The sequence below is a fragment of the Haemaphysalis longicornis genome, unplaced genomic scaffold (assembly GCF_048455015.1).
Source record: "Haemaphysalis longicornis isolate Haplotype H1 unplaced genomic scaffold, Haemaphysalis longicornis Haplotype H1 scaffold_14, whole genome shotgun sequence".
Taxonomy (NCBI): domain Eukaryota; kingdom Metazoa; phylum Arthropoda; class Arachnida; order Ixodida; family Ixodidae; genus Haemaphysalis; species Haemaphysalis longicornis.
Genome location: NW_027526245.1, coordinates 17021267 through 17165445, shown reverse-complemented (window position 1 = coordinate 17165445; position 144179 = coordinate 17021267). Strand labels below are relative to the sequence as shown.

Sequence of the window (144179 nt, the reverse complement as noted above, 5' to 3'; positions counted from 1 at the left end):
TGCTTGAACTTTAGTTGACGCATATAAACATTGTGGGATTATAAAGAGGTTAAAGTATATTGGTTTACTTTTCCCTGCAATAGCAAAACCGGCGACGAGAGAGACTAATCAGTCTGTCTTCTCGTTTCGCCCCGCTAGCAAGCTATCTCCCACCCCGCGGCTGCGCGCTGTGCCGCGCCAGCCGCGGCGGGCCGTGGCTCACCGGAACAAAGGAAGCGACAAGTGTTTTCGCTCATTGACATTTATTACTGAATAATAAACATCCAAAGAGCATGCAGGCTAGCTGGTTGACGGCGAGGATCTAGTTCCTCGCCCGGGCAATTTAAGGGAATCGAGAGGTTCGACTCACCGCGACAACAGTCATCGCCGGGGCGCCGCCTCAGCGCGCTCGCGTTTGCCTCGCTGGGACACCGATGGCAGCCATTGTCGCCCTCCTTTTTGCCCGATCCTCGAAGGAAGGAGATCGCCAGGCGCGTCCTGACGCCTCGCTTCCCGAGCTCCAACTCCCCCCCCGCAGCTCGCATCCCGCACGCGCTCGCCGGCTTAAAGGAGCCATGAAGAGAAAACACAAGTTTGGTTCATTCAAAAGATTGTCTCGTTAGAATCATACTGACACCACTTTTAACGTAAACTTCGCTCAAATAAGCTACATAATTAGGAAAAACGGGAATGGTCATGCGACCCACCAGCTCATTTCCCGCAACAGAACCTGTGATGTCACATGGGCTAAGCTCTGCGATTGGCGGAGGCTGGCAGAAGCAGACGCAAATTAGGTAGAGCTTACAAACTAGACGAACGAGCGATTTGCGCTTAAATTTAGGGCACATTCTTTACAAAGCAATAGGAATGATGGGACAAACAGTGGAAGTTACGAAAGCACATGTAAACATAGAAGTACTGATGCGTTCTGCTGTTCGTACTGCGCACAGCATGCTTTGTTTTAGCTGCACAGCACTATGGGGCTTGGGGTTGTCTCAGACGACACTGGCCGATTGACGCAAGCAACGGTGTCTTACGTGACCCCATTTGTCGAGCGAGCACTGTTTCAGGGAACGAATATTTTCTCCCAGAACAAAAACAAGCCAGGTTTAAATGCGGGCAAAAACAAACCAAACGCTTGCCACGGTATGGTGGCGCCATCTAGGTTACGGAACGTAAAGAAACGCGGGAACAAACCAACACCGCTACAGGGTGGAGACAACCTTTGAACGGTCCCGTGCCGCCGCAATTGGGCCAACGGGCTCAACGCGTTATTCTTTTCGTTTCCCACGAGACCTAGCAACGCGAAACAGACAATATGATTCAAACTTCTTCAGTAAACCGCGTTGCGGCGATAATTTTAGCGCGGTTTTGACACAATGACTTGCTTCGGCGGCGAGCGAGCAACCGAACATGGCGGCGCCAGCGTTACGTGTCTCTACCCTGTACGGCGGATGCGTGAATGAAGGCACTCTAGGCTGCAGAGCGGTCGGTTCCCGTGATGTCACTTGGGACCACGAAAACGCACGATTGAGCGGGAAAATCAAAATTTTAACCTAAATTGTTTAATTTCTCAGGGAATAAAGCACCGTTTGTATCTGGACAAGCGCTGGAGGCACTATAAAACACGAAATCTTTCGAATAAAACCAACTTGCATTTTCTCTTCATGGCTCCTTTAAAGACACTCCTACGGCGAGGAGGTAGATCCCCCTCGCCGACGTCTTGCCGAGCAAGTTCCCGCGAGGAGCAAGCGGTGTGGCGAAGCCGAACCAAAGGGAACGCGCTAAGGTCGCGTTCCCACAACATATAACTCTCCATTCCTGATTTGACAGTGTAAAGTCACACACAATAAATCTTCCATTGACACATGCAGTAACACTTTCTATATATAAAAGAAGACACCCTGCCGAATTTCCAACAGCGTGGCTGGCACAAACGTTATACTGATTTTCGAACCGTCGCGCCATGCTCTCTGTCTGGTCTTCGCGGTCAATTTTAGTCTCTTGAACAGCCAAGACATCGATGTCCTTGTCCGTGGCTAATCGATATAACTGGTTTTGCCTCTTTTTCGTCGCCAGCCCTCTCAGATTAAGCGTAGCAAATCGCAACGGTTTAGCTACTTCTACTGGCATAATTGATTAGCGAAACCAGGCAAAGAGCACTGCGCTTACCTTTCTAATTACTGCATGCGAGTCAATGACACTGAACCAGATCACTTTCCGTCGCGTGAAAGTGACGACGACCGTTGTTTGTTCACATTTCTCTTCTTCCCGACGACGACTTTCCACTTCTGCTCTAGGTGTCGCAGCCGTTGCTCATCTGTCATATCCGTAGTTTGCTCCCTTCGTCGCTTTGACGAGCCTTCTTGGTGTTCCATATTTTCCGCGTTGCTGTCTTGGGTTGCGTTTGCCGTTGGTTCTTGCTGCGTCTGGCTGGACGCGTTATCACCTGTGCATGTGGCGTCCGCCGGTAGCTCCTTTGCGTCTGTTTCTGCCACTTCGCTTACGACAGACGGCGTTGTAGCTTTCACGTCGGCGTCCTCCTTGACCTCGTTCGAAAAAGCTGAGGCAGCGTTCTCTGCTTCTTCTTCGTCCATCACCAAGTCGGTGTGTTCGTCGTCGGTGCCGCGTCTTGCTGCGCCCGCATACGAACGCGTACATTCAGCTTGCTCATGTCCGAAACCGTGACACTCGCCGCATTTCGGGACCCGGCATTCCCTGCGAATGTGTCCCGCGGTGTTACAGCGTAGGCACATGGGCGCTCTTCCAGGCACGACCACAAGAGCCGTACCTTTGCCCAGCCGTAGCTGGTGTGGGAGGCAGTCCAAGGTCACGCCCTCTCGAAGAACCAAACGTACGAACCGAGTCGTCGAGTCGGCGTTTTCAAAGTCCTCTACTCTCCAGCGTTCACTGGTCACGTCCTTCACTTCGCCGTACGCGCCGAATAAACGTCGGATAGTGTCATTCGTCACATCAAATGACACCCAATGAAGTTTCACGCGAATTTCCTGTCTGTTGGGGTCAACCACCAGACACACCCGCTTTTTCACGTCTAGGTGCCCTGCGTCCACAATCTTCTTCTTCGCGTCGTCCGTGCGAAACTTCACAAGCCACACGTGTGACATTTGGAAGGCACCAATGCCACTCACCTCCTGAATGACTCCCAAGTCCTTGAGCGGCTGCCGAAAATCTTCTATTCTGTACGGTCGTCCCTTGGTGTCACAATGCAGCACAACTGTGCGGTTCATTTCTTCTCCTGAAGGTATTTGCGGCAGAATAATCCTGTAGTCCTTGGGAACGGCATAAAACGAGTTACCACGGCCTGCGTTGGCCGCTGACGCAGCTCGCTCGGAGCCCACCATTCTGCGTCCGCTCCTATCGGCAACCGGAAGCAACCGGTTGCCGGAAGCCGGAAGCAACCGGAAGCCGGAGGCAACCGGCAAAAAGTTGAATGTTGGGGTAGATGATGATGATGATTGCTATTGGTTTCCCCTTTGAAGCGGGGTGATGACATGTCATCTTACCAAAAAGGACTAATATAACCATGTTTTACACTCTTGGTTTAATACTAGCGCTGCTTAGGGCAGGCACTAAAGCTTATTAGGCACGAAATACTTTTTTTTTCCTGTTACAGGTGGTAACTGTCCTAGGCAATATTCCCCTCTCTGCTTTTCGTCCACCAGCATTCTAATCTTCTTTTCGTCCCCTCGACAGCCTTGGAGTTAACTTCCCCTGTGATACCCTTAAATCCTAGGGCTTCTGGAAGCCCAATATTCCCTTCATGTAGATTTGGATGGATACCTTCACATTCTAACACTATGTGCCGCATAGTTTCTGTTTTTTAAAGACGATAGTCTTTCTTGGGCTACTTAAACCCAGAAATTTTGGTCTGTCTGTATGTCTGTCTGTCTGTCCGTCTGTGACTCGATTCAGCCACCCGGCCAAAGCAAAACAATGCCTGCGCAATAGTCTTAGGTAGTCACAGCTAAATCTACCCGTTTATGTCCGGTGTAAGGTTCATACTTGTCAACATTGTTGAAGAAGAACAAGACATTACGCAAATATGAGACAACAAATCAATAAAGAAGTGATAGTTGCAGTGTTCCTTTATAAAAAATCAAACAAGCTTGACTTTTGCGAAATTAATACTTCATCAACTGCAGAAAAAGAATTCACTCCGCCGTCGCCTGCTGTCGCCCGCGCCACTATAGCTTCTGGCGCCATTTTAAGGAATCAACCGGCAACAGTTACGCAAGGTTCCACTAGATATATGTTCCACGTTCTGCTTGCAACGCACGTGGAGTAGGGAAACGCGGTTCTATAAACGCAGAAGTAGGGCGCCTCGATTAACGCGCGTCTTCGCCTTACGGCAGCGTTCGCATCGAGACACCCGGTTTGGTGCAGTGGAACGCGGGAAATTTAAAATGATTTAAGCAAACCTCTGGTGTCTTTACCATGGGAGGAGCGCGACGCAAGAGGAACAACATGAGAGGTGAGCGGGAAAGCGAAGGGAGGCATTTAATTCGCAAAAGCCGATAAAGCATATCGTCTTTTGACGGCATTTGCAACGAAAGGAGCAGATACGCGGCCAATTTTTTTCGTGCAATAATATGTTGAAAAGAGCCTTCTTGAGTTTGTTATTTCTGCTCCTCCCGCAACCCGCAATGCTTTCGGCATTGTTCCAGGTGAGTAGCATGTGTTTTAGTTTGATTTCTATCTGCTTTTGTCGCCCTCGTGTAACATAATTTTCTTCGCCTGCGAATGGTTAACGCACCAAGGAGGTCGTACAAGTCGGGAAGCAGCTGCCCTGAACGCAGTCGCATCATCGCTCATCGCAAGTGCGAACACCGCCTCATGGCCTCATCTAGGGAGCCTACATGCGCCGCGCAAACGACGAAGGCGCGGCACATGTAGGCTCCCTAACCTCATCGCGCGACGCGCGCCGTCGCGCGACGAGGCAAATCGTCAGTGGGAATGAGCCTTCGCGGTCTTCATTGGTCGCCTTTCGGGGAAGTGCTTTGTCCGGCCAACTCCTGGGATTAGTCCTGGCGCCGTTGTCTGCTCGCTCGGGGGGCATTTTTCCTCTCTCTTTTGAAGGACGCGGGCGTCCCCTTCTTTCCCTCGTCGGGGAAAGCGCTCGGCGCACGCATCTTCGGAAAATAAACAGTCTTGTCTTGAAACTGCAAACCAGCTCCACGTCTGCTTTCTCCACTCCTTCAGCAGCCGACATTCCGGGCTGCTACAACGGAAAACGTCCACGCATCACGTACTCGTAGGAATAATACCAGTCAGGTAACACAAGGTGGGCAGTGTCTTCATACTTACCATACACAGCTCCTCTCGTAAAACCCACAGATTTGCAAAGCTGTTCCGCAAAATTCTAGAAATAGCCAAAGGAAACACATTGGTAATCGTAGGAGACTTCAATGCCCACCACCCTGAGTGGGGATACAAGCGGGAAACAATCAAGGGGAGGAACCTCTGGCTTGACGCGCATCAGTAGGGCCTTACCCTGATGACAGATCCCGCGCACCCTACTCGGACAGGAAACAGTGTGAGCGGAGACACATCACCGGACCTCACATTCACAAAAAACACACGAACAGAAGCCATGTGGCTAAATGCACAAGAAAACTTGGGCAGCGACCAATTCATAATTGCGACCACATTCGAGGCAGGGGTCGCAAAACACAAATGGGGTATACTGGGATACATTCCGTCAAATCAAAACAGCCGAATTTGACTCAAGCGAAAACGCCAGCCCCCAGCGAAGGATATTAAAGATACCGAGGAATGGGCAACACAACTACGTACGTAGTAGCGCAGAGCAAGCAGCTAAACGCATACCGGAAGGGGCAAACCTCAGTCAGGCCGATGCTAGGCTACTACACATGTGGGAGGCCAAGCAAAGCTTAGAAAGGCGACTGCAAAGACAGAAGTTGAACCGTAATTTACGCAGACGTCTTGCAGCCCTGAACCGGGAGATTGATGGCTATGCAAACCAACTTACGCGGCAAAATTGGTACCGCACATGCGACAGCATGGAACCCCAGGTTGGCCTTGCAAAAAATTGGAGCATTCTTCGCTGACTAATTGACCCGGAAAATAGCAATATCACTCAAATGCACGACCGGAGCATTTTACTGCACCGATTCCAAGGGTCCGACGATGACCTAATTAAAGCATTTTGTGATATTATATAGGGAGGAACCCAAAAGAGGAGCTCAAATCATACACGGACAAGGAGAATGAACACATGGACCGTCCCATCACGGTGGGTGAAGTACGAGGTGCCATTCAGGACCTCCGGACAAGATCTTCCCCGGGCCCAGTCGGCATAACGAACAAGATGCTGCAAAACCTGGACGACAGCTCTGTCGAGGCCTTGACCCGGTACATGAACGCGTGCTGGGAACGAGGCCAAATCCCAGGGCAGTGGAAAACAGCCGAGGTGGTGATGATCCCGAAAACCGGTAAGAAGTTGTATATAGATAAGCTAAGAACAATATCACTTGCGTCATGCGTAGGTAAACTTATGGAACATGTGATCCTGAAAAGACTTGACAGCTACGCAGACGAGGAAGGACTCTTTCCGGAAACGATGATACGTTTTCGCGCGAATGTCGGCGCAAGACGTCATGCTCAGGCTTAAACACAATATCATTGACGGAAAAAACTGTTCTCCTTTACACACTAGGGCAAATCTAGGGCGTAAACGTAAAACACACGGCGATCTTAGAGAACATGGACAAGCTAGGAATAGGCCGCAGGACTTACGATAACGTCAAAACCTTCGCATGGATCGAATGGCTACACTTGCCATAGGGGGGCTGGCCACGTTGTAGCTCGGGAGCAGAGAGACGCCTCAGGGATCGGTCCTCTCGCCCTTCCTTTTCAATTTGGCCATGATGGGACTTCCCAAAATCCTAGACGACATAGAGGGACTACATCACAGCCTGTACGCCGATGATGTACGTCACGCTCTGGGTGGCCGCGGGGGTAGCGACGGGCATGTACAGGACACCCTACAACGGGCGATCGAGGCTGTGGAAGGGTACGTAAGGCCGAGAGGTTTGAGTTGCTCCCCACAAAAAACAGAGCTGTTAATATACCATGCCACCACCAGAGGGCGCAAAACCGACTCGACCGCGCAGTGCGCAGTCGACCTGTTCCACGGCCGGGCTAGAGAGGGAGCGGCGCGCGCCGTGCCTGTTCGGACGTGCTTTTCTGGTGCTCCGACAACAGCGTGTTTCTACAGTGAAGGACAGCGAAACGGCCGAGACAGCGGAGGACAGCCGAAGCTGAGTATTTACCTGCACGGTTCTTTTTCGTTGTGTTGGGTTTTTCAGCCGAGATGACGCGTTGAAAGCTGGTACAGTGTGGTAGCTGTCCGCGGCAGGTAGACCCAGAAGAGTTTCAGCGGAATGGCGGCGAGGCAGACGAAGGGGGAGGTACGTGTCGGTTATGCGTAGTGGTGTCGCGGCTAGAACGCGTAGAAGCGGATAACTCGGGGTTAGCTAAGCGGGTTGCAGAACTGGAGGCAGCGCTAAGTAACGAGCGCGATGAACGGGGGGCCGTTGAGGGAAAGTTAAAAGCAGCTGAGAGGAAGCTAGAAAGGAGCGTCATTTCGCCAACAAATGACGAACATCTCGGCTCATGCAGCGAAGCGGAGGCATGCACCGAGGTGACACCGGGGTTGGAAGCAACGAAAGGCAACAGCTACTCCCACGTGGTGCAAGATAGGACAGCAAAGCCAGTCGATAAGCCGGGTACCAGTGAAGAGCGGCACGTGGCAGATGATAGCGTAATAATCATTGCGGGTGACTCTAACATGAAGAGGAGCAGCGCTGCCATAGTGGAAAGGGTAAAGGGGGATAAGCGTGTGAAGGTGGGGTGTTTCCCAGGTCAAACGATGCAGACGGTGATGACTGCAGCGAAGGGGCAGCTGGCCTTGTCTAGCAAAGCTAGAAACCTTGTGGTGATTGCCGCGGGGCTTAACGATGTTCTAAAGGGAGAGGAGGGAAAACTTGGCCAGGAGATAGCTAAGGGGGTAAAGGACCTGCGGGCGACGGCCCCAATTAATGTGCTCATTGCAGTCTGCACCGTGCCGGAGGTGATGAAGCAGGGCGTGCACACCGAACGGGCAGTACTCGCTGCTAACAGCGAGATCGTGAGGTGCGGCGGGGACCTTGGGCTTGAAGTGATAAACGTGAACAGGGTAGTGGGCAGCATCGGATATAGGCAAGCTTTTCAGTGGGACGGGATTCACTTCTGCCCCAGGCTAGGAAACAAGGTGGGGTGGCGCTTAGGTGGGAGAGCGGTAGCTTTTAAAGACGATAGTTTTTCTTGGGCTACTTAAACCCAGAAATTTTGGTCTGTCTGTATGTATGTATGTATGTCTGTCTGTCTGTCTGTCTGTCTGTCTGTCCGGGGGGGAAAATCCGACTGCCACCTGCTCGTGGTCCCCCCTGTCAGCTGGCTGGGCAAAGGCGGTTTCGGCTGCCTAGCTTTGGTCGGTTGCTAACGGCAGCGGTGGGTGAGAGCCAGGACTCACCCGGGGATGCAAAACCCCAAGGGAGTGGAAGCGACTCCCTGGAACTCTATGGGCCAGTTCCTTGAACCAGAGCCGATGCTGGACGCGGAGGCAGGCCCGGACAGCCTGGGTGGCTACCGAGGTTGGCTCTGGGATTCTGGCATAAAAGCGGTGAAAAAGGATCCCTTATAAAAGGATAAAAGGCCAACTGCACTCAAATTTTTTTTTGTCCAAATAAGTAGTCTATGCTCTTAAAATCACCATGGCGAAATCCTTAGCTTCGTAATCACAAAGAGCGCTAGGTACCGCCGTTCAAAGTACCTCCGAGCAGACGACGTTTGCACCTGGCGGAGAGTCGCCGTAACAAGTTCCGAGCGGCCTGTGACGGAGGTTGGGGAACCTGTCCCGTGAAGCTCGCGCTTCTCCGGCGACTTGCAGGGCGCTCCGCCGGGCGCAATGATGCGTTCACCCGGGGTTTCTCTGCTACACCAGCGCGCTGTACCGGCGTCGCCATCAAATGTTTAAACTAACCGCATAGGCAGTAATCCCCATTTTTCTCAATGCAAAACAAAAAAAAAAATGATTAGAAGCCTAAACCTATTCAGGCGCTTGCGAACGTGTTGGAGTTAGCAAAACTCTTATTACTTGAAAATAATATTTTTACTCAAAGAAAAAAATAGCGCGAAAGGAGCACTTGCCTTACATTTGTCATTCCTATTGCATTTACCACAGAAAAAAAAGATATATCATAAATTATTGACCACTTGCACTTTCGCGTCCAATATTGGCCTCATTTGGGCTGGCCCCACGCCACCTCTATCCTTTAGACATTTCCGAAAGTTTTACGACCCAAATAGAGTTCTTGTACACGCGGCTATAAACATTTGTGCGACTTCTGTCTCGCTAGCATCAGCCTTTCTCGTAGTAACAAATACACCCGCACAAATATTGGCCATCGTATTTGGGAAGTGCGAAAACTAAACTGCTCCTCTCCTAAACAATAGATTATATTTTTGTTCGATTTGAAAGTAAAACGTTTTCAACAGTACCTGTCTCTGGTTAAAGTAGAAAACAGCGGTATATAGGAAGTGTTTTCGTGTTTTAGTGCGTCATTTAGCTCTGGAGGCGGGCTTATAGTTTCAGATCCCTTTTATAATTCGATTCTCGATGTGCACACAGGGGAAAAAATACTGGGCCGATATTCACGAAGCTGTTTGTATGTAATGTATAGTAGAAATAGTGATTTATCTTCGCCCGCGTGCGATTTGTTCCCTTCAGAGAGGGCGACGTGATAGCCGAGGGGTCGGCTATAATAAAAGCTGCTTTTCGATATCTTATATGAGCAAATAGCTTTGTAAATTAGGGTCCGTTTTCTACTTGCAATGGCAAAAATTGCCATTCCGGCCGTTATTATGATGGAAAAAATTACTGTCAGGTGGTCTACTTCATCTCGATTGATAGCAACGGTATGCCGGAATTGCGCCCAACTCCATTATCACGGGCAAACGTTAGTGGAAGTTCTTCTGTGGAAATAAAAAAGCGAAACGCGGCGCTACCACGCGCATTTGAAGGCGGCTCTGAGCGGCCGCCGGCTCTGGCGCGGTCGCTTCCGTTCCCTCACGTACGTCACGTCCGGCCGCCGTTATGGCCGCCTTTTCTATTCAGTTTCGGTTCCGAAAACGCGAATGTCGCGAGCCGTTTTCGTCGCGCGCGTTGATGTTTGAAGCGCAATATTTTTCATTTCGCGCCCTTTTTATATGAACTGTTAGGTGACATTATTTTTACGTTGTCGAAAATTTGAGTGCAGTTGGCCTTTAAGGGTCCGCCGCAGTCACCCCACGCAGGCACGACTGCTCGCTGCCGACACGAAGGTTCCTGGACAGCAGGATCCAGGGCCTTCGATAGGTGCTCATGATGGCCAATGTCTCTGGCCTTTAGTAGCGACCAGTCTAGGAGGCGCGCACTTGCTAGGACCGAGGAAAGAGGGATTGCCTCGCTTCTTAGGGAAGCTTCTCGTCCTCAGTATCGGGAGTAGGGCTGGTCGTACTCTATTCGGATTACTCCTTCCACCTGATGACTGTTTATATTATAGCCCTTTAGCTTTATGTCTGTCTGTCCGTCTGTCTGTCTGTGACTCGATTCAGCCACCCGGCCAAAGCAAACCAATGCCTTCGAAATAGTCTTATATAGTCACAGCTAAATCTACCCGTATATGTCCGGTGTAATGTTCATACTTGTCAACATTGTTGAAGAAGAACAAGATATTACGCAAATATGAGACAACAAATCAATACATAAGTGATATTTGCAGTTTTCCTTTATAAAACAATCAAACATGCTTGACTTTTGCGAAATTAAATACTTCACCAACTGCAGAAAAACAATTCAATCCGCCGTCGCCTGCTGTCGCCCGCGCCACTATAGCTTCTGGCGCCATTTTAAGAAATCAACCGGCAAGAGTTACGCAAGGTTCCACTAGATAGGTTCCACGTTCTGCTTGCAACGCACGTGGAGTAGGGAAACGCGGTTCTATAAACGTTGAAGTAGGGCGCCTCGATTAACGCGCGCCTTCGCAGTACGGTAGCGTTCGCATCGAGACACCCGGTTTGGAGCAGTGGAACGCGCGAAATTTAAAATGATTTAAGCAAACCTTTGGCGTTTTTACCTTGGGAGGAGCGCGACGCAAGAGGAACAACATGAGAGGTGAGCGGGAAAGCGAAGGGAGGCATTTACTTCGCAAAAGCCGATAAAGACTGTCGTCTTTTGACGGCATTTGCAACGAAAGGAGCAGATACGCGGCCAATTTTTTTTAGGGGGCCCCGCGCGGCTAAGGAAGGCAAACTAGGAGACAAAGGGGAAGCAAGGGACACACACTCAACGCTGGGAGGCAGCCAGGCCTACAGCTAAACGGAGAACCTACAGACGTAACTGAGAGCGTTGACAGAAGCGATTTAAGAGGAAACAATGGAGCAAACAATTTTGTAAAAGACAAAAACAGACCCCGTAAGCGGAAAGAGAAAAACAAAAACAATAAATATTTAATCAGCTACAAAAATATGCAGGGAGGCAGAAAGCCAGATAAGTGGGTGGAAATTCAAAAGCAACTTGAACGGGAAGGAATTGACGTGTACGCTTTAGCCGAGACTCCGCTCCGGGACCTAGAAGCCCCACCTATCATAGACAATTATGTCTGGGAAGTTCGCAACAGGACCACAGGAATGAAGAAAGGGGGAGGTGTTGGCATGCTCATTAAACAAGGGACCGACTGGCAGAGAGTGCATGAAAGCTGTAAAGAGCATCTATGGGTTAGAGGCACCATAGAGGGGGAAAATACATGGTTAGGAGTGGTGTATCTGTGGACCGGAAGTAGTGCTAGGGAGGAAAATGAGGAAATGGTAAACTGTTTGAGAAGATATATAAACGAGTTCAAAGATTCGGGCGAAATAATCATAGTTGGAGATATGAATGCCCATATAGAAGGTTTGGATGGATACACAGACCACAACGGTTCTCTAGTGATAGATCTATGTCAGGAAAACCGGCTTGTAATAGTAAACACGGAAAGCAAGTGTGACGGACAAATAACGTGGGAAAGCGGTAACAGACAATCCAGCATAGACTACAGTTTAGTATCCGAGACAGTATACGGAAGGCTGCGGGAAATGAGGATAGATGAAAATGGAACAGACAGCTTAGGAAGCGACCACAAGCGGTTTAGTTTGCACTTTGGAGGCGCAACCCGGACAAATGTAGAATTAGGTACAATACGAGGAACTAATTTGAATAATGAGCAGTTAAAGATCATCGCTGATAGATTGGAAGATGAAATCAATAAATACCCAGGCAAAAATTGGGATTACGATGAAATTATTGCGTTCATAAAGGGTAAGATGAATGAAGCAAAGCAACGAAACCGATGGAAAGGGAAGAGAAAGCCGAGAAGCTGGTGGAATAAGGAAATAAAAGAGGCTATTGACCAGCGAAGAAAGGCGTCGAGAGAACATAGAGAAGCAAAAAGAACTGGTATGGAACCGGAGGTAGTGAAGGAGAAATGGGATATCTACCGTGGGAAAAAACTAGAAGTGCAGAAAATGGTGCAAGCAAATATCAAGCAGAAAAGCGAGCAAAGGATGGCAGAAATACGGAAGAAACACAAAAGCGCATCCAAGAAGTTTTGGAACCATGTAAAATCACTAAGCTCAAAAAACGATAACCATCAAAAATTCCTGATTGATGAGGAGGGGGAACATTTAGAAGGAGAGCACGCGTTGGCGCATATTCATCGAGTGATTAGTGAGAAGTTCAGGACAATAGTGGTAGGAAAACCTGCACCGATAACATCAGTGCCAAAGAAGACTGCGGACAGGGAAATAAGTTTGAGCAACCTTGATTAAAAAAAAGACGAGCAAAAGGCTTCCCCCCAGACAGCAGTTGGCCCAGACGGAATACCAATGCAACTGATAAACCTGCTTGGACCTAAAAGTAAGGAATCGTTTATGAGGGCAATAGATAAGGTGATAGAAACCACACAGATACCAGAGGGCTGGCTAGAAAGTGGGATGAATTTAATTTATAAAGGCAGAGGAGACAAAGCCAGTATTGATTCATACAGACCACTCACAGTAACGTCAGTGGTGTATAGACTCGTAATGCAGGCGATAAAATCAGAAATTCAAGCATGGATGGAAGAAAATGAAATACTTGGGGAACTGCAGAATGGATTTAGACAAGACTGAGTGAATGAGTGAAGGTCTTTTATTAACACAAGGAGGGCCCAGGGGCCGGAAGGGGGAGAAGGGGGAAAGGGGAGGGAAGAGGTGGTCACGAGGTGATGTTCATTTGAAGATCCTGGAGAGGAATAGTCAGTTCCTGAATGCACACATAGGGGTGGTAGACCCCGGCTAAACTACTTTTGCCAGGCCACTCTCGAGAGCGAAGCGCCCAAGGGCAGCAAGGAAATCGGGGTCGCTGAGTGTCGTGGGAGGTATCTCGCTTGGATTGGGTAGGGCATTCAACAGGATGGGGCGGAAGGATTGGTACGCAGAGCAGTGCCAAATAAGGTGGGTCAGGTTTGCTATTGTAGCTGTCTTGCAATATGGGCAGTAGGGCGGAGGATCGCCGTTCGGGTAGTGCCATTTGCGTGTTATGTGGGGAGTCAATGCAGCGTTCGCGCGAAATTTGTTAATAAAAACTTCGGCAGGACGAGTTAGGGATGGGGCGTTATGCAGGAAACCTACAGGAGTGGCAGCGGCAAGGCGGTTGTGCCTAGCCTGCCGAGCGTGATCCAGCTGTTGCCTGAGGGAGAGCGGGGGAGCAGGGCTGTCAACCAGTGGAGGAGTTACTCGAAGACTCTCCTGCGCTGCCTCATGGGCAGCCTGGTTGCCAGAACCCTGAGCCATGTGTCCCGGTATCCACGCAACACGTACAGAGGTACCATTGCGAGCAAGCAGACTAATCATATGTTGAATCTGATGAACCAAAGGGTGATCGGAGAAGGGTTTCCGGAGCTCACGTAGCGCCATTTGGGAGTCAGTCAGGAACCGAATGCGGGGTGGTAATGGGGCAGACGTCTCGTATGTCAAGTGGTCGAGGGCTGCGAGGATGGCATGTAGCTCAGCGTCCATTATAGAAGTAGGGGATGTTTGTCGAGTTCGAGCACCGTCTAAACTAGGTATACCTGGACATCGCCAAGCCAGTCCCATGCGACTAGCAGACACGCTCGCGTCTGTGTAAATGTCTTGTTCATCAGGGAGTTTAGCCTCCAGAGTGCGAGAAACAGCATGATGGCGAACTCTGGATCGGGATCTTGGGACGCCTATGCGTTGCACGTTGTCAACCCCTAAGGGCCGTTTCCATGGGGGAGGGGGAGGCTGCGGTAGGGTCTGGGGGAGCGCCATTTGCGAGTCCCAAGCTGTAAGAGCCGCACCCTGCCAGGTCAAGGAACGGCGATCTTCGTGCAGCTGTCGGGTTTCCTCGAGGAGCAGTTCGAGCGGGGGTACCGGGGCTGATTGATTCAGGGCTTCCGTGCGGGTATGGCGCGGAAGTCCAGTAATGGTGCGAAGAACGGCCCGATAAAGAACGTGAAGATGCTTCATATGCACTTTGTTGAGCTTATAGACAGGTGCGCCATACGTAAGTCGACTCATTGCCACTGCTCGAGTAAGCGTAAGGCAGGCTGACTGGCATGCTCCGCCGTACTTGTTAGACATGCGCGAAATGAGACGAAGCATGGGTTTCCAGTTGCGCTTAAGCTGGCTGATCCAACACTTAGCGCTATTGTTGCTGGCCAACGGGACTCCTAAAATACGAATTTGCCCACTTTTAGGGGAGACTGGCGTGTCGCCGAGGTAGATGACCTTGTATACATCCGGTGGGAGCTGATGGCGACCATGAACAAGGAGAAATTCCGTCTTTTCCGGGGCAATCTCAAGTCCTAGTGTCGGAAGGGTTTCATTGAGGCTGTTAGCGGCACCTTGAAGTTCGTCCAACATGTTATCCGGGTCGGAAAAGTCGGCGGCTTCTACCCAAACCGTGAGATCATCAGCGTATATTGCAAACCGAGCGGCAGAGTCCCGTTCGAGCGTACGAGCAACCCGGGCCATGGCTAGGTTGAAAAGCACAGGCCCCAGGATAGAGCCCTGGGGCACGCCCCTATCCAAGTAGTAGGTCCTGGGGCTCCATCCCGGATACGTGCTGCTAAGACGAATGGGCCGGTTCTCAAGAAAATTGCGTACCCAGTTTTGGGCCCTCTGACTAGGGAATGCATGAGCTAGCTCCTCGAGAATAGCAGCCTGACTAACGCGATCGAATGCTTTGCGCATGTCAACTGAAAGGACGTAGTCAGGGTTACCCGCCCGGGAGGTGCGATTTAAGACTCGGCGTAGCAGCCAAAGACAGTCATGGGTACTCAGATTTGGACGAAAACCCGTCGGCGCCGGATGGAACCATGGTGAGACATACTCGAGATGATGTTGAAGGCGATTATTAATGAGGCGTTCTATGAGTTTACAAAGCACCGGGGTTAAGGAGATCGGTCGGAGGTTAGATATATTAGTAGAGTCTTTGTGTGGTTTTGGTATTGGATGAATATGCGTAAGTTTGAGTTGTTCTGGAACTTCGCCAGTGGCCCAGTAATCATTAACAAGGTCCAAAAGTGCGGCAATGGTGGAGCCATCTAGATTACGAAGGTGTTGCCATGTGATGCCATCATGTCCCGGGGCCGAGCGTTGTTTACCCTGGAAAAGCGCAGCCTGAAGTTCGGCAAGAGTAAACGGCGAGTCAAGGTCCGCGGAGGGGGCTGGGATGGTGATTACTGGTAATGGCGGATGCTGCTGGAGGGAGGCGTGAGGGAAGAAAGTCGTGATGAGCTGATGCTCGACCGTTGTTCGTGGATCTTTGAGGGTAAGAGAGGCAAACGGAGAAGATTTCGGTTTCCTTTTATTAGAAAGGGCCCGATAAAGGCCCCACAATTTATATAGCCCTCTTTCCTGCCCTAGCTTGTCGCAGAGGCTGTGCCAATGCTCATTTGATAGTACTCGCTGGTAGTCCCGGATCAACTTGTACTGGCGCCGTAGCTTTACAAGGTCTGAATGGCGTTTCCCGTTCTGGGCATAACGGGCAGTGAGTGCATGCGCCCGTTTCCATAGGTTGGTCATATGAGCGTCGAGGGCTGGTGTTGAGGAGTCGCCTTCAATCTCTTCAAGTGCACTATCCCGAGCCGTTTGAATGGTATTGATGAGCGTCGAGAGGGTTATCGGACCTGCGAGAACAGCCTGTCCGCGGAAAGCCCCCCAGTCCGTGCGTGTGAGCCGTTGGCGCGTGCGAAAGCGTTTGCCGTGTAATGTAATGAGTATGGGGAAATGATCACTACCCCACGTTGTGGAGTAGGGGGCCCATTCGCGAACGATGCCGTGAGACGCAATGGTGAGATCAGGGGAGGTGTTCCGCTGGGAAGGATGGAGGCCAATGTGGGTAACAAGAGTAGGGTCGTTAAGAATTTGAAGCCCGCAATCGTCAACCATGGTTTCCAACCGAGTTCCCCGGCCATCCGTAGAAGGGTAGCCCCAAGTGGTGCTGCGGGCGTTGAAGTCGCCACCTATGAGCAAAGGAGTTCGAGGAAACTGAGACAGCAGGTGTTGCAGCCAATTATACCGAACATGCGTTTGAGAACCACTAACCGGGCGGTAGTAAACCGACGCCGCAATCAGATCTTTACCGTCCGGGAGCCGAATGTGCACGATGACGACCTCGTGATCCTTCGAACACTGCCCAGGAACACTGACACGGCGGCATCCAAGATCTGAACGAACCAGTACAGCTGCTTGTTCAACTACCAGTGGCTGAGAGGGTGGGCGCTTTTTGCTAACGTGAGTAATGGCTGGTTCTGTGAAGGTAGTGTATCCTCGAAGAGATGGAGGAGCGCGGGTTTCTTGAAGGAAAATAAGAAACGGTAAAATTTGGGAGACACGAGCGGCGAGAATAGGTCCGGCTTGAAAGTAGCTGCGGCAGTTCCACTGTAGAACTCTTAGGAATTGCTTCATTCTGCGGTCGTATCGCGTACTGTTACCTTTCTTGGTGGTTGCTTGTCCTCCTCCGCAGTTATACCTGGAAGATACTTAGTAATGTACCCTATCATGGCTGAAGTTTGCGTGGCGTATTGGTCAGTAAGCACACGCAGTTTCTCCATATCCGCGAGACGTTCGCGGCGTTCCTGCTGGAGGTCGGCTCGGATGAATTTGAGAACTTGCATGAATTCTTGCGCTTCAGAAGGTGGTTTGGAGGTGGGGGTGCGTTTGCGACTAATGCTACGGCTGCGCCGAGAAGAGGCTGTAGTAGCCGAACGATCCCGAAGGGCCGACTTTTTTGGAGGATCTGCTGTTGCAATGGGCACCGCTGGCGTCCCCTGCCGCGCGGCGGCGAGTTCCACTTTGAGCTGCCGGTTCTCCTCGCGCAACTGTTTCAGCTCTGTGCGCAGGTCGTCGAGCTGTCTTAAAATGTCTTGATTGACAAGTCCGTTTGTGTTGGACGGCGTCGAGCCTTCCATAGCTGGGCAAGAAAGCGGCGCTGCCTCATCTGTGCGGGGGCTAGTGCGTCCAACAACGCGGTCCGCCCACGTAATACCTTCCTGGATACGCGAAGTAGTCCGCGGAGGGGTAGCTGTTCGACTGGGACATTTTGGGTCGACAGCCAGGTGGCCATCCCTCTTGCACGCGGCGCAAAAGAGCGTGCGCTCGCAAGGCAGCGTCTCGTCGTGTGTACGGCCACATTTTTTACAGACAGGTTTTCGTGGGCAGTATTTAGACATATGGCCAACCGTGTGGCAGCTAAAGCACACCATCCGCTTGGGTTGATAGGGAGCCACTTTGACGATTGCCATGTAGTACTTCACGACTCGTGGTGGTGTGGGGGAGTCAAAAGTCAAAACTGCCCGATTAGTTTTGCCAATGCGTTGAACTGCTAGTACATATGCTTGCTCGCAGCGTATCCATTGCAGTATGTCTTCGTTGGTGTCGTTCGACTCGACCGTTATGACGCCACGTGATGTGTTAGTGCGATTTGGTAGGGGTTTGAGCTCAATGGGTACAGTAACCTGACGGCCTGCGTGCTGGAACTGAACACAGTTAGCTGACAATAAGCGTGCAGCATGTTCCTTATCGTAAAGAGTGATCTGAATGGAGTTTCCAGCGAGGTCATACCTATGCGTGGAAAGTTCTGCTAATTCTAAGGTAGGGGCGGTGCCTCCGATGAGAGCAGCTAGAGCGTTCTTTGGAATATCGCGAATAGAGGTTTTAGAGAGTGGCCGAAGCAAGAGCAGTTCCCGGGGTCTACTCACCCTGTCCAAACGGGTGATGACACTTTGCTTGGCCGGCTTGCGACGGGTCCACGCTGGTATCCATGGGCCGCCTTGGTCCGTGCCGGCGGCGGCGTCGTGTTCCATTTCATGAGGGTCCTCGTTGTTGAAGGCTGGACTTGCAGGCGTCTGGGGTTCATGTGTTGAAGGTGGAGTCAGCACACGTTGAGCTGTAGCGGACGTCGAGGGTCTGGTGTGCGCCAATCTGTGCACTGCAGCAAGCGCCGGCATGAGCGGCGTCATTTGCGCCGATGCCATCATGGGCACACCGGGCGGGAGACGACAAGACTGGATGACAATTTGTTCGTGATAACGCAATGCATTGAAATTGCGAAAGCACAGAAAGCTCCAAGAGCCCTAACCAGCTGTGATAACGCCGCTCTCGTCCTCGCCGCTCGGCTCGTCTCGTGCCTCCGAAGACAAGGCTGCACAGAGGACGCCGAACGTAAACGGCAGCGTCGAGCAGCGGATTCCACGCTTCGAGAACGAGAAGCCACTTTGAAACGCCAGCGGCGAGTAGCTGATCCAGATGGCGTTCGGTAACGTGACAACGCTCCGAAACGCCAGCGTCGAACAGCGGATTCCTCGCTTCGAGAACGAGAAGCCGCAAAACGTTCCCCAAACTCTCCGGCCTGTGATATATCGAAGGGCGCCGAAAAGAACGCCGCGAGCCGCCCCAGCGTTGCCAGATTGAAAAGGTGCTTCGACACCAGCTTCCTGCCAACATTTCACCAGATTTCACCAGCAAAAAAAAAAAAAAAAAGCCAGATATGACGTACTTCCGGCTACTTCACTTATTTTTAATCGTCGGCAGCAAATCATGCCTTCTTACGGCTTCTTTTCTCATTTCCACTGCCCTCTTACAGCCTAAATTAAACCACGTATGGGTACGAGCTAGTTGGTACTCCATCTAAACAGCGTAGAGCGCAGTAGGCAAGACAAAAGACGAAGGGGACACGGACGAGCGCTACTTACAACTGAATTTTATTAACAACACGAAAACATATAAATAGGAAAGATTATCACGCTGCCGTGACCACGAAAGGTTGTGAAGCCACCTCGTCATGCAGGCATAATCACCAGCGTCCATCCAAGAAGGCCAGCTCCTTCGAGGTCAAAGATATGGACGTCGTGCTTACGCAGTCACCAATCTTCTGCATTTCCGCTGCTTCGATAATCTCCCGCGTGCGCTGATCAGAGTCTCGAAATAGCACAGTGCATGCATCGAACAAGGGTTCACACTCGCCGCACTCATGGCAATGAATTGCCAGATTGCCCTCCTTCCCTTTCTGCACTTTGTTGTGGTGCTCCCACAGGCGCGTGTTGGGGCATCGACCCGTTTGACCAATGTACGCTCTTTTACAGGAGAGGGGTAACTTGTAGACAACACCTTCCGCGCAATGCACGTGCTGGTTTTTGTGGTTGACGGAGCATTTATTCTTTCCCTTTCTCACGGGGCACGTTCTGCTGCAGAGACTGGACAGCTTGTCAGGAGCGGACATGACAACTTTCACGCCGGCCTTACCACCAATTCTTTTCAGGTTGTGTGATAAGCCGTGCATGTACGGGATGACCGCTACCTGTTGGTCCTTTTCAGCCACCTGATCACCGTCCTGTCTCAGATCAGTCCGCGCTCGTTTTTCTTTCCTACGGATGGAGTCAGCCACTGCCACGATCAGATTCTCAGGGTAACCTGATGAGGTGAGGCGACATACTTGCGCGTGAAAACTGCTGTCCGAGAGGTGATGGCATGATTTCTTAAGCGCATTTGTCAGACATGTACTGGCAATGCCTCTCTTTACGAGCTTCGTATTCTCAGACGCAAACGGTAATATCGGTTTTTTGCTTCGGGGTTCGTAACGCCAACACACATGGGATGGTGAGAATTTCAGGCATAAATCCAAAAACTTCAGGAGGTCCTGTTGAGGCACCTCGTGAGTAACCTCAAGTGGCCTGAGGCATTCTTTAAAAATCCCCAGAATGCTTGCCACGTCCTGATGAAAGGCTCCCACGTTACTCTTCAGTACCACCAAAAAATCGTCGACATAGCGAAACACTTTTATCACACATGTGCCTTTCAACTTGTCTGCAACAATCCTGTCCAAATGGGCCATGACAAGGTTACTTAGTGCCGGAGCAACGCAGGACCCAATACACACCCCTTTCTTCTGTATGTAAATACCCCCATTCCATTGCCTATACGTTGACTTCAGGTACAAATCCAACAGCTCCAAAAACCCCTGAACAGAGACACCACATTCATTGGAAAACCGCACTGGGCCAAACTTGAGGATCGCCTCTTCAACACTCGATAGTATCAGGTAATGGGGGAGAGAGTAATAGAGGTCTTTAACGTCTACTGAAAAAGCTTTGAAGCCCTCTCCTGAATTCTTGAAAAAAACTCTGAGCAAGTAATAGATTTTCTTATGAAGAATTCAGGAGAGGGCTTCAAAGCTTTTTCAGTAGACTTTAAATACCTCTATTACTCTCTCCCCCATTACCTGATACTATCGAGTGTTGAAGAGGCGATCCTCGGGTTTGGCCCAGTGCGGTTTTCCAATGAATGTGGTGTCTCTGTTCAGGGGTTTTTGGAGCTGTTGGATTTGTACCTGAAGTCAACGTATAGGCAATGGTATGGGGGTATTTACATACAGAAGAAAGGGGTGTGTATTGGGTCCTGCGTTGCTCCGGCACTAAGTAACCTTGTCATGGCCCATTTGGACAGGATTGTTGCAGACAAGTTGAAAGGCACATGTGTGATAAAAGTGTTTCGCTATGTCGACGATTTTTTGGTGGTACTGAAGAGTAACGTGGGAGCCTTTCATCAGGACGTGGCAAGCATTCTGAGGATTTTTAAAGAATGCCTCAGGCCACTTGAGGTTACTCACGAGGTGCCTCAACAGGACCTCCTGAAGTTTTTGGATTTATGCCTGAAATTCTCACCATCCCATGTGTGTTGGCGTTACGAACCCCGAAGCAAAAAACCGATATTACCGTTTGCGTCTGAGAATACGAAGCTCGTAAAGAGAGGCATTGGCAGTACATGTCTGACAAATGCGTTTAAGAAATCATGCCATCACTTCTCGGACAGCAGTTTTCACGCGCAAGTATGTCGCCTCACCTCATCAGGTTACCCTGAGAATCTGATCGTGGCAGTGGCTGACTCCATCCGTAGGAAAGAAAAACGAGCGCAGACTGATCTGAGACAGGACGGTGATCAGGTGGCTGAAAAGGACCAACAGGTAGCGGTCATCCCGTACATGCACGGCTTATCACACAACCTGAAAAGAATTGGTGGTAAGGCCGGCGTGAAAGTTGTCATGTCCGCTCCTGACAAGCTGTCCAGTCTCTGCAGCAGAACGTGCCCCGTGAGAAAGGGAAAGAATAAATGCTCCGTCAACCACAAAAACCAGCACGTGCATTGCGCGGAAGGTGTTGTCTACAAGTCACCCCTCTCCTGTAAAAGAGCGTACATTGGTCAAACGGGTCGATGCCTCAACACGCGCCTGCGGGAGCACCACAACAAAGTGCAGAAAGGAAAGGAGGGCAATCTGGCAATTCATTGCCATGAGTGCAGCGAGTGTTAACCCTTGTTCGATGCATGCACTGTGCTATTTCGAGACTCTGATCAGCGCACGCGGGAGATTATCGAAGCAGCGGAAATGCAGAAGATTGGTGACTGCGTAAGCACGACGTCCATATCTTTGGCCTCGAAGGAGCTGGCCTTCTTGGATGGACGCTGGTGATTATGCCTGCATGACGAGGTGGCTTCGCAACCTTTCGTGGTCACATCAGCGTGATAATCTTTCCTATTTATATGTTTTCGTGTTGTTAATAAAATTCAGTTGTAAGTAGCGCTCGTCCGTGTCCCCTTCGTCTTTTGTCTTGCCTACTGCGCTCTACGCTGTTTAGATAAATTAAACCATTTTCTCGATAAAATAATAAACGCATAAGAAAGGAGTCCAAACACACGTACTACAATACAGTTCTTAACATGGGAAGCTCCGACACTTTAAAGACACCTATAACATAAATTTTACACACATGTTTTGTTCAGAAGTAAGCAAAACAAACGCATAAGAACGAAGTCCAAACACAAAATGACAAAGTTCGGTTCATGAAGGGTTTCGAAGTCAAGATTTCAGGAAAAATGGCGCCCACCTCCCCGCGAGGGGAACCCTGTGTAGATGCGACGCATCGTGGGGTTCACTTGGTGTTTCCGTTGGATTGATTCTTGAATCGCGTGAAACGTGTCGGTATCAACGCGTATGATTATTATGTTTTATGATTATTATTATGTTTTATTGGCCAATCTTGGTCAATCTCTCTAAGTGGTATGCTTAGGGCTTCGCTGTCGCAACGACCTTTACTCCATCGTTGTTGCTGTAAGTGGGAGCTTCTTTTCTTTTATTGCAAGTGTTAATCATTGCCCCATCATGCGTTGTATCAGTAGCTTCTTGACGTAGTTTGAATGAGTCAAGGATATAAGGCGCGTTCGTAGCATTTGATTCTCTCTCGCGGTTTTGTGGCGCAGTGGGAAGAGCACCATGTACCTCGCGTTCCGCCCACAGGGTTGTGGGATCGAAACCGGGCGCCGCTAACTATTATTTTTTATAGTGTAGGGGGAGGGGTGTGGACGGACAACAACGCCGTATGGAGGGACAAGGCGAGTGAATGAGACGCAGTCGCATCTAAAATTTGCTAAGCATGAAATCCAGTTACATAACGGGTAATTCATAGTCACACTGACATAAAATATCCGTTGACACCAAGCACATTCACCAGTGATAATTCATAAGAACACGGGAAAACATAAACGCATAGAACAATCGCCCGAGTTTACTATTACAATGATTCTTGTGTTGCGCTCCTTAGGCGTGTCGTGACAGCGTTCCACGATGGGGCTTGAGGGATTTACGGCAGAGCTTGCAGAGCAGTAGCCTTCCGTTTGCCGACCCCACGCTAGTCAGCCACAAAAGTATTTGCTTTCTGGAATGTACACAATCACCACACGTGTGACGTGAGAGCGTCCATCCGCGTGCGCACGCGTAAAGCACCGACCCGAACGCATAGCTAGGAACAGATGGGAGCAATATAACCAACACCGTATGCGAGCAAAAACTGCGCGGAGAGCTAGGAGCTATAAGCGACAATAGAAAGCTTGACTACTACCACATGTGATAGAGCGCCAGCTTTCCACTGACCGCCGCGCACAAATACAATGCCCGAAACGGGAAAACAGCGGAGAGGAACAAAACAATAACAAGCCTTACGTACGTCGCACAAAACGTATCCTCCCAGGTCACGTGGTTCTGTTTCTCTCTCGCGCACATATGCAAAAAAAAAAAAAAAAAAATGGGCGTCATGCATCACGCTTCTTTACAGGTCACGTGATGTAGTTTGCGCGTCTGCGCGCCTAGCATGAGAGAGAGAGAGAGAGAGAGAGAGAGGAGAAAGAGAAAGACAGTCTCCCTCTCTGAAATGCGCGCTGGAAATTGTCCCCCCGATGGTCGCTTCCTAGTGCGACCGAGTGTGTATGTGGGCAAGAATGTAGCGGCAGCTACGGGATGCAAATCAAACCGCCAACAAAACGGCGTAAATTTAAATAGTTTAGGTGACAAGCCATGTCAAAATGTTCGCAACGTGGAGCGGCTATGACGCAACGTGGCGCGGCTATGAGGCAACACAATCCAACACAATCCACTTTAATCCAATCCAAATCCAAACCAAGCCAAGCCAAGCCAATCCAATCAAATCAAATGCCCTTCGCGAGAGAGTGTTATAGCGCCGCAATCGCGCCACCACACGAACGCGTGATGTTGACGTCGCGATCACGCCACAGATGTTAGCGACCGGAGCGCGCGCGAACGACATATGTGGTTTAAGCGCGAACCGACCGCGGCGAGAGAGCGCGATGCGAGCGCCCCCACCTGTTCTTGCGCGAGAACCGACTGTTGCTCAGCGCGAACCCAACGCGGCGAGAGAAGGTGTTGCGCACGTCCCCACCTGTTGTGCGCCCGAACCGAACGCGGCGAGAGAGGGTGTTGCGAGCGGAGAGAAGGCGAGGAGGACGCAGGGGAGAGGGTGCACCTGTGGCCGACAGTTGAATGAGTCAAGGATATAAGGCGTTTTCGTAACCTTTCATTCTGTGTCGGCTTTCTGGCGCAGTGGGTTGAGCACCATGTACCTTGCGTTCCGCCCGCAGAGTCGTGGGATCGAAACCTGGCGCCGGTATTATTTTTTTATATAGTGTAGGGGGAGCGATGCGGACTACGGACGTCAACGCGGGTGACATCATGAGTTACTGAAATGATCTGCATTAAAAAAAAAAATAATTCGGCACAGAAGCGCACTCACAATGTCTATATTTATTTTCGACGCCCGTCCGTCACTGCCACTCACTATGCCTGCCGAAGTCACTCGTCCGAGCTCTCAGAGTCGTCCGAGGATGACTGCTTCGCACTGTCATCTCCCATGCCATCAGGCGCGTTGCTGATGGAGCACTTCCTCAACGCTCGTGTACCCATGTCGTCGGGCAGCGACTGCCCAGAGACGGACACCCGGTCGCAACCGGCCCGTATAGGTCTTTTTGTTGTCGCCGGCTATCCACTCATTGTACAGTTCGCGGAGCCGGTCCGCGCATGGCCTCCAGAGCGATCGTGAGCGAAGTTCCCGGACGAAGTTCTCGGACGAAGTCCGCCATTTTGTTCTCCAACTCGGGGTGCACCGCTTGACGTCCACGGAACGATCGGTTTCGGGGGTTGCACGCGCACAGCTTAGCTTTCTGGCTCCACCAGTACCGCACACTTTTCTCCGAAACGCCTAACTGGCGTTGCGCCGCCATATTCCCATTCTGCTCGGTGACTCTAGTCTCTATCGCCGTCAGCTTAAACGCCGTGGTGAACTGGCGTCGACTGCCGCCACTCATCTCGGAACACAGACGTTCAGAAATGTACGCACGCACGCACAATAGACGAGTAAAAGACGAAAAACTAGAGAAAAGCGAAATCAAATAAGGCCTGATAGTGCGAGAGAGCAGTCCGACTGGTCTGACACGAATGGCGATAGCGACGGACCGGAGCGGCTAAAAGAAGGAAAGAAATCCTTAGGTCACGTGATCAAATCCAGACGTCACTTGACCTAGTTGGTAGCGTAATCTATAGGATCTATTCGCATAGGGTCTATTCGTTTGGGCTAGTTGGTAGCGGTAATCCATGACTTCATGTAGCGCCAACAAAACGACAAGGACAAAGGGGGCGACGGGTACAAGCGCTTGTACCCGTCGCCCCCAGTGTCCTTGTCGTTTTGTTGGCGCTACACGAAGTCATGGATCACTTGACTTGTTTTTGAGCGCCTAGGGACAACGCCGAAGCAGGCGCAGCATTTCCCTGGGTCCCCCGAGTGAACGATTTGCGCTGTCAGTACCCAGCGTGTGCTTGTGTTGATTGCTACCAAATGAAGCTGCAGATGCGTGAATATACCGTGAATGCTAGTATTGGTGCGATCTCCCTATCCGACATACCTACTGCGACATTTCAAGAGAGACTTGCAGCCTGAGCACAGCGTAGATCAGCCATGCCGGTCTCCGGCGTTTGCTGTCAGAGACACGGAAGAGCGGAAAAGAGGGCATCTATGCGCTCATTTTCCCAGCAAGGTCAGTAACATCGTTATTTTATGTTTGTTCTAGTTTTTATGTTTATACCACTGTGCTGTGTACCCTACAGCTGCGTGAATTCTTGCTTACGGGGCCGCCTAGCTGGGCCTCCTAGCTGTCATTCTCATTCCCGATCGTATTGTGATGTTAACGATTTTTGTATAATCTTGAATCAAATTTAGCGTGCGCTGCATACTTGGACAAGGAACAGACACAATGGAAAACGACAAACCAGACGTTGGCGCGCAAACCAACACCTGCTTCGTGGATCCAACGTACGTGTGGATTCTTTTCCCACTCCTTGTTTCTCGCCCAAGTATGCAGCACACGCTAAATTCAAATTACGATGCTATGTCCTTTCACACTCCGGCCGCAGTTTCAAGCGTTTCATTGTTCCTTTTGTGTAGGAGCCCGTAACATTGCTCAAGTTTGATCGAACCGGTGGCGTGTACCGAAGCGCTGTCCTGGATGTTTGAAGTGCGGTGCCTCGGTCGTAAGTATGCATGTGTTTGATAGCGTTAATCTCGCGAGTATGCACGCATCAACGTTCTAGCTCTTCGGGCAGTTAAGTTGCGTTGCGGGAGAGGAATTGGAAACGTCGCTTCTGTACAGAGAACGTAAGGATATCGCGGCCAAAGGAAAAAAAAAAAGCGTGAAACCGTGAGCCAAAAAAGACGGAAGAGGGAGAGAGAAAGGATAGACCAAATGACGGCGGCAGAATCAAATCATCCGAAGGGCTGTGAAGGTTACGCAACATTTTGGTCCCTTTATGAGGAGGCACCAGGAGCAACTGTCAGTAAAGTGTACATTGAAGGTGAATGGAAGAAGCTGCGTATGGGACAAATGGTATGTGGCAGGGCATAAAGCCATTGAAGATTTGAAAGCGCACAAATAACGTGTACAGGCAGGAGGCGCACACACAAGCACTTACTGGGCCGTTTTGTTAAAAAACACGAAGTTTATATACGAAAGAATTAAAAGATTGAAGAAATATGGTGCTGATTAGCGCGTGCTCCTGCCCGTGTAGAGTTATAGACGATTCGCTGACACACTTGTCACTATGTTCATCGATAAAGAAGGCCTGAACCCGTTCCCTAACAATCTGATCATTATGCCTGTGCAACATCACAGTCTCATCAAACAAAGAACGACACCCACACTTTTTATAATGAGCAGGAAGATTTGCACCCGTTGAATTCGTGATCGTAAACAAATGCTCCATGAGATGGACACTTCGACAGCGTCCTGTCTGGCCCATATACACGGACTTACATGACAATGGAATACTGTAAATCTTGCCAATCGCACAACGAACTAAAGGCTGCGCATGGTTAACACCGCACTCATTTCTCCCTTTCCTCGGATTATCCTTGTTATTAACAATGCAGCAGAGATTTTTGCTTTTGCTGAAAACAACACACAGGACGATGCGCTGTGTGTTCTTTTTCTTGTAGTGGGTTGTCCAGTGTGATCTTATTCCACGTCGCCATCTTTTACGCATTTTGTTTTTCAAAGATGTATTATTAGCCTACCCAACTTCCAGTTGTGCTGACACAGCATTTAATCCTGTTCCTGCAGCATCTACATAGGAGGGCTTCCAGTGGAAAAAAAGAAGTGCTTGGACCAGGGCCCTACGATGTTGGTGCAGGGCCTGGAGGGCAAGCCTTGGTCTACATCCTTTCTGGGTACCCATGGAAAGCAGGTGAATGCCTCCACAAGTGGCTGTTTTTGTGGTACACTCGAAATCAGCAGCAGGCAGACTGCGTGTGCTCGCAGACCCCCCTGGTAGTATGACAACCAAATATGTAGCTGTGGCCTAGTTACCGACGGGAAGACTTAGTAATAAAAAATCAACTGCGCATCTGCTGAAACGACAAAAACGGGGGACGCGAAGCTTTGTAAAATCAAGTCCAACACCAAATTAACCAGCCCAGTACTGAGCACCTGCTCCTTATCGGGATGGTCTGCTGCACTGCAGTTGTGCTCTCTGGAGCTTTACTGATGCAGGCAATCCAAGACCTTCCGTAGCGTACAGCCGTTGTTGTTAGATGGAGGTGTGCATTTTCTGTATAATTTTCCACGTCCATGCAAATCCAAATTGCTTCGACTGTGCTGGAATGGCGCAATGGGATAGACTTCAGCTTCATAACACGAGGGACCTAGGTTCAGTTCAGATCACGGGAAGAGTTTTAATGTTTTTTCACTTCACCCACGATCGTCATCAGAAAAAGTTGGTTTTCCTGCTGTGCGTTTTGGGTGGACTACAGACACATCAGGCAGAGGCTGGAAGCTTCATTTTAGTAAATGAAACTGTACCAAGTACAATGTGCATGTACAGTCATGGACAATTCAAATGCGAACTGCGGAGCGCATTGACGAAGATACTGGTGCCGTCACCTGGCAGCGGCCGTAGAAAACGCACGGACATGCGCATTTGAGATGACGGGAGCGAGGCTGTGTGTCCCACTGCGATATGTTGCCCCCTCCTCGCTCGCATGCTTGCCTTGTCACCATGCCGCCAGAGCTCTGAAAACAATTGTTAGCGATGCGGCACGAGATAGTATCTGTGGTGACTGTGTGCTCGGCTCACACGAGCGCCTGCTCCCCGTGTGTGCCGACGTCACATTGCCGACATAGCTTTGCATATGGAAGGCAGTAACTTAATTGATCAAATAACTATGGACACCTGGGTAACGCCAGAGTCCTTCAATGCTTTACTGGTCACGAAAGTGCTCCGTAACTCAATGGGAGAGCTTCATATGCTGCGTTTGGCCGCCGCGCGGTGGCGCCACCCTCTCACTGAGGTCACAACTCGGGCGGCGTTGCGCTGGCTCGAACGGCGGAGCCGCGGCGAGTTGTGTTTGTTTTGTGCGGGAAAAAAATGTAACGTGCATATCGCGCTCTTGTGATGCGACTTAAGTAGTGCAACGACGATGCCGAACACGTGTTGCGTCCCGGGATGTCGTTCCTTGTACAACGATACCACAGAAAATGTTTCCTTGTTCTGTTGACCGAGCGACGGGCAGCTGCGTGAGAAATGCAGGCGCGCCATTCCAAGGCAAGCAACGGGAGATTTCATTTGATGGATTTGATTGTAGGGTTTAACGCGCCGACGCAACGCAGGCGATGAGGCGCGCCGTAGTGGAGGACTCCGGATTAATTTCGACCACCTGGGGATCTTTAACGAGCGCCGAAATCTCGTACACACGGCGTTTTTTGCTTTTCGCCTCCATCAGAAAAGCGGCCGCCGCGGCCGGGAATCGAACCCGCGACCTCGTGCTCAGCAGCGCAACGCCTTAGCCACTGAGCCACCGCGGCGGGTAACGGGAGATTTCAGCTTCGATTGTAAGTATGTGACAGTGTGTGGAAATGCACTGTGTGTGAGAATGGAAAAAGCAATGTACCCCTTTGAGAGCATCGTGGACCTAGAATTGTACAAGGCTAACTTAAAGCCGGATTTTTGTCATATCAGTCCTGGTTGCAAACTTGTATTACCTTGCGCTCAGGCTCGCGTGTAAAAAAGCTTTGGGACGTCCTTGTGCTTTTACTTTTCATATTTCCGCGAATTATCCCTTCGGGTTCGTTTTGTTTGTTTTGTAACCGCGCGTGGCCGATTGCGGTTTCTTATCTGGCGTTTCAACCGGAGCGCCCGTTTGCTCTTTTTGTCGTACGTCCCGTCGGGCAATATTGTTTGATATGGAAAGGGTGCCACCTTGTCGCTAACTTGATTTTTTGTTTCTTCGACAATGTTCTCGAGACTATTTCCATGGATCTGAAATTAATAACGTTCCAAGTGCAATGCATGCATAGCAAACGCGCGCAACTCACTTCATCGACGTTCATCTGTTCACGTCACACTGCGGACCGCTTCTTCGACGTTTGTGTTTCATTCTAGTCTTTTGTAGTGCAGTCTTTTCTTTTCTAGTCGCTGCGTTCAGAAAAGCTTTGCGTCGTTCTTGGCTACGTGGCAATATTCTGTTTCCTCCGTGTGCTTTTTGTACGCTGGACCACGCTCTGTTGTCTCCCTCTGTAACATTGAAATTTTTTGTTGCGTGTGATAAAATCAGTTTCATTGTTCTCTTTTCGCTTCCTGTTTTTGCAAGAATTGCAAAGCGTGGAAGCAGAAAGACACATGGTGCAACATATATCTTTTCGTGTTTTGATCCTTCGCGTTTCTGCAGCGTTTTTAGATGTTCTCAAGTATGTACCCACTCATCGAAACGACAATACTATTGGGCTATCTCCTTTAGCGTTCTGTGCATTCTAGCAATCAACGGATTCATTAAACGTCTGAACGACGCGTACTTGGTTTCTTTCAGTTTTGTTATTGTATTATCGATAGTCCCGCAGCAGTCCGTGACTACACAGCTACCGTATGTGTGGTATTTACAACTTTGTTTTACGAAAAGAAGCAATATAGATTTAAAATCCGTAAACACGACGGCACAGCGCTTGTGCCAGAGCACACAGAAGCCGTTGCCGTTCGCGGTCGAAGTCTACGGTAACTTACTTCGAAAAATAAAACCCCATTGAAGGCAGGTGATAAACATAATAACTGGACTATTCATCGCTAACTACTACGAACAAAAAAACACTTAATCAGCGCGCAGACACCAAAAGCAGCGAGCGTTTGCACGCCAAGAGCTGGCCAATACGCCGCACGTGCGGCGGCTGGATGACCTTCGTGCGGCGGTGGCGCCTGTAGTGGCGCGCGCGGTCCCTATATGAAGCGAGCGCCGAAGTTTCGTGACCAGTAAAGCATTGAAGGACTCTGGTAACGCCTACACCATGCTCAGCAATGCCCGCTCCGCGGATTTCTACAAGAAGTGAGGTGCCTGCCAAAAAAAAAACGAAAAAAAATCGGGCCGCCAAAATTGATGTGCAAGAGCAACTGGCCTATATAGAATGGTTGGACCTGCATATCTTCTTAATTTTTGTGAATATTAGAATTCTGCCAGTGATTTTCCCAGCCCACACAATGCTTGCAGTTAATGTATATGATTGGATATGAATTCTTGTGGTATATCTATTTGCTACAAGCACTGAATCCGCCAAGTGACTCAGCCTGGACTCCGTTGCACAAAGGCGCATTCTTGTTGGCGGCCAGCTCATTGTTCAATTCCCAAGCCACTGCACCACGAACGCAAAACATCAGAAGTTAGGCGGCATGCATTTATTTTTGTCGCCATTTATGCGCGCTGGTTTTCTTCAAGAAAGCATGATGACCTCAACAGTATGCCTTGCGAGAGCGTGCACGCGTTTACCACGCAAGCACTGGCCACACCCGCAAGCAATTACGCGCCGCATTGCTCTCAATGCGACCAACACCCTCAGCTGCAGCGGCAGTAGTACATGCAGTGCTTGCAGCGCTCTTGCGGCATGGTGACAAGGCAAGCATGCGAGCGAGGAGGGGGCAACATATCGCACTGGGACACGCAGCCTCGCTCCCGTCATCTCAACTGCGCATGTCCGTGCGTTTCCCACGGCCGCTGCCAGGTGACGGCACCAGTATCTTCGGCCATGCGCTCCGCGGTTCGCATTTGAATGGACCTTTTTCCAGTAGCGATCTGCGCATGCGCGGGCTGCCGGTCCGACATTCTTGGCAGGCGCCTCGGGCAAAATAAACGAACGCGCGCCCCTCGGTTTTCTGCTTAGGGAGCGGCTATAATCTGCACGTTTTCTTTTTTTTTTTCTCTTTGGACTCCACGTGGTGGGTTCGTTATGTGCATACAATAATTGCTTTCTAAGAAAAGGGGCGAAGTCGCTTGAGACTGACCACGCTGCCAGCACATGGCTGCCAGTGAGGGGGTTACGAAAATGAAAAAAAAAAAAAAAGGGGGGGGGGGGGCGCTTCGAACACGGCAGATTAGTCACGAGAACGTTCGCCTGCTCCCGTGCCATTCATGTGAAAGGTGCGGGTGACGGGTCAGTGCGGAAGGGGCAGCAGGGCCAAGATATTCTGTGCACGAGTTCTCCGAAAGCCAAGCTTTCTTGGGGGTGTGCCTTACTGCCATTTCTAGTTCGCCGTGGCGGCCGCTAGAGGGACCGGTACTGAAAAAAGGTCCATTGTCCATGACTGTACATGAGCCAAGCCAGGGAGGAGTGGTTATAGGTTAAATCCTTGTAAAGAAAGATCGCAAAAAGTTCTGCGTGAATCACTGAGCTTGCAAACTTGTACCAGTCTTTCATGCTCAGCTGAGCAATGGTGTACAGATGGGGGCAACAACTGGCAGAAAGGGCCACTAGCACGCAGTTCATGTGTCTATGTAAATATTCTAAAAAAGTACTGGTATGAAATTTTCGTGTTACATTTTTCCTATTGCTATGGGTCCCTACCAGCCCAGGAATCATAGAATGGAACATTAGATAGTCGACCTCAGGGTATATAATTATTTTGAGCCTTGTTTATTTGTGTCAGTTTCGGCTTGGACAAAACGAACACCAAGGCGGCCGCCATGAGAGAATGGCACTCTTGATGTCGCTATTCTCATTGCATCATGGTCAGACTGGATGCGCGCCCTAGAGTGGCCCAAGCTGGCCACGGCCGCACGCGTCTGGGCCGCACGATATCAGTCCCAAAACTGTGACATGATTCACAAGGCAGTGCAGCGTGCACCATCAGCAGCCAGTGTTGGCTAAGCCACTGGAGCCCTAATGTCGGCAGTTTGGGGCCAACTGCATGGCGAGGCACTCCACGTATCTCGCTTATGCCAGTGTCGAGAAAGGGTATTCAATCGGAGCTTTCTTGTGCATGCAAATATTAAAATTCATTTAAAATATGTTACCCTATACTGAATGGTTGCTACTAAAATCTGCAGCTACAAAGGAAACTTTTTGCATAGTTATCTCAGCTTTGATATTTCAAGTACTCCTTCAAGTAGAGCCTAATCATGCTATGAACGTTTAATAGTGGTGCTACTCCTTTAAGGTATTTTTTACTTGTTTTAAGCTGACTTGTTTTTAGTTTGGAGTTAAGAGAGACCGTAACATTCAGGCCGCCCATTTCTGGCCATCAGTATTTCTGAGTTGTTCTTCAAAACTATTTTTGCTCGGTACTTCTCTGAAATGTCGAGGACACCTAAATGAACTTAGTCGTGATTAATGCATTATCGTGCAAAGGTGAAGCAATATCCATCTTTGCCACTTCGGACCACTATAGAATTTGCTGCCCACATAGGGGTTCCCTCCAGCTGAATCAGCCTTAGGTGTCACAGGAGTGAGAGTAAGAACTTTAAAACAGTGTTAGAAATAAGCACAATACAAAAGCTTTCTTTTTTGTAACATGTTAACAGGTCGACCAACCTCATGGCGACTGTAGGATATGACTTGTTTGTAGAAGGGTAAGATCAGAAAAATAGAGACGAGCAAGTAAGTCATCGTTGCACAACAGCTTCTGAGACACCTAAATTAAGCTGCCTGCAATTTACGTGCAAATAAAATTGTTTTCAAGATGTTTACAGTATTATTGCCTGGTTCAAAGAGACTGGTATACAACATTTTGAGGAAAGCTGGAGTTGGCCGTGTTTTTATTTGTATTAGGAAATGTGTGGAAATCTGCCATTTTATTATTTATTTTATAAATTTTTTAACTGCTACAGGAACTTTAATTTGTAGATGTAGCACCATGTATTTGGTGTTCTATGTTTATTTATTCAAGATACCCTTATGGCCCCACGGGCATTAATGAGGGGTGTGGTACCTGAGCAGATTAAACGAAGAATAATAACATAAGAGAATTCTGCCACGTGCGTACAAGCAAAAATAAAGGAAAAAGATACAGCAGAAATGTCAGTGTCCACACGCATACTAAAAAACATACATGCAAGAAACACAATAGTGTACTGTGTTTAAGCTGTTTGTTCATTTGAATTGTGACATATGTAGTGCTTGACCAGTTTTCAAAATGCTATTTCTTTTTTACTTTTCAGTGACAGAGGTCTCAACAAGCATCTGGATGCACCTACGTTTGTGCTGAGCACCTCTGATATCTGTCGTCTTCTACGGCCGTGAAACTGGGAATAAATAAAACTAAAAACTGTCTCCTTCATTTGGTATATTCCTTTTACATTGTGCAGGAACGTGGAAATAACACGGAGGACAATACACAAGCACTTGCATGTCATCGTCCCCTGGTCACTTATCTGGTATTTATGCTGCAGTTTAAACGAACTGCCAGGTAGCCAACATTCACAACCATTTCAAGTTGTACCTCTCAAGCTGAAACGTTACGAGTCATTTGTCCGAGGAACATGTTAAAGGCACCATGAAGACAAAATACAAGTTGGGTTTATTAGAAAGACTGCTTAGTGCCGATAGCAATGATGCCAATATCATCGCAATCTTCGAACAAATAACGGAGATATGAAAGAAAACGTGTGAAGCAGTCGCGACCCCCTAGCCAATTTCCTGCAACTTTTCTCTGACGTCAAGGAACCTCGTTTGTGCGATTGGCGGCCGCCTAACTGACCTGTCGCGACAACACATGACTGGACGTCTGTAATGGGGCCTCTAGTTCCATTTGACCGCATCACTTGAATGCTAACGCGCAGCTAACGCACTGAAAATTGTGTTTCATTGTTGGCCCGTGTGACGTCATTCTTGCTCATAACACGTCACTGGGGCGCAAAATTTGAGTTTCTAAATACTTCTTGCTTTCTTTTCATTAAAAAAAAAACCTCTTTTGGGGCTGTAATTGAACTGAGTGAGATACTGAATCTTAGTTCTTTCAAATTACACGAAGTTGTATTTTCTCTTCATGGCTCCTTTAAAGGTCTTCACAAGAAGACATTTAAGATCGAGATGCTACACTGCAGGTTCTAAAGATTTTGCATATTTTAATACTGGCCTTCACATCTGCTCTTGAAGCCTGTAAGTTGGAAGCAATCTAATGCTTGCTTTACATCGGTTACTACAAAGGGCTAGTGTCAGCAATCAAGCATCCTGCAACACAAATTTGTTTAGACTTGGAGCCACTAAATAAGCTACGCTACCATCTATTGCCAATAAATGTGCATTTCGGAATGACCACATCTGGAAACTGACTTGAAGGGGCAATATCTCATCCTACGTTTATTTTTAGTTTAAAAGTGGCACACTGCACAAGTAAAACTGCTATTGCGATAACTCTTCTCCCGGGTACACGCGCGCTTGTAGGAAATCTCGCAGCCGTGAACGGAATTTCTCTTTGGTTTTCTCATCGTTCTTGAAAGAAGCAGAAACTTAAACGCAGAGGTAATTAAGTGTCGGAGAAATCATGAAGAAGACGTCCTCCAAGTCTGATGATTGGTTGGTGCGTGGCAGCAGTAATAGTAGGGCCACACAGAGGAGAAAGAAATGTTTAAGTTTATAAGAATAAAGGAACCAGTGCAGGACAAACTCGGGGCGATACCATGGACACGGTCAGTCAGGCAGGCACGCTACGCATTTAAAAAAAAATCGTTCAGCAAGACACCCGTAAAAATTGAAGAAATTACAAAAGGAAGCGTCAGTTCCAGCCGTTTCTTGCGTCGTCTGCTGCTAGACGCTGACCATCGCCTCCTCTTTTTAGAGGAGGCGATGCGCTGCACTCAGCTTCTAACAGGGAATTCCCTAGGTGGCGACGCGCGAAGCCACATCAAGCCTGCTCGCTGCAACAACAAATTTCCTAAATGTCCCTAACTTTTGTCCCGAACTGACAGTAGTTTCAGGAGCCAATCAAAACGTGGAATGATTTCCTCCTTTTAGCCGCATGCGCGACGGACTACGCTGGCACATTGTTGCCAGACAATGATTTACATTCTGCCAATGACCGCTATATAAGACGAGGGGTGACTGTTGTGCGGATTTTGGAAAAAAAACTCGACCTATATTCCGGTTTATACGGTACTTGTATTTACTTCTGTACTGCCTACTGGAAAACCAAAATCAACTGTGTGTTCAAAGGTCTGCAATGTGTGGTTAAGAATTCCCAATTTTTTTTGTGCTGTTCAAACGGATAGTGGTGTTGAGACACATTTGACCCCATGAAGACTGTGTACTGTACCCACCTCAACGTGACCTTCGCTTACGCGAGTGCTTTGTGGTGCCGAGGGTTTGCACTTGGTGTGGAGGGTGGCTGCGGAATTTTTACGTCCCTTCTATCCTCAACTCCTTCCCTCCAAACTGTTACTCGTAGAGCGCTCAAAGTGGAGACTGTTCCTGAATTACACGGTTGATGTATTCTCTGGTGCTTTCTTATTACCATGTCCGTTTCCATAGGTTCTTCTGTTCCTTTTCCTTTATAAACAACAATGTACCCCTGTGTCCGTGATGTTCAGCAACTGCCGGGCACCGCCTTGGGCTGGCCAGTGCCTTGAGAGAATAAGCATGCCTCTGCAAGCGGACAGTGCTCACCGAGCTATACTCTGCCCCCCCACTGACTCAACATGCGCCACTATCGCGATACCGCAGAAGAGTGTTCAGCCGTCTCTATACTGTTTTAGTGCTGTGTGCAAAGCACTGTGAATGCTGATGTGGCTGTTGGCGCTCGGGGTTATGCATACGCGTTTCCTGGATCGGCAGCATGGGATCCCACTCACTGTTGTTCTGTTCGAGTCATGCTGTAAGCTTGCCCAGAATGCTGCTGCTCCTCTATCGTGGCTGTTCATCTGTCGCCATGCAGTAGACCAGCCAAGATTTGCCTTGGCTCTTAGTCGTCAACACTAAGGCAGCTGCTTGTACACCGCACTACGAGTACATGGTGCAGGCCATGGAGCTCGGTACGGGGACGCCTTCAAAAATGTAGCAATGCCCACCTATGCTTATCGCTTTCCTCACTTCTACTTTCTTCTCTCTTTTCTCAAAGCAACAGGGCAGAAACAGAGCGGGAAAAAAAAAAAAAAGACAAAAGCCACCCTCCAGACACTGCAGCCCACCGGTGGGAGGCGCCAAACAGGGGCCCCAGCCAGGGTGCACAGCGGAGCAGCAGGCAATGGCCGCCGCTCGCAGGGCTGGAGCGCGTGTGGCCCCACCAGCTCGCGCATAACAGTGCACTCGAGGCTGACGCAGACAGAGCCTTTATTGGCAGCACTGCACGAGGGGCCCAGCCGGGAGGGGGCGCTCGCTAGGAGGCGCAGAGCCTGGCTCGGGGGGAGAGAAATGCCCACGGGAGAGGAGGAGGAGGAGCAGTGCACAGCAATGCCCGGCACGCACGCACGGCTCCAAGGGCTACATGCTGGTCTCGTGGCGCGGCCGCTGCTTGGCCCTCCGCTTGGGACGCTGCTGCTGCGGCTGGCTGTACAGGCTGCCACCGCTCGCCACCCTGCGACCAGAAAACACCCACGCAAAGTGTCACAAGCCTTGCTCCACGCCCTCCTGTACGCACACGGCCTGTTCGCTTTATCAACATTTGGGCGACTTCGTACAGGCTAGACAGGAGGGAAAGAAGACGCTGTACTCGCAACCAATTCTACTGAAAACGCAACACCAACCCACGTGCTCTTACCTCATGACCAGACCTGCCAACCTAGAAACAAGATTCGGGAGGCTGCAGTTTACCACTACTGAGACTGAGAAAATTGTAAGGGTGTCTCTTTTCAGCTCCTTCATTAGTGCATCATGAGAAACTCTACTCCTGGTTCTTGTAGTGGAGTGCACCAAACTTCTTTTAGGTGTGAAGGGACTTCGGTGGAGAGCGCGTCTCATAGCAAGCCTTTGTAAGCTATAACGGGGTAAGCAGATGCAGCGACAGACACACGAAAAACGTAACTCATTTGGTAGAGCAAACAGGTAGTGCGGGCGACAGCGACGAATGAAAAATTTTACACAGGCTGCCGGGGGCGGCATCAACACAAGTGACGAGACGTCGCCGTTGCTCGCTTTCGGCCATAGGTCGGCGTACTCAGGCTACCTAACATACACATAACATTTGCATTGGATGCATGCTGTTAAAACGTTCGTGCATTTCTCTGGTGGTTTCAGATGCCCGTTCTTGAACCCCACAACCACTAGGAGTACACATCATAAACTATGCTTCGAAACACAGCTCTGTTGGTTCCATTCTGGAGGCACACCGCCACATTGCGGTGGCCGGATGTGCTACAGCACAAAATGGTCCATTCTGCTGCATTCGAAAGCAACTCTCATACAAGGCTCAATGTGATGTTAAGCGTGGCTACAACAGAGTGCACCTCCAGTGTTTCCATTTGCGTCGAAACTCGTACTTGATTCTGTAGTGTCTGAAAACGAAATTTCGCACCTGCCGAGTTTCGTTCTCAGTCATTATTCCAACAGAGCAGAGCAGAGGGCAAGCAATGTACATTTCCTCACCAGTTTTGTAAAGTAGGCATGTATTTTATTCTTGCATTTTTACCACCGACGCTTGGCGGCTACGGGCAAGGCAACGCTTTGTTTACACTTCAGTGTCACGAAGAGCACAGTGCCTGAACTGCACGAGATCCGGACACAGGCAGCATGCACGACGGCACGCACGAGACCGAGACGACGCATGCAAAACTGCGATTGCCTGCTCACCGGAGCTCTTCCAGGTACTCGCCACGATTACGGAAACGTAAGCGAAGCTCACTGCATTTCTGGCGAGATGACGAACACATGCTGCTCTGACACCAGGCCAATCGACAAGCTACATCGCCCCAGCAACGAGACGCGCAACGCACACAGTGTGCACGAGCCAGGAAGCACCACCTGAGTAATACAAATTGAGTACTCATGAGTACAGATTGAGTACGACGACAAACGAGTACGTGATGAGTGAGTACAAGTGATTTTGAGAACAGACAAGCTTTGCGAGTGTGTTTGAGTACAGCGTGAATGAAAAAAATTGTGATTGAGTTGGAGTGAGTTCTTTCTGTTTTGCCGACCTATGCTTTTGGCAGGTCACAAGACAAGCAGCCCACAAGTGAGCTACAGTAACGAGCGGCACCGACGGAGGGCATTGGTAGCAGTGTATGAATACTTTTCGCTTGTCGTTGCTGCCCACGCTACCTGTTTGCTGTATCAAATGAGTTACTTTTCCCGCATTGCTTTTTGCCATCGCTGCATGTGGTTACCCTTTTAAACTACATTGCGGTAGCACCCAGATAGCGCGCAGTACTATAGAGCGGCACTCGACGGTATGGTCACACGGAAATAGAAGTACGCTGGCGAGTGCTCTCCTGCAGCACTGAAACTGTAGCAGCAGGAAAGACCAACATGCGCGTGTGATTAAAACAAACCGACCTCTCTGCTGCGACGGCCACTTTCTGGGAGATTCGAGATAGCGTTTGTACAACCAGGAGATGTGGTCAAAATTCGTGAGTCTTCCAAACAATTCGGGAGAGTTGGCAGGCATACAACTAGACTACAACAACGCTGATCATCAACGCACGGACCGGTACAAAAACCAAAATTCTTTTTCATGCAGTGTTATCGACGACTTGCTAATACACACTTTCCCCCCTTCTTGTAGTGTGATGTGCCTCAATGACTTCCACAGTGGTGCGATTGCCGTGCACCACAAGGATGGTGGCGTCATGAAAAAGCGGAACGCACCCGTATTCAGACCAATGCTTGGCGACGGGTGAATGGAGTTGCCCCACGAGTCTGGCATGTGCCACCTGGTTACTTGGTCACAGTGTCCTCTGTGCGACGTGCCTCGCTTACACTGCCCTCTCCGGAACACGTGCTCCATCCATGCTCCCCAGCCTGCATCCGGCAGTGCTGCCCCAGCAGCAGGACTTGAAGTAGCCAACTAGGCCAATGGTGAGGCGCAGCCACAACGACATCCCTTGCTTTGGAACTGGGACACGCGCTGCTTTATATGCCACCACTCGTGCACCCAGGGAGACACCAGAAAAAGCTCTTGCTACAAGACACACTCAGGGGCCCAGGAAACAAGTCCCTTGTAGCCAATATTCCGAGAACAGCGTGGTCTCTGCACATCACAATCGGAGTCTGTTTAAGCCTATTCAAATCAACAGCATCCTATCGAAGCTTTCAAGATCAAACCTCGACCTCTTCCCGCTCAAATTCAATGCTTCAGAGTACGAGTAGCACAGCCACAGACAATTTCTCTTGCTGGTTATTTTGCACGCAGGAATTCTCTAAAGCACCGCCAGTGTCATGCAACGGGCGCTCGGATGATACGGAGTTGGTGTCAACATTGCACAGCGTCGTGCCGCAGGCACGCCACATTTTTAGCAATGTGGAGGATTCTACGTGCAACTTTTTGGATGACATTAGCAACACTGACTCAGAGTGCGACTAACTCCTCATCGTCGGGTTTTAGCACTGAGAGCGACAGTGCGCCAACCCAGCCGAGAACCTGATACGCGTGTTCATCATGAGCCCCAGAAAATGAAAAAGCATTGAAACTGAATTGTGCTACAAAAGAGTTGAGCTTAGTAAAGCAATGCTTTCTGTGATGCATGTGTGGCCAGCCTATGTTTTAAGGGAGTGCTTTGCACACTGGCACCAAACCCACTAGAGCTCATTTTTTTTGTAAGTCAGAAAATTTTACATTTAGGCGTCCAATATTTGCAGGAGTTTTGCCTGATAGTACAGGGGAATTTCGTTGGCACGATTCAACATCATACACTTTTTCGCCTAATAGTTTTTCTTTTCATTCCTGGCCGACACGTCTTGGAAACAAATGCGTTTTCATGCGTTTGATATGACCACATTTTTGCAAAAATTGGATAATATTGCCACGAACCATGTTTTGGGTTTGTTTGTTTATGTTTTGTTTTTGCCGACCGGCTGTGCCGGGCTACGTTATCTACGTTATCCGTGGTACAAGTGACGTGCATGTTCCGTTCTTTATGACGCACATGTTATCTCCTTTCATAGCGAGAGCGCTTTGAAATAGCATCACTAGCCTAGAATAATCTTCGTTGATCTACAATGTTCTGGATACAATTCGACTATTCGAGAAACCCTCGTGCCGAAAGATAAACGCCCGCAGAGCAGATGCCACGACATTCGAATCGTCGACGCTCGCCTTCGCACGTCACTTTGTTGACTGCTGCTTCGCCGCCTGTGTATTCTTTGAGTTGTTAGGGGAGCACAAGTTCGCTCCAATAAACTTGTTTTCCTTGAAGACAACTGCGTCGTCTTTGGCTTCGTGACAATACGACAGGGAAAGTGGATCTTTACCGACATGTCTAGAACTCTTACAATCCACCAGGGTTCGTACGAGCTTCAAAAGCAAAAATTCAAGGGTTTTCAAGGACTTTCAAGGACCAGAAAACACATTTTCAAGGCCCCCATCTAATGTTTTATCTGGGATTATTTATAACTTTTTTCAACACAATGCAAAATTTTCTTATTGCCCAATACCTAAGCACATTAGTACACATTTAGATAGGCGCTAACAAGTTCGTGAATGCTCCCCAAGCTTTATTTTTTATTTCACAGTTGGTATTTAGAGGTCTTCCTTTTTTTCTTAGTGTTTTGCTGAGGCTGTTCGATTTCAAAACTCCATTAATGTTGCCTGCATCTTCCGCTTTGTCAGCAAGAGTATCTGCTGAAATTAAATCAGCAAGTGTTGCTGCAAGGTAGGACAAACTATGTACACGTCCACCATTTGCACGTAAGAGCAAACGCAGATGGAGCGTATGAGGCACAGCAAACAGGCAATGAGCGGCCGTCCACAGACTAGACGGGCAATGCAAGATAAAGAAGAGAAGCCAGCTTTCACTGGATTGTATCGTGACATGGATTCTATTGAGGAGTGCTGCTCTCAATGTTGCCTCGTAATAATGACAATCCACCAAACTCTTAATTTCACGCAATGCACTAAAACTTGATTGTTACAATGTTTCTGTACATTTTTAACACCTAAAATCCACGACAAACACTTCAAATTCTTGAGAAAAGACAGGGCCATTGGTTCTCTCCAGAAAAATCAAGGGTTTTCAAGGACCCTTAAAAAATTCCAGGACTTTCCAGGCCTTGAAATTGACACTTCTAAATTCAAGGGTTTTCAAGGTTTTCAAGGACCTGTGCGAACCCTGTCCACAACCTGCACGTTACAGAGGCGCTGAGGTTGCGGAAGCGCCGGTTTTGCGGCTGAAACATTGTTGCCAGGCGTGGCCACTCTAGAGTGTCCAATGATGTCAGGTGATGCGCCGCGCAGTCTAGCAAAACGTATCACAATCGCGGAATGCTCTTGGCAGGCTCCCAACTTCTCGCCATGCTCCGGGCTGTTCTTGGTTCTCTTTCTGCCTTGTTGCAGTGTTCGGTGGTGCTGCCAGGCTTTTGACAATGTCAAGAAAACGCAGTTTAAAAAGATGAGAAAGTGTACGCAAATTCGGAAAAAAAAAAAAAAAAAAAAAAAAAAAAAAAAAAAAAAAAACCGTAGAGGGAATGCGTGAACTTGGCATGCGAGCTCAGTTGGCCAGTGTCAACACTCAACAATACTGTCGGTCAGCAAGAGGAACTTTGAAAGAGAAGTTGCCTTGGCCTCATTGAAAAACAAACGCGAGGTGTGCAGCAGCAGCAAATGTATGATGCCGTTGCTGACATGGCTCAAGGAAGTTGTAGCAACAGGAGTGAACATTGATGGGTCAGTCCTCTGCGAAAAAGTTGACATCGCGCTTTTCCTGGACATTGAAAACCTCTGACCGTCTGGCAGCTGGCTTCACCGATTTAAGGCACGCCACAGATTGTCACGCAAAACAGTGTTTGGCGACGCAAAAAATACCGGGAGCACCTTTCTTTATGTTTCAGAAGAATTGGCCCTGGAGGTTGGAAATCAGAAAGTGCAGCACAAATTGACCAGCTACTGCAATGTTGCTCAGTAAAAATGAGTTGCTGACAAAGTATGCACATTTTCTTCCTTTATCTAACCTGTTGAGATTTTAGTGTAATATGTGTTACTTCCCAGTTACAGTGAAAAACGTATCAATCAGATTTCACTGTATATGTACAAAATATATATCTCACGGTTTTTCTGTTTTTTTTTCTGTGTGGAGCAAGAACAAAGTTTTTGCTGCTTATTTTGCATTTGTCCCCAAACTTTCTCACACAGGCTTTTTGTATCAAATGAAAATTTGAAACAGTACTACTGCAAAGGAAATTTCCTCTTCTTAAATTTGCTACCATACACTAATGTGTTGCGCATTTTTTGCGACCTGGAAAAAACTGTGCTAGACTATCCAAAATCACCGCTTTGCCCGTAGGCAGGAAAGTGTACAGGAAATTGCTCTGGGTGGCTCATAGTAGTTTTAGCGGGCGCAAGCTGTACTGTCTGTCCCACATACATCCAACCCCAAGGAGATCACAAAATAGTTCGATATGCCAACCTGAAGGTTATCTGAAAGCCCCACACATCACCGAAGAGGGCTTTCTGAGAGATTGTGACAAGCACAGAAGATGCGACACACAGGGCGACCACCCCCGCCCCTTATTTGGCCCGGGTTTGCTTCTTTTACTTTTGAACTTCCCGAGAAGCACCGCATTGGGGTGCTAGGCTTCACTCGAAGTTCACAGACACCAGCCATGCCTGCAGGATTTGCTGCCGAGGGACAATCAGGTCTCTGCTGCCGTTTGGTTCGAGCCACTCCAAGTTAGTACAACGGAGCGTGCTGCTCCCTAACAATGCGCTTCAGAAAAGCCTTCGGCTTTCCGGCATCAGAGCTACAAGCGGCAAGATCCAAAAAGCAAAACCAAAAAGTGCTAGGACGCAACAGAAACAAAGAAAGGAAAAACGTTGCAGTAATGCTGCTTGTTCATAAAGTTTCGCACAATATTCGAGGGCCACTACAGGGCGGGAACAAGTTGGCCTGTATCGATGCATTACGGTACCGAGAACCACGGCGAACGGCCGAGCTTCCGCAAGCAATATCCCCGGCAGGAAGCATCCCGCCAGTGAAAGGTGAGGACACTTGCTGCCGGCAGTTACCCAAACGGTCCGAACTCGTGCCTCTGTGCAGATTTGCTGCACGAACAACACCAAGGGATAACCAGAAAGGTGGCCTGTAGCAACTTCCGTTGCATACCTCTGGAGGAAGCTCCTGCTTTGCTGGGGTTTCTTGGCGCAAGGCCAACAGCGCCACTGCTGTGATGAGGCAGAACTGTGCTGACGGAATGGGTGCAAATGGTGCACAAAATTACTACGGTGTAAAGGGCCGGATCCAAAAGATCAGTAAGGACTGTGATGCGGCATGCAATGAGCTAACAGTGTACAGGGCCACAGTAAATAGTACACTATGGATGAACCAGGTAAAAAGGTAGACAAGAAAGGGAAAAAAAAAAAATAAAATCATTCACAAAGGTCCCTTGATGCTACTTTCTAAAACAAACCTGCTTTAAAAAACCGATATCATCAAGGTATTCCAAAACTCTGCTGAAATTGAATACAGTACAATCTGACAAAAACATGCCTTTATGCATCAAGATTGTAACCGGCCTACAATAATACCTTATCGGCGCTGTAGGTAGATGTAATAAATAAATAAATAAACGTGCCGTGGCATATTCTTAATGCACATTGCCGGGAAATAGCGTCTCCTTTCCAGTTGCACGGTCGAGCACTCAACCGAAATATGGAGGACTGAAAGACCCTGGTCACATCTGGCGCAGTTTGGCGGCTGGTCACCAGTCAGGTGGTGGGAATAATGCGTGCCGTGTCCTACTCGTACTCTGCCTCGCCAGACCTCGAAGGCCCTGCTTTCTTCCCTGGCAGCTGATCGGCCTATTATAGGCTGTACCAAGTGAAGCTTGTTCCCATTCTTTCTGCCAGAGCTGAAGGAGTACGTGTTTTATTGCTGGTTTCATATCCAGGTAAGGTGCTTGCGCAATGTCAGTACTGCTTCTTTCACTGCCTGGTTGGCTTCCTCGTTGCCAGCTATGCCACAATGGCCAGGAACCCAGCACACTATAATTTCTACATTTTGTTGGTGTGCTCTGTACAGAGCTTTAAGAAGGGCAGCGAACGTGGGATTCTTGGTGCCCTTTCCTGCTGACAGGGCCGTGACAACGCTGAGTGAGTCTGTGAAGATAACAGACTGGTGTTTTCGTTGCGACAATGTGGTCCACAGTCAGATATACTCCGTGTGCTTCTGCTGTAAATATGTGTTTTTATGCATTGTTTTTGCTATTGAAAGATGCTGTCCAACAGCTGCACAGGCCACAGCCAATTTGGTTTCCGATGCATCAGTGGGGAAAAACTGAGCAGCGTTGTACTTGTCTTGGAGGTATAACAAACAAGTGCTCCTTGACTTCCCTTCTTGTCTACTTGTCTAAATGAGGTGTCGCATGATATGGGGCATTTTTAGGGTGTCATCAAACAAGACGGGTAGTTTTGAAGCGGTAGAACTGATAACCAGTGGAAACAGCCGAGCTAAGGGAGGTCGATTTGAAAAGAGCAGCATTCTCCCTCATCAGGGAGTCACACGGGTGCTCAGGCTGTGACGTAACCTTGGGGGCATAGGTAATACCAATAAACGTTCGCTGGTACTCCAAAGACCAACAGTCTGATTCAGCATATAGGCTCAGTACTGGAAGGAGGCCCATCAGGAAGGCCCCTGTGGCCAACCTGATGCCCAGATTGTGGATAGGATCAAGCATTTTCAGTGCAGTGCTAGAGGCTGACCCGTAAACCGCACATCCACAATCTAGGCGGGACAAAACAATGAAGCGTTTATTGCAGAACCAGGGGTGAGACAGCTGAATCAGATTTGGGTGCAGTTTTTGGAGCAGCCAAATCTCAATTTCGGAGCAGAAGAACGACATTCATTGTGTCACCTTATGAGCCTAAAAAATCAAATGTCTGGCAACACGACTAAAAAGTGCACCCCCCCCCCCCCTTCCCCCGAGTGCACTTTTTTTTAAATCTGTTTCGAACGTACATAACACTGAAACAGCCTTTCAATATAGTTTGTTCTACCAGACTATCACAAGACACGAACTGCACTACCTTTTAACAAACCATTTTTCAATTCTTTGGCTCTAGGCATAGATAGCGTGGAGCGCCGTTGAGAATATCGAATTGAAAAAATTAAGCAATTATCATCATGTGAATGCCGAAATTTTAATTTTTGTAATCCCAGACCGTACTTTACACCAGCGTAAACCCAGCATAAAGCCAGTAAAGCCAGCGCGAAAATTGTGCAAAGTGAGGTGACAGTCGTCGCACCCCACCAGCACTCCCATTTCAGTCCCCAAGGTGCACATTTGCTACGATCGTAATCTGAGCAACGTAGGTGTGTTTAGCCACCTCCCTCTTGGCATTAAATTTCACTTCAGATAGATGAACCATTATTACTAGCGTACAATAATAGCCCACCCCTCGATCGGACACTGTTGAACATTTTGCGGCGATGTCGATCGCCCATTCCCACTGCTTGCACGATCGCTGTCAAAGGCAGCAATAACTCAGTGTTTCATAACACCACCACGAGTCCGAAGTTTCACTTTCAGCACGCACCACGCCTCACACTCAAGGCCGAAACACGGCGGATTCGCGGGTGCCATGTTGTTTTTGATTAACTCCCGTCTTTGGAGTCGCGCAACTGCCGGCAACCGATCAAACGACGAAATGTAAACCCAGCCATCCCCATAGCCAAAACAACGGTGAAGAGCACTCTGCCTGAACCACAAGTAACTGCTTCGGCCGGTGGCCATATTTTCCAATCTTCACCACACCAAGATGGCGGCTCCCAGTGATGTTGTTTTGGAGGTACGGCGCTCAGAAAATTGGTTTTTTTTTTCATCAACTTGCGTAAGTAGTTTGTCGCCTCAGTACACATACATATTTTTTTTACAGGACTTTGCAATGGTTTTTGATGGGAAAACTTTAAAAACTCACAGAACATAACATGTGCAACCCGACATTATGACTTTCGAAAAAACTATCTCAGGGAAATTTTATGTGGGTTTTTTATTGAATGACCAATCAGTTAAATCTGACTAAAGTTTGGGTTTGGCCTAGTTGGTTCATAATTACACTGTCAAACAGCGCTTTAAACGAGGACAGCGAGAGAAGAGGACAACACAGACACGAGCGCTCGTGTCTGTGTCTTCTTTTGCTGTCTTCGTTTAAAGCGCTGTTTCACAGTGGAATCAGTCAAACCTTTACAAACAGAATCCCCTTGTGGGCACTGGAAAATAAGGCCTTCAGTAAGCATTTTTCCGCACTGAAACTGACGGGAGCGCTAAAATCCTTGGAGCAGTTTGGTGCAATTTTTGCAATTTCCAAGCTTTTGGAGCAGCCTGGCGCAGAAAAACACATTTGTATCAAAACTGCGCAATATGCGCACCTGTCTCACCCCTGCAGAACCGGCGCATACAAACACGTCTGGCTAGCGTGAAGACAGGAGGAAGGAAAGGGAAACGTCAAAACGGTGGGCGCAACAGGAGAAACAGTGATGTCAACCTATGACAAGAAATCGAGCTCAAGTTTCGATTTCACTATTTCTTGCTTCGCCCACCGTTTTGATGTTTCCCTTTCCTTCGTCCTCTCTTCACGCTAGCCAGACGTGTTTGTATGCGCCGGTTCTGCAATAAACGTTTTGCTGAAAGTAGCGCTTGTCCTGTCTACGCCTCGTCCTATGGTTGTTTTTTATCGCACTTGTTTTCTGTGCGACTTTGCACAAAGTGCAAGTTAGCTCGAGGCAACACCTGGGTCCTTCCCTGCCTTCAATACTGGAACAGCAACGGCCTCTTTCAGCCTTGGAGGGACATATCCGTTGTTCTAGATCCCATTAAAAAGCAATACAGTTAAACCTCAATATAACGAAGTCGTACTTGGGGGCGGAAATTTCGTTAAATTGAGAATTCCGTAAAATTGAGTTTTACATTTTACAGTTCATTTAACCAGTTATTGAGGTTTCAAAACCTTGCCCATCACCCAGAAACAACTGCCATGTAGTTACCTCACCACTTAAGGGGGGACACTGGTCTTAAACCTATCTTCCTTGTTTTTTCATCAACTGCAATGAAACTTGACTCCCTGGTGTAGTTTGCTGTGCTGATCTCAAATCTGCACTTATTTTGTTTCTGTGTCAATTAGTTTTTAGTATAATTAACATTAGTGATTTTTTGCGTAATTAGTAGAAAAAGCCTAACTAACTGAAAGTTGTTTTCTTCACACCAAAATGTACTAGAAAGCACAAGGAACACAATGTTAGGAGTACTTTTTTGATAAGGCCACAAGCAGTGATTTTATGGCAGTTTAAAGTTTGTTGTTTAAAACTTGGCACCATGAGGTCTGGTTCAGAGCGAAATAAAAATTTTTCGATGCATATAATAAAAATTCTGTTCCTACCATTGTGTGCTTTGCACATTCTGCTCCATGGCACAACAAAAATTATAGTTTTGTGTGCCCTGAGAGCTGAGATAGCTCTTCCGCAAGTTTGAAAACAGGCCAAGTTTTGAGAAAATGAAAGAAACAGCAGACTCATTTTCAGTGAGAACAACAACAAAATTGCAGTGTATTTACACTGGTATGGAGTCAGTAGCCACCAGGCACATAATCTGTTTGACTGGAGGCACTGGAGTGGCGCTTCTTGAAAGCTCGCTGCATGCCGTCAGCTGACTTGTGCTCGGATCCTCGACGGCGGTCTTTTTCTGGTATACGCTTCGTGCTGGCAAGCCCAGGGTTCAGGTCAAGTTGCTTTAGAATGGAAGCCGAGGCTCTTTCGTTGCCTGCGTTAAACTTCAGCACCGCCTCAGCCACAGCAGCTTGCACAGTGAACAGCGACGCGTGCTTCTCCTTGGGTGCCAGGGCCCATATCATGGAGTGGAGGGACTCATTGGAGTTCTGCGTTTTGCCTTGCAGGCAGCGCTGCAGGAGCTTTTCGTCCGAAAGACGCTCGTACACGGGTAGAAGAGCCTCGCACACGTGAGGTGGTAGGTTGTATCTGTGTTTTGGTGTGGGCTCCCCCTTCGCATTGGCAGCGTTCTGCCGGCACCAGGAGTCCGGGCCTGGTGGGCAGAGGCTGTGGTTGGACACGGTGTCATTTGAAGTGATGTGGTGGTAGGTGGCCATCACCGCTTTGTGCATGGCCCTGACGTCGCCACTGTGCGATTTCAATGCCCAGCCATAATAAGAACTGAGCTTAGTGACAAGGTCGCCAGTTAGCCGACCCTTGCCACCGAGCCTCTCAGATGCCGAGCCCGTACCTTTTGCAAGCAGGTTACGCAGGGTGGTGCCCATCCTCTTCTTCACATGATTGACACAGTCTTCCTTCTTGATTGGAATATAACCGTACACCTTGGCACCCACCAACGCCAAGTAGGTGCGGCTGTCGCCGTCTGACAAAACTGTGGTGTACCTCAGTTTGTGCTGCTGCGGTGACCTTTCAAAGAGGATGAGACCGGCCTCCACCTCCATCTCACCAGCCTTCTTTTCAGTGTTTTTTTGACAGACGTGATTGTCCTTCCAAGCTTGGTAAGCTGGGTCGCCTACCTTTGGCCCGCGCTCGCACCCAGCACAAAAGTTGCTCAGCACGGCGAAGTCTAGAACTAATCCCGTAAAGAGTTCGATAACCACGCCGACGCCGATGTGAGACGAGTGGCCTCGCGTCATCCACGACCCGTCGTACGTAACACAAATGTTACCGGGGTTGTCCAGTTGCAGATCGTCATAGAGCTTTCTCACTGAATGCGCACTTTCGGCCATCACGTTGTCGGCAGCGCGAGTCGCAGCGGGCGCAAGCTTCTCCTTCACGTAGCCTTGCCACGTTTTGGTGTGCAGCCCGCAGTGAGAAATGTTCATTGTAGCAAACACATCGTTCAGCGCAGTTTGGCGATTTCCCGTAGCCTGCATCGCTCGCGTGGCGAGAACGTTCACGATAAACGGATTAACTTTCTTATCGCTGTTCACGCGGGGAGAGCTCCACTCCGAGGCAACATCACCGCAGGTCGCACACGCGATAACCATCTTTACGGAAAGGCCGTACGCCCGCTCGCCGGTTCTAAATGTCACGCTGTCACCGCAAACGCTGCACTTTACAGCTGACAGCAACACGTTGACGCAGTCCAAACTCGCAATCACGAAGCTGCTCTTGTCAGGTGGGCCGGGAGGAGTGTCGTCGGCGCTCGTGAACAAGTTGGATTTCCGCTCAGTTACAGGAGTTGAAGAAAGCGCTTTCAACTGTTCTCGTGCAACCACCTCTCTGCAGCAAATCTTCAGGTTGCAGCATCACTGTGTCGCGTCTCATACGGCCGCTTTCCGACGCATTTCCGCTGACTGGTGGGGCCATTAGGCCTACGTCGTCAGCGGTGGCTTCCGCGCAGCTCGGCGCAGGTAGCGCGTCAGGCCCGGCACTTTCCTCCGCAACTGCAGGACTCTTGTGGAAGTTGTACAACAAGCGCTTCGCTTTTTTCCCAAACTTGTGCCTCATAGCAAACTTAAGCTGGGCCTTAGGCATGGCTCTTTGCTTGTCGTGCGAACACGATAAGCAAGATGGAGTCGCCTCGGATGCGCTCGCACTACCAGAGCAGACATTGCAAACCAGGCTCTGCCAATCAGGAGACGAGATTTGGTCACGTGCCTTCTCTCGGCGAATGGGATCGCTAGTTGCAGGGGTTTTTGGCGCCGTTTTGCTATTCGGCCAATGTCTGCACGGGGGCAGTTGTGGCGCGAAAAAAAAGAAGAAAAGCCGCTCTTAAAAGAAGAAAAGCCGCTCTTTCAAACGATACTGAGGTTGCCGCGATCAGGCATGCAGTACGACCGCCGCGCAACGCGAAAGTAGGGCCGTTTTTGCATCCACGCGCGTTATAAATCAATATAACGTTTTAAAGGAGCCATGAAGAGAAAACAAAAGTTTGTTTTATTCGAAAGATTAGGTGTTTCATAGTACCCTAAGCGCTTTCCCGGAAGCAAATGATGCTTTATTCACTGAGAAATAAGGCAATTTAAGCCAAAATTTTAAATCTCCCGCTAAATTGCACATTTCGTGACATGAACAATGGCGTCATATGAGCCGGTTCATGAAACAGATACTTAGTATGTCGACTCCGTATAGCACCCACACACGGGAATCAAACAGGAACCGGAAAGCGTGCCGAAACCGAGACGGCAGCCATTTTAAAAATACTAGTGAAACCTAGTGCACCCGCAGCCCTAGTCATAGTAAGTAAGTAAGTTGTGGTTTTTTGGCACAGCAACCTTTCGGTTATAATGCGCCAGATGCAGGGTAGAATAGTTAAGCGACGATTAAACGATGTTATTCAGGGTGTTGTGAGGATTAAAAACATTTTAAAAGGACTCAAAGAGGCACATAGCTAAAACCGGTGTAGAAGGCCGGCGTCCTCAAAAAATTGGAAAACGTTACTAAAATCCACCAACGGTTCATCACTAAGTAAAAGCGCAGGGTGTAAAGGGATGCAAAAGGTGTATAATGCTTTGAAATGTCTGATGCGTGCTGCTTCAAGGTGTGGGCAGCTTTTTAAAACATGAAGTACAGTAAGAGGTTCTCCACAGTGGTCACACATCGGTTTCTGTTCTTTCTGGACCAGGAAGCCGTGTGTGAGCACAGTGTGACCTATTCGCAGTCGGCATAAAATAACCTCATAAAAACGATTTCTGTGTCTGCAACTTTTCCATTCAGATAGGTATGGCTTCACTAGGTGTAACTTATTTTCAGTCTGTCTGTCCCATTCAGTTTGCCAGTACATTGTAATGGACTTTCGTATGGTGTTCCGAAGGTCCTGGTAAGGAACCTTGGACTTCGTTATTGCACAATGCTTAGTATGGTATGCTGCTCTATCGACAGTTTCATTTTCTGGAATGCCGATGTGGCTGGTACCCAACAAAAGACGACACTAACCCCTGCCGATGTGAGGCAGCACAGACGATTTTTTAGCATACCTACAGCCGCATTCTTTGAAGGGACAAGGGAGGTCAAAGCACGTATGGCGCTTAATTAAGGAATCTGTAAAAATTGCCACTTTCTGTAGTCCATTTGCTATTACGTCTTCAATAGCTGAGGTTATACCAAAAACCTCTGCAGTGAAGACACTGCCCTCATCAACTATCCTCTCAGCTACAGTAACTGCCGACGAGTTTACAAAAGCATAACCGGTGTGACCAGCAGTTTTTGAACCATCAGTAAAGTAGTGGCAATAGCTACTGTATTTATCCTTAATTGCAAGAAATTCTTGGCGCAAAAGCTGGCGTGGAAAAGCTTTCTAGTCGTATTTTAACAGCGACAGGTCACATTTGACAGCACTATAGTCCCGAGGGGCTAAAGCGTCCGAGAAACTCAGAAGAGTTGTCGGGCATATCTTGAAAGAGTACAGAGTCGTGTGCTCCTCCAAACGGAGGGCAAGAGGGCGGACCACTCTTGGTTTGTTCTCATAGAGCTTCTTGTACTTATTTTCAAACAATTCTCTGGCACAAGGATGGTCATTTATGCATGCTATTTTGGCTGCATGCAGAGGCCACTCATTGCACTCAACGTAAAGACTATCAACAGGGGAGGTACGATATGCACCTGACGCAAGTCTGAGGCCCAAGTTGTGCACTGGATCGAGTGAGGTGAGAACAGATTGGCGAGCTGACCCATAAACAATACAGCCATAATCAAGATGAGACCATACAAGTGAGCCGTAAATTCGGAGCAAACATGCACGGTCGGCCCCCTATGACTTGTGCGACAAAATTTTCAATATGTTAAGTGTCCTCATGCAGGTCATTTTGAGTGTCTTTATGTGAGCCCCAAACGTTAATTTGGAGTCATAAATGATGCCCAAGAATTTGTGCTCACTGTGTTCTGGAACGAGCATATCCCTGATTTTTATTGCAGGCTTGGCATGAATACCTCGTTTCCGCGTGAAACACACACATGCACACTTCTCAGGAGAAAAGCGAAAACCGTTTTCATCTGCCCATCGTTGCAACCGATTGACCGTAGTCTGGATTTGTCTTTCACACACTGATTGGTTACATGACGAAAAGGCAATCTGCATGTCATCGACGTAAAGGGAGTACATAACCGGTCGAGGAATAACCTTTGCCAAGGAATTTATTTTAATGGCGAAGAGTGTCACACTTAGCACACTGCCCTGAGGTACTCCATTTTCCTGGCTGAAAGAACGGGAGACTGCATTGCCCAGTCTCACAGTAAAGGTTCGTTCTTGAAGAAAATCTTGTACACATGAAAACATTCGCCCTCTGATTCCCATTGCTGCCATATCCTGCAGAATTCCATACCGCCAAGTGGTATCATAAGCCTTAGCCATATCAAAAAAGACAGCAAGGCAAAACTGGTTGTTAACGAAAGCATCTCGTATCATTGTTTCAAGCCGAACAAGGTGGTCAGTTGTAGACCGAAACTGCCGAAAACCACATTGAAACCTATCTAAGTAACCTGAACGTTCGAGAACAAAGACCGATCTAAAATTGACTATCCGCTCAAATGTCTTGCACAGACAACTGGTCAACGTTATGGGTCGGTAGCTTGATGGACAGTCGGGTGGCTTGCCATCTTTCAGTAACGGAATTACGACAGCCTTTTTCCATGCTTTGGGCAGCCTACCCGTTTTCCAGATTTCATTAAAGAACTTCAGAAGCACTTCTAAGCAGCTATCATTTAGGTGTTGTAGAAAGGCGTAGTGAATAAGGTCAGGGCCAACAGAAGTAGCCTTGCACTGAGCTAGTGCTCTTTTAAGTTCGTACAATGTAAATTCTTGGTTATAGTCTTCAGTGTTGTTGCTAGTATTTTTAATCCTGAGCTTTTCAGCACTAGCCTTATGTCTCATGAACTCTTGTGTGTAATTTTTATCGCTAGAAACATCTGAAAAGTGGGCACCTAAAACATCCGCTTGCATTTGCAACAAATCGTTCCCACCGTCGGTAGAAAAAAGTGGTACCGTAAACCGTCTGTAGATGCCTTTGACTTTGCGTACATGGTCCCAGACTTTTTTTGCGGGAGTGGTAGTGTTTATCGTGCTTACAAAGTTTTGCCACGAGTTTCTTTTTGCTTCTTTTCTGATTTTTCTGGCAGCAGCTCGGGCAGCCTTAAAGCTCAGGCAGTTGTCCATGGTAGGGTACCGTCTGAACACACCCCAGGCCTTGTTTTGCTTTTTCCGGGCTTCGCGACAGGCATCATTCCACCACGGCTTTGGCCGCTTAGGGATTCGGCCAGATGATTGTGGGACGGCTACTTTAGCAGCTTTGACAAGTTCCTCGCAAATGTAGGCGTTTGCTTCGTCTATGGACATACTGCTCATGTCAAATCCCTCAAAACTGACCAGATCCTTAAACTTTCCCCAGTCTGCTCTCTCGAGCCTCCATCGGGATGGACAGTTTTTGAGGGCTGGAAGTGGCTGCACGTCTCGCAACAAGGCGGGAAAGTGGTCACTTCCGTGTGGATCGTTCACTACACTCCACTCAAAGTCCATCTCGAGCTCTGGCGACCCAACACAAAGGTCTAGCGCAGAAAAGTTTCCCGTACCTGCAGAAAAATATGTCTTGTCTCCATTATTGAACACAAAAAGGCTGTTATTCGTCAACCATTGTTCGATTTGTTTTCCCCGACTGTCGATTTTGTCACCTCCCCATAGGCAGTGATGGGCGTTAAAGTCCCCCATAATAACAAATGGTGCAGGCAGTTGCTCAACAAGGTCATTAAGTTCCTGTAATGACACATTATCAGATGGTGGCAGATAAAGTGAGACAACAGTGATCAGTTTGTTGACATAAACTTGTGCTGCAACGGCCTCCAGTGTAGTGTCAAGTTGTATTGACTTTAGAATTGTGCCCTCTGCCACAACCAAAGCCACACCCCCTGAAGCACGGGTGCTCTCTTCTCTGTCCTTTCTGAGGAGGTGATAACTGCGGAGAATTTTATCATGTTTTTTTGTTAAATTTGTCTCCTGCAACGCCACCACTTGGGGCTCATATTCGTCTATCAACTTATGTATATCATCAATGTTATGAATTAAACCTCTACAGTTCCAGTGTATGAAGGGAACCGGCATTTTAGTTTTTTGGATGAGGTACAATTACTTTTTTTTTTTTCTTTTTGTCAGGTGGTTTCCTTGCAGGAGGTTCACTCCTTGCAGGGATCTTGGATGCATTGTTCCCAGTACCTTTAGAAGGCATGGGTAGGAGAGATGTAGAGTGTCTTCCAGTGCCCCTTTGGGGCCCTTAAAGGGGACGAGGTGGAGGGAACAACATCCATGGCCTCCTCAGCCGGAGCAGAGAGGGCCGGTGGTTGCACAGCCTCGGGGGCCGGAGCGCGTGCAGTCGGCTGTGGCTGTGCTGGCTGCTGCACGGGGGGAGACTGGGCAAGGGCCAGGTCAGCAGAGCTAAACTGCGTCCCTACCGATGCCCGAGGCGGCCCGCCCCCCCGGCGCGCCACCTCGGCGAAAGTGCCTTTTTGCACAAACGAGAAGCGTCTTCGCGCTTCTTGAATTGACAGACCTTCTTTTACCTTGATAGACATTATTTCTTTTTCATTTTGGAATTTCTGGCATTTCCGTGAGTACGCAGGGTGTGGCCCTGCACAATTGACACATTTTACTTCCTGCGCTGCGCAGGAGTTCGCATGATGATCAGTACTCGCGCACTTGGCGCACGTCTCTTTGCCCCGACAGCTCTGCAGTGTGTGACCAAACCTCTGGCACTTAAAGCACCGGCGTGGGTTTGGGATGTATGGACGGACTCGATGGACTACATAGCCAAGTTTCAGGGATTCAGGAAGCTTGGTGGAGTTGAAAGTCAAGACAAGGTGATTAGTGGGGATGTCAATGTCGCTACGTCGGATCATGATACGCCTGACAGCAGTAACATTTTCCTCTTGCAGGCCCTCTAGGATTTCATCCTCCGTGAGGTCTGCGAGGTCAGCATCTGAAATCACTCCTTGGCATGAGTTTAGGCTTCGGTGAGCCGATACTTTTACAGTTAGGTTTGCTAACCTTTGCATTGCAAACACTGCATCAGCCTGGGCTTTGTTTTCGCATTCAATGAGGATACCTCCAGAGGACATCTTTGTAGCTTTGCATTTACCGCCGAGGACAGCTTCCAGTTCTTTAGCGACTACGAATGGCGAGGCCTTTCGTAGGGGGCACTGGCTGTCGGTGGATTCGATAACAAGAAATCTTGGAAAGCTTTGTTCTTTTAGTTGGAATGGGACCCTTGATACAGGGTAGCTTACTGCGGTGCGAACTCGTTTCCGAGCCCGATCATGAGGAGGTTTTGTCGTAGCCATAGACTAGCAAATAAACATTCAGCAGCCATGCTGGCCACCCACCTCGGAGCCCAACACGGGAATGCAAACTTGCGTTAGCCATACGTGGCCACTATAACCCTGCATAAAGAAACCTAGGGTGGCCATTCACACAGGGTTAACCCTTGCCACCTGGAAGAGGAGATCGGAAAGCAGAAAAAAATAGAGGACAGGAAAAATGGAGAAAGGAGACAGGAAAGCGAAAGGTGGAGAGGGGGACAGGAAAGGGCGACTGGCTGATTCCCCCTCGGCCGGGTCAGTCAATATTACCAAGCCCAGGTGCTGCTTTACCAAGTGTGTTCAGGCAAGCTTCGAACTCAGCAATAGAAAACTTGGCATTATATGCCCCACTGGGAGGTGATTTACGGTGAAGTTGCAGTTTTTCTTCCCTACGTTTCAATTTAGGAAACTTGGCTGAGTAGTGCGCTGCACTTGAAACCGATTCAAAGTATGCTCCGAGTGCCTGATCTTCCAAAGCGCCACCAGCATTATCAAATAGAAGGCGGGGGCAAGTCTGCTGCCCTTGAAGTTTGCGTATCCTGTTCCATACCTTCTTTTGGTCGGCGTAAGAGTTAATGCCCTCTATGTACTTCTCTCAGCTCTCACTTTTCGCTATCAGTCTCCCTCTTCTCGATTGGGATTTGATGCGTTTAAGGTTTATGTAGTTTTCAGCTGTGGGAGAGTTACGGAAAAGGCACCATGCTGCATTTTGTTTCTTCCTAGCACTGTGGCAGTCCACATTCCACCAAAGAATCGGCTTTCTTTTTGGGTTACCAGAACTTTGTGGGAGCAGCTTCAATTATGTGATTTTCGATAAAGGAAAGTGCGCTGTCGATGTCCAGCGAATCTAGATAGTCACATGGAACACAGGTGAGCTGTCGAAACTTTTTCCAGTCAACAGACCCCATCCTCCATTGCGGTACGCTGTTCTGGCCATGTGTCGACGCTGCACGATTGGAAAGTGGTCGCTTCCATAAGGGCCACCCAGGACGTGCCAGTCCCATAGTGGGAAGAGAGTAGTGGTGCAGAGAGCTAAGTCAACTGACGAGGATGCTTTGTGCGTGGGACTACAGTATGTGGGCTTCTTTTTGTTCGGTATGCAAGCTCAAGTGGAGAGCAGTAATTTCTCTATCATTTGCCCTCTTGAACCGCAGTTTTTGCAGCCCCAGAGAGGACGATGGGCATTGTAGTCTCCTGCTATTATGCACGGCTCTGGGAGCTGGTCCATTGGATCTTCAAACTCGGCTTCCTGTAGTCGCTTGTCTGGAGGAATGTAAATGGAGCATACTGTTGTTGGTTACTCAAGATGTCATCCGGGCACCCATCCTTCCATTGCCGCACTTGCCCGAAGTGCACTGCACACATCGACGAGATCGACGTGCTTTGGAAAATTCGCAATCGCCTCGCACGTGAGGTCGTTGAGGCAGTGGCCATCAGCAAGAAAGGTGACATGTGCATCAGCACAGCTTCCGTAGCTCTGACAGGGAAAGGCCTGGACCTTCTATGCTGTTAACTAATCCCGGACAAAAAGAGTGTCGCGCTGTGCCAATGTCAGGCGATGTTTCATTTATATATGTTCCCCCTTTTTGTTAGCAAACTCAGTTGACAGCCAGCAATGTTTTCTTCCCACGCACTGTGGATTTTTGTTCAAGGTGAAGTTCCAAGTCAATACGAACCAACTCCTCCAAGCCCTATCTGTGCCCTCCTCTAGTACAACCACTACAATCGCGTCTCTCCAAGTAGGGCCAGCCATATGCTGTTACAAAGGTAAAGCACTGTTTCCAGGATGCCGGGGTGTGCATGCAATGCTCTCCGGCCCACGCGAACAAGCCGCACACGTACCGAAGGCAAACATCAGCTCCAGCATAGGGAATTCAGTAGGCTTGTGCGAATAGTGATATTTTAGTTCGAAGCGAATTCGAAGCGAATAGTCCTAGTGGTCGAATACTTTCGAAGCGAATTCGAATAGCTGGCAGGTGTCACTGAGACATTCCGGTAAAAACGTTCTACAGTAAAATCTCGATGATACGAATATCGCGGGACCGCGAAAAATATTCGTATCATCCGAAATTCGTATGAACCAACACAGACCAAGAAATTGAGCACTTAAAAAAGTTTTCGTTTAATTCTTTTCTTACTTTCGCATGGAGAAATCCGTGACGTTTTTCTGCTTGTTCTTAACCTCCATGTCGCCGAGCGGTAATTTCTGGACTTTCGTCTATTCACTCGCGGTGCCCAAGCTCACTACAGGAGCGTTTTTGCACGCGATTCATGCGCGTCGGTGTTGCGCGCGCGATTTTAACGCCCGCCTCGGCGATTCCGCGCTCGCGGTCGCCTGTGCCTGTCAGAAAATGACGCGCGTGGCAGTGGGAGGAGCCTGGCGCCAATGGGAAGGCGTGCACCTCAGGGCGGCAGTTTCGAAGCGCTCGAGACAGCTGGCTGGCTCCACAGGAGACGTTTAGGCTTAGCACCTCGGCAGATATTTCATAGGCGCTTTCACTCGCGGCGCGGATTTTTTATCGCACCATTTTCGCCCACATTGTTAGTTCGTTTACCGCACAAGAAACTTCGTGTGTGCTTTGAGCGGTATCTTAAGTAGAGGTTAGAAGCGGTGGCTCGAGCGCCCCGCACCACTTCGCTACCAAAGGTGCCGCCTGGTTGCCGCGTCCGGCCGGCAGCGTGCGGGTGATTTCGCGGCGGCGTCAGCGCGCCTGTGGAGTCCGCGGCACGTTTTCGCGAACAGAAAACAACAGCTCGGCCGTTCCTGGAGAAAGAGCCCGTACGTCACCGTCTCTCGCTCGTTCGTCAGTCGGGCGCCTCGCCGGCTCGTTTGTATCATCCGCCGGGCCGCGCAGGCCCGTTCGCGAGAGCCGAAATTTTTCCCATTGTTGCAGTGGGAACAATTTCATTGTTTGAAACAAGAAAACAGGAGTCTCGACTACCCTGCCGAACATGCGCGAAGGCTGCGACGAAGCGACAACGCTTTGAATGTGGCTTAGCTTGTCTTCGCTCCACATGTAGTCAAGGACTGATGTCGGACTGATGTCGATGGCACTGCGGCTTGCCTAACGAAACCGAAACTTGAACGAAGTTTTGATATTCGTTTATCCCGAATACTTCGAAATATCGGAAATTTTAAATTCGAGTCGAAGCGAATTCGAATGCTGTAATATTCGTTCGAATATTCGAAGCGCCCGAATATTCGCACAAGCCTTGAATTCAGACTTGCACCGCTCCCCGATTGTTCCTTATCCTGAATCGTTTGGTGCGGTGGGCGGAGCTCGATATGCATGCAAAATGTTGTGCAAGTGTGTTTGCTCAGTCTAGAAGCGCGTCACCGGTAGCACGCACCAAAGGCACGTGCGTGTTCTATGCCCTTGGAAATTTCCAATTCCATTCCACACTTTCTGCAGATGAACTTATCCGCCAGCTGCCTCTTTCAGCCTGCCGCCGAGTGCCTCTGACCACCCTGGACGTCTGCAAAGGACACCCCACGCCTCATTCCGAGCTTTTCGTGCAAGCCTGCGTTCTCCATTCTACCAAGGCCTCCAAAGATCGCAAGTACCACTCGAGGTCTGCGGACTGGCACTTCGGCCAGGCCCGAGAATATGTGAAAAAACTACAAGATTCATCAATACCCAAGTGGCTGGTGGTTGTGTAGGAGAGTTTTGATTTTAGATGCAAGGCATCTCTTACACTTGGCCTGTCCCGCGTTGACCGGCAGAGTCTGCACTCCTCATTACGCATGCGCAAACTCTCCTCCGTTCTTCTCTCCAACAGCTGTGCGTTATGCGCTCTCTCTGGCTCATTATCATAACAACAGCTGGCGCGCTTCGCCTACGTTCGCATATGCTCCGGCGCGCTTGTGCGCGCATGTGTGCGCATGCGCAACTTCCTCTCCTTCAAGCGTGCATATAAAGCGGCGAGCGCTCGGCACCCGTTCAGTTAAGCGCGCGCTTTCACTTGACACAGTTGCTCGACTCCGCACGTGCTTCGCTTGACGACGACGACTCCGTTGAATCTTCGGATGAAGACTGTCTTTACGTACTTGCAACTCTACGTGTGATTAAGCATCATTTAAGGTTCACTACACTTCAACCACATTTGATTGATTGATTGATTGATTGTAGGGTTTAAAGCGCCGACGCAGCGCAGGCGATGAGGCGCGCCGTAGTGGAGGGCTCCGGATTAATTTTGACCACCTGGGGTTCTTTAACGTGCGCCGAAATCTCGTACACACGGGCGTTTTTGCTTTTCACCTCCATCAGAAAAGCGGCCGCCGCGGCCGAGAATCGAACCCGTGACCTCGTGCTCAGCAGCGCAACGCCTTAGCCACTGAGCCACCGCGGCGGGTCAACCACATTTGGGTAACCAACACAACGGAAACGCGAATTGAACCCTGTGAGATGCCTTGCATCACCCCAGGGTTGAAGGTGGTGGAATTTTTTTCCTTAAACACTGCCACTGCAGGGCCACTTCTGGACACTGGGTCCCTTCCGTAGGGGCCGTGTTCCACACATGAAAAAAGAACGGCCAGATTGACGTGCGAGTATGTGTGATGTGTCGGCCGACTCTTACTGAATAGGCAAGCTCCGGATGATAAGCAGACTTTTCCAGCAGGCACGCCCCAAGAATTGAGAGTGAGCACTACAGTTGCCTATTAGTGAACAAGGATGCTTGCATCCTTGTCTAATTTAGGGAACTCTGAACTAGGCAGGCCGCAGTCAGGAGGAGTGTATAGGAAGCAGGCGGGTACTGACCCATTACAAATGACCGCCACTGCTTCGTAGCTGAAGAGATGGACAGGGGATGCATTTGTGCACGACAAACGCCAGACCCCCACAGCATGAGTGAGTGTCTTTCCTGAATGCTGTGCACTGAGAAAGTTGGTTTGGGTGGGTCTTGCGTGCGTTTCGTGTAGGCACATGGTATCTGGCTGGTGTTGGTGCACGATCTCATAGACGGCCAGGCCCCCACAGTTCCCCTGGATAATGCTTTGAACTGCCACAGGGTTGGATGACAGAAGGATTCTTGCTTGGGTGGGGATACTCGTGACATTGAGCCCGAATCAGGACCCAGGGGGCTGGAGGTTGTTTTGCCGCGGTAAAGTGGCATGACGTCCTTGTCGCCATCAGAGTTCTGCGGCGCTGATGAGATGGAGGTTTTAGGGCGCCTACCCCGCACCGGGTTTCACGGGAGGGCACAAGATCCCGCCACCGCCTTTCCTGGTGTTCTGGACATGGCGGCGGAAGAGGGGCTTCCCGCATTCACTTCCATCGCCACTGAAGTTGTGTGGAGTGGCCCAGTGCCAACGTTTTTCTGCTCGTGCATAATGCCTGTGGGGGCGGCAGCCCAAGGTAGGGGGCTGGAACCAAGTCCCGCAAAAACCAGATGCCATCCTACCCTCCGGCGGGCCCTGAAGGGCACTTCTGGAAATTAGATTTTGTGTCACCCTGAGGGTAATGATTTCTTTCTCGCTTGTGAATTTCTCACGGGGGCTGGGTCGACCACACATGCGGCACTCGAATGGTGTGGTTTTTGCATTCGCCTACCACATGTTTGTTTCCCTCAACGAGCATTGGCCATACTGCTGATAGTTCACGCTTTGGGTACGGACACAGCGTTCTCTTACAGCGTTCATTAAAGCCTGCGTTGACAGACTCTGGCAGAGTGCAACAATCACAGGTTAGCATGATGTCCACCACGCATCATTGTGATGAGTCAAAACAGCGGTTACCCCTGCTCGCGCAAACCTTCAAGCAGGTCGGAGTGAGTTTCATTCGTCAACTCTGCTTCCGAAGTGACACCTCGGCAGCTGCTGCGGGTACGGTGGGGAGTTGCAGTGATTTCACAGTCCTGCTTTGCCTGAAAAGAGCGCTCGACTGGTCTTCATCGTTTACTTTGATAGGCAGGTCTGCACAGGGCAGTTTTTGCTGACCAGACTTTGAATAGACTTTGCTACTCAAAAGACCAATTTGCTGGTGCCTCGGGGTGCAAGCCCAAGGCAAACGACGAAGAAGTCACGCATTTTGTGCTCTGTGCCGATACGACCTTTCCTGGATATTATACCGGTCCTCCGTTTTCTCCGAACATCGCATCAGGAATGTGAACGCTTGCAGTCAAGTGGGTGAGTGGCTGCTAGTGTAAATTGTCACCTGTAGTTAGGCTTAGCAGCCCTTGACTGCAATAGCCTCGGCTACCCCACCACCGCTATACGCCTCGAGGGGAGGGGGACGCTGTGTACAAATGCGGAGCGGAATCCAGCAATGAACGTTTTAGTAATCCCCCACACAAATCTCGCGTTCACTTTCCTTTCGTTTTTCTACTTCAACGAAGAGCTGATCGTACGGCGCACGCAGTTTTGGAAGTACACAGGGTAGGCTGGTCAACAAGCGATGAAAGGTGTCGTTGGAAGAGTGTGGTATGTGATAAGGCCCTCTGATTTCAGTTTCTGCTTCATTCTGCAGGCTTCCTGTGCCATATGATGATATTTTGAAGAAGCATTTAGTCGCGGACACGGATTATATTCTAAGCCAGTCTCTGTGCTGCTAGCAGAGGATATATGTAGCACATGAATGTTTGCGGGCGCTCACTTCACGACAAGACGACTCTGTCGTGTGCTGATCCCCGAGTATTATTATGCATTGTCCATCGTACTTTTGTTGAATATTTCCGAAATTAACACAGACTGGCTTGTAAATGGTGGTGATCAATATCAGAGGTATAATATTGGCAAACGTAACGTAACTGGCGTGCTGTCACGTATGAGTGCTCCGCTGATTATGTGAGTGCACAAAGCCGATTTAAATCGTAGTGTATAGCCGTAGCATGAACACCTGAGTAACCGGTGGTTATGAAGACACGGGTAGTAAATTCAGGTCAGTGTCACTACAATCGGCTCCATCATACGCCGGTTCCGCGACTCTATACTGTGACACACACCTGGCGCTTATACAGACCGAATATACCACACTTAGATCGCGTCAGAAACGTTTACACTGTCGTAAACATACCCCATTTGCGAACAGAGTGACTGCTCCACATAAACATGGATTTCAAATGCCCGCAAACGGTAAATCTCAGTCGTGAAGGGGCCGCAAAGGCAGCGGCGGCACTGGGGAGCGGGGCGCGTACTCCCGCGGCTGCTTTCAAAACGGGCCGCTAGGGGGATTTCAGTGGCGCCCCTACAGGCCGCACTCGAGGCGTATACAGTTGGCCAGTGATGGAGCCCTTCAATCGAGCAACAAGGACTCTGCACCAGGAAACGATTCGATCTGCGTTATCCCAAACTTCTCCTCACGCTGCGGAAAGTAACGAGACACCAGCAGAAGGACTCAACAGTCAACAGAGAGACGTTGCAGCTCGATTCGGGATATCACAAAGTACGCTGTCAACAATTTTAAAAGCTAAGGACGTGATTCTCAGCTCTGCAAAATGTGGTCAGTCAACATCGGCCGACGCGCCTGAAGCCGCTACTTGGCTGGAGAAGGAAATGCCGAAAATATTGACGCGATACCAGCCATCGGAAGTCTTTGATTGATTGATTGTAGGGTTTAACGCGCCGACGCAACGCAGGCGATGAGGCGCGCCGTAGTGGAGGGCTCCGGATTAATTTTGACCACCTGGGGATCTTTAACGTGCGCCGAAATCTCGTACACAGCCATCGGAAGTCTACAATGCGGACGAAACAGGTATTTTTTTATCAGATGCTGCCGAATAGGATGTTAGCACTGAAAGGGAATGGGTGCCACGGCGGTAAGCAGAGTAAGCTGCGTACACGGGTCTTCTGTGCGTCAACATGGATGCCAGCGACAAGCGGGTGCGGGTGAAAGAAGGTCACGGACTACTTCCAGAGGAAATAAAGGAGTCATTGCTTTGGTAGGTACCGAATTTTGATGCAACGAAATTTCATTATAACGAAGCATAGTGCCGATTTTTACGACTTTGTTATATCGAGGGTTAACTGTACTTGCCTCCCGATTTCTAGGGGAAAGCGGGGAGCGCAGCGGAAGCGGAAAATCAAGCTGGGCGGCACAACATTGCAGCAGGTCACAGAATTGAAGCTACTGGGAGTAGTTTTTGACAGGCACTTGGCATTCGTGCCCACGCGAATCACCTGCGTGGCCGAATTGAAAAGCATTTGCGAGGTTGCACTCGTTTTTAGACCAAAACCACCTCCGGCTCCTCTACCCCCGCATTATTCTGCCAGCCATCACTTATGCAGCACCGGCATGGTGAGGTGACTGGCAGCATCATTCGCTCAGGGCGAGGATTCACTCCCTGATGCGCCCTCCCGTTTTTGTAGCAACTGGCGCTTACACGACCACCCGCACCGCAGCGCTTGAGCTGTTGGCCAATTCACTTCCTTGGTCCATCCTTTTGGAAATTGAAGCGTGTCTTTTCACTTTGTTTCACCTTTAACGGCCTGTTGATTTGCCCTATGCACGTGTTTCTCCAACGGAGGTGGACCACCCTCTAGACTGGACGGGCTGTCATCCTGCTCTTCGTTCGGGAATCCCGCACAACAGAACTGACTCCCAAACGGCTTCACGACTCTTTACAAGTCCAGGGTTACACGCATACACGGACAGTTCCTTCACCACGACATCTGCTGGTGCCGCATTCGTCAGTTTCTAGTTGTCCCGGACGTTAGAGTAACGGCCCAACACTTCCGGATTAGTCCTCCCACAAGCTCCTATGCTGTGGAAGCGATCGTCTATTCCTTTACCTTCAAAATAACACGCCCTCGAGCACTGTTTTCAATTATGCCGACTCTTTATCCTTACTTCTTGCTCTCGAAAACCCCCTCAATACATCGAACACTATCCACCAAATTCAGAGCGGCTGTAGATTATTGGTTTCCTCTGGTGCCGTCTTCCTGTTTCACGTTCCTGGACACTCGGGGGTGTGGGGAAACGTGCTTGCCGACTTCGTTGCCAAAGCTGCGGCGACCGTGGGCGAAGAGGTGGGAGCGCGTGCTTCAAGGCACATCGTACGGGAGAGGCTTTTGAGGACTGCTCGGTTAGAGTGGCAGGAGCGATGGAACACCGACAATGCTGGCACTGAATTGTGCCCGCTATGCCGCGCTGCTTTCCTAGGCGCACATAGTTGGCGGACATGGCCGTTTCTCGCACTATTTCCACAGGATCGACTTGCTCTCTGAAAACAGGTGTTTTTGTGGACAGCCACTACCTGCGGGATTGCACAAGGACTGCCCCGATTATAACCTGTCTTGAACATGTTGTCCGCTTGCCCTGGAACCTCCACATGCGCGACAAGCCCTGGGCATTTCTCGGGCCGTGCAAATCCTCATCAAGCTCCTTGATTTTGAGAGCAAAAACATGCCTGACATTTCGCGCTCATACAATGGGCTCCGAAGCAATATGTGTTATTTGGGGGTGTAGTGCCTGCCTCTAATTGTCAGTCCTCATTTGCGGCCTCTTCTAGTAGAATTTAAGGTGCTGTGGGTGGTTGCTACCTGTGCTGAAGTGGTGCTCATCCTCAGATCATCGCGGTGGTGCTGTTCTTCGGGGTGAGCTCTGTGGTGGAGACAGACTGCGCGAATTCGGAAATATGGATACTGCCTCTGGCAGCTGTGGGAGTTTAGGACCTCTTCAAACTGCAGTGTGCTCTTTTCGTGCATTTTGGCGTTTTTATTGTTCGACTCATTGGTTTTCTCTGAAATTTACATTTTGGGCGCTTGCCCCTGTTGGCTGCAAACCTGGCACAGCTTTGCTGGTGCGGGTGTTCCCCACTTTTTTTTGAATGCAGAGCATTTCAGTAACTCACGATGTCACCCGCGTTGACGTCCGTAGGCGTAGTCCACACCCCTCCCCCTACACTACCGTAAAATCCCGAGCAAGCGCCCCTACCCGGACAAGCGCCCCCCCTCCGTTCTCGAGTGATTTGAAATTTGCACCAAATCCCGAGCAAGCGCCCCCTGCCTTTTTTTAACCTTTTCCGGCGCTTCACCCATTTTCACAAAACCTCTTACCTAGTTGTTTAGTATTTTCTTTTCTTTTTTTGCTAAATATTTGCATGTTAAATTATAGAATGATGCAATTTTTTGGAAAAATAAACTGTTTGGGCTTACGTATGTCTCGTGCAGTATCCGTTCCCCATGCGTAGCCAGCACACGACCGAAGCCGAAGCTGGCCGAAACGTGAGCCAGCCGGAGCCAGCATAGCTGCTGTCAGTCGCCATTTGCCATTATCGAAAAACGTGTGGACCGTCCCACATGTGCGGGACGTAAGTGAGAAGGATGCATTCGTACACAGTGAAAAAAAAGGTTGAGGTTGTAGAATGGCATCGACAAACCGGCAGAAACGTGCACGCGACTGCGCGGCATTTCGGGATCGACCGGAAGAGAGTGCGCGAATGGGACAAGAACTTTGAAACCGTACTACAACGCAGCTACGGAAAAGGAAAGGCACAACGGAAGCTGAGCAACGGTGCGCCTGTATTCAGTGAAGAACTAGACGACGCTCTTTTTGAATTTTTCGAGAGTGAGAGGAGCGCCGGTCGTGCCGTCAGACAGGCTGTTGGCCTGTTGGCTGAAGAGGCCAGAAAAATCGCGGACAACCTGAAGCTCGGGAACTTCGCAGCATCGTCGCAATACATGAAGAGGTGGAAATAAAGTTATTTCTTTTCTCAGCGAGTGTTTTACGTCCATATTGAGTTCCGGTCCGCTATCGTAAAAACTTTCGCGGGATAGGTATTGGGGGAGGGGGGAGGGGGCGCTTGCTCGGGATAATACGCCGCCATTTTGAATTTCGGTCGACGACCGAGCAAGGGCCCCCCTCAAAAATTCCTCAAATTATCTGTTACCACAGGGGGGGCGCTTGCTCGGGATTTTACGGTATATAAAAATAATACTTACCGGCGCCTGGTTTCGATCCCTCGACCCTGCGGGCGGAACGCAATGTACAGGGTGCTCTACCCACTGCGCCACAAAGCCGACACAGAATGAAAGGCTACGAACGCGCCTTATATCCTTGACTCATTCAAACTACGTCAAGAAGCTGCTGATACAACGCATTCACTACCACCAACTCCCTAAACACTAAACGTTAACGCAATACACCCACCCCCTATGCGACGCGTTTACTCGAGTCCCCCTCGCGAGGAGATGGGACCAATTTTTTGTTTTCTTTTGGAAGGGGTAACCCGGAAATAAATTGGAAATTGGTGAGGGGGTTGCCCTACCAGCTGACTGCATTATTAGGAGGTGTGGGTTGGTGAAGACGAGGCGTGAAATGGGCTTGAAAACTGCTTCGGTGCAGGCCCTCTTTTGGGCCCAATCATTTGAAGCGCATTCTTCCCCGAGCCCAGCCCGGTAGTCGGTGGGGTCCCCGAGCTCTGTGCCTGGTCGACAGACAGCCACAGCTTGACCAGGGCTCCAACAGCCCCCGTTTGGGGCTTCTGCCCTTCACCTTCGCACAGTTGGACACAGCATGTGCGTGGGAGCCTGGTGTCACCAAGGTGCCCCATGCGGGGTCTTGGCGTGGGTTATACGCGCAAGAATACAGTATCCGGTGGGAGGACAAACCCCAGTGCTCACACGCTCAACGATGGTCCCTGTGTACCCATGCTGGTCACGAACTGCGATAGGTTGTTCCTACTGTGGCTCGTTGCCAGAATGTGCAGCATGCTGCATTCCCATGTGCCACAACTGCACGTGGCCCCCCGCTGGCTCGTTGCAGACCGAGGGACCTCCTCTCACAGTGGCAGGCCCACACGACCACCGAGCGCCCACAAATGAACCCAGGAAGGGGCTCACCCTGTGGCCGGGGGCAGCAGTGCCGGAACGGCGGGCAGGGCGGCGGGCAGGGCGGCGTACATGGAGCGGGGCCGGGGGGCCAGGCACTGGGCCCGCTGCTGCCACTCCTGGCTGAAGCCCTCCGCCTCCTCTGCACCAAGGAGGGGGGAGAGGGGAGAGCCCAGTCACACCACCGTCCTCTGCCCTGGACACCCAAGCTGGCGCCCCTCCCTTCCCCGAGCAATGCACCTGCTGGCTCCCCCCCCCGTTCGGCGAGTCTGCCGCACAACTGCGCAGTAGTGGCAGATCGAGGTGGCCACCACAGCACCAGAGCGCAGGCGCCACACATTTACCGGGACCTTGTTCTCGCAGGTGTCACACCACAGGTACCGGCCTCGAGTATCCCCCCACTGGTGCAAACCCAGAACTTGGAACCACACCCCTGGCGCTGCTTGCACGCACCCCCTGGGGTGGGCAGCCACACAGGCTGGCATTCGCCCAACAAGGGTGCCACTTGCACTCTCCACTTGGTGCGCCCTTCCCTGCAACCGGCTTGGGTGCTCTACAGATGTCACAAACATTGCGTGTCCCGTCCATGCGCTACTGCAAGGGCCACTCAGACACAACTGGTGGCCTCTTCCTTCGCCAGAGGAGAGACCACCTGTACACCTGCAAGGTCCCTTTTTGCTACAAAAAAACACCACCACCAACAACAAACACACCATTTGGGCTCTGTGAATGCACAAAAAATTTACAACCTACATAAATACCACTTAGTCTACACGTACTGGCAGTGAGATGTTTGAGTGGTGCCATCTGGCTCCGACATCAGATCAGGGACTCCCTCCGCTGTCGTCTGCTACACTCCGCTTGTGAGGGGCAGCAGCGCCTGTGCTAAAAATCGCCTGCTTTGATGCTTTAGTGCATTAAAAAGCACATTTCTACTAATTCAGTTGTTTTTGCCTGCTTCAGACGCACCTGAATAATTTCAATCTGTATCATCCCCAAGTTGGCAACACACGAGGACAGAGAGAACAACTTCCTTCACAGCATTGGTCAGAAGATTGTGTGTAACTCGTCCTTTCTAGAACCTTGCGCCATAAAAACATTGCTGCGTGCGAACAAAGCGCAAAACGTCCTCCACACTCCTTCCCTGCTCTTTGCCGGTCGAGCTGGATTTGGTGGCGTGCGAACAAAGCACTACATGCACTCCACACTCCCCTGCTCCTGCTGTTCTGCGACTTCGCCACGACCATCCGTGGTGTTGTTGCTCAGCTGTGCTCAGACCTTTTTTTGTGCTCCTGGTGCGCGCCGTACGATGGGTGGAGCATGCGTTGATGCACATGGAAACCGCGTGGCTGGGCAGCATTTCAGTGTTGACCCACTGCGTGTACGCTACGGGCGAAAACAAGGTTTTTGGTCAGTGAACAAGGATCGTCGTGTGTTTCGTGGGCCCAAAAAAGGGAAGTTTCAGCTGTGAGAAAAGAAGTTTTGGAGTGTCTTGTTGGCACGTGGCACGGAAGACTGTGTGCTGTGGGCCGACTACGAATGTGAAGCCGCAAGCGAAAGAGGACGGCTCCATGGCGAGTAGGGGGCCACTGGCATGTTCAGAAGAAAAAAGAAATTCCAAAATCACCTAGGTGTTTTTACGGAAATGGTAAGGCTCTGCCGCGCTTCTCTTAGCAACTTTATATTGTGTGGAATATCAACTTTTAAAGGGGTCCTGAAATACCTTCCGCCGATGCATGGATGTACATGCACACAAATAAAGCAATGTATTTGCAATCTCCTTCCGCAAGAATTTTATTAAAGCGATGAGTATTAGCTGAGAAATCGTAAATCAAAAACCGCGCATTATCGTCGCTCCGAGTTTCCTCCTCCTTTCGACTTACTCTCCGCTGTTGACGGCGCGCCAGCCTTGCCTCCCATGATGCTGCGCTCCGCAGCGGTGACGTAATTCCACTATTGCGCTGCTCAGACTGTCGTCTGCTACGGGCAAGCTTTGTTGACACCATGAATCCCGCACACCGCTCAAGGCTAGAAAAGCGAACGAAAAATCTGGCCGCATGTATGCGGCGGCCTGGCCTTGCCCTTTCGCGATGTACGTTGCTGGCGGCACATGACTTTTTATCGGCGGCGAACTCGCAGCCGCACGGGGAGGGTCGTGCAGCGCTCGTTCCCTTGATGCACCGCGCACTGTTTATCCAAAAAGCGCCGTATCAGATGTGGCCCCGCTGGTGCCGGGCGGCGGTGGTAATTCCTGCCGGCGGCACGTGAAAAAGTCATGTTAAACCGATACAGAACCCGTGCACAAAACGCTTCAATCATGTGACCAGTTCAGCTTGGGGCGACGCGTGGTGGAGAGCGGCAACGTTGGCAAAACCAGGGTTCGTACAGGCTTCAAAAGCAAAAATTCAAGGGTTTTCAAGGACTTTCAAGGACCACAAAACACATTTTCAAGGTCCCCGTCTAATGTTTTATCTGGGATTATTTACAACTTTTCCAACACAATGGAAAAGTTTTTTATTGCACAATATCTAAGCACATTAGTGCACATTTAGATAGGTGCTAACGGGTTCGTAAATGCTCCCCCAGCTTCATTTTTTTATTTCATGGCTGGTATTTAGAGGTTTTTCTTTTTTCTTGGTGTTTTGCTGAGACCGATTGATTTCAAAACTTAGTTAATGCTGCGTGCAGCTCCTGCTTTGTCCGCAAGAGTATCAGCTGGAATTAAATCGAGCTAGTGTTGCTTCAAGGCAGGATGAACTATGTACACGACCACCATTTTCACGTAAAAGCAAACGTCGATGGAGAGTATGAGGAGCAGCAAACATGCAATGAGCAACCGTCCATAGACTAGACGGAAGATGCAAGATAGAGAACAGAAGCTGGCTTTCACTGGATTGTATCGTGATATGGATTGGATTGACAAGTGCCTGCTCCCAATGTTGCCTTGTAATAATGAAAATCCACCAAACTTGTAATTTCACGCAATACACTGAAACTTGATAGTAACAATGTTTTCTCACATTTGTTAACAACTAAAAATCCTTGACAAATACTTTAAATTCTTGTGAAAAGACAGGGCCATTGATTCTCTCAGGAAAAATCAAGGGTTTTCAAGGACCATTTCAAAATTCCAAGACTTTCCAGGCCTTGAAATTGACACTTCTAAATTCAAGGGTTTTCAAGGTTTTCAAGGACCTGTGCAGACCCTGATTCCGCTGCTGAGCGGGAACATGCGGGCACTTACAAGAAAGGAACTGGCAGCAATCTCGCAGTACATTACTGTGCTGCGCCGCGGCCCTGAACATTTTAGCGCTGGAGCAAGCGCCAACTCTATGATCTCAAACATCGGTTGCCTTGGCAACAAGGCACAAACCGCTCCAGAAGTCAGTTACGGTTGCGTGATCCCGGTTCAGCTCTGGGCCCCACCTCGCGACATGTGGGCACTGCAGTGCGAGATGCGTTTGGCATTACAGGAGGCGATGGTGTGTGTGTTGTGGACGCCTTTGTTTCGCGATGAAATGCGACGTTGTGCTTCTGCGGGTGGATAGTGCTTCCCATGGTCTGGATTATCTTTCTCGAGCGACGTACGACTCAACCTCGCATGGGGTATGTGCAGTGTGCGTGGCTAAAAGCCATCGGCTTGTGCGCCCGAGTTAAATGACTTGCTGTTCGTCCCCACAAAGTGCGCGCGAGGTGAGTACCGAATTTACGACGGGCAGGAGGCAACCCATCCTCTGTCAATCGTGGTTCAGACTTTCAACGACGTTGTGTTCGTTAGAAACGCATCTCTGGATTGTTTTGAAGTTGAATAAAATGTATGCGTCAAACCCGGGCATTCGGCTCAGGGCGTTCTCTGCGATTGCACGAAAGAAGTGCCACGGGGCTTCAACGCTTTCTTTATAGAACGTAACAGAATATAGAACAGGTAACAGAATATTCATGTCGTGTTATGGCCGTGTTGCATTCAATACAAACGGTTAAGCGTTTGTTTTACACTTGTTTCGTTTGTCGTAAAATGCCCAAGCACTCCGGCACTCCGCTGGCAGATCAGCCGGCGAGCCGACGCTGAGCAGACGACTCATCTCTTTGCCGGAAGTGCGTGAAAAAGCCGCCCAATAGCAGGATGTCTAGCCCATGACGAACATCAGGGAATCGGTGACGTCGACATGTGAAGATGGCGGCGTCCAAAAACGCGAAGGAAAGGGTGAGAAAAAAACGACAAACTTTGCAACAAAAGTGTGAGCTTTCTGCTGCGCGTAAAAGATTAGTACTTGGCACAGAGGACGTTGACGACCCAATCTAACGGTTGTGCTAGTTCATTTAGTGTGCTCAAAATGCCTTTCAGGGCCCCTTTAAAAAATCTGTTGCCATTTTTTCCCGCATAATGAACCCTCCCCCCAAATCCATGCCGAATTTTCTGGAAAAAGGGTGGGCTCATTACGCGAGTAAATACGGTATTATGATAAAAAGTTACGCACACGCAAAATCTGGTGCGGGCAAGCATCAGACGTCAACCGAGCACAGACACAACAGGGAGAGCGAGCCAGAGAGAAGCAGGCAACAAATGTGAGAATCCCTAAACCGACGTCGCACTCACCGCCAATACCGTGGTGTCGAACCAGAACCGAACCAAACTGAAAACCAGAACTGAAACCACACCCACACTTATTTTCCGGCCCGCAGAACCTGAACTGGAACTGAACTGAGAAAGAAATTAGTTTCCAATTCACAGTGAAACAGTTCGATCAGCCATTGCCATTGGGTCTTTTCTTTTATGCGTGCCATGAACTTTGCAAAGTAGCTCCCCTTGAGAAGCCTGGTCTCTCCGTTACTGCAACCGGAGGAAAAGCATGCACACCAAAGTTGCAGCGGTACGCTGCTCCTGGATACCATGGCTACTCACACAATGAACCCACTACTGTTCTCAAAGCAATCAAAATGGCGCACCCCGTCCTCGCGTGCCTTCGGAGGCACAGCCCGTTTCGGCGCATGCACTGCGCTGTCTAAACCTCTGCCTGCTTTGAAAGTGCCAGCAGGAATGCCACGACTTCTGGCAGTGGTGCGCACACGCCTCTGCAGCAACCCACGAGACACGGCACAGCCCTCCCTTCGGAGTCTCTACAGCTACTTTTTGCACACCCGGAAACTTCCCTTCCTCGGGCCCGCCAGCCGCCCCAAGCTTGTTTCTGCCAGCAGCGAACACGCACTGGATCAACACTGAAGTGCCGTGCAGTTACCATGCCTCAACGCACGCTCCACCACCTAGGCTTCCATTTAAAATCGGCCCTGTAGATCGCGTACTGGCCCATCAGACACCGCCACGCACCAGGAGCACAAAAATGCAAAGATAATGGCAAGGCCGCAGATCAGCACAAAGCAGGGGAAAAATGCAGAGTACGGAGTACGTTTGTTGTTTTGTTTGTACGCTGCCGCACTTCAAAGGCGCTCCACACAAGGCAGATGGCGTTCTGCGAGCCCACAATTTCGAAGTTGTAAGCTGTGTCATTCGTGCTCACGCCACCACCTAATGTTCGTAGTTTCCTTTTGTTAGAATGCCCTTATAGCGTTTCTGCCAGTACTGTGGCGTGATATTCAGTTACTGCAATCATGCAGAGATAAAAATATTGAACAATACCTTTTCTGTTTGCACCGCATCTCAAGGTGTTGCACCGCAAGGTAACACAAAACTGAATTCCTGCAGGTGTTACGACCTTGCCCTTGCCTCACCGCAACTGTGTAAAGACAATCGGGCCGCAACACTGCTGCACTGTGCTGTGGCAGAGGCCAACACCCGAAACGCGCTGTCCATAATTTTCAAGACCTGCCTGACAAGCTGCTCGCTGCCACCACGGCTTCCGCCACCACACTCTGACGCCCTCTTTCTGATGCAGGCGAGCACTGAAAATGTCCACGTGGCGAGATTTCTACGCACATCAAAGATCCTCAGCTGGTCCCCATTGCTCTGCCAGCCTGCCATATATGGCGCGTTTCCCATCTCAGGAGCAGCTTCGGGGCATCAAACGTGCGAATATATCTTTGGAAAGAGTGTTTGGGTAAACAAGAAAGGGCCCACCACCTGGTTTGAAATTATTGCGTGCCGAGCACCTACACGAATTATTTTGTTTGTCTGCTATTTGCAGCCATTGAATCAGCAAAACACCATGAGCTACATTTCGCTTTTCCTTTGTCTGACCTTCCACAACCGGACATGCAATCACAGCAAAGAAAGTGAGTGCTGTGCTGCCTTGTCTAATAGCACTTGCTTCAGCATGCGCAAAGTGCACAGGTGAGCTTTCTCCAACGGATTCAGACAATGGTAACAGACACGGCAGAGAAAAAAAACAACTGCTCTTCATTCTTTTGCATCCCCCAGCCCTGGGCGACACATTTCAGTCACTCTTCCTGCCCCTTCTGCAGTGCCTTGCCTCTGAAGGCGCACTTTCACTGACCACTCTGCTGCACTCATTCCGCAAGGGGAGCAATGCTGTCAGCTACATTACTGTCACGCTGCCAAGGACAACACAGGTTCTCTTCAAGGAACAAACGTTCATTGGAGCAAACTTGTGCCTCGCAAAAACTTGGAGGAAATACAAGCAGCGCAGAAGCAGTCAACGAAGTGCCGTCTGCAGACTAGCATCGGAGAATCCAATGGTGCTCTGTTTGCCTTGCTAGTGTTTACGCTCCGGCGTCAACTCTTCCAGAACTACCGAATCAGATCCAGAACATTGGCGACCAAAGATGAGCACCCCATTCTAGTGACGACAGGCAGTGCATTCTTGTTGCCCAATCGGACAGCCTGCGTCGCATACAAAAAAGTGGAAACGTGCACTTCACTACTAACGCAGGTAAGAAAGCTGGGCGTGGCCAGACACTAGCGAAAAAACAATAACAAGCAAACCGGGCGGCAATGTTGGAAAAGAGCATCTTCCCAAACGAGCTGCAGTTTGTGCTTCACCTCCCTTCAGTGTGTAATTGCACAATCTGTTACAAGTTGACCAGATTTCGGGGGAATCCCCAAGGTGGAGTAAGTTTCTGCGAAGGAAAGTTCGACATCCACTTCAATGCAGCCATACGGCTACAAAGGAAAGCTATACAGCTTTCTCAGAAACTTCGCAGTTGAAGAAAAATTCGTTTTGATCCAGAATGTAGCCGTATGGCTGCATTTACGTGGATGTCAAACTTTCATTCGCAGAATCTGTCACAAGATTCTGCGATTCAGCGCAGGGGCCAGGCGGAACAGAGGGCCATTCACGGCCACACACACATCCGCAACAGCAATCTCAAAATGTGATGACAGAAGTGACAAGGGAGCGAGCATTACCGTATTGACACAATTGTAAGTCGACTCCAATGTAGGCCGACCCCCAAAAATTGCCTCTCTCTCTCTCTCTAAAAAAAAAAGCAAGCGCCACTAGAAAATCGTATCTCAAAGAGAAGCTCTTCCATCAACCCACACGGCGGCTCTACCATCAATGATCAATGCTCCCACAAGAGCCGTGTGCTCGCGGTATGCGCGGTAGATGTTAAAAAAGAAAAGCTTTTGTATAAGCACCCGGAATAACGATGCGCTGTGGGTTGAGCGGGAAGAACACATTCGTTGCGAGATGACAACCATTGAAGCAACCGGCAGCGGCCACTGCCGCGCGATACCAAAACAAACATTGCGGCTGACAAAAGCGGCCGCGCGCGATTTACTTTTGAGCAACTAACCTCCCACCATTGCGTTCGGCCCACCATCGCGTTCGGAAGTGTACTGAACAATGCGATATGATTTGGGCCACATTAGCGCTGCGCATTGAATCAAGGGATTTGCTAATACTCATTTTGTTTATTAGAGATAAATAAAACCCTTCTTGAAGCGTTTTTGCATGCGATTTGTGCGCATCGGCGTTGCGCGTGCGACTTTTTCACGCCCGCGTCGATGATTCCACGCGTGCGGCAGCTTCATTCTACCAGTTCTACCTCGGTATGACACGTGACGAGTGCAGCAGTGGGAGGAGCCTGACAACTTGCCCCAATGGGGGAGGCACACTCTTCATGGTGGTACAGTCTACGCTCGTTACAGCGGATCCGGCAACAACGGACTTTCGGTTACAACAGACCATTTCTGTTGGTTTGTCTGGTACCCATGCATTTTAAATGGAGTCCACTCCGCTCACAACGGACCCGGCTAGAGCAGACTATCGGCTACAACAGACTAAATTTTAGGCGAAAAATGTTTCGACTGAACGTTTATAGCGGACTTCCGCGGGGCCGGCGCCCGGTGTGCTTTTTCGTTTATTTTGGCAAGAAAACTATTATGTCAGGCAACATTGCTGGCAGCTGGGTCGTTGGCGCAGCCAAGCCAAGCCAGTGGCTTTTTTTTTGTGCGACCAGCGGCAGAGCGGGAGGGTAGCGGCATGAGCGGCAGGGTAGCTGAATTCACTGTCGGATAAATTAAGCGTAATTAACGCTGTTGAACACGAGGAAAAACAGGCTGACATCGCCAGAAGTACAGGCCTTTCTAAGCACAGTGTCCGCTGTACCATCAAGAACAAGGCCGCTGCCGATAAACGCGACTCCGGTGAGATTGAAAACAGGGCAATCGAATACTCGAAGTGGTGCACTCGGAGGCGAGTCTGCCCTCGTCAGTTTTTTTTATGTAATAAAAAACTCAGGTTCAGTGAAGTTCGGCTTTTATTATTCCCACGCATGCATCGTTCCGGTTCCGTTCGGTGAAAAAGGTAAGAAATGCCTCAAGTAGGGGTTGTTCCCCATCCATTGTGTGCAATCTGCCGGTAACCGTGCGCAGTCCAACTGGTGTAACTTTCGATTTTACAGCTGACCGTCATCAGATTATTTCATTACATCTGTTTCAATGACCAGAATAAAATCGCTAAAAATGTGGAATCTGCCTTGAGGGAACGTCAGGCAGCGATCCGATTTGTTTGACGAACGGTTTCGGGAAAACCTGCCTCGTCGTGAGGGGATTTAAAAGAGCCTAGCTAATGCTGACGGGCACGACTGATGTTTTATAGCTGGTTTATAATTGCGCCTAGTTTTATTCTTGCGTTATTTGCTCAGCTTATCTTGCGTCTTTACACGCTTGACCACATGCGCTAGGCCTTTTCGAAGTGCCGGTGCTAAGTTTTGGAAACGGTGTTTACGCGATTCTTTGCCGTCGCGCGAACACTGTGCAGAGGTGCTGCAGGCGTGTAGAAAGAACAAAGTGTATATACAATCATGCAATATCGGTCAAAGTACTCACTGTAGAGCTCATAGCCCCCCCCCCCCCCCCCCCCCCCCCCCCCCGTCGGATACTGCATACTTCGGCTACAGCGGACGTTTTTTTCCGGATTCAGAGGGTCCGTTGTAACGGGCGTAGACTGTAATCTGATGGCACTCGGAACAACCGGCTGGCGCCGCCGGAGATGTCTAGGCTTACCACGCTGGCGGATATTTGATTGGCGCTTTCCCTAGCGGCGCAGATGCTTTATAGTGTCATTTTCGACCACATTACCAGCTCCTTTCCTGCACAAACGTCTTCGTTTTTGCCTTCAATGATATCTTAAAGAGCGGGTAAAAGCGGTCGCTGGAGCTACGCGCACCTCCTCGCAGCTGGTGACGCCGCCATGTTGCCGCTGCCGATTGCGTAGTGCGTGGCATGCGGCTGGTATTCGCGGCAGCGTCAGCGCGGTGCATTTTCGTTAGCAGAAAACGCCCTATGCGGTTCCCACTTTAGACCATAACCGTGGGAACGAGGGTGCAAAGCTCTTCCCACCTCGCAGCACCCCCGATTTCTCGTTTCTCTAGCCGTTACTGGCGGTAGACGGTTCGACTTGGATTCTAAGTCGACACCCCAACATTGGATTGTCAAATTTGAAAAAAAAAAAAAAAAGGGTCGACCTACAATCGTGTAAATATGGTAACTACAGGATGCTTTTAACAAAATTTTGGCTCACACCCTGGAGAAAGTGGATGCTAACAAATTACCCTAGGTGGACACATGGATGATGTGAAATTCAGTGATGTGATTGGGTCGAGTCAATTTGGAGCAGCTTTTGGAGCAGCCAGAACAAGCATTAGGATTTGAGAAATATTCCTGGAAGGGCAGGAAAACAACCGACAGGAGCACCGTTCAACGCGCCGACGCAACGCAGGCGGGGAGGCGCGCCGTAGTGGAGGGCTCCTATGGATTAATTTTGACCACCTGGGGATCTGTAACATGCGCCGAAATCTCATACACACGGGCGTTTTTGCTTTTCACCTCCATCAGAAAAGCGGCCGCCGTGGCCGGGAATCGAACCCGCGACCTCGTGCTCAGCAGCACTACGCCTTAGCCACGCGGCTAAGTCATTTAAAAAATGACTATCGGGACAGCATTCGATTCAGTAGGCTGCAGAACTTTTCACAAAACCGTAACGAATGAAACACGGTAACATAATGTGGACAGTTTGATGCTTGTACAAAAAACTGGAACATTTTGAAGCTACAAACGACCACATGGCATTAGAACACATTACTAGATCCACTGAAAATGCCTTTGAACTTGTTTAAGTAAGTAGAACTTGTAATGAAACAAAACAGCACTTGTGCTAACAGCCCATGTTTCTCTGGTTTAATATGCTTGAAAGTAGAACCATCGTGACTGGCCCACAGTTTTCTTTTGTGCTGTTTCGTCCAGTGCTGCTGCCACTCTTGGCTTACCTTCCACCATGCCGTGGCTAGGACCAGCCTCAAGGACCAGGATCAAGACAACGCTGCTTAGCTGCCTGAGCCTCTTCAGCTGCTCTTGCTGGTTTTTGCTCGACGTTCGTGCTGCTCTCAAAACCTCTGGGGTCACATGGAAGCGACTTGCACCTCGTCCAAGGCGCTTGGAGAACGAAACAATGTGCCTAATGCCAGTAACGCTTTGTATTGTCAACCGAGCCCTTTCATAAAGGTTCCGGCGGTTCTCACTAAAACCCCTTTCCAAATCCGCATTTCTACGTGGAATGCAAAGCAATGCCTTCACTAGCCTGGCCAAGAGAGGGAATCTGGTTTTTTGTCAGCCTCCTCCTCCTCAAAATCTGCTGCCAAAACTCGTCAATCAGCCTATACAGATCCGATTGAACAAGTGCAAGCTGCAGCAGCGTGCATTTAGCCATCAAAATAAAAACATTGCAGGGTTGGATCACTGGTGGCAGCGTGGTAGCTAGCCTCCTCAAATAAGTGCCAGGTGACTCCTCTTCCCTCAACTGAGGGCTTGATGACATTGTCGAATGGCAGCCATGACAGAAGGTAGTCAGTGCATTCTATGAAAAAGCTCCTAGCACCCAGCCTAAATTCCTGTTTCTCTCTGGGTTCGCAAGACGGGATTGCACGCTCCGTGTCATTTCCAACTTGTTTGCAACAACGGCAACTACGCTCTGGCCCTTTCCGAGCAGTCTGTCCTCATGAAGCGTGCACGCTGCTTGTGAACAATGGCTGCCACATCTCCTCATAGAGCAAGTGAGCTAACGGCTCAGTTCTTTGAAACAAAGGCGAAAAATCGGTGAAAACTTGGACGATATTCCTCACAATGAGTCTTGCACAACGTCCCTTTCCCCTTTCCCGCTAGCCAGCCTTGCAGTGCCCCCTCCATCCCGACCCCTCGGAGCCAGCCACGGGAACTCCTGCCCAGCTTTGCTGCAAAGGAGGAAGCAACTGCGATTGCCTCCTCTTCAACGCCATAGAGCACTGCACGGGCCGGAATTTCTAGGCCCGGCCCGACCCGGCCCGGTAGAGACACGGCCCGGGCCCGGCCCGGGCCCGACAAGTTTTTAAAACGGGAGCCCGAGCCCGGCCCGAGCCCGACAAAAATTTAAAATAGCAGCCCGAGCCCGACCCGAGTCCGGTAGAATTTAAATGAAATAAGGCCGTGCCCGCCAGACTTTCTAAGTATCAGCCCGAGTCCAAAAGGCTATAAACATGAGCCCGAAAACGTTTGCTGTTTTTAACCTAAAAGCATAAGCATAAAGCGACTACATAAAGCAATGAATGGGAAATACTGTGATCACAATAATATAATTAGGATTTTGTTAGTGTTGACTCAACAGACTACGTTTACGTACATTTACTGCTGGAATATTTGACAGCATTTTGCTTTTACTATCTGTTGCTAAAGGAACTCTGAGATTGCGCCACGGGTTCAATTCGGGTTCATACACGAACGCGCCTGAAATTTGAGCAGATGACGTGTCCGCTTTCATGACTTCATTTCTGTTTTTCCCTTCAGTGATGAAGGCAGCATTATTTTGTCTGCGTTTGTTTTCTTTTCTGCCTTGAATCATGGTTTTAAAACTTTTTATCCGAAACATTGGCTCTGCTTCGAAAATTGGTCCCCGAAAATATATGCACGGTTGTGACTACCGCCCATACGAAAACATGTGGGCGTCCGGCGTTCCTACTTTCAGCAAAAGAATGGGGATGTGCGGACCTTGAAGGCAGCAGCTGATGGCAACAAATCTTGTCTGCCTTGCCTCGACATTTTTTGGGTGACAACTTGCTTTCCGAAGTGGAGAAACCGCTTCAGTAGGGTTTGGTTTCGCCCTCCACGGACCCGTACCATCCCGACGACGCTGCGGCCGCGCATGTGCGCTGTGACTGATCCATTTATTTTGTTCGACGACGACTTCGAGCCAGCCGGCCACCACCGGGGGGAGGGGGGTTCCGGCAACCGTTCGAGACAAAGCGACGACGCGGGCCGCACGACCCTTCGTGGAACTTATGTGAGGCGGACCCCGGCGACGGAATCTTTACGGCTCCCAGCCTCAGGGGATGTGTTTGTGTTGTTTTGTGAATGACTGCTTCTCCCCGCGTCTCCTCTCTCGTGCCTATTCCACCAACCCCCATCCTGTACACAGCAGTGTATTCGACGTGTGCACTCAAAATAAAGAGCTGTACTCCCATTCTTCAGTCTCCCGCTTCTTGTGGAGGCCCAGGCGCTTGGAATGCAGGGCCACACGTCGTGACCGAGGAGCCGTTTGCTACCACGGAGGTGGCAACAGTAGACAGTGCGAAGTCTATATCGCCATTGTTCTGTTTGTTTTATTTCAAAAAACATGTTGTATTGTGTGTCTGGAGTGCCCTCGTCTGGCCTGCTCTCTCCCACTATATATGCTGCCCAGACTGTCTGTTTTATAATTGATGTGAAGGCTTTCTGAGCAGAATCGTCTATTTATCATGTTTTTTTAACGGCGCCATAGTAACATTGCACTTCGCTTTTTTTTTTTCTTTTCACTTAAGGGGGGACGTGGCTTTCAAAATCAACTTTTTTATTTCTTTGTGGATTTTGATGAAAATTGGCACAGCAACTGGAAATGCTTCTGTGATAACACCATAAAAATTTGAAGTTAATATTTTCATAACTTTTTTATGTATGAAATTTTCTTTCTGTTCCGCTTGTACCGAGCTTGAGCGGCTTATAAAACACGATAGTAAACTTGTTCGAAGTGCTTTGCATTCCCAAATGAATGGACGAGGTCGTGACAGTTTTAGAATTTTTTTTTTACAACACAATGTTTTTTAGTTTTCATTTTTTTAGAGGTTAATGTGCAACAGGCATGTCAACTGTGAACGATTATTTGAATAAAAAAATCACAAAAAACAAATCTGGAAAACTAAAAGTGTCACGACCTGAACAGTTCATCAAGGAATGTAATGCAAGAAACGGAATCAAAATAGACCCAGCAGTCACGAAGAAATCCCTGGGACAAGCGACACAGGTGGCAAAAAAAAACTGTTTTGAGAAAACGGCTTCCGAAGTTGCAACATAGGTTTCACATATCAAAAGTCGTCACGGTTGTAGCCTTTCATGTCCTTTTGAACATGGGGCTTCTGGAAGGCCTTTGCTTGAAATTGGAGTGCCTTTGCAGCCTTTCTCTTTCCAGAAAACATCATTTTCAGCTCCTCCGTGAAGAGTACATACCCCCCTTTGCAAACCAAACGGAGGGGAGATGGGTTTCAATGGGCTTTCAATGCAAAGTAGGTTAGTTGGTTGGCTGTATCGCACTGGACAACCTCCTTTTGCAGTGTTGTCACCATGGCAACAAGTTAAGCATTTTTTTAACTTAAATTTGAACATTCTTGGCTTTTTTTTCATGTTTTATCTTGCCTGGCACAACAACTTAGTACTCATAGTGCAGGTGTTCATTGCCAAAAGTTTGCATACCACAAGGTTGAAAATGAGCTACTTTGAAGCTTGGTAGAGTATTCTGCATAACTCCCAACTTCAATGCAAGAGCATATTTTTTTTTTACTACTTTTGACATTCAAGGCATCCAATATTTCTCGCAGCACAGCCAGTATGCCCTGAGCAATGGTATCAATAATTTCCCTAAAAAAATCACTGTTAAATGCTGCCACAGTAACGTACATTTTTAACGCAGAGAGCATATTTTATTCCTATATTACTAACTCAAACCTGTTTGCATGAAAATTACAAGTGCACGGGAAACATTGCGCAAGAAAGGCGATATGGCTCGCGCGCATCGCAGCGCACGCTTACCGCGACATATCGAGCTTTGATATACCTGATATGGCTGGTCAGGTCGCTTTTAAGATTAAAACTAACGTCGCAGGCATTAATTACAACTACTGGCGTTCAATCGTAACCGGTTGCCCAGTCATGTGATGCTCCAATGCGCGTCGGCTATGCCGTGCGCGCCGCAGCGTTTGACGCGTCGACCGTTTCTTTCTCAAGGCTAGCGAGCCCACAGTCAAAACACAGCAATAACTAAGCGTGTAAACATCGCAAATCCGACTAAAAGTTCACTTCACGAACCGCTATCGCAAGCGCGCACACCGCGTCACCCGCCGGGGTCTGGCGACGGTAGAGTCACGCGCACCACGAAGCGTTCGATGACCTCCGCCTTTCGAGCCACACAACTTCCCGTAATCTGGCTAGTTATCTCTGGCATTCCCATCGCGATAGCGTCCGTGTTGAATACCACAGATTGAACAGAAACTCGGCCGAGCGAAGCGGCGAAAATGAACTCAATCCGCTCGCTACGCAGCACAGGCGGCCGCCATCTTGCGTTGCGCCCGCGACATCCAATTAGGAGGGTCGTCGTTCTGCGCCCCGACCGGAGGACCAATAGCGCTTCAGCATCTATTTCTAGCTTCGTTTGTGCGTCGTTTCTTTTCTGCCGTTTGTGCGTTTGTGAATGAACGAAGATAAAAGAGACGAGCGGAACCGGAAAAACGATCGCTCGGCCGATCTAACCATATCAAAATGGCCGCGCCCGGTGGCACCGTTGCGGAGATAGAGCGCTCCGAAAATTGCCGTTTTTTCGCCCTTTTGCGCTGATAGTTTGTCACCGCGCCTGACAAAAGTATTTTTTTATGCCACTTTGCGACGCTTTTCAGCGTAAAAACTTTGCAGACGCACAGAATAGGAAACATAGAAGCCGAATATGCGGGTTTCAAAAAAACGATGTTTTGGTCATTTTTCCGAAGTTGAAAGCCGCGTCCCCCCTTAACCTCAAATATCAATGGGAAAACTTCTTGCTATCAACTATTTAGAATTAGCGTCACAACACTGCCGTGCCTCAGGCACTGCTCGGGCCGGCTCGGGCCGGCAAGGCCCGAAACATTTTTCGTTCTAGCCCGAGCCCGGCCCGGGCCCGAGAAAATGTGTGCTACCCGGCCCGAGCCCGGCCCGCGGGCCGGGCCGGGCTCGGGCTTTCGGGCCGGCCCGGGCCCGTGCAGTGCACTACAACGCCACATCGAGGAATCCCGGCAAAACGAAGTTTCGGCGCAAGACTGCTCGAAATGTACCGGGATGTAGCAGGATTTGCCTCTCGGCACGGTTGGGCGCAATTGGCGCAGCTACTGTCACATCACTGAGGATTTTTTCCTTTATGCATACTGATGAAAAAAACACACCCCTGGTGCTTAAACGTGCCTCCCGCTAATGTGCAGAGTTGACTTGCCGGTACGCAGGCCTACGGTGATGGGCAAGTACAAAACGAAAATCCCGATTTCAACAAGAACAACAAGCTCGGCTCATTGGGGATATGCAAAGCGAAAGCTCGGTCTAGCCTGGCTTCTGGCAGCAGCGGGGCAGCAGAGCCCGATTTCTGCAGTCACCGCGCCGGTTGGAATCACTTCCCTTCAAATTTTTTGATGCTGCCAGCAACAAGTGTGGTACTCCTTCTTTGCTTCAATTGTGTGTGGCACTTGCTGTACCTGTTCAGCTATGTCTGCTCCCTTCGAGGACTTCCAAGAGGAGCTAAAGCACGAAGTGAAAGAATTCAGAAGCACGACTGAGCGCATTCTTGGGAAGAAGGAGCCGAGGGAAATGAACGAAAGAAGTCTGGCGAAGCGAGGAAGGGCCCGAGGAGGAGAACGCAGCACTGGGAAAGGGAATGCCAGCTTGAGGATAGCAGCAAGCGACCAGAGCTCAACTGAGGAACTGCAGCACAGAGATCAGAGGAAAACCTCGAAGAGATTGTGTGCACACCTGCACCCTTCTACAAGCACCACCGGCGCCAGCAGACACTGAGGTGTGCCACGGGGTGAACACCAAAGATATCTGCCCGAACATCATTGTGCAATTCAAGAGCGAGACTCCTTGCTTTGCAAGGAGCCAGGCTACCAATTAACGACCTTGGCTTTTCAGCAAACACACGGGTGTTTGCGAGTGCACATCTCTGCCCTGCCCTGAAGAAGCTGCTAGGCATGGCCATTGCCAAGAAATGGGAATGTCAGTGGCAGTTCGTATGGACAAAGGCGGGGAGCCAAACGAGATGAACAGTCCACTGTCATTCACGTGCAAAGTGAACGAGACATTGACACGCTCACATAATGAAACGCAATCAACATGTTTACTGTCGCAACCACCGTGGCCCTACGGTGTCAACAGCATCGCTGATGATAATGGCAGCATAGTGGATAATCAAATGCTTTCACCTGAATATACGTTCCGCTAGAAATAAGGAGGAGCTATCTTTTTAAAGCAATTTAATTTCACTTGTGACGTAGTAATCTTCCAGAAACTCGGTCTGCTTCAGAACACGACGTAATCAGAGATGCATGTTACAGCACATTTTATTGCGAAAGGTACTGACACCAATTTTCGCCCTGTACTCAACAGCCTGCGACGCGAAGAACATACTTCAATCGGATCTCATTTATCGCGCCGACAGAACGGCACCAAACAAATGGACATCATCCCGTGGCAGCCAAAAGGAGTGACACGGACAGCGCTCGTCCAAAACTCGTGACGTCACTTCACCCGCGTGGCTTGGCGCGGCCTCGTGAGCGGCGACATGGGTGCACGTAGCCAGAGCCCAGAGAGGCACGGTTGGCAAAAATAAAGTTCCACACACTGGAAAGGAAGCGATTATATGGCCTGGAATCGGGACTTTTACTGAAAGCCGTCATTGAATTTCAGCCGCAATGGTCAGCTAGCACCTTCAGGCAAGCGCCGCGGTTGAAACAACGCCCCCAGCAGACTCCGCAGTGTTGTGACATCTGCACAAAGCGGTGAGGTCATGCCGCGATTCTGTCGTATGCGCCTTTCGGGCTGAAGCGGTAAATTGAAACAAACGATTTTCAGGCTGTTCAATGTTGTTAATTATCGTGCGCTGAAGTATTTAAAGTGCTGTAACAGGTTCGGCAGACCATTGCGCATCGATAAAAGCAATAAAAATGAAACAAAATTTTCGTGCCAGTACTCTTAAACAGACGCCACAGGCGAGGTGGGGGTGTGTTGCTCAACATAAAAAAAACGGCTTTGAATGTCATCTTCTCAAGCAATTCTCATTTTCCACCGATGACATTGAGTGTTTACCTGTTGGAAGTCGTAGATGCATGTTTGTAGTAATGTTTCGCCCGCCCGATGGCAGCAGTGATAGCTTTCTTAATGGCCTTGAAAGTGTCTTAAACTACGCAAATAAAAGTCATCTAACTTGGGAGACAATGTCAACATAAACGTGCTACAACCATCATCTTCGCAACATGAATTTGAAACACCGTTGTTATCAAATGATTTCGGTCAACAGCTCAAAATCGCTATGTGTATGACAACAAATACGCAAACATCACTAGATGTTTTCACCTCTGACGAAATAATTACAGGTGTGCTTGAATCAAGCATCAGTGATCACCTGGTGACCATTTTTATGTTTTCAAAGAAACCTACACACCAAAGAAAACGTGAATCTAACCTAAATGTAAAAATCCAAGATATAAACAGCAGCAGTTTAGAAGCCTTTCGTTCGAGCAATGCTGCAATAAATTGGGACAAAGTGCGTCAACCCGGCAACCCAGATGAAGCATACGAGGAGTTTTTGGGCCTCTTCAGGAAGGCATACTCGCAATCTTTTCCTCTAGTTAACGTTCGAAAGGCTACGAAGGCACATAAAACGCGCTGCACCCTGGACGGACACAGCCACAGAGGCTGCCGGTGGCTGTGGCAGTGGCCGCGAAGCGGTGCAAGCAGCTCGGGCAACAATGCGGGTGATGATGTGGGCCCCTTTAGCGCGCTTTGCTCCGCCCTGCTGGCCCCTCCCACTGCCGGGGGGCAACACCTCTCACTCACACTCTGTATCCACAGGACCAGAGCCGTCTTCCAGAGCAGGAAGCCACCAAGATTGAGTCGCACAGGGACGGGCCACGTGACAGTTACTCGCTGGGACGACCACTCTCTACTCCATGTCTGGTTAGTGCAGTGACAGAGTGCAAAGGCTGGAAGAACTGCTTCACCTGAGACTGAATTGCACTGAGAGATAACGCTAGCACACGTAAGAAAATCTTGTACATTGAAAGCTCTTCTTCCTTCACTTTTGGTTCAAAATAGAAGCGGGTCTTTGAGACTTTTTCTAAAGCTTGGCAACATTTCTATCTGGTAAATGAAATCTCGCATTTCCTCCAATCACTATGTCCTAAAAACTACGCCACACAGAAGCTTGACTTTTACATACCTTGTATAATCCCCAACCTAACGACGACTGCACAAAAGTCCACAACCCGTACAAAAAATTTTCTGAACTTGAAAAGATGCAATTTCTTTGCAGCTCCTAAAGATCCCAGGCTAAAGGTTAACTTTGCCGAAGATATTGCAATACACTAGGACACTGCATATCTACAAAAAGGTTTCCACATTTTTCGTTCTGAGGCACACGCCTCTCTCGCATATTGTGCAGTGGCTTTTCCACACACACCCATGTACGCACCCTCGTCCAGGTTGACGTAGTGCACGCTGTGGTCCTCGTCGCCTGTGCGGCGGTTGCGCTTGCGGCCCACTATGTGCGCCCGGTCATCCAGGTGGTGCCCGATGGTCAGCTCCTGCAGCCCCGTGCGGCTGTCCTGGAGCGACCGACGCGTCTCCTTCACCTGCACAGGGGGGGGGGGGGGGGAGGACAGCCACACTCGCCCTCTCTGCGGTCGCAAACGTCCCCTTGCTTGGCCTCAGCCTCCAGCCACATGCAGCGTTCGCTTTTTTAAACCAAAGCCAAAGCTTTTTACCTCTACCCGTCAAGGGTTCTGTCACGACCGTTGCTGTCGACAGAAAACTCCCGTGAACAAGTAAAAGAAGTCACTGGCGCGGCCAGGAATCGAACCAGAAACGAACAGAAGAGCGGAGCGAGAGCCCACGCAGAGACGGGGGAAACAGACAGTGCACTCACCCAGCACATCTGCAGGTTTACCCCCTGTGTTCTCGCTGAATATGCCACGTGATAGCGTCATGCAACCTCTCGCGCCACTGTGTACTCGCCCACGGCATGTGTAGCGGCCGTGTGCATGCCTTGTGCATGCACTGGGAGTTACTAAAAATGAAAAGGATCTCACTCCTCCTCCATCTCTCCCGCCGACCTCATCGCACCTGTCGGCGGCGGTAGAGGCGAGATCGCGCAACACCTGGTTTGAGCTTCCTTAACTAATAATAAAAAAGAGTTTCCACTCACGTGCTACACCAATACAGCACAACTAACCACCATTCGTCGATCTAGCATTGATTTAACCTCAGCAAAGAATGCCTCATTGAAGTAGTTAAGGGTGCGGTTAAGTGCGTTTCACTTGTGTCTGGTTTCACCCTTTGTAGAGCCCGTGTGTGAATTCAAGTGACGTCGCGCTGTGGGTGTTCTTTACAGCTTCGCTTTCCAACCACCTTGACAGGGTGGATTAACGGGCATTCTTTTTTTTTTTTACTTTGTGTCTAGTTAGAGAAGAGAAGGGAGTGCAGACTGGGTCACATGGCTAAATCCAACTTTTATAGTATTTCTTTTTTGGGACCGTAAAACAAAGCCCCAGCTACAATGGTTGATCAGTGGACCCGCCGAAAAATCGCACTATAAACCGTATTCTCCTTGGGGCAATTGTGCTTTGAGCTCTATAGAAGGCCCACCAATGGCCAGGAAAACCCACATTATGTCTGGTGGTTACATTATAAATGGTCTACACTGTACTTGCAAATATAGCTGCAATGCTGTGACTGTGTTTACGGGGTGACGCCCTGGTTGTGTCCTCTGTTATCTAACCTTGCGGATGCAAAGCTGCCCTGGAAAAGGGGCAGAAAAAGTCAAGACCTCCAGTCAGCCAGAACTTGGAGATTCGCATCTTGCAGCATGGCCAACGGCGAATCACGATGCCTATATCGGTTGTACATCAATTGGGCTGTAGTGCTCTCTATTTTTTTGTGTATTAGCAACTGTAGGCAGGTCCCACACAATGCTGGCATATTCAAGAGAAGGAATACCCAAGGTTTTATACGTTCAAAGTTTTCGTGAACCACAATTTGCGCTTTATCCTCCAGGCAGCACAACATATGCCGTAAACGTGTGCTGTCCAGCTAAGCTTCGATGTGATTGTTACACTTGAGTACTCTTATCCATCTGCTTGCCTGATAGTGTAATTCCCTACATCATAAAAAAATTCCAATTTCTGAATTTAGTTACTCAGACATATGTAGTAGGGGCGTGCGAATACTCGAATATTCAAATACGAATCGAATAGTACCTGTGCGAATAATTCGATTCATGAATCGAACATCCCCTATTCGATTTTTCGAATAGTCCAGTGGAGTTTTTAAACGTTCCCTGGCTTTGCGAAAGCGAGAGATGTCGGCGCACACTAACGCACTGCTGCTACACCGTCTACTCGGCAAGTTTCATCCTAATCGCACTTTCGATGAGCGCGCCTTGCAGAGGCCGTAAATTTCTATCCCACTGCACGAAGTAATCTGTGATTGCGTCGATAAGACCTTTCTTTCGAGCCGTCGCCGTCGACTCTGGCCGCCATTTTGAATCGTGCGACTGGATGTTTATTACACGTTAGGGCAGCTTCCGATAAAGATCACTGCTGTTTTGACACCACTTCCGTTAATTTAAAATGAAAAGCGGTTCTGGCTGTTTTTAATGCAGTTGGTGTGTGTTTACTGCGTGTTTATTTGTTTTTAGACCACAGTGGATAGCGCAGGCTTGCCTACGGCGACTGTAGCACGAGCTTACCTTCCGCTACATATTACAGTTTTAGCATAGTGGCTTGCGGAGGCTCATGCTACGGCGGCGGGTTAGCGGAACCCGACTGCGCAGGCGCGTGCAGGGAGGGCGAGGAAGTTGCCCCTCAGCAGAACGAATGCGCGGGCACTGCAAAAGCCAGCCCACGGAACTAATCTACCCCACTGGAGCGAATTTGCACCTGCCCAGTCGGGCCCCGCTAACCTTAGCGTAGCAGACTGTACCCGCAATGATAAAACTCTCTATTGCATGTGCTTCCGAAGAAGTGCCTCATTGTGGTCCATGATTGCTTTCACGTCCCATTGTTCATGCCTGCAAAGTGCTCGCTTCCGAGTTAAGAGGCTCTGAAAAGTCGTTGCCTATGATTGCAGTACAGCAACTCCAGTGCAAGTCTTTTTTTTTTTTTTTTTGAAATGCTTATTGTGCCCGCTTCGGATTCCTGGAGTACCGCCAATGCGAGTTGAAAAGTGTGTTCTCCGGGTTTAAAAAGAATGTCATGTCTCCCGAACATGCGAAGTAGCTTCTGCTGTTGCACAAAAACCTACAAAAAATCGAGGCCTGTAAAAAAAAAAATTGATATTCGATATTCGGCTTTTTTTTCCGAATTCGATTCGATATTCGTTTCGAAAGTTACTATTCGGCATTCGCACACCCCGAATATGTAGTTTTCTCAAAATAAATTGCCATTTCCCACTCCTTAAACTACTCTTTTATAAAGTTTAGGTTCGGACAAGTAAAGCTGGTCAGAAAGAGTTTACAGTGCATTCAAAATTATGCAGTTGTTGGCAAGTAATTTAATGGACATACCAGGTTGGATGCTTGAAACTTGATCATTAATGTAGATATAAATATTACCGCCCCCAAAATTGACCCTTGCGGCACTCCAGAAAACACCCCCCTTTAACTAGAGCCGTTTGTATCTACATACTGTTTTCTATTGGTTAAAAAAAGCTATGACCCGGTTAATTATACCCTGGCTCCCTTTCCTGTTGATTTGAAGTCAACACGAAAGGAAGCAAGTGTATCAGAAGCTGTCCGTTTCACTCCTTGATACGGAGATTGCATAACTCGCATGACTAGTTGCGATGAATTGCCCCACAGAGGAATAAAATGTTGCTGTCGAAACAAATGTTCCGATACCAATTAATCAAATTTTATTTCGCCTTTTCATGGACGTTTTACTGCGGCATTAAAACACGCTCACATGTTGGTCAGTGCCTCTGTTGTGCATGTGCGCTGCTTTCTTGGAGTGGAGGACCTAGTCAAAGGTTTTGGAAAAGTCCACCAAAGTGACACAACCTGCCCATAATTGACGAGGACATCAGACAACTCGTTAACGATGCTTCTAATACCTCCATGAGGCCACTTCACTCGAAACGAAGGCCAACACTGGCGATCCAAAGCTGTGCCCAATGCCTCTCAGTGAACAGGAGTCTCCCTTTGCAGCGCCTTCCTTGGGCAAGGCCCTTCCTTGACTCACCCCTCCCGGAGCGGTGCGCGTGCACTGGGAGGCCTGGTACACCTGGGGCTGGCCGTGCTCGTCGGTCGTCATCGTCACCACCGAGGACGACGAGAAGCTGTGGCACTGCGCCGGCGGCTGCTGCTGGGCCCCCTGCAACGGCGGCAGCCCCTTCATCCCAGAAGAGGCCGTGAGCACAAGTGTCAAACCAAATGGCAGACTGTGGGCACGCCGAGAACCACCGCCAGAGCAAACATCTGCCCTTCTCGGGGAGTGCTCAGAAACAGGCCTCCCCCATCAGCAGCCCTGCTGCCCTCCCCTCGAGCGCAACGCAGGTGCTTGAAACGTACAGGTTAGGCTGTCGTATTAACAAAGCAACACTGTCAAGTTTCACTAAACGGCCCTAAATGCCAATTTCCTTGTTTTTAATTGAAAGATCACACTTCCAAAGATGTTTTGGCTTTTCCATGACGGCAAACAATTCTCTGCGTAGAAAAACAGCCTGTAGCTCTCCTCTACATTTTAAAGCAAAAGTCTTAACGGAACACTGGAGGCAAAACCAAAGTTGGTCCAAATAAATAGATTGGCATCCGCAGAAAACGCATACCCATTCCTGCAGCAGTACCTTGAAAATAATCGTGTAAATAATCAAAACATGAAACTATCAGTTGCCCAGCAAAGATGACATCAACAGCGACCGAGCCGATGTGCCCAGAGTCACGTGACGAACAACAGAACGAGAACCGCGCACAAGGTCTCGAAGAAACAAAATCTTTCCTTGTACATACACTTTCACAAGTCATAAAATAATTAGGGGTGAGCGAATATTCGAAACTTCGAATATTCGATTCGAATTTTTTTGGTATTCGATTCGATTCGAACGACACTTTTATTGTTCGAAATATTCGAACCACCCAAAACTAAAAAAAAAATTCAGAGTGTGTCTCAGCGGCGAAGTCGCGAAGCATATACACGGCGAACGGTACATGCTTTCGCAGACTGTATCGGTGTTTATTCGTAGTTACAGTGGACTCTCGATAATACGATTCTGGGGGTGCGAATTTCGGGATGATACGAATTTCCGTAAAGTCCCGGCGAAATTGCATTGTTTGCAATGGGAAAAATTTCGGCTGTTACGAACGGACCTGCGCGGCCCGGCAGATGATACGAACGAGCCGGCGAGGCACCCGACTGCCGAACGAGCAAGTGACGGCTCTCGCTCCCCTGTTTGTCACTCTTTCTCCAGAAACGGCCGGGCTGCTGTTTTCTGCTCGCAAAAACGCTCTGCGCACGCCCAATGCGCGCTGACCCCGCCGCGAAACCACCCCCACCCCATGTTGGCGCGGCCGGCGGCGTCAACATGGCGTCGGCTCCAGCCGCGAAGTGGCGCGGGCGCTCGAGCGACCGCTTCTAACCGCTCTTTATAATGCGGCTCAAGGGAGACACGAAGTTGCTTGTGCGGTAAAGAAGCTGATAATGCATGCGAAAACGGTACTATAAAACATCATCCGCGCCGCTAGAAAGTGCCCAGAAAATATTTGCCGGGGTACTAAGCCTAACTATTTCCGGCGGAGCCAAGCCGGCTGTCTCGATCTCATCGCAAGTAGTCAGTAAAGTCCCTCGATCGCCGATCGAGGGACTTTAGTAGTCAGGCTCCTCCATTCTGCCGCGCGCGTCGTGCGTCATTTTCTGACCGAGGTAGGCGCTACCGCGGGCGCGAAATCGTCGATGCAGGCGTGAAAATACAGTGCTCGCAGAGCCGAGGCGAGCGAATCGCGTGCAAAAACGCACCATGCGGTTCACGCTTGACTGTTGCGGCGTGTAGCGAGCTTGGGCACAGCGAATGAGGAGATGAGCGCGAAGCTTTACGTGCTCCAGAAAGGACTGCTTTGCGACATGGGGGTTAAAAAAAGCAGAAAAAATCACGAATTTCTTCACGCGAAAGTAAGAAAAGGAATAAACGAAAACTTTTTTCAGCGCTCAATTTTTTGGTCTGTGTTGGTTCATACGAATTTCGGGTGATACGAATATTTTTTGCGGTCCCGCGAGATTAGTATCATCAAGATTTTACTGTATCAGCGCGCGGCAATGTGCCCGGGCTCGGGCATGCCAGCCACTAGTGTCTCAAGTGAGCGGCTGTTTTCGGTATCTGGTGGAGTCGTGACGAGCGTCCCCGAACATGTCGAGCAGTTAACCTTTCTCCATGTTAACATTTAAGTGAGTGCAGACCTTAACTTGTTGAGTGCAATGGTATTGTGTAATTCCTAATTTTACTTTGTGTGATTTGTTGTGCAATAACGTTGCAGTTTTTGTGTCTCTAGATGGTGAAAACTTAAATTTTACAAAAAACAATAAGTATTCGTATTCGAAAAATATTCGAAAAATATTCGATTCGATTCGAACTTTCTTTTTATTATTCGAATTCGCTTCGAAATTAAAAAATTGATATTCACACACCCCTAAAAATTATAAATGTACAGGTATTCGAAAGGTGCCAAGCCACAGAGCTGGTGGCGGTTTGGATGGTTATTCCGGGTTCGGCAAAGTCACATGTCTGTTATCTGCTTGTTTACATCATGGTGGCAAGTAGCGAGTCGACCTTCCACGGTTCCACTTTTCTGCAAACAGTAATTGGTGGCTGATAAAACAAGTTTTTCGTTTCCTCGCGTAGCACTGTCTGCCCAAACAAAGTTGTGCACCCAGGCCGGCAGCGGCCGAAGTTGTGTGGGTGTTGTGGTCACGCTCGCTTTGCAATGAAATTTGACGGCGTGCTCCTGCGGGTGGAACTGTGCTTACTCTGTTGGAACTATCAACAGTGAAGATTCAACTCTGCCCCAGGTATGCGGAGTGTGTGCGGGTTTTTTGAACAGCCTTTTGGCTTGAAGTAACTTGTTCACCTGCGTAAATCTCAAGAACCGAGTGCCACCCTTGCCATGAACAGGAGGCAATTGATCACCTGTTAATTTCGTGCTTCAGCCTCAAAGCGCATTCAGTGACAATGTACTTGTTCGAAACCGTTTTTTGGTTGTCTCGAAGTAGACTAAAATGCGTACATCAAACAGGGTCTTTGATTCCGGCCGTTGTGGTGTGCTGCTATGCTTCCACTACAGTGCGTTCTTGGGTGAAATGATGATATTTGTGCCACGTTACACACAATTTTCATTCCACATTGGCACCAAGGCGTCGGTTAGTAGTGGTTTGGGCATTCCTAAAAGCTCTAGGCGCACTTCGCGCAGATGGGCTAATAGACGCTTCGCAAAACATTGAACAGATGGTGCAATAAGCTTTACCATATCGTGACGGAAAAAATTTAGCGGATTCGCACTGTTACAAGTTAAACTATCCGATGACACCAAGTTGGTAAGCTGAGTGCTCAGAAGCGACTAAAACCCATAACGAGAGTGCAAATCAAGAGATTTTTCTCGCTGTCCAGCAGACGTTGTGCGATTGAAGGTATGTTCACATTTTTTAACCACCATCTCGTGCCCCTGCACGGCACCAAGATGGACGCACAGAAAATGGCAGGTAACGGAAGTGTGGAGCGGGCAAGTTGTTTTGTCATATGCGACGAGTGGGTCCTGCAGCCGTGACGGTTCGCTCGATAGGTTTTAGTTGACTTGCTAGACCACACCACTGTCGCCCTCGCTTCCAGCAACCCCGGACGTCACACAAGACGCCATCAAATGGCACGAGGAATGAAGTGCACGTTTCCGTGGCTGGCATCCTTGGCCGCCCCACCTGCCTTCAGTGTCCCTCCGAGCCCGCCATTCTGTCCACTGTGCGCACTAAGAAACAGCTAGGAGTGTGCCAAGGCAGGTCGGCCGAGAAGGGGCTAGCTCACCGTGGCGGAGAAGAGGTCGTCCAGGGCCGGGAAGGCCCCCAGGCTGGCCGACCGGCGGGCCCCTGCGAAGCCCGGGAAGGCGCCCAGCATGGGGCCCAGCATGCCCTCCATCATGGCCTCCATCTGCCGCAGGCCTCCCGGCTCAAGGGCACGCGCCAGCCTGCACGGGCCAGGGCACTGCACTCACACGCTGCCCCGCAAGCAACCGGGGCGTCACTGCACATGCACTGCCTCCCTTCGCAGCTGACTAGCGCCTGTGCTCCCAACTATTTCATTGTCACTGGGCACCCAGCCGAACGGCCTGCATTGAAAGCCTTTCCTAGAAAGATCGGTCGCCCTCTGCAGCCTGCAGGGGGATGTCGACCCCTTTTGCCAGCAGTTTGGCCCTCACTGGAGCGCATGCACCACGGCCTCCTCCGCAGCTGGGTCCCTGGGAGGCGGCCTTGAGCCCCCCCGCCCAGCACGCAGCTTCACAGGAGACGCCCCGGGAGGAAGAGCAAGCCGGTCGGCTCGCAAAAGACCAGGCGAACTTGGCTCATCCAGGGTTAGGGGGCGAGCGCAGCCGCAGCCAAAATATTACCACGCACCATCACTGAGCACTGTCGTGGACCACTCATGGACGGGAGGAAAATGAATGCAGAAACCTGGGTTGAATATGAACAGTTTAAACTGCCCATTTCACACACATCACGCAACGCAGTGGAAGCTATGCAAGTAGTGTGCAGCAACAAATGAACACATTGTGTTACTCCGCGTGCACCGGGAAACAGCACATGTGTGAAGGACCAAGACTCAAAACCTAGCCTGGAATGTTTTTTCGGAATGATTTTTTTAAAAACAATAATAAGGGTGAGGAAATAAAATAGGCCCAGACAACGAAGCTTGGTAGAGAGAAAGGCGGGAGTGGCGAAACGAGCTCAAAGTTGAGACGCGCTCATCTCGCAGCATTCCTTGGACACAAGGCACCTTCTGCGGGTTCCTCTGGCAACAAACACTGAAAGCAAAATGCTGCCAAATATTGTAGCAGTAAAGTACGCATACACTGTCTGTTTGCAAGTTCACGGCTCTAAGCAGCCTTGAAAGTGACGCTCTCCAGCCGGGGCTGAGCGTGAAACGGAGCCCAGCCACCACTCGGAGCTAGGATCAGGGTGCACTTGCGGTTCCTAAGATGCCCCCACATTTGTGGCCCTCCTCAATCCAGCAGGGGCCTTTCACTGGCGGCTTTTCGTGTGTGCAGGATTAGAGCTGCTTCATCCTGGCAAACCTCTGCTTCGCTGAATTCGCAAGATTAAAGCCTCGTCTATTATCTTTACAACGCGGTCAAGAAGTGCCCCTTACTTTTCGTGGGGAAGAAAATCGACATGGGAACAGAATTCAGTAAAATCTGAGTGACTGACAGGACTGCGCACATGTAAAAAACGCACAGATGCACGATACAAACATGCACACCGTAAGGGTTCGTTATGGTGATGCCTCCCACTTCAATTGCTGGCTCAATGGGTCCTTTGCAAACTGAATGCTCCCCGTGTCGCCGTCTCCCCCACTGCAACAATCGGTTGCGAAGCCCAAGCTCAGCCCAATGGCCACACAGTGCTTGTGTGTGCCACGCCTGTGCTTCTTGTGGCACAGCTGCTCTCAAATGTGAATCACCAATGTGCCCAGAATGCCCTCCTGTTCACTGCAGGCAAGAAAGTCCCTCCACAGAACGGCTGCTCGCCTCGTCATGCAGCAGTGCAGCAAATGCTGCACAGTGGTCGATACACGCGAAAATGGCACAGCGGGTCAAAAGGACAGCACCAGGCACGGGGGTATCCGCCTGCGATAACAACCCGGCCTGGCTCACAGCAGTGGTGCGCAAATTACACCACTCGTGCTCTTGCCACACAGAGAACATCAGCCATCAGATGGTTGGTGCAAGGCCAACTAGGGCAAAGATGTAAACTCTAAAATTGCTCAACAAAAGCAAAAGGCCAGGGTGTGATAGTGCATGGCATAAAATTAGGTGCAAAAACTATGTGCGATAGGATACAAGGTGTAAAAATTTGATTTCGCTAAGAAACTTAGAAGTGCACGTAGAGGAATCGTGGGATCATCCGCTAAAAACGGTGCTGGGTGTAGTGGGATGTGTTGTCGGTATAGTTGTGGGAAATGTTTGAGTCTTGTTCTGTGGAGTGCTTCGCATGTAATGAGAATGTGAATTACAGATAGGCCCTCCCCACACCTGCTACACAGGGGTCTTGGAGATCCAGTGAGCAGATGGGAGTGCGTCGCACGTGTGTGGCCTATTCGTAATCTAGCTCGGGCAACTTCGATAAATCTGTTGTGCGAGTCAGTAGTCTACTGCCCCATGTGTGGTTTCATTATGTGCAACTTGTTGTCTGTCTGTCTGCATCCCAGTTGGCTTGCCATGCTTGGCGAAGGTGTTGTCTTATGTGTGGCTTGAGGTCAGTGTAGGGTATTGTTGTTACGTCCACTGAGTTTGTAAGTGCAGCAGCGGTGGCCATTCGATCCGCGGTCTCATTCCCCACGATTCTAGCATGGCCTGGAACCCAGCACAGGATTAGTTGAAAATTATTAGCATACACAGACATTATGGCATTAAAAACTAGATTGACGATGAAGTTTTTTCTGGGTCTGTGTGATGACAATGAATGCACAACGCTCAAAGAGTCTGTAAAGATGACGGACTCGGGAATTTGTTTTCTAAGAATGTGCTGAGCGGTGATTAAAATGCCATAGGCTTCTGCTGAGAAGATAGTGGTGTGTACGCTTATGGTTGTGCAAGAATTAAAGTTAGGACCACGAGTGGCGCAAGACACCATAGTTGAAGTTTACGAGGCATCACTGTAAAATTCGGCACATTTATATTTATCCTGCAGGGACAAGAAGTGCTGCAGAATCGCACCACTCGGAACCCTGCTTTTATCTATTTTCATAAAAGAAACATCACAACAAACAGGCTGCAGTTGTCATGGTGGTACAACGTCAGAAAATGATGATGATGTGCATACATCTAAAAACCCAACGGAAAGGCCTGAAGCTTCCTCTCTCACCCTCAGTTAGTAGGGCAAAAAAGCAGATGGACAATTTGCGAATAGCTGGGTCGTAGATGCATCGTTGAGGACAGGTTTAAAAGGAAGGTTATTCAATGATGAGACCTTAAAAGCATATAACAAATCTATGTATATTCGTTGATGTTCCAGGCCCCATTTTTTACTTTCAACGTACAGACTGTGGGCTCGGCTAGTGCGGAACGCACCAGACGCAAGGCGCAGGCCCAAGTGGAGTACTGGATCAAGCATTTTTAGCGTTGTTTTCGATGCCGACCCATACACGACACTGCCGTAGTCTAACCGAGACCCGACTGAGGCGGTAAAGACACGGAGGAGGAGTTCTTAGTCTGCACCATAGGATTGGTGGGAGAGGACCTTCAGAATGTGCAGTGTTTTCAGGCATTTATGTTTAAATTGTTTGACGAGTGGAATGAACGTGAGTTTTTCATCAAATATGAAACCTAAAACCTTGTGCTCCTTTTTATACGAATAGATGCACGATGAAGCGTAATCTGAGGGTCCGCCTCAATCCCGAACTTGCGGGAGAACACAACACCAATACTCTTTCCAGTGTTCAGTTTAAAACCGTTTGTGTCCGCCCAGCCAGCAGGCTTTTTCACCCCAAGCTGGACTTGGCGGTCACAAAATGAGAAGTTACAAGACTTAAAAGATATTTGAATGTCATCTACATATATAAAACAGGAAATGGTTGGTGGCACTGCCTTCCGGAGAGAGTTCATCTTAACAAAAAACAGTGTACAGCTCAAGACCCCGCCTTGAGGGACGCCATTTTCCTGCATGTATACCTTCGAAAGAGCACTGCCAACCTCACTCGAAAGGTCCTTTCCGACACGTAGCTAGCGAGGGTGTTCGGCATGTTGCCAGAGACACCAGACGACTTGAGGTCACTCAAGATGCCGTACCGCCAAGCCGTGTCATAGGCCTTTTCCATATCAAAGAAGACTGTTATACAATACCAGTTATGGGTGAAGGCATTATTTACATATGATTCCAACGCAACCAGTTGATCGTTGGTGGATCTCCCTGCCCTGAAGCCAGCCTGGCAGCTCTCGAGAAGACCATTGTACTCTAAGAAGTACATGAGTCTCCTATTGATCACCTTCTTGAGAAGCTTGCACAGCAGGGCCCAGCTTGCAGGGCAATGGGTCGGTAGCTAGTGGGAGAGGAAGAGTCCTTCCCTTCTTTTAAGAACGCTACAACTATGGCCTCCCTCCAAGACTTAGGAACGTGCCCCGAAAGCCATATCTTGTTGTAAAGGTGAGGGAGTGTTACAAGAGCATATGCGTGTAAGTGCTGTATCATTGTATATGTGATGTTGTCTGGGCCTGGAGCTGAGGGTTTACAAGTGCTCAGAGCAGCCCTCAGCTCCTGTAGTGAGAGTTATAAGAGGAAGTTGACTTCCGCTGGTGCCGAGGAAAAGGCCGTCCCAAAGCATGCTCAGCAGCTGCGTGCCGCCCACGCCAGCGGTTTCCTCCTGCTCTGCCACTCTGGGGCATGTGCTGCTGTGCAAACAAGTCCCTCGCCATGTTTAGGGGGAAGACTGCAGAGTCGCTTCCCAGAAGAGCCCTCCTGCCCTATGCCCGTGACAGTAGCCGCATACACGCTGCCGCCCAACACACAAAATCTCTTGGACTGGCCTGCTCTTCCGAGAGTACATGGACTCCCGGCAAGGCTAATTAATGCAAACGATACCCGCGGTCTAAGCGGGCTGTGCCTAAACAACAAAGACATTCCTCGAAATAGGGCGGAAGCACCAACTAAATTCTCCACATGATAAACAGGGTCTAAAGGACACCCAAGGCATCTCCTTATCTCACGGATTGCTACCATGCGACAAGCACTGCCCATCTGTCACACGGGGCAATTCTTCCATTCTGGCATAGAGCTGGGTCAGCACTGTGGCCAGCAGCTTGGCTTCAGATCCAACCCATTTCTGCATTTTAAGGTGGAGGCCTCGCCTGTCGCATGAAACGCGAAAGTGAAAATGGCCACTGCCGCAAGAGAAGAAGCTAGGCTCGCGTGGGGTTTGAGCCCAGTATGAGAAGGCAACAGATAACTGCTTAAACCACAGCAGCACAAACCTGCCGTTCCAGCAGAGTGGAACAATTAGCCTGATGCCATGACAGGTGCAAGACTGTGTAGCATCAAGTGCGGTTCATCTGCCTCTGAGAGTGATACCAAGAAAAACAGTCGCAAACACAACGCAGCAGTACGGAGGTCTTGCATAACTGCTGCGCCCTTGCAAAAACGACTAAATGGGATTCGGAGGGCAAATCATGGAGGGCAGAAACGACTCACCACGCAGAAACGACTCGCCGCTCACCCCCTCTCCTCTCCGATAGCGAACACTCTCTCGCGAGGGGCATTGGATTGGATTGGATTGGCTTGGATTAAAGTTGATTGTGTTGCGTCATAGCCGCGCCACGTTGCGTCATAGCCGCGGCAGGGGGTTCACGGCACGTTTCACGCGATGGGAAAATCAACCTAACGGAAACAACAACGGAACCCCCTATGCGTCGCATCTACACAGGGGTTCCCGCGAGGGGAGGTGGGATAAATTCTTTTTTGACATAGTTGAGCCATATATTTTCTGTCTAAAGTCCACTGTGCCAGTGCATTCCCTCGTTTGTGTCAGAACCTGCGCAAAATGCGACTATTTGAAAAAAAAATAAAGTGTCACGGCGCATACCAAATCTCTTATTGCTTAAGCTTCTCAAAACACAGACAGACCGGGCTCCTTTGGTAGAAATATAATCAATGTGTGGGCGCCAATTCAGATTGTACTCGTATATTATTCCCAGGTATTTTAAAGAATCGACCTGGGGAATCTTTTGTTGGTGGTGGCTGAGAGAAAAAGAAACATCCCTCTCGCGAGGGGCACGATCAAATGCAGAGCATTTCTGCGGGGGGGCGCGCCTGCAAGTTGTATGGATTACGTATTGGTTGTTGTTGTAATTGTTGTCTTCCAGCGTAGACATTGTCGATGAAGTCGATGGTGAAACGTGCCGTGAACCCCCTGCCGCGGCTATGACGCAACACAATCCAACACAATCCACTTTAATCCAATCCAAATCCAAGCCAATCCAATCGAATCCAATCCAATGCCCCTCGCGAGAGAGTGTTATAGCGCCGAAATCGCCACCACGCGAACGCGTGATGCTGACGTCACGATCACGCCACAGATGTTAGCGACCGCTGCGCGCGCGAACGACATATGTGGTTTAAGCGCGAACCGACCGCGGCGAGAGAGCGCGATGCGAGCGCCCCACCTGTTCTTGCGCGCGAACCTAACGCGGCGAGAGAGGGCGTTGCGAGCGGAGAGAAGGCGAGGAGGACGCGGGGGGGAGGGCGCACCTCTGGCCGACGGTTGAATGAGTCAAGGATATAAGGCACGTTCGTAACCTTCCGTTCTGTGTCGGCTTTGTGGCTCAGTTGGTAGAGTACCGTGCACCTTGCGTTCCGCCCGCAGAGTCGTAGGATCGAAACCTGGCGCCGGCAAGTATTTATATAGTGTAGGGGGAGCGATGCGGACGCCAACGCGGGTGACATCGCGGTGACTAAAATGTGGTGACAACGCGGGTGATCGTGGTGTCAACGCGGGTGACTAAAATGCTCTGCGTTTAAAAAATCGCCGTGCGATTTCTTAAATGATCATTTCTGCTGAGAGAAGGAACATTTTCTCTTCCCCTACACATATTTCGAGAAGAAACGCATCAGAGTCGCACAGAACCGAAGCCGGAATTCTCCGTCACTGGGTTTGTTTACTGAACGCCGCCGTTGGTTTCGGGCATGCAGGCAACCCAGCGGCGGCGGACGGCGTGTCTCCGCTCCATGTAGTTCAGCCCGACGAACAAAGGGCGTCCTGCCGCAGCGGATCTTCCGCCGCCCGAACTTCGTCGTGAAAGTCCGCTCCATGTATTCTGGCCTTTAGGCACAGGACGCGCACTCCGCGCAGCGACAAGGTCGGCCGCCCGACGGACAGGCCACCGGCGACCCAGGGGCTTTCTTGCGAGAGGAGAGTGCACTCCTCACTGGCAGGAAGCGGACCGAGCGAAAAACATTCGCCAAGCGAAAAGGAAAACCAACTGGGGCGGAAACGACGTGGCCTCGCGAGCTCTTGCGCAGTGCGCGACGACAATGCGCGCATTCACGGCATTCTCGAGGCGCCCAAGGGCACAGTTCTTTCCCCAGCACGAGAAGGTCTGAAGTGAAGCACTTACGGTGGGACGTTGCAGGGAACATTACCGGCAGTCGAGTCACGAGTTTTCTCCCCATTGGTTGGGCGCTGCCACGCTCAGCCGTCAAGGCAGTGTTTGCACGAACATACTACTACTGTTTCCACGGCGCAATGTCCCTTTCAGAAGGCCGCGTTTTGTTGTTCAAATGAAAGGTGGCTGCCCATTTCCATTTCCTTTTCTTTGATCGCGGTACGCCTCGACTCGCTTGTGTTCGCACCACAGGCGGAGGCTCGGAAACGGTGTCTTCGGCCGCGCATTCGTGGTGTGGCACGCATTTCCCCTTACGAGCAATGCAGCGGCTGGTCAAACGCGAAATCGCAGACCAAAGGTGACTGGAGGAGATCACGGACCTATGCTGTTTCACTGTACCGCAAGCCAGCACTGCATAATGCTCAGAGATGAAGTGATGGGTGACACAGTGCTTGATCTTCGTCAGCACATTTTGAGCGAATCTTTGGAAGTACATGCATGCTCGACTGCCAATCACCCCGGGCCCTCAAACGTGCGATTGCTCGCCCTGGGGTTCACACGGCACGTGGACTCCACATAATCCCTGCGCAAGCAGTGAGGTGTCCGGGGGAATGGGCACCTTGCGGAAACCTTCACCGGCATAATCCCAGGCGACCCCACTCCAGAGGCACGGCTACGGGGAAAGGTGTCCTCAATACAAAGAAAGGCGCTGACAGCAGCTCTCTAGGGGATCCTAGTCCACTAACAGTCACCCAAGTGCCTGCCGGAGTGGCTTAGTGGCTAAGGCGTTGCGCTGCTGAGCACGAGGTCGCGGGCTCTATTCCCGGGCCGCGGCGGCCGCTTTTCTGATGGAGGCGAAAAGCAAAAATGCCCGTTAAAGATTCCCAGGTGGTCAAAATTAATCCGGAGCCCTCCACTACGGCGCGCCTCATTGACGCATTAAACCCTACAATCAATTAACATTCACCAAAGTACTCTACATTTCCCAAGTAACAGATGCTATCTTCTCACCTGACCCGGAGGACAACCTGTTATACTCGCTCAGGCACGAGCACTCGTCACGAGACCACCTCCCGTCAAGGAGTTTACTCCGCCAGGGCCTCCCTCGCCACTTACAGAGAGGTTACCGCCTCCCCTGCAACACGCTGCCCCCGGCTCACCCATCCCTAACCCCCTCGGCTGCGGCGCCTCCCCAACCGAGCCCTCCTCCATCACACTTACCCCTCTGCGCTCTGCCCGCATAGTGGCGCTAAATCCACAGTGCAACACCACATGTGGGCCTGCCCCTCTGACCTCCACCCCACCCCTGACCGCTCCCTGGGCCACTCGGACGAAGAACACTCCCAGCGCCCACTGGTCACCCGAGCACAAGCCGTGGTGGCGGCCCCTTAGGCCAGTGGTGTCAGTAAGAGTTTTCCTCTCTCGGTGCATTCAAACTGCCAGGAAACAATTGTGGACCTCAGAACGTACCAAGTGGCACAACACAACCTGATGGTGCAACGCATGAATGGGCTGGCTATGGCGTCCAAGTGGCACGGCCATGGCGCTTGTGCATACAACGAGGACAAGGCAGTGGCGCGCCTCGGAGAAGTCCACGCAGACCTGGGGCTCAAGCAGGGGTGCCCGCTCTCCCCGCTGCTGTACATGCTGTACGGACCTGGTTTCACGTTGCCCTACTCCGAAGCTGGCCTCCCACAAATGTGGACACCTCCCAGGCTACTTTTCGCTGACAACCTTGTGCTGGAAGGGTCACCGAGCTGCAAGGAGTTGCCATCACCTTGGCTGAGCACCTTCCACCACTGCAACTGGCCCTCAACACATGCAAGTCCTGTGAGGACAAAACTCGCGCCACGGCGAAGAGGTCCCATCTAAGCAAAGCTACCTTGGCGCCACTTTCAACACCACTGGCAACAGGTATGCCACATGAGGTGCCGCTTAAAGAACAGTCAAGGCGCACCAGCCATATCTTGCGCAGACGGTGCCTATGTCTGCGACCTGTGGAAATCGGTGCACGTTCCATGTCTCACTTTTGCAAACGCCGTGGTGTGTGCGTGGTCAGGGGGAGGTGGGCCACCTTGCCTTGAGCTGCGGAGGACGTACAGGGTCATGGTGTCTACCAATTCTACTTCTCGAAATTCCCTGACTATTCTAAGCATATTCCCTGACTAACAGGCCTGTTTAGCAGGCACTGTGCACAGAAAGTGAAACATCTAGCGGTAAAAAAAGACAGGGCACTTGCACAACTGCAAAAGAAACTCTCTTATAACAATCCATTGAAAGGATTATTTTATAGTATGCAACATTAAAAAGACAATAACTTTTGTGCATTTACAAACCGAGTCTGGGCACCTTTCACGTTTTCAGCGATTCAATTTCTTGTTGCAGCATTGAAGCCCGATGTTCAGCATCTTGCATGATCTTTTGCTTCTTCAGTTGGAGTTCCTTCACAAGAGCAGCAGTTCTTTTCTTCTTTCTTTCAACATCTGACAACTGCAACCGCTCCCGCTTCTTCCTTTCTAATTCTTCTTTCCATCTGATGTTAGCAGAACGGACCATCTCAATCATCTTGCCTGTGACATGAACTTTTGCAACACCTCCTGCTGCGGACACTTCATCATAGACTAACCTCTGCGCTACAAGCGACTCCTCCATGTTTTCCACAAGGCATTCCTTGTTCACTGAAAATCCACGCTCCACAGAAGAATTGCCATGCGAAAGGCAAAGCACTATCTTAAACAGAAGTAGTTCTTTGTGAGCACTTGCGCAGAGTTCAACCCATAGCGTTTCCAGGCGCTGCCTTGTGCGATCAAAGTTTTGCATGAGAGCCTGTGCGGTGCTGGTCGAGCACACCTGGATGTATGAGTGACTTGCCCTCTCCGCTTGTAGCCGAGAGCCACCCGTGCTCTATAAGCACTTGAAGTGCAATGTTCAGCTGCTTCTGGCCAGCTCCAACTGAGCAGTTGGCGCCCCTAGTCAGCTTGTACTTCAAAGGTGACCTTTCAATTATCTTTTTTGAACACGCCTTAACAAACGAAATACATTCTCTCTTGAAATTCACCACCGCAATGTGCGATGGTTTAAGCAATTTCCTAAGCTCACTTTTTGCAGCAAGTCCAATGTCAAAGGAAGCTACAGCAATCATGTTGTCGGAATTGTCAAGGTCAATGTTCAATAGTTTCGAGAACGTGTCAGCAGCATTCAGCTTTTCTTTCAATACTATGAGACTCAGCAGGGAGCGCAACAGGCAATCCAGTGTTGATGCAAGAAAAGGAAGCATTGGCTTTACTGACTGGAACTCAGCCAAAAACGGTTCGAGTTCTTCCGAAACTGAAAGCATAAAGGCCAGCTTCACTGGCAGCATCTTGTCGGCCACAGCCTTCTTGACAGCGACATAACTGCTGCAGGTTAGTGCTTTCTTTTCCTTTACTGAATGGTCAACATATGTGACCAAGTTAGGCAGAACTTGAAGAGCCCTAGCAATTACCTTGCTGTTCTCCAGCCAACAAACTGAGCAGAACTTCAGTGGAAAAAGTGTGCTTCCAGTGAGCCTGACGTAATCTGCTCGACGTGCAGGAACATTCTTGAAAAGGTTGTAGATGCTTCGAAGAAACACTACAATATGCCAGTGTCACATTGTGGCCGGATTTAAATGCACCGTTCACAACGTGCAATCCACAGCTTCCTATGTCAAGCATTTTTTGACTCCCACCAGATGCAGCAAACTCCTCCTTCAAGGATCTCGACACCTTCAAGTTGACGTTGGGGCCGTCCATAGAAATTTGTAGCATCTTGGCCTGCTCAATATTCTCTGTAACCTTTCTGAGTGAAGCAGCTAAATCGTCTGCGCGAGTATGGCCCAAAAAACACGACGTCAGGTTGCGCGTTTACACGACGTTGTCTACAGGGTCCCAAAACCTGATCAAAACGTCCATTTGCTCTTTCTGAGCAATTTTGTTCAGATACTCGTCGAAAGCCACGACCACGTGTGGCACACCACCTAGCTTGTCAGCAGCAGGGTTCGTACGGGCTTCAAAAGCAAAAATTCAAAAGTTTTCAAGGACTTTCAAGGACCAGAAAACACATTTTCAAGGTCCCCATCTCATGTTTTATCTGGGATTATTTATAACTTTTTCAACACAATGCAAAATTTCGTTACTGCCCAATACCTAAGCACATTAGTGCACATTTAGATAGGCACTAACGTGTTCTTGAATGCTCCCCCAGCTTTATTTTTTATTTAAGAGTTGGTATTTGAGGTTTTTGTTTTTTCCTGGTGTTTTGTTGAGGCTTTTTGATTTCAAAACTTCATTCATTAATGTTGCCTGCATCTCGTGCTTTGTCAGCAAGAGTATCAGCTGAAATTAACTCAGCAAGTGTTGCTGCAAGGCAGGATGAACTATGTACACGTCCACCATTTGCACGTAAAAGCAAACGCAGATGGAGCGTATGAGGCACAGCAAGCACGCAATCAGCGGCCGTCCACAGACTAGATGGAACATGCAAGATAGAGAACAGAACCCGGGTTTCACTGGATTGTATCGTGACATGGATTCTATTTAGGAGTGCTGCTCCCAGTGTGGCCTCGTAATCACGAGAATCCACCAAACTCGTAATTTCACGCAATACACTGAAACTTAATTGTTGCAATGTTTCTTTACATTTTTTACACCTAAAATTGACTACAAACACTTTAAATTCTTGTGAAAAGATAGGGCCATTGGTTCTCGCCAGAAAAATCAAGGGTTTTCAAGGACCATTTAAAAATTCCAGGACTTTCCAGGCCTTGAAATTGACACTTCTAAATTCAAGGGTTTTCAAGGACATGTGCGAACCCTGCAGCAGCCCGCTTCGGAAGTACGGAGCAATACCCTAACAAATCGTGTAGCCGACTTTGTCCTTTCCAAGTTGCAACTTTGCGATATCAAACGTAGGAAACATGATCGGAAAAAGGGCTGCTGACGCTGCTGCTGAACGAAATGATCCATGCGTTGCTATGGTGTTCAGACACCAAAGGCCTGTGTGACACCTTTTTTCACAAGAATACCACTCAAAGATGCTTTTCCGTCAGGCGCAACAACCACGGGCTTGACAGGCGCACTTTCAGTGTTCGGGCTTGGCACTACAGCGGCACCATCACTATCACCAGTAGCAGAACACGGCAAGTTGGATCCGATACTAAAAAAAAGCACGGAGGTTTGTTTGGGAAGCACTTTGCGTTGAGCTCACAGCGGCTTGGTGTTTCTTGCTCGCAGCATGACTGGCAACTGCAGTGTTCCCCCATGTTGCTGAGCGAGAAAGTCTTCTGGCATGCTGCGCAGTGAGCCCTACCAGCGCCGTTCGGCACTGCCCTAATCCATGACGCATACTCAGAAACTTCGGCGTTAACCCAATCCGGGTTAAATAAGCACTTTTTCGAAGGTGGCACAGCACCTCACTCGACGAAAGAACTCGTACGAGGTAAGAAAAGACAACCGCCGCTACAACTGTCCCGACGGCAACATGGAGGCATGAAGGCATGCATGGAGGAGCTGCAAACGCGTGCAGCAACTTCCAAGTACGCTCCTCGTTTTGGTGCAGTAGCGAGCGCCTCCCGCGGCCGAAACTTGCAAACGGCGGCTCTCCGAACCGCGCCACCCACGCTGCTGGGAGCTATCACAACCTCGCAACATGGCCTCCGCAATCAGCTGCTGGGCGCCAAACTTGCTACAGCTTGCAGGACGCAGGCAGCTGATCGCAGAGGCCATGGTCGCAACCATGATGATATAATTTTCAGCTGGAAGCATTCCTCGCTTGCTTGGCCTGTCTTGCAACGTGCCTTCTGTGTCCCCTGACGACCAAGGCAACAGTAGGAACTATTTTTTTGGGTAAGTCTCGTGCCCCGCGCGGGGCACGAGATCTAGCCCCCTCGCGGTGGCTCCTGCCCCGCAGAAGTGACGTCAAACTAAACTAGTCACGTGACTTCCTGTGACGTCATTAATTTTTTTTTTTTGACGTGTGTGCATGTGTGCGCCATGTGGGATTCTGGCCTTGGCTTCAACCGCAAGCCTGCGCAACGGTACGTCCTTATCGCCTTGCACAGCGGCTGCCTCGCGGCCCTTTTTTCTTGTTGGGAGGATTGTTTGCAATTATTTATTGATTTTTTGTGAACTTGCTGCTGCTAGTCTTGGTAAGCCTAACGCATCCTATTTTGGCAAGCTGCTTCGCCCCGCTTTTTTCCGTGCTGCTTTTGTTGCCGTTAAATATGTTGCTAGCTTCATATTGCCTTGCAGCTCGCGTGCCATCGGCTTTATGCTCCTGCATTCGTTGTCTACTTGTTCCGATCGCTACTTGCATTCCAAGCCTTGTATTTTGATTCTGGCGTAAAACGTGCAGATCTGTTTTCAAGCGCTTTGCGCCGTGGCTAATGAGGTAGTCGACTTTGATGACACGATAACGCGAGTGACGCAGTGTCAGCGGTGTCAGTGTGGGCACGAATCAAGTATCGTCAGGTAGCGCAGGGCACCGTCGAACGCAATCTGTCCTCGCATGTACCCTGTTCTGCAATTTTTCTCTCGGGGCAGTGCAAGAAATCTGCAGGGAGCGCAGCTCCATTTTCGTGGGTGGCCTGGTGAATGGGAGAGCCCAGCAGCTGCCCGTCCATGGGCAGCATAGGTACTCAAGCTATCACTGAAACCAGCCGCTCACTCGCTGGCTTCCTGTGCAAGGAGGCTAAAGCTCCACATGTGCAAGTTCGCGAGAAGTCAAGCCGATAAGATCGCCGTTTGTGCCAAGCTTGACACTTGTGTTAAATAGTGCTTTCAAGTTTGGTGTGCTCAATGTAAGTAAGACACTTGTAAGTAAGACACAATGCAGTAAGACACTTGTTCATCTATGTTTTTCGAATTTGTAGCTTCGAATAATACTATTGTGCTTTCATGATAGGCAAGACCTCAAATGAGCTGCGAATTCTAAGCAATCTGTAGGCAGCACAGAAAACAACGTTTTGTCTACCTTGAAATTTTCTACATGGGGTACGTGGAACTGCCAGCTAGAGAGTTTAATGAAAGTTTGTTATCTGCTCAATTGTAGTAAGGAGGTTGCAAGGAATAGATGTTGCAAGGGATAGATAGGATAGCCCTCCCTCCTCACCCGCTGATCGTCTGGCAGCGTCTCATAACTTCGTTCACAAGTACTGCATGGATTTTATTTCCATAACCTTTGCCCCACTGCCTTTTGCCTTCTTCAACCCGGTTAGTCAACAAACCTTCATCCTGCATCTGTTCTGATTATGCATTTTGGTAGGCTAGTTTTTTGTTTACTCGTGTTTGGCTTGGAAGTCAACATAACCAACCACAATACTTTCATGCCCACTCAGTTGGATGGCCAGTAATGGTGAGAGCTTCTCTCGAAGGCTTACAGTGGATTCACGAATTCTGATTGACTGTGACATCAATGTACCCATCTGGAGCACCCTGTGGAATTCAACTCAACGTTAATTTTTGTGTTCACAGCTGGTAATTGTCTGCTCTGTGCTTGAGGGAGGGGGGTGAACAGTAAAAGTTTCTAATTCCAAGGAGATATTTCATGTTCTATTGCTTTTTAACTCTGTGCTGTGTAAAAAACTGTTTCGGCTAATTGCTTAAGTAAATATGCAGTGTCCCATATTTTGTTTGCAACGATACAGACCCAGCAGAGCCCAACTGCTAGAATGCACATTCTCTGGTGTTGGTCATTAGCTTGAAAAAAAAAGGGGAGGTGGGGGGGCACTGAAACTATTTTTTAAGCTAACAAGCCTAAAAAACAGTTTATGGAGCACATCTAGGAGGGAATGGTTCTTGCACAGCTTGACATTACCCTCTCCCGAGAGTACTTAATACCTTGTGCAGGAACTGGAGCCAAGGACACCTATGTGGACGTGAATGTCTTTGTTGGTGTTTGTAAATATTGCAGCACAGCTGAAAGCTGTATCATATGCATCGTGGAAGGCTTCAACAATAAAATGACTCCAATGAACATACTTCTGCTTTGGTGTCAATGGGCAGCATGTCAGCATTGATTAGAGCTTCGCTGTTGACATTTGTTACACAAAAACAGGCTTGATCAGGCACTGTAGCAAGTCTTTATGAAAAAACACGGGAAAGAAACTGGACAAAAAAGTGTGAACACATGGACCCTGTTAATCACAGCACCTTTCCTTGTACTTCAGTACTGTTATTGTCGCTGTATTTTTCCCTAAAATATAAACCAACTCTCCCACCTTCAGACAGAAAGCAAACATGGTGTATGTCAATGACAAGTGATTATACCAAACTTACGTGGCTGTGAAAAAAGTCAGTGAGTAGCTCTACTTTCTCTGCACAGTATGTGGTGTGAAGTTCCTTTTCCAAACAAAACACCAGGGTTTCCGGCACAATATACAGAAAAAATGCCAAATAAGCAAGTGATGCCTTCTAGCACTACACTACAGTCCTGCAGGAAAGCCAAACCACCAAGTGATCTTTTTGCCTGAGTGAAAAGCTCTGCAGAGAAGCCAAGAAAGATTCCTTTTTTGTTGACACCAAAGCTCTGCTGGAAAGCCAAAACGTGTGGCTTCTGTCACTGCTGATTAGCTGTGTTGCAGTAGAGCATTTGTTGTGTAGATGTCCTTCATACCTAGATAAATATGAACCAGGCTGGCTGCGTAACAAAAACGTCAAGTGAGGTTACAACAAAATGTTTTATGTAAAATGTAAGAATACTGTTTGTTGTAAATAGCAAATAATGTTTTAATATGGTTTCGACAGTCGTCGTTAAGTGGCCTGTTGAAAATCACTGGCTCATACTAAACAAAAGCAATGTTTCACACAGCTGCAATCGTGTGAAATAGCAAAAGAATGGTTTGGGCCCTAAATGCAGCAGGCATGTTACAGCTGGGAATGTGTTTGTAGAGCACAACAATAATAAAGGCATGGGAAAAAAGGGTGAGCCTAGTTGAGTTACCCCCAAAGTATTGGTAGACAGTTAAAATGCTTACAAAAATTTATATTCACTTACCCTGGTTTTAAGTTTATTAATACCGAGCTTAATGTACCCCACCTAACACCATTGAAGAATGTTACGCCTGCATGGACACAGCAGCGTTTAAGGTATAACACAGTTTTATTTGAACAGAGGTAAATATGAGAATATTCCGTAATCAATCCATTTATACGTAAATTAGAAAAAGCAGGGTTTTTAAAGTGAAGCTCGGAAGCATGCTAAATGACAGGGACGAATGGCGAGCTGATGTTACTAATCACACATTTCAACTCAACCACCTTGCCAAAAATGAACCCCTTCCATGGAGGGAGTGTGTGTAATCGCAAGATTTTTTAGAGAAAAGTTTGTGAATGCACTGTACACGTAGGCTAGAAGGTATTTTGACACCCCAGCCGAGGACTCGTCAGCGCTCTTTTCTGCTGTTTTGATGATCAAGGGCTGTTTGTTCAGGAACCACCCTCTCTTCTCCCTTTGGCCACTATCTTTCTCAGTCACTGCATTCATGTGCTTGCTGAGGGAGCTAGCAAACATGAGGACCACCTATAGGCAGGGTTACCTCAGGCTCGTACAATTGCTGGAGAAGCTAAACAATGTTTTCAAGGCCCCCAACTGTGAGCTTGCACTTTTTTTTTTGCGAAAAAAACAAAGACATCTAGATAGGCCTTTGAGAGCTGTTTGAAATCACAAAAGTGAGTATTTTGTGCCCAAACTGGCCAGCTAGACCTCACTAGTCAATCCACACGTTGAATGCCTTGCATAAAAATCAATGAAAACCTACGCTCCTAATACTACACTCACTGCATTGGCTTATTGCATGTCATTGTGTGGGTGGGCTTCTGGTTTCCACCTATGAAGCCTGTTGGTTGTGTTACAGTGTCCAGTCCTGCTGTCAAACTTTTTTTGAGACTTGCACTGCCCTGGAGTGTACCACCGTGGATTCCTTGGAATTTATGTTGGCCATGAGAAATCCTAATAAATCATTACAAGCCCCTCAAGCTGGCTGGCAAGTGGGCATTTGTTTAGCGACCACTGTTTAGGGGCACAGTAGGCAGGCTGTTACAGAGGCTACGACGAAAAAATACAAGGTTTGTTCATTAAAGGGACTTCTTTGCCCGAAAAACAAATGACATCAATTTTATTGTAAATTTCAAACAAATAAGGTAGTACAGAAAATGTGTACAGCAGTGGAAGTTCCATACACACTTTCCAGACATCACAGGATTTTGTTTGTGCAATTGACAGCCATCGACCTAACCCACCGCAAAAAAAAAAAGCATAACTGGGCAATTGCATGGGGCCTCCATTCCGTTTGATTGTATCACTTGAGTGCTAACGTACAGTTAACACACAGATAACTGCATTTACAGTGCACGTCCATATAACGTCACTCGTGCCCATATTACATCAATGCAGTTTGAAATTGGGATGTTTTTCACCATTTCTTTTGGCTAAACTAGCACCATTACAGCCTTGACGTTTGCCTATCAATTACATAGGCAGTGTGCTCGCTGCTTATACCCATGGACACAAACAATCCGCTGAGGCTTTCACATTCCAGGCACATCTTAAGATTCTCTTTGACGTTGACTATTGAGCCTGTATAGAACCCATGGGTGTTCATATGCCGGAGTGCATGTATGTGTATTAGACACGATGGTCGGCCAAGTGTATACCCTTCCTGTTACCGTCTGTACAGCTTCTTCTCTGACCCTGTCGGCTGGGTGTCCTGAATTGAGTCCCTTTGCATGAGGGGACTCGGTAAAATCTGGCCAACATAGCATATACCGCCGGATATACAAAGAGACGTGAAGCTTATGCCAATGCAGCAGCTATGGCATGAAGCGCCTAGCCAGTGTACCTTTTGGAGGACCCAGGTCCTAATTTGTCGTAGCATCATGTGTGTGTGTGCCAATGTGAGGAGCTGAATGCATAACGGAAACTACCCAGCCACAATCTGGGCCACGGGATACGAGACTGCCAATGTTCTCACTCTTTCACATCCTTTGTATCGCAGATGTATTTCTGCCACATTTTACTGTAGTGAAATGGCTCACCACTACAGGTGCAATAATTTCTTCTGAAAAAATCTTTTCAAGCGCTGAACACCAAGCATTTATGATGCAAGAAGCGCATGCTCACCAGACTTTTCGCGCGCAAAACGTATTTCGGGTAAACAATTCTAAGCCACAATTCAGTCCACTCGAAAATATACACAAAAAACGCGAAAAACTGCCGATTTTCGGGTCTTCTTTGCTAATCTGTGTGCATTGCTTGGCGAGCGCTGTTGTTTTTTTTTTTTTTGGGGTTTTCTGTTTGTACTCACTATTGTAATCCCTCCCTGTTATGACCCTCAAGCGAGGGTTGACAGTATTAATAAATAAAAAACTGTGTGCGGGGTTGTACGCGGTACATGTGTGGGGACACCAATGATTACCTTTTCTAGCTGAATTGAGTCCCTTTGCATGAGGGGTTTGCACTTGTAATGCGCACGTGCGACCAGTCAAATATCAGTGGCCGCGTCTAGCCTACGTCCTGAGCACTGTACGTTCCGCGCTGATGTCATTTTGAAAACACCGCGATTTCAGGCCACCCATTTAAGCATTCTGAACATGCCGTGGTGCAAACTGTTGATAGCAGATGCCGCTGCGCGACATGCCGCAGCAGGCTCACATAATCACGCTCGGACGGTGTCTTTTCTTGCGTGGGGCGTGGGTTGTTCGAACGGGGCCACTGGCTGCGCGATGTCGTCTAACGTAGGTACCATCGGCATACAGCAGGCGGTCACAGTTCAGCATTACTCGAGAGCGGATTTCGCTACCGTGTGGAAAGGCTGGCTTGGTACCCGCATATGGCAACGTTCTCGTCTCGCACTTTCCCATAGTGCAGTGCAACTCTGTCAACTCTGCTTCATCTACGTTGTCGGCCCAAGAAATTCAGGGCTTTCGAATACGCCATACCGCCAGCTGTGGCAGCACCAGCGGCTTCCGCAAGAACGAACAAAAAAATTCTTTTATAAAACTTCTAGCAAATGAGTGGCTTTTTATTTTTTATTAAAAGGTAAAAAAAATGTGCTTTTTGTATTCTACTGCGCAATATAATAACAATTGCTGTTAATATGACGTCACTATGACGTATTTATGACGTCACGCGGGGCAGGAGCCGTTGCGAGGGGGCTCAATCTCGTGCCCCGCGCGGGGTTCCAGACGCTGCCTTTTTTTCATTCAAGTTTCGCAAAGCTTTTAAAAATGCCTGAAAAAAATACTAGCGTTACTGTTTCATCGATACAATAACTTCAAATAACTTTTATAACAATATTTAGGTGTTTGCAGCCGCGGGGACCTTTTCAGCTTGTTGGCGAGCCATGCTAAATGGTTGAACGCTTCTCCGCGGTACACGACGCCACGATCACTGAAGCGCCGCTCGTCTAGACACTAACAGTGTCTATGGAAATATGGGGCGCTATTACAGTGCCAGATTTTCCTCTATTATATATAATAAACTCTGTGCTCGCAGCAGCCTCCGAGCATCTGCAGACGTCACCCCGCGGTATGGTGCGAGTGCTGCAGGGTGGAGACATTCTTTCGGGGCCCTTCGTCGCCAGACCAGCGTTTGTACACTATGAAGCTCGCGCGTAGGGACGCGCCAGCAGTTGAAAGCGGGTATCAGTTGGGAGACAGAGGTAGCCAAATGTCCCTCAGTTTCCATGATTTGGCGACATTTTTGAAGAATTCCCTGACTTTTCCAGACGTGCCCAAATTCCCTGACAATTCCCATGTTTCCCGGTTGGTAGACACCCTGAAGGTGACCTGGGATGGTCGTCGTTTGGTGTTCGTGAGTCCACCAGCAAGATCGTGCTAGAGGAGCGAGTCACAAGAGCGGCCGCTGTTCCGTTAGACAGGACACCATGGTGCAACCACCACCAGATCACAGGTGCATGAAAGGAGAATTTTGCTCCAAGAGGCCACCCTGGAACTTGCTTGCTTGTGGCCACAGCAGGCTTGTGGCCACTTCAGGCTTGTGGCCACTTGTGGCCACTTCAGGCCACAGCACAGCCACAAGCAAGAAATCGGCCGGGTGTGTGCCTTCAGTCTTGTGTCAGTGGGAACAACGCAGTGACTTCAGGACCCCAGTGTGTTTGTTTTTCTTGGGTGTCCACCCATTGCAAAGGGCGTCTGGAAACAATCATCACTGCCACTGCTCAAGCTCGACACGCAGGCACTGAGAAAGCATGCATGCACCACCACACACAGGCCGAGCGAACGCCGTAAAGCCTGAAGATCTCGCCAAGCGGTGCTGCCAAGCAGGTCACTGCTCGAGATGGAAACGCCCACAACGGCTAGCACGCGGGAAAGGGCACAAGAGAGCAACAAAAAAGTGACATTACATGGGCAGCATTGACTGGATGCACTCGCACACATTCCCACACTGCTCCTCCATCTCAAAGACCTTATGTTTCTTTATGCTTCTTTTTGCCTGAGTTAACAGGGGCAGTGTATTTCCAAACGCTTCGCTGCACAGAGCACCCACGTGACATGTCTGTTCGCGCGATAGAGAACGGTGATTGAACATGGTCATTGGCTGTGCCCCGAACATCAAGCGATCTAAAACATAATAAATCACCATTATTAACAAAACCAAAGCGTAGATATGAGTTGAGAAAAAAAATTAACCAATGAAAAAAAAAAAGACCTATGAAATGAACTTACTGGGGCCTGAACCCAAGACGTGAGCACCAGTACTCAGCACTCTACATAGAGGCCACAGAGCCCAAATGGTGGGCTCGTATTAGCAGGTGCTCAAAAAAATAGTGCGTACAGTGACATCACACATCGCCCAGGTGCTCAGTGCGGTGCAAACACGCAATTGGGCAAAGGTGCCTTGCGATTTTTGCATCTTGTGATTTCGTGCCATCCTGCCAGGTTTCCAATGAGAAGCCAGATATGCTGCAGAAGAATGGCAAATTGGGCTAGTCGGTGAAATTGCATTTGGAAGCCTTCAGAAAGCGCAACACTGAAAAAACGCGAGACGAAGAAAGGGAACACAGGACGAGCGCTAGTCACAACTAAAGTTTAATCAGAAAAAATGAAGTACATATAACCCTCCCAATCATAAGACCACACATGCGCCTCTTATAATCAGATGGGAGCAACCCAAAACCCACAAACAACAATAAAACCCACGAAACCAAACCAAACACCTACACCATCAACTGCCACCGGGTGTACAACTCAATGACCACCAAGAAACACAATCTCTTTCTCGTGTAAAGCAACAGATGCCTGACTGACACAGTCATCCCCCCTCCCTAAGTTATCTCTAACGCTTCAGCTACTTCTCTGGTCAACTGCCGCGCAACTGCTAACTGCTAAGTTAAAGATGATGTAAACAAGGAAAGTGAAAGCTGTTGTACTTGGGTGCTAGTAAGCTGCTTCCATTCAGTAATGGTCCGCAGAAAGAAGGAATATTTGAAGGTATTGTTGCGTGTTCGAAAAGGAGTAATTGTCATTTGATGCCTTTGCCTTGTGGCATACCCGGAGGAGAATGTTATTATGTCTAATGTCTAATTTATAGTGGCTTTTTACCATTTAATAGAGAAATTTTAGCCTGGCTACACGGTTTCTTTCAGCTATTTGTGGTAAGTTGGCGGTAAGTTGGTTGGTAAGTTGTGGTAAGCCAGTGGCGAGCTGTTGGAGAAGACCCTGTCGTCGCACGCGCGCGTGTTGCGTTCGGGTTCTTCCAACTTCTTGGGGGCCCCCAACACTCAGTTCTCCTATTCTAAAACTCCACATTACCCCAAATCATAAATGACGTGTTTTGCCTCGTACACAGCCTCGCCTTCTGTAAGCATTCGTGAGTTTTGAAACTGATGCCAGAGAAAGGCAGGTTCAGTTCCCACGCCGAGATCCTAATGAAAACTAAATATAGCCATGTCCAAATCCGCTCAAAGGCGTTGAAAACTCGCGTTCATACCATTCATACATTGCGGACAGGTTGTCGCGAACAGTAAACATAGCCGTGCAGAGTACGGGCTACGGCAGTGATCGTTAATCAAATCCAGGCCTAACTATAAAAACATTGTAGGGGAAATAGGCACCGCTTAACCCAAACTGCAAATCATAGCAGCACGTTTAAGCATGCGTGGTGAAGCAATCCGATCACCGTTCTCGCATAGTCATTCATTTAGGCAATGGGAGCAGTACGCGCGGTGAGATCACAAGTGAGCGACGAGTTTTCGTCGCTGTTACAAGGTGTTTCCTTGCACACACAGTCTCGTACATGTCCCGTCACAAGTATTTCATAATGAATTTACAGCGTACTTTTCTCGGCATCAGTTGCATCGTCCTTGGCGTTAGCTAGCTGCGTACGAGCTGTGGGTCGCGACGGTAGCAACTACCTAAACGCAGCGGTGTCGCCGGGAACAAGCGAGTCAATTAGGTCTGTGCAGATTAGGTCTGTGCAAAAAAGCAGACGGTTGCCTTCTAGCTTTGATTTTGCTCTGAGCCAATGCTCCTAGGAGCCTGCAAGGTATAGTGAATTATTAAGTGCAGCCTTCTACTATACGACTTGCCAAAAAAAGAAGTGTGAAGGGCACAGCCCGCACCCTCACCAGGTTAGATGCCCTGGCATGGCTGATGAATGCCTGCTGCGAGTCTTTGCTGGAGGAACTTCCTAATGTCCCCCCGAACGCTCGCGTCAGTTGAAGTTCAAAGGAGAGGATTGCAGTTATTGGTGCAGTGCAGTGTCACCATTCAGCCCCCAGTGCCTCTGGCAATTCTCACTTCCACACAGAACTTGGAGGAGAAAACTGAAGCCGCGGTGCCTGTTCCCACACCACAGCTTGGCATACATGTGCACCGGAGAATGCTGCCCAATTGTGTTACCCTGACTGAGTAGAAATCGGTTTTTGGCAAATGCCTGTTTTGTTCCTTGCACTCCTGTTGTGCCGCTTTGACATCCTATTTTGACGTTTGTGCCTCAATGCCTAATTTTCACATGAACACTATTTAGCCTCAACTTTCCCTTTCGAGTGCAGTCCGAGATGGTTAGATCTGTTGGCGCTCTACCGGGTTCACCTCAGCCCTCCAGTCCAAGCAATGCCCAGAAAAGAACCGTTAGCAGCAGTGGCATGGCACGCAGTGACAGGAGGCACAGTTTTGAATGAAAAGATCCACAGATGGTGGCACTTGTCATTTTTTCCACAATTTTCGCAACGATTCGTAGGCCCCATTCCGCTTGCCCTCCAAACTGATTTCTTCAAGCATGTGCAGTCGTATCATTTCTAGACATGCTCAATTCCAACTCAACACAACGGTGGAGCATCGAACCCACCCTCGTTAGCAGGTCATTGCTATACTGAAAAGCCAATGGCAAAACATCACTGCTGACAGGCTTTTCCATCAAAAAACTGTTGTGGTGCTTAACACCTTCTGAAACTGGTCTGTGTGCGTGGCCCCTTCCCTCTGGTTGATCCCAATTTTTCTGATACTCAACTCGTATGAGCGCCATCCTTTCGCATTTCGTGGTTCTGGAAACCAGGGTGCGTTTTCCTTCGGCATAGAAATAGCTTTTGGTCGGCCGTAGCTCTAATAAACACCACTTATTTCAAGTAACAGCTTCGTAAACAATTCCACGTTATCGTCAAGGTTTGGGAAGAGATGTGGCACCCTCCGCGTGGAGCTGAAAATGCACTTGCAAGCGCTTCACGCGTGACACAGCCGATATCGTGAATGATATTACGGGAATTTACTCCCCCTTGCGAGTAGCGGAAAACTCATGGCAGAAATGTGTAACAAGCTCTATAAGAACGAAAAGAGGAGAATCCTCGGCAGCCGGGACGAAATGGCCAGTCGTTCTCAGAGGTACTCGTGCTTAGAGCTGCCACCCACGGCAGCTTCGAAGGGCTGAGCCCCTTCCCTCGCAAGGAATAGCTCTGAAGAAGTTGGATTCCGGGGTCGCCAAGCCCCACGGCCCAGGAAGGCTGCTCATCACGCACTGCGCGGCGCCGAGCTCCGACCAGGGGCGGCCCCGAACGCAAAACGCCCAGCGCAGGCATGTGCTCACTCACCCGAAAAAAGGGTCGCTGTCGAGGTCCCTCATAAGCGAGCCGAACAGGGCCATCCTTGGGTCCACCCGACGTGGCGGACACCGAGCGAGCACGGAAACTGCGACCGCCCACGGGTAAGCCTAACACAACACCGCCGCCGCAGCACAGCCGCAGAAAGCAGCAGCAGAAGCCACAACACCGAGCCGCGGAAAAGTGACGACGGCGACGCCGCTGTCGCTCGCGCTGACCCACATCGCGAGAGGAGGCGGCGGCTCCGCTCTCTCGTCGCTTGAGTGGCAAGTCACGGCGGCCGCCCCGTGTCCGCGCGCAGCCAACAGGTGTGGCACGCGGTCAGAATATTGGGATACCTTCAATGGCGAGTCAGCTTTCTCTCGCAAGGTCACACCGAGTTACAATCGAAACAAATCTTACCGCTGCATATGACTACGCTCCAGCCTGTTTTCTTTTTTTTTTTTTTTCTGCGCGGCGAGCCGAAGCAAACTTTATCGCCCGTGCTCAGAAGAAATCTGTGTATTTTTCATATTTTCCCAGATGTATCAGGGACACGGCGAGCCTATCTATTCGGTAATCATATTATAACCCATGGGCCCCGTCGCCCTGTGTGTGCGTGCGTTCGTGTGTGGTGCGGGTGTGTGCGCGCGCGCGTGTGTTTGTGCGTCAGGCGTCAAGTACGTGGGGGCAGCGGGGCGCCTGCCCCCACACGGAATTCAGTGCAAACGTTATGTTGCTTTCTCTGTAGGGAAAAGCTACAAGAAATGGCATTGCATGTCAATAAAGAAAATGTGGCGTCTTTTTTTCAACACAAATTCAACCTCTACTTCTCCCCCCCCCCAATCTGAATAATTGCTGGTTTTTTCTTCGGGGAAAGGTGCCAACCCTATTGCGGAGGGCTGTAGCCACCTCCTCAGGTAAGCTAAGCGCAGAACGCCAAACGCGTGCGTGGTCCTTATGTGTGCTTCCATATTATCCTTCCAAATATTATGTCTTGTCCCACACTCAAATGCGCAGAGATGCGGCCGATGTCGCCACACGGTCGGCAGGGTCGTTCTCCGCCGGAATAAGAGCAGCCTCTCCCCACACCGAATCCTTTCAACTCTCCGGCCCAAGCCCTGCCCGTCTCCGACTATAGAGGCTGTAGCGGCTGGCAAGGAAAATGGGTTCCTGGACTTCACCTCCTGAAGACTTCGTGCAACGCTTGCCAACAATAAAGTTCATCCTCCTGCAGGTCCCACGAGGAACACCACGCGCTACTTCAACGCAGCAAAGAAGATGGTGTGTCAGGGCAAAACAAGGAGTGGTCTGCAGTAACTGGCGACGGAAAAAGGGGGACCGCCGTCAATTTATGGCTGAACAAAAGAGAACCGAACAAACCAATGGGGCTACGTATCCTGCAAAACGTGTGGTTAGATGAATGAGGCGCACAATTGGTGCCGCTTTTACTGCGCGTCACCCCTTCATATGATGATGATGATGGTTGGATGTTAATGGCGCAAGGCCAACTAGGGCAAAGAGCGCCAAAACAGTGGTTAAATATGAGAGGTGAGAACTTAGACACTGAAATCAATAAGCAAAAACAAAAGTAAAATCAATAAAAGACAGTGAGGATGGCTGGTGTAAAGGGCCAGATTTCATGATGCGTGATAGGAAATGAGGTTTAAAAACTTGACTTCTGACAAATACTCAAACACACGTTTGACGGAAACAATGGCATCGTCACCTAGGAAAAAAGATGGATGTAGGGGAATATGTTGTCTGTAAAGTTCTCTGAAGTGTTTGTGACGTGTTGTGTGAAGTGCCTTGCATGTGATTAGTATGTGCACTACGGATAGGGCCTCTCCGCACCTGCCGCACTGGGGTCTAGAAGATCCCGTCAGCAGATACGAGTGCGTTGCATGGGTGTGCCCTATCCGCAGCCTACCCAAGGCGACTTCCGTGTGTCTGTTGTGCGAGTCAGATGTGTACCGTCCCAAGTGTGGCTTTATTACATGTAGTTTGTTGTCTGTCTGTTCATTCCAGTGTGTTTGCCATGTTCTGCGCAAGTGTTGTCTTATGTGTGGCTTGAGGTCTGTGTAAGGTAGTGTTATTATGTCTACTGTGTTTCGGAGTGCAGCATTGGCGGCCATTTCATCCGCCAGTTCATTTCCGCCGATGCCAGAGTGGCCTGGCACCCAACACACAGTCACCTCAAGGTTTGAAGAATATGCCAGCACAATTGATTTCAAGACAAGGTTAACTACATGATTTTTCGAGGACTCTCCGGATGACAATGTACGGACGACACTCAGTGAATCTGTATAGATGATGGATTTAGGAATATGATGTTCAACTATGTGACTTACAACAAGAAAAATGCCATATGCTTCTGCCGTAAAAATACTTGTCTTTACATTCATGGTTCTATATGCTTCAAAATTCGGCCCATGCGCCGCACAAGACACTGCAGTGAACGTTTTCGATGCATCGCTGAAAAACTCTGCAGCCTTGTATTTATCCTGCACATACATGAAATGCTGCAGAATCCCACTTTTCGGTGTCCTGTTCTTATTGTATTTTAAGAAAGACAAGTCACATGCAACAGGACGAAGATGCCATGGTGCTACAAGATCAGTGATAGATGACTTGAATGTGTCTACAAAGGAGACCTCATGAATTGTGACCTCGTCCCTTACTCTGAGCGAGAAGGGAACAGGAATGGACGGGCGATTTAAAAAGAGTTTTGATGTGGATGTATCATTAAAAACCGGTTTAAAAGGATGGTTGTCCATTGATGAAATTTTAGAGGCATATAACAAGTCAACATAGGTTCGCTGGTGTGATAAGCACCATTTGTCACACTCTGCGTAAAGACTCTGTACAGGGCTCGTACGGAATGCGCCACAAGACAGGCGAAGCCCTAAGTGAAGCACTGGGTCGAGCATTTTAAGTGCTGTTTTTGTGGCTGACCCATACACAACGCTTCCGTAGTCCAACCGTGACCCTACCAACGCGGCATAAAGTCGAAGCAGGAGTTGTTTGTCTGCACCGTACGATTGGTGAGACAGGACTTTTAGAATATTCATTGTTTTTAGGCATTTTTGTTTAAGTCGTTTTATGTGGGGTATGAATGAGAGTTTCTCGTCAAACACCACACCCAGAAACTTGTGTTCTCTTTTTACTGGAATCGAGTCACCAAAGAGTTTTACATCGGGATCGGGCAGGATGCCCCGCCTTTTTGAGAATACAACGCAGGTACTTTTAGAAGGATTAAGTTTAAATCCATTTTCATCTGCCCAGCGAGAAAGTTTATTTACCCCAAGCTGGACCTGACGTTCACAAATGGATATGTTACATGATTTGAAAGATATTTGAACGTCATCTACATACATCAAGCAGGATATGGTTGGCGGCAGTGCCTTTCGGAGAGAGTTCATCTTAGCTATAAACAAGGTGCAGCTCAATACGCCACCTTGAGGCACGCCATTCTCCTGCACGTGAACATTTGAAAGTGCCGAACCGACCCTGACACGAAATGTTCGTGAAGACATGTAACTACAAAGAGTGTTCAGCATGTTACCCGAGATACCAAAAGCTTTTAGGTCTCTAAGAATGCCGTAGCGCCATGCTGTATCATATGCCTTTTCAATGTCAAAAAATACTGTCATACAGTATTGCTTATGAATGAATGCATCCTTTATGTAGGCCTCTAGAGAAACCAGTTGATCATTTGTGCATCGCCCCGCCCGGAAGCCTGCCTGGCAGCCCTCGAGAAGACCATTGTACTCAAGAAAGTACACGAGCCTACGGTTTATCATCTTCTCGAGGAGCTTGCACAGGCAGCTTGTCAAAGCAATGGGCCGGTAACTGGATGGAGAGGAAGGGTCCTTCCCTTCCTTTAGGATAGCCACTACTATGGCCTCCCTCCAAGAGCGAGGAATGTGCCCCGAAAGCCAAATCTTGTTATATAGGTGGAGGAGTGTTAGAAGAGTGTCTGAGTGTAGGTGCTGTATCATTGTATATGTGATGTTGTCTGGGCCTGGAGCTGAGGGTTTACAAGTGCTCAGAGCGGTCCTCAGCTCATGAAGTGAAAACTCCGAGTTATAAGAGGAGGTTGACTTATCATTATCACGTAAAGACTTCTTTTCGGCCAATTGTTTGTGTTTCATGAAAGTGCTAGTGTAGTGTGCTGAACTGGACACGTGTTGGAAGTGTTGTGCGAGTGTGTTAGCCTGGTCTTCCAGTTTGTCCCCTGTTGTACTGACCAGGGGCAGGCTGTGTGTCTGTTGTCCTTTTAGTTTGCGTATTCGTGTCCATACTTTCCTTGTGTCTGTGTAGGAGTTTATTGATGTTATGAATGTACGCCAACTCTCTCGTTTTGCCTCACGGCGCACACGTTTTCCTAACGCCTTGGCCCGTTTGAACAAGAGGAGGTTTCCCGACGTGGGGTACCGACGAAGGATACCCCACGCCTTGTTCTGGGCCTCTCGCGCCCGCCTACAGTCCTCATTCCACCACGGCCTCCGCTGGTTGCGCGGGGCACCAGAGGCGTGGGGAATGGACCTTTCGGCGGCGTCGAGGATGTGCGCCGTGAGGAGTTGGGTAGCTTCTTCGACGTGTAGGTGTCCTATGGATGTGTGGTGTAGTTTGGATGTCTCTGTAAATGTATTCCAGTTAGCTCGTGCTTCATTGAACCTATTATGGGAAGATGGACTGCATGGGCCTTTACCTATGTATGTGAGTGAGGTGGGGAAGTGGTCACTACCGTATGGGTCAATGCCCACACCCCACTCGAGAAGAGGAAAGAGAACTGCGGAGCCAATCGCCAAGTCAAGACATGAGTATGTGTTGTGTCCTATGTTATGGTATGTAGGCTGTTTATTGTTGAAAAGGCATGCTCCTGAAGATGTAAGGAACTTTTCTATAAGGCGACCTCGGGCATCCGTGCGAGAAGAGCCCCAAAGAGTGTTGTGAGCATTAAGGTCGCCTGTCAGGATGTATGGTTCGGGCAGCTGGTCAACCAGCGCCTCGAAGTCAGAACTCAAAAGTGTAACATCAGGAGGAATGTATATGGAGCATACCGTTATCAACCTATTAAATATTATTAAGCGTATTGCTACAGCCTCAAGGACGGTGTTCAAGGTGACAGGGTGGCATGCTAAGGATTTGCGGGCGATTATGGCCACACCGCCAGAAGAGTGTGTGCAGCCAACCCTGTCCTTTCTGAAGACCATGTAACTATTCAAGAAATTTGTGTGTTTAGAATTCAAATGTGTTTCCTGAACACACATTACACTTGGCTGATTAGCATGCAGTATTTCGTATACATCGTCAAGATTTTTAAGAAGGCCTCTACAGTTCCATTGAATTATGTTTTCTCTTCCCATTATTTAGTGTGAGAGCTACTGGAGTGTGTGTGTTTATGTGTCGTCTTTCGGGGCTGTGACTCTCGCCTTTTTTGGCTTGTCGGGAGGCTTTGGCGTCGGGACGCGTTCCTTGCGGTGCACCGCCGGCAAGAACGCCCCGACATCCATCTCGTCGTCGGATGTCCGAGGGGTGGCCGACGGACCGGGCCCCCCGGACTTGGCCCCCCCTCGGGAGCCCTTCGTTTGAGCCGCCACCGCCGAGGGCGTCCGGGGCGCCAGAGGTGGCACGGGCGGTGCGGTGGCAGTGGGAGCCGGTGCGGGGCCCGTGGTGTCCATCACCTCAGTACCCTCCAACGCACTGGAGGGTTGGGAGACAGAGGTGGGAGCGGCACCGGTCCCGACGGAAGATGTTGCCACCACAACCGCTGCTGCCTCAGCAAGCGGCGTGGTGGCGGGTTGGGATGCCAGAGGCAACCCAGGGGGGGGCGGAGGAGGGACCAGGTCAGACTCGCTGAACTGGGTCCCTGTGGAAACCAGACGCCGCTCCGCCCCCCGGCGAGCTGCGTCGGCGTACCTCCCCAGAGGGAAAGAGGCAACCCTCTTCCGCGCCTCTGGGTAGGTGATGTTCTCTGTCACTTTCACGTTGATTATTTTCTTTTCAAGATGAAATTTCTCGCACTTCCTGGAGTAGGCCGCATGTGGGCCCCTGCAGTTTGCGCAAGTGAGGTTATCAGAATTGCAATTGTCGGTGGGGTGGTCCTGCGCTGCACATTTCGCACAGGTTGTTTTGCCGCGGCAAGAGGTTGTGCTGTGCCCGAACCGCTGGCACTTAAAGCAGCGGCGCGGGTTCGGTATGTACGGGCGAATAGAGCATCGGATGTAGCCTGCATTTATGTACTGCGGAAGTGTCGATCGGTCGAAGGTCAGGATAATGTGCTTGGTGGGGATTATCTTATCGTCCCTGCGCATCGTGATGCGGCGCACGGCTGTGACGCCCTGGTCCTTTAACCCTTCAAGAAGGTCACCATCTGTTTCCGTCAGGAGATCTGTCTCAGAAATCACACCCTGGCAGCTGTTTAGGCTCCTGTGGGGCGTGACCCTGATGTCCAGATCATGGATGCGAGTTTGGGCAAGAAGTGTGCGGGATTGTTTTTCAGTGTTGAGTTCGACAAGGATTTCTCCTGTCCTGAGCTTTTTGGCCTCATACTTTTCACCTAATGTGCTTTGCAGAAATTTCGAGACAAGGAATACCGACAGTGAAGCGACGGGTCTCGTTGGGTCAGCTGATTCGATGACAAGAAAACGAGAATAGTTATCCCCGTTTGTTGAAGAGACAGTTGCTGACAGAGGTGGGAATGAAACTTCGGTGCGGCCCCTTTTCGGGGGCCGATCACGTCTGGGGGGGGGTTTAGAAAATGCCATATATCATAGTATAGAAGCAGGGGACGGGGGTACTTTCTTCCACAACCTTACCCTGATAGCTGACCCCTTCATATCCCCTCACTTTCACATTACTGTCGAGCCATAAGAGTGTCTTTCAGTGGTCTAAATGTGTGGTCACAGCGTGCGCGCACGGCGTGTCCCCTCCTGAAAGCGGTGCTGCAGACACAAGTGGGTTGCCGTGGCGACAGATTACGCGACCAGGGCCCTCGCAACCAGCTGTGTCACAGACATAACCGACTTTCTTTCACATAATGTGCTTCTACACCATGTCTGGTGACCACCGTGGTTGTGACCCCTCATCACCATATGTAGCCTTCACGTACAATAGCCCTCACCATGATACATCCGGCTTCTTGCCCTTCAACTGACTGTTTGGTCGTGAGCCAACTTTACCTTTGGACACTCTGCTCCCTGCCTCGAGGACGGTATACACTCGCAATGCCATTGCTTAGACTCACATCTCGTCCAATTGCTCAGGATCGCCACAGAGCATCATACGACTCAAAAGAATCGCACGAGCAGTGCCATCGCACAGTTCACTTTTCCCAGGGCTCACTCGTGCTATTTTCTGGTCTCCTTCCCGCCGCGTTATGCAGATTTGTTATCTGCATTTCTCCCTAACCCGAGAAACTGGGGAACGGGCGTGATGCCAAAAAGGCCCCACTGCGACTGTCAGAGCCGGTTCCGCACCTGAAGGCATGACGGTCCAGGCGCACGGCGGTCGCGACAGAAGTGAAGCCCCGATAGCCGTCTTCGCCCTCTGTCACATCTAAGGCCGCTCCATTTCGTCCACGGCCGCTTTCTATCTGGGCGGCGGCGGACGACGAAACCACTGTACCTATATGGAGGGGCCTTAGTCACATCGACGGCAATATTCCGCAAGGACGGTAGCGCCTCTGGCTTTTGGGGAAGCTCGTGCTCGTAATAAGTGCAAACACAAAAACGAGGCCTAGAATTGTGTAAGTAATTTCAACCGATTTATCTTTGCATGATCACCGATGTCCCGTGATGATAACGGTTGGTATGTGGCTCAGCAGCGTAGATCATTTCTGAATGCTCGGACATTTAAATGATTTTCTGAGATTTACACGAGGTCATATTGATTTAGTAAGTGTCTGCGAGACCGAAAATTTGTATTTCGCTTCATTTCTTGAATGCTATAGTATCGCGATGGATCTCAAACAGCTGCATTCGCCGACACGACTACTGTTGCAGACGAATCTCCACTCTTCTGGCAGATATGTTGAACGGTTGAAAGATGCGCCCGATAGGTAAGTAAGGCTATAGCATTCAAGAAATGAAGCTAAATACAAATTTTCGGTCTCGCAGACACTTACTAAATCAATATGACCTCGTTTAAATCTCAGAAAATCATTAAGATAGGCAAGGTAATGAAGCAGATAGGCAACTTCGGGGGAGGAAACATTAATTACGAAAGGTGCAAACGTTTAAATGTCTCGTGATGTGCGAAGTTGCCAAGAATTTTCAGAGTTGATCGGGACAGTGTTAGCATCAGTACATGAAGAGTTGAAAATATAGTTGTTCTTGTTGCAGTTGCAGTAGTTTGCTTTTCAAGGCACGGTACAACGATATTCCGTGTGAGGTAGCGGCTGTCGCTTGGTGTGACCGTTATCGTGACTTTTCTAATCCTGTTTCATGACGAAGCATGCATCCATCATGAAAATTTCATTTTAAAGTTATAGCAGCTTGCGCAAGCGAAGGACCTTCGTACTGGTGGCAAGGAAACGAACGTTCCTTTCGTTTCGTTCGACTCTTTTCTATCTTTTTAAACTCGTCTTGGCGCAAGAACATTGTTCTTTGAATGCTCAGCCAGTTTGGCCCGACAAATGAATGTGGGTGTTCATATGCGCCACAGGCCACTAGACACCTAGGCACCCCCCACCCTTGCCTACGGGGCCACCCTGATGTGACCCTTCCGAAATCCAGAACGGTTTCTAATATACGCTATTAATGTTTCATGTGTCATTTAGATGAATCGTCAGCATTTGACAGCATTACCTAAGTGACGATAATGACCGAGTAATTATCACCGTAAACAACTTTCCAATTTTTTGCAAATCTCGCATGTCCTATAGTAGTCTGAAATAATCAGGGTTGCTGTTAACCAAAGCTATACTTTAACGGCGGTGGACGTTTCGGTGCGGACATTTTGGTGCACGGACATTTCGGTGCCCAAACTTCTCGTTGCAAAAACTTTTCGATGGCCGAATTGTCGGTTGCATGCTTGTTTTTTTAACAGCCGTTATATTTTTATTTCCGCATAACGCGGGTTACGGACAACAACCGTGCGCAGTGACTGTATTTTTAGATTGATTCCGTGTTTGATTTTTGCCGGTTATTTTTACAAATTGAGTATTTGCATATTTTGCCCGTTGAGGGAACACCGGTTCAGGGAGCACCGGTTATGCAGCCAGTGCTTGAAATTTTGGCAAATGTGTTCTTTTCAATTTACGACAAGATGTTAATTTATATGCGCGCTTTTCTTTGTGGCATGCAAATCAGCTAAGGCAATAATTAAGCCGGTGTTTACGATGGCACAATTTATTCTTTATGGAATTTTCCCTAAATGAAAGCCACACTCTCACTATCCAAAGATAAGCAGCTTTACAAACATTCGGTTGCCCCAGAAAATGCAAAAAAATCTTATGCAGAGTTTTGTGTAGGCTGCGCTGTCACGCTAAAATGAATTTGCAAACAGTTGTTGCAAGCTTTTTTTACGGACAAGTCTAGGATTGTCGTGGAGGAAGAACAGGCCTTTTTGAAAATAGCTGCAGCTTCTATATTTCCGAAATGCTGAAGCGCACGGGTCATGCCTACAAATAGCAGTCCCACCCGTTCGGGCAAACCGACCTTCGTTTTGTGCTTTCCCGCTTACTTTCATTTCACTTTATTTTTTTATTTTTCTCCCCGCCCCCATTTTTCAATCTCCCCCCGATTTCTTTTTCAGCCATATTATTTCCGGTTTCCGCTGAAAACCTCACAGGCCTCCGAAGCGTCACCGCATTGATGCAAGAGAAAGCGACACATTCACCATGAGCTCACACAACCTCTTTAATATGCAACAAAAAGCCACACAAAGATCCCCTGAGGACACAACGACCAGTACTGTGGGCCGCTGTCCCCCCCCCCTCGAGGAACAAGCACCCGTAGAGTTTCTTAGTGGAAACTCTATAGGGACCGGGCGGCCGTTGTATGGCACCACCGTCGTTTCAGCGAACAGCGCCGCCCGTGGCGAACCGCTCGTCAGTGGAATGCCGGTGGCGGTCAGCGCAGCGTAGTTGTGCATGGCTTTCTGTCGTTTTTCTGCGGTGCGGCTTGCAAAGCGTACGTAATCCCACGTGCATTTTTCAGATCAGTAAATCTTAAGTGTGGATGTGACGTTTACGAGGCATGCCATGTGTGTTATTTACGCCCATACTCAGTATTTACAAATAGCAGACGACGCTCAATGCGCCAAACTGGAAGTCAAGATGGAAGTGAAAGTTCGGTGCTTCATGCAATTTTTTCATGCTTGCATGCAGTTTTGCGAATCGAGGAGTATATTGCCGCTAAATGCTCCCACAAAGCCGGTGTGTGCAACCGATCTAGGAATGCTGCGGCGCTGGCCTTTGGCAGTTGATGACGAAACGGCGTCGACGTCGTGCACAAGCGAAAGACAAAGTTAAAGGGTGTCTTCGAAGATTTACCTCAAAGCAGAAATTGTGATGGACGACTCTTCGGTAACTTCATTACCTACGGCTGAAACGTGTTTAATTTCACAGAAATGCTCTTACTACAGTCATCGGGAATCGTTGATAGAACAAATACCGCATGATAGTAGAATGTTATTGCTTGTCGTGTAGAAGCATTGCTTTACAAGAATTGCAATGGTTGCTGGCTAGTTGGTAAATGGTTTTTCAAAAACCAATTCCTGCGTGGCTGAAGGACGCAAGACAGGAGGGTGCCCGAAACCTGTACTTAGCTTCACAACTGAATGCTGCGGTCGGTTTACAAGCTGCCACCTACGCTTGAAAAATCATACACACCTCCGTCTAACGACGATGATGGTTTATCGCAAAGCTCTATCGTATGGGTTTAGTTGGTTGCCTTCTGCATTTAAACTTTGACTAGTTAAGCGTCGAATTTGACCAGCACGCAGTTTGGTCTTTTAATCGCAGCGCCTTTACTTTGACCATTTCCCATTCGATTTCGCACGAAGAAAGCTTCGCGTTCAACCATCATAATCATTAGACGGAGGGATAGATGATTTTGCTTTTTAATTTTGAACTTCCATGCCCCCTCTCCAAATCTAAACTTTTTCCAGCGTGTCGGTAATGTGTCTGTGGTGGAGGACTCGGGCTCATGCACCGATATTTGAGGCAACTAATCACGCGTTTTTGGTGTCTTCAGCAGGCATTACACGATTTTTTTAGGTACTCTGTAGAGAATACTTAAGCATTAAAAAACACCGGCTGACGTTAACACTGCCACATTTTTTAACTATCGGTGCCAGCCTTTATTCTACGCAAGTGGTAAAACGGGAAGAGGAGGAGGGATGGTTTGTAGCTTGGGCTGTTTAGTTGGTGAATAACTTTGGCTCTTGATAAAATGACCACCATAAACGTGGGACTTCCACTTCGGCTTTCAGGCTCTCATGCTGTCACAGTGTCGCTCACCAAAATCGAAGGTACAAAGCTCACGGTTACAGAAAGTGTAAACTACCGCAACATTTCTACGGCTACACGGTAATCCATCTCGTATGCAGGTGCCTTTCTATTTAAAGCACACGTATCGAGGTATAGCAGCGCTAAGGCTGGCGTGGAAACCGTAGTCATTGAAACCAGTTAAGATAATTTAAAGTGGTAGAAATGAATTCTAATATTGCTAATAGTTTTATTCCTAGTCAGATCGCGCGGAGCCAGGCGCAGAGCGCTGCAAAAAGCGCTCGTGTCAATGTGGCCCTTCCCCAACCTTACAAGCATCCAATAAGTTTGCGTAGCCGTTCGTGCATTTAAGAAGAAAATAATACTAATAATAGTAGTTTTATTCGTACTCAGAACGGGTGGAGCCTAGCGCAAATCGCTGCAAAAAGCGCTCATGCCATTGCAGCCGATACCCAACTTTAGACACGTCCGACAAGTTTACGTAGTCATAACTGCATCTAAGAACCCAACACATCTGTTTAGACTTCGTTTCATCTCACATGCCTGCTCACAACGCCACCAAAACATACAAAGCACCGAAGCAAACACGACAAAAAAAATGGCAGGCTGTGTAGTCCAATGCACCGGCTCATTCCACTGACGAGGGGAGCGCCGAGTGGTGGCGCCACCCGTCCAGCTGCCCGGTCCCTATGGGCTACGCCCTTCCGCGCGTCGCGGTCATAGGGGCGTACGGCTCACCTGCCCTTCAGGAGAGGAATTAACCAACCTCTTGGGCGGGTGAGGAGCATCGCTAGGCGGATGTGACGTCACGTTTGCTCGCAGCGTTCCCGCGCGGTATGTTTACATTTTTCCGAGTGCTGCCTACACGGCGTACGTGCCGTAGCGATTCAAGTAGTCGCGTTCGACAACGCAAGAATTCATAAACTGGCGATGGTTGTCGCCCTGTCAGTCGTCGTTCAACAGCTCCAGCATCTTCTGGCACAACAGCTTTGCAGTTATCTGTTACCATCGGCCAGTTACCATCGGCCGACCAGGTGAGTGTTTTTTGGCGGGTTTGCAATCAGTTCGCATATCTCCTACTGCAAAGCGTGCTTTCTGTTTGCGGCAGTTATATTAGCGACGTTTACGAAATTGTTAACGGCGCGTTCTCACCGTCTTGCATTATTGTTGCTGTTTATGCTGCTCTGTTCGCGTCTGTCGGCGATCGCAAGCTGTTGGCGGTTTGTTGCACGGAGCGGAAACCCGTCTCGCCCGTGGCGCTTCTTTGTCTCTTCTTCAATGTGGCGTCATTAACATCGCTTGTTATCGTATACGATTTTTCTAAGCAACGTGCCTTGTGCTAACCTCTCTTAATGTTGTAACGAAAATGAACTTGCTGTGCGATCTATACGTGAAGTTAGAGCGTGACAGAACGCTGTTGGCAAGGTTTTCGTGTGCGCGTGTGGTTCGTGAGGGCGTTGTAACACGCTGTTTTTAGCCTCTTGCACCTCTTTCCTGCATCTAGTACTCTTGCTTGCCAGGAGTGCCTGCCAAGGGATGGTTACTTCGTTATGTGTTTTCATATTTAATAGTGAACCACTCAGCGTTCTATAACTGATGCAAATGCAGGCGGAACGACCCCGATAACTACGCAGGGCAGGGGCAGTGCTTGTGTGGTCTTCTCTGTCGTTTGCCCTTCTTTTCAGTCGTCGTAGATTATTTACTGTTGCGTGAACGTTGTTTGATTCTTCACGTTTCATTTTTCTCTTGCAGCATTTCCTGACTGCAGTCACGGTGCCCCTAGCCTGCGTGCAGCACTCATCCTGCCATTCTAGTGGGAACTGTTGTTCGCAGGCCACTTGTCACGACCTAACGGGTTCCCGCCCTTGCCTGGCTTATAATTGATGGTATACTTCAGATACACTGCTGCGTTCTCTCTCTGCATACATTTAAAGCGAGTGTTTACACTAACACAGCAGTGGATAGCCATGAAGACAGCAGCGTGTGTACTGGTAATGCCAGTGAAAACAAAACCAAACGATCTACAGATCTATGCCAGCTTGACCATTACAAATCTTTCAGCGAGTGTCAAAGCAATGGACAGCTGGGGATATCTCGTGCGCTAAATTGTGTTCTTCTTTCTGTTTGTTTTCTATTTGCTGGTATAAATTTACGAATTGATAGTATGAGTAAAGTAGACAGAGAACAAAGTGATTGCGTTGCTCTTAGAAATGCCTTACACGAAATAAAACTGCTTCCTGCGAGTTCGCACTGCTCAGTGCGGGGAAAAAAGGTTCCGTATAACAAATAATTTGGTGCACCCAAACCCATCTGTGATGAACATATGGCATGCATGGATTATTTAAGGGCATGTTATTAGCTTTGGAAAAACAAGAAAGTGACCTCTTTCTTGTGCAGAAAACTAGTTTAGTTGTGATTTTGGCTCTTATCTGTCCAGTGTCAACAGGAATAGTAGCCTTGATGCGCGACTTTGCGGACACTTTCCTGTCACCTTCCTTCAATGTCAAAACAGTGGTGGTGAAGACTCCTGGGCAGTCGAAATCGCATGATGACAGGCAGTTATATTCTACCACGAGAAGCACCCTCCATAAGCCGTGAGGCCTTGCTCTGTTTTCAGTTGGGGCTCCTTTTGTTGCCAAGTGCCTTGGTCTTTTTGGGTAAAGCTCCCAAAACAAGGTGGTCTTGTCCGTGTTGGAATTGTCATGTTGATCATACCTTTCACCCACAGCTTTCCAGTTCATTTCACTTTTCTAACCCAATTCTAATGTTATTAGTGTAGGGAAATCTGGTGTCCAGCAGCTTGCGTTTCAAAGGGAATAGATGTAGCAACTACATCAAGCACTAGCTGATTCTGATGCTTAGTGGACTTTGCTGTGAGCCGTCCAAAGCACCACAAGGGGAAGCAGTGCTGGTCTTATGTAGTTTAGTACTTTGGAGCTGCAAAATTACAATGCACCTTTTATTACAATGCACCTTTTTTACCTCAATTTTTTTATGCTGCAGTGGAAATCATGCGAATGCATGTTTGTAAATGTCCATTCCACCAACAAATTCACGGCATGCCTTGACAGTAGGTGCAGTTTTATGCATCTAGATAATCACCTGTACCCATTTATCACAGGCCTGCAATTTGCACATGGTCGGATTTAAGCACCCTAAATGTGGCAAGTGTAACCGACCGTAACACACAATCTTGAAAACTGTACCTTATCAACGCGAAAGCAATAAGTGGCCCATTGACTAAGAAGCCACTATCCGCTGTCTGTACTAGCACAACAGCTCCTAAATCGGCCGGCAGTGCAAAGAGAGCAAAGAGTGGATTGAGTTCAAAACTTTGGGAAGAGTTCAAACCACATGGGAATCAAACCCAGGACATACCTAGTGCAAGTCCAGCACCACATCCTTGACACCACTATAAGCTCAGTGGGTCTAGCTGACTAAAGGTGCACCCAGGGAGCGCATTATGCCCTTAAACTGAAAAAAGTCCACAGGTACAAGCAACCCGACATACAATGAGTTTTAAATTTCTTGGCAATTCATTCCGTGGATATGGCGTGATTTTTTTTCCACCAGAATAACTGCCGGAGTGGCGATTCTTGGCATTGCGAGTAAAAAAGTGGACCCTGATTTACAAGGCTACCTGCTTCTACGATATCGAAAAGTAGCTTTCGTTAGCCGGCGCCTCGGAAATCACATCGCTCAGTTTGAAGAGAACAAACTGCAAGCAGGCGGAGATCAATCACTATTTCTACAATACATTAGGTACAAACAGCTTCGTGAATATCGGCCCAGTATTTTTCACCTTGCTGCACATCGAGAATCGAATTTAAGAAGTGGTCTGAAACTATAAGCCAGCTTCCACATCTAAATGATGTACTAAAACACAAAAAAGTTTCCTATCTATATGTGGCACTGTTTTCTACTTTCACCAGAGGCATGTGCTGCTGAAAACACTTTACTTTCAAGTGAACTATATCTAACGCTCTACCACTAGTAAATACTTCCCTTGAGAATTGAACAAAAAATCTAGTTTATTGTTTAGGAGAAAAGCAGTTTCGTTAGCTTTCGCACTCCACGAGGAGGACGGCCGATATTTGTGCGGATGTATTTGTTACTATGAGAAAGGCTGATTTTGGTTCACTTAGCGAGTGAGGCAAAAGACGCCAAAATGTTTATACCTGCGTGTACAGCAACTCTAGTTAGGCCGTGAAACTTTTGGAAAGGTCTAAAAGGTGGCGTTGGGGCAGCCCAAATATGGCCGATATTGGACGGGGAAGTGCAAATGGTCAAGAATTTATAATATCTCTTTCTGTGGTAGGTGCAAAAGAAGTGACAAATGTAGGGCAACTGCTCGTTTTGCGCTTTGTTTTCCCTTGAGTAAAAATATTATTTTCAAGTAAAAATAGTTTGTAGGCTTCTAACCTCTTTCATTGCATTGAAAAAAAAAGGCGGATATTGCTACCTATGCGGTTAGTTTTAAACATGTGATGATGACGGCAGTACAGCGTGCTGGTGTAGCAGAGAAATCCCGGCCGAACGCATCCCTGCAGCCGGCGCAGCGCCATGCAAGTCGCCAGAGAAGCGCGAGCTTCACGGACAGGTTCCCCAACCTCCGTCACAAGGCCGCTCGGAACTGGTTTCGGCGACTCTCCGCCAGGTGCATACGTCGTCTGCTCGGGGGTGCTTTGAACGAAGGTACCTGGCGTGCTCTGTAATACCGGAGCTAAGGATTTCGCCATGGTGACTTCAAGAGCATAGACTACTTATCTGGATTAAATTTGGACAAACAAAAATTTGAGTGCAGTTGGCCTTTAAGCTACAGCACATAGCCGTAACATCCCCACTCAGGTGAATTGGCCAGTCACGATGATAGCTGCTGTCAGAAGCTTATGGCTATTTCACCAATTTCCGTTTGTCTTAAAACAATGCTGCTTAAATTACACACTGGCCAACTGCACCTCATCGAGTATATTTTACGCTCCTAGCATTCTGCAGTAGCCTTGTTTAGTGTTAAAGAACTACGTATTTGATCACATGTGAATACTGCGATTTCTGTTAAAGCATTTTGTGCTTTCAACCTGAATTGGTTGACGCTCGTCAATTCAACACTGGCTGCAAACTGATTGTGGTGTAATAAACATAAAACCTGGATAGAGTAAAAATACTGAAGAGTAAATTATGCTAGGCTTATACATTGCACAGCGTAGCTGTAAGCATCAAAATTCAACTTTTTAGGTTTCACGAGGAAAAGCTCAGCATAACTTGGGCCAGCTATGAAGGTTAACTGCAGTGGAGGGCTATAGGTTAAGTCAGGCCACCTATAAATCTTTGACATGCTTCGAAATCTTGGCACACAGGCATTTTTTTTTCTGTTCTACCTAAACCAATGCTTTGGACTTTGGCCAAATGTTTGTACGGGTTAAACTGCACAATGCAATTCCAAATAAGAATTGAACAAACGTACTGTTGTGTCCATTCGAGAATCCAGTGCTTGCCCAATATCGAAAATTGCCTCCAGCAATCGATTCAAGAAATGTACTTGTATGTCCAAGAGACAAGCTCAAATAAAAAGTTACCCTACTTCAACTGCATTCCTTGCATATTTATTTATTTGAAAATATTTAGCACGAAAACAACAGAATGGTACAAACAGGCAGTGCTGTCACTTTTCGTGCTCTCTCTCTCGTGCTGTGTTGTTTTTCCACCGTTTATTAATTTTAAAAATATGCCACATTTGCCATTTTAGTTGTTTTTATTTGTTTTGATGTTATGCTGTGTTGCCAACGAAACTTTGTAAATGTCTTCCCAAGAAAAAAATATGAATACCTAGCATTTGTAAGTGTATGCTTCTTGATGGATAGCAACTCTCACTATATGAAAGTGAAGCCAAGAAAACACCAAAGTCATCACAAACACTGAAGAATGTTTATTGACATGGCATCACATCACTTGCTGGACAAGCAACAAGGCACCATAATGCTGCTCACACAAGAGTGCGAAGCATGCTCCGTGGCTAAAACCACTTGATAAAAATACAAGCAGGCGCTTATCTGCCCCAAGGTGACCCTGAATGAAAATGTGACATGCGCAACACTGGAAATCAACAAAAGTTATTGGGTCAGGCATAAGTGAAAAGTGCGGGCAAAAGTCGAGGGCACTTTCATGTGTTGGATGACGAGACTGCTGGCACAAGACGGGAAGGATCGAAGGGTGGTAACTCAGTATTGTATGGTTACAAATACGTGCAGATTGCTACTCACTGGACCAAAAGTGCTTGAAGACCCTGATTTTAAAGCAAAACTTTCTATGACTCACCAGTGGAATATGCCATGCCAAAAAGGCATTGCAGAAAAGCCAACTTTTTCTGACAATGATAATGATCGTGGGTAAAGAAGTGCTGAAAGAAAAAAACGCTTCCTGCAGTCAGAAACAAATCAGGACCCTCGCGGTGTGAAACCAACATCTATTCCGTGACACCATTGCAACATGGTCAAAGTAGTTTGAATCTGGATAGCGGTTCATCGAGATGCAAAATTAGACAAAAATGGTGCACCTCACATTCTAATGACGACGACAGTTGAACACGAAGCTTTCGTCAAGCAAAATCAAGCGGCGAAATTTCAAAGCCACTGCGATCAAAAGTCCAAACAGCATGCAAGTAAAAGTGATAGCTCAAACAGGCAACGTCCAAGCTCAGATGACAATCAAGCAAGGAATCCCTTACGAGAAAACTGAGTTAAACTGAAAGGCAGGTTCTCCTAGACACCCTTCCCACTAACTTATAACCAAATTCCTTAAATGATCTCTTGCGTCCCTCGTACCCACCTAATTTAGCGGAGGCAGTGTGGGACACACTCCTGCATTTCATATACCGACCCACTATTTTTCCCTTGCTATTTCCCACCCATACCTGTCGTGAACTTTAACTAATCGCTACTTCTAAGGGGGTCTGATGCACTAGCAAGAGGCCCCCGGGTGTTTTTTTTTACATTTCAATAAACGTTAATAAAAAAAAAGCCATTATTGACGTAAGACAAAAGCGTGCACGTTTTTTTTCCTTGCAATTACAGCAACTAATGAACACATGACAGAACAAGTAACAGAGAGCAATGATGAAAGTGACAACCACAGATTTGCACATAACTGTGGAGAGGAACTCTCTGGATAGAAGACTGAGCAATAGAAGAGCACAGCAGCTGCGGCTGAACCTTCCCACGCAGCTGAACAGAGACGAAGAATACGGCAAATGGACAAAATTAAGGGTTGGGAGTCTTAGTAGCCACTGTACTTTCTTATCAACCAGGCGTATGGCTGGATGGTATAGATGAACAGCAACGTGGGAGCTAGAGGACTGCTTGCTGGCGACACTACTACCACCCAGTAGTCTGTACTCCACAGTACACAGTAGGAGGAAGCAAACTGGAAGTGGGACTGCGAATTGCCATGATGTTACAAATGAAAAAAGTGCTGCATGGCTGTCACAAGTCAAGGTCAATCACCCTTAAGGGGAGGTGCCAAAACCCCTTAGAGAGGGGATGAAGACTTAGAGAGAGGATGAAGACATGACATTTGAATCTAGTGGCTAAAAATGAACCATTCATGTAGCACCCCACCGCAAAAGGGGATTGATCTTCACTCATTTCCTGAAATAAAGTTTAAAAGCAATTCATCCAGGGCAGTTGCCACCAGCACCCTAGAGTAGTATGGTGGAAACACACCACAATCTTTGCTTTTGGGGTCTTTTACCGGGCTGTCTACCAAAAAACTCAAATTCTTTTTTTCTAAGGGGGCACCCTGGTCTTAAACAAAAAAAAAACAACATGGTTTTTACAGTTAGGACGATAAAAATTGGGTGATGCATGTGGTTTTTCATTGAAATTGTAGATATGAAGTTTGTTTCTGTGTAAAACAACTATATTCAACTTTATTTGGCTTTTATGTTTGATTTTTTGACAGCCTTTGTAAAAAAACTGCTTGAGGGATGCAGCTGAACAAGGTACCGGTGAACTGTGCACAAATCAAGGACTGACTGCCATAAGACTAACATTATCATTATATATGGTCTGTAGCAGAAATGACAGCTGTTTGAAGTTTGGGCCTGGATGGCAACACCAGTTTTCCTGGTTCCCATTTTCTAGGCCCAAACTTCACATGGCTGTAACTTCTGCTGCAGACCAGATAGAATGATAATGCTAGTATTATTGCACTCCTTGACTTGTGCACAGTTAACTGGTACTTTATTCAGCAGCGCCCCTCCAGCAGTTTTTTTTATAAAGGCTGTCTTAACATCAAACATACAAATCCAAATAAATGTGAATAGAGTCGTATTACACAGAAACAAATTTCATATCTACAGTTTCAATGAAAAACCTCATGCATCCCCCGATTCTTATCATCATAACTGTAAAAATAAAGTTTTTGATCAAAAACTGATGTTCCTTTTTAACTCGAAGCTTTCTGGCCAGCTCCGGCCTCAAAGGTCAGCTGCGCCTGATCAAAAGGACTGTCAACGCGGCTTGAGCTCAAGGCATCCTGGAATGAGGACACCTCTCTGAAGCATTTTGCGCATTTAATTAAAGTTTATTCTCTCTCTCTCTCTCTTGCGACTTGAGCCAAAGTCCAAAATCTAAACTGCTTCGACCGTATCAGAAGGGTGCAGTCTGACAGACAATGGTTTCATAATGCAAGGGACACTGGTTCCATTATGACCATGGAAAGCGTTTTTTCTTGAGGTGCTTGATGTGCTTTTGCTTATCCTCATCGCTTTGTGAAACTCACTGTGTAAAGTTAGCTTTCCTGCAGTGCATTATGTAGCCACATTGAATGTAATCAGTGAGGTCCTGAAAGCTTCACTTTAACAACAGGAGTTACGTGCTTGTCAAGACCCTCGTCTCACAGCAAACTTCTCTTCACCAGCAGGCACAGGCTAGAGCCCAGTCAGGAGGTGCTGCAAAGACATGATGAGAGTATTTAAGCACGAACCTCAAGATGGAAAGGAGGTGGAGCAAAGAGCAAGAAAAATGCATCAGGAGGAGACTGCAAGCTCTGGGATGAGCAAGCTAGGTGTGGTGCTGTCAGGACACTGATGTCATAACCCAAGCCTGGGAACAAGCGGAGCAATAGCGCAGTTGTTCCAGCCTCCTCTGGAACAGCGATTCAGCTTCTCATGACTACCATCTTAGCGACCATGACTGCTCTAAAAAATTTGACACAATAGCAGAGAACCTTTCAGAAATACTGGACTGCAACCCAATAGATGGTATTCACTGAAAATTTCAGAGGGAGATTTCTTCACCCGACAACACTGGAAACCACCACGTCTGTGCCTGCGCATTGTGCCCACACCTCGCAGAAAAAAGAAAACCTCGGTGCATATCGTCTGCACCACTTCAACCTGATTGTCGGCCTTAGTATTAAGAGAAGACCTATTAATTGCACTCAAATTACGTGGTGGTGCTCTCCTTGCCCTCAAGAACTTTGCATCACTGTAGAGTGAAACTGCGGCTATGAACGAAAGCGACACGGCATGCCAGAGGCAACGCTGCAGTCGCCTGCGACTACCGATGTTGACACAAGTGCCATTTAATGAACAGTTGAAAACAAAAACCAAATATTGCTTTCGAAGAAATGCTTTATGCACACGCCGGTTAATATTTATATTCTATATTTATATTAAATGAAGCCAGTGCACGTGATGCCATCTCCCGAGTTGTGCCATGCTTGCACCGCTCACCCCCTTGCTGGTAGCCATGTGCTCGTACCGTGGTCAACCTCAAGTCTTCACCCCTTTCCTTTGAAATCCTTTGTGTACACGCACAACTCACCACATGCTATCGAAAAAGAAGAAATAAAAACGTGCATCACTAGAAAGCATAGCTGCTACCCCAGCAACAAGTGGAGGGGGCACCCTTTTGTTTGTTTTGCCCGAGACGACTGCCTAGAATGGCGGATTACCAGCCCGCGCATGTGCAGATTGGTAATAGAAAAAGGTCCATTACTGCAATCTCATGGAGTCCGACGTATCACAAGACGCTGCGGCACATACATGGCGGCGCACACACAGGGTCGCCCATTTGTGGGCCACACCAGTGAATACAACCTATGAAGTGCTATACCCACCACCGATATAGCATTATCTAGGTGCAGTCAGAAACACTTTTTTATATGTTTACACGTACTTTCAAGCGTTCGGAGGGTCAACATGGCTGCTTGTCACTGCTTCTGACCGATCATCCATGGGTCGATCCCACCAATCTGGCTGCCACAAATCACGGTAATAACGCGGAAGTCTTCAATTGTGGGCCGGACTGACACACACGATTCGCGCCAGGGCTGTCAAGCTGGTGTGGCAACTTTCTGATCGCGGCGTTAACACGCCACAGTGGTTCGAACACTTTCCCAGTATGAAGGTAGCTATTTCTGTCGTCGTTGGTTTGTCGCATAATGCATGCTTTATTGATGTTTAAGTTCAAGACCTGGCAAGCTTCTCTAGCTCGCCCAGAATTTCTCGATACGCAACTCTGAGCTGACGTGTGAGCACGTCTGTTTGTCGTGTGGTTCCTTGTTAATGAGCCAGACCATGCAACTGAACGGTGCGAATGCAGATTTGATGCTTTCAGCACGTTTCACTTTTTTCTTCGATCAACAAGAGAGAAACTGTCAGTAATGCTCGTAGAAAGACGGGGCGAGTCAGAAATGCTGCTTGGACACTTCCTAGTACCATATAAATAGTGTACTTAATCTTCCCGAGAGCCAAAGCATCATTTTAGGTTGTAGTGAAACAGACCAGAAAACACCCCTGCCCTTTTTCTTGTCCGTTCTCTTTCTCTTTGAAGCACTCCTTTGTTTATGTATTGAAAACCAATTTGTGCAGCGGCACACTTCATTAGTTATTTGTGTATATGGCTAATTTTTCACATTTTCACATTTATATGTTCTCATTGTAGTATGATACTAATCTTGATCAGTGCATTTTTGAAGCAGAGGTGTTTTCTTCAGGTGGCAGTTCCTTTTCTCTACAAAAAAGTGCTTGCTGTAAACAGCATCAAACAACAAAAAAGGAAATCTGTTTTAAGTAAGGAGGAAAAAGGTTTCACGTCAATTTATAAGGCTGAGACAAAGATTATGGCACTCACTACACGTTTTGCGGTTCCCGTAGGGCTAACAAGCGATTTGCAAAAAACTGGACAACACTTCCCATGGTGCGGAAACCGAAGATGTACTCCTGCAATTAAAACACGGAATTATCGCTGCCCCTTCAAAGGTAGATAATTGAACCATTTTGGCACTTGATCTTTAGAAAGCTTTGATCGCGTATCACACCAGGCTATTTTGTGTAACGTTGCCACTTTCACTCCGGGTCGTTGCACATACAACTATATCCGTAACTTCCTTTCGGACCACACGGCTGTTATTCAGCTCGGTGACCTACAATCCGACACTATCCATTTCCCAACCATTGGCACGCCTCAAGGCGCAGTATTATCCCCACTCCTATTTAACATTGCCCTAATCCACCTTCCCAGTAAGCTCGCCGCGATCCCTCGCTTACTCCACAGCATATACGCCGATAATATTACGCTGTGGACCACCAGAGGCAGCGACTTTCAAATCGAGGAGGTTCTCTAACAGGGAGCTGACTTAGTTACCGCCACCGCGCAAGTTGGGCTTGGATGCTCACCTGAAAAATCTGAGCTTTTAATCCTCCCTGCCAAATCAACCGGCAACCCAGCCCAGACACCCACCATTGAGGTCCGGATTGATGGTAGAGATGTTCCCCAAGTGGTAGTCCTGAAAATACTTGGGCTCTGCATACAGCGCAATTGTGCAAACATTAAGTACCTAGCACAGCTGACTTCTCAGGTGAATCAGACGATCGCCCTCATATGCAGGATTGCTGCCCGCTACAAGGGGTTCAAAGAAACGGAGCGTATCCGGCTGATACAGGCATTTGGGCTCAGCCTTCTCACTTACTCTCTCCCGTATCTCTTGCCCTCGCGTACCGAACTCTCTAAAGTCAACTGCCTCATTCGAAAGACCTAAAAAACGGCGCTACAAATCCCTCAGAGCACTACCACTGCCAGACTCGAGAAACTCGGCATTTACAATACTGCGGAGGAACTCATTGAAGCCCACCTTATCGGTCAGCTAAATAGGCTGTCATCCACCCCCACCGGTCACACTCTCCTTGTTACAGTGGCTACACGGAGATTCTCGCGCATTACCGGCAAACTCGCCGTCGTCTCCCACCACCACACTGGCGCCTCTCCAGAGAGGACGCTACAACTTGGCGGCGGCTCCAAACGAATACCTATCCACATCCCACCCGCCTCCACCTCATCTTCCCCACCCAACAACCTTCCCTCTGCGCTTACTGTCCCCAGCCTGGCACCCTCTACCACATCATATGGGAGTGCCAACGAACTCCAGACTTGCCCCCCCTTTCCAACCCAACCTTCGAGCAGTGGAGGGCTTCCCTGGCCAGCCCGGACCCGGATATCCAGCTTAAGTTGGTGACCCGAGCACGGACGGCCAGCCGAAGTCAAGGCATCCCGGACTAGGGACGCCTTCCACGGGGCGACGCCCACCCATCAGCCTCTGCTGGAGAAATAAAATTTTTTCTCTCTCTCTCTCTCTCTCTTAACCTTAAAGCCCCTATCCTCTGCGATGACAGGCTCCCGGTACCAGCCGACATTCATGGCTCCCTCACTATTTACCCTTTACCGCGCAATATCACCCTGTTTTCAACAAGCAGCGTAGGGAACTACGAGCACAAGCACTTACAGAGAAATACCCCGTCCACCCCACTACAGTTTACGTGGACGCAGCTTGCTATCGATGGCAGGATGCATACGCTGTCGCAGTAGTAATCAACTATCCCAACATTCCTCCTCTTAAATCCCAAACAGACCGCACCAACTGACCCGCTGAGGCGGAAGAGGCGGCAATAGGTGACCGGTAAAAAGCGCAATGCTCATGGGTGCATTGTCTGCTCCCGCGGAGTTCTGTTACTTCCGGTTCGAGAGCTCTCCTGGCCTCCCATACGCCGACGGCTTTCACGCGCGCTTGTGCTTGTTGTTTATCTGTTTCCACTGAAAAAAAAAAAAACCGCTCATGCTTCGCACATTCAAGGTGTAACAACAATGAATTCTACTAGGGGCTTCTCTGAAAGGTTAGCACTCTGTGATAAATAAACAACACGCACACACGCACGTGAAAGCCGCCGGCGTACGGGAGACCAGGCGAGATCTCGAACCGGAAGTGGCTGGAGCAGACAACGTACCCATGAGCCTTTGCGCTTTTTATCGGTCACCTATTGCGCTAGCCCTTACACATAGGCCGCCCCCTATCACTATCGTCTCGGATTCGAAAACGGCCATTCGAAATTACGCCAGAGGCATGATCTCGCCCCTGGCGCTCGGAATTCTCCTCAAAAATCCTCCTACCATACAAATAAAGCTGATCTGGACTCCGGCCCACATGGGTGTGGGGGGAAATGAGGCAGCACATAGGGCCGCTCGAGAGCTCACCGTCCGAGCAGGCCCTAGCCTCGAACCCTTTCACGGAGCCCTATCAGCTCGGGACAGTCTCTTGACCTTCCAAGACATTACGGCACATTACCGCCTCTCACGCCGCCAGCTCCCCCCCGCACACCCGGTTTATCCAACAGGGAAGAACGGCTATGGCGACTGGTGCAAACCCATACCCTCCC

General features: G+C 48.9%; 2 protein-coding genes and 3 pseudogenes across 6 annotated transcripts; all 5 read right to left on the bottom strand.

Annotated features, from left to right (window-relative positions):
* Positions 1-1798: 1798 nt before the first annotated feature.
* LOC144164983 (uncharacterized) lies at positions 1799-3433 on the bottom strand. Its single transcript, XM_077695168.1, has one exon. It carries the CDS (start codon positions 3339-3341, stop codon positions 2193-2195), a length of 1149 nt encoding a protein of 382 aa, XP_077551294.1. The 5' UTR covers positions 3342-3433; the 3' UTR covers positions 1799-2192.
* Positions 3434-37033: 33600 nt separating this feature from the next.
* Positions 37034-119228, bottom strand: LOC144165170 (myeloid leukemia factor 2-like). 5 transcript variants are annotated; one of them, XM_077695282.1, is made up of 7 exons: positions 119023-119223; positions 94679-94838; positions 90859-90990; positions 87096-87255; positions 67930-68059; positions 43971-44045; positions 37034-37294 (listed from the first exon to the last, which is right to left on the bottom strand). In XM_077695282.1, the coding sequence occupies exons 1-7, from the start codon at positions 119073-119075 to the stop codon at positions 37201-37203; spliced, it is 804 nt and encodes a 267-aa protein (XP_077551408.1). In that variant the 5' UTR covers positions 119076-119223; the 3' UTR covers positions 37034-37200. The 5 variants fall into 5 exon arrangements, with proteins under 5 accessions (XP_077551408.1, XP_077551406.1, XP_077551409.1 ...); XM_077695280.1 differs by having other exon boundaries at positions 90859-91008; positions 119023-119221; XM_077695283.1 differs by lacking the exon at positions 43971-44045 and having other exon boundaries at positions 90859-91008; positions 119023-119220.
* LOC144164982 (uncharacterized) lies at positions 47469-50574 on the bottom strand (annotated as a pseudogene).
* On the bottom strand, positions 101562-106976 carry LOC144165169 (uncharacterized; annotated as a pseudogene).
* On the bottom strand, positions 105845-107704 carry LOC144165315 (uncharacterized; annotated as a pseudogene).
* Positions 119229-144179: the final 24951 nt, after the last annotated feature.

Coding starts and splice junctions, on each gene's coding strand:
- LOC144165170 (XM_077695279.1), bottom strand. CDS start 119,075: ATGGCCCTGTTCGGCTCGCTTATGAGGGACCTCGACAGCGACCCTTTT. Junction 87,256..90,858: donor CGCGCACCGCTCCGGGAGGG/GTGAGTCAAGGA, acceptor CCCCCTGTGCAG/GTGAAGGAGACGCGTCGGTC. Junction 69,304..87,095: donor CTACGTCAACCTGGACGAGG/GTGCGTACATGG, acceptor TTTCGCCCGTAG/CGTACACGCAGTGGGTCAAC.
- LOC144164983 (XM_077695168.1), bottom strand. CDS start 3,341: ATGGTGGGCTCCGAGCGAGCTGCGTCAGCGGCCAACGCAGGCCGTGGT.